General features: G+C 36.5%; 1 protein-coding gene and 1 non-coding gene across 2 annotated transcripts; both read left to right on the forward strand.

The window, feature by feature from the left end:
* The first annotated feature begins 8,306 nt into the window (after nt 1–8,306).
* LOC146005433 (torsin-1A-like) lies at nt 8,307–116,676 on the forward strand. Its single transcript, XM_083144677.1, has 8 exons — nt 8,307–8,498; nt 20,772–20,972; nt 24,489–24,720; nt 45,721–45,986; nt 57,794–57,945; nt 67,218–67,366; nt 112,887–113,061; nt 116,541–116,676. Exons 1-8 carry the CDS (start codon nt 8,307–8,309, stop codon nt 116,674–116,676), a joined length of 1,503 nt encoding a protein of 500 aa, XP_083000803.1.
* TRNAT-GGU (transfer RNA threonine (anticodon GGU)) lies at nt 63,946–64,017 on the forward strand. Its single transcript has one exon. It is a non-coding gene; the product is annotated as a tRNA-Thr (tRNA).
* Nucleotides 116,677–134,713: the final 18,037 nt, after the last annotated feature.

Genomic DNA, 134,713 nt, shown 5'->3' on the forward strand with positions numbered 1-134,713 from the left:
AGTGTATATTTAAATAATTTGCGTACTGGTTGGAAGTAGCCAACAATTTTTTTTTGTCAGACTATTGTGTGTAGCCATTATACAATGGAAAATTTTGGGCTGATGTGACTCCTGTTTGCAGTGATTTATTAAGTACAATATTGGACTGCTGTCTCTAATGATGAGCTCCTGGTTTATTTTAAGCAACTATAAAGAATGTTTCTATATTTTTTAAACACCTATTTCTTTTTGTATGCCTATCTTCATTATTTTGAGTTAAATTTCATTGCCCTTTTTATTGCTTATTTGTATTTTAATGCCTATTTCACTGCCTATTTTGAAAATTATAAGTGCTTATTTGCCTGCCTATTTTATATGTTTTTAGTGCCTAAACATCCGGTCTCTAGTTATTACAATTTATTTGAAAATTATTCCTATCTATGCTAGCATTATTGCTAATCGTGTTCGTCTCATAAGGAAATCATTGCAAGGCCCTGGAAAGGTACACTTTCGTGCTGGAACCACATTATCTGTCTAATGTTTAACGGAACTTCCTCAAGCAGCTCAGGCAAGGTATGGTGAAGAAACGCACGATATACCTCACCATTTACACGATCAGGCAGCAAATAGGGACCAAGTAAATGGTTGTCAATGATGCCTGCCCACACATTTACACTGTAATGCTGTTGATGCCCATGTGCGAATGTTGCGAAAGGATTTCTTCTCGCCTGCATATGGCTATTGTGCATGTTAAATATGCCTTCCCGCGTGAAGATTGCCTCGTCAGTGATGAGGATTCTTGAAGGAAAGTCGGGCAATAGTGCACATTGATCTAAAAACCAAGTCACAAATCGAACTCGATTACCAAAATCTTGTGGACACATTGCATGCTCCCTCTGATAGTGATACGGGTGAAGTCCTTCGTCATGAACAACTCTCCACACTAACCGATGATCCACACTACAAACTCGTGACCAACAGCTCTTGTACTGGTCTCGGAGTTATTGCCAAATCCTCGTAATTTACATTATTTTCATGTGTGGGAATTAGTTTTCTCATTTTGTGTCTTTGCTTCGCATTCTTATCATCGAACGTGAAAAAATACGTATAATCAAAAGGAAACCATTGAGTACACGTCATAAATTGTATATTTATCATTCATTGTAGCAACTTGATATCAACATTGAAATGTAAGAGTAACAATTTCGGAAGGCACCAAAATGTCAACTTCTAGTTCACCCTGGAAACTACGTTTTGTAGCAAACGAGCGAGATTCTGACATCTAGATAAATTTCCGGCATAATTTTTGTGAATCTCTATTCTTCTCATTGTACGTAATTTTGCTGCACTTTCAGGTAAATAGTAAATACGAGGACGAAAGATCCAGTGACACCTTTGTACAGGTCGGAACTCGTGCCCGGAACATTCGGTAGAAAGATCTTGTGTTGATTACTAAACGTACTCAGTCACCGAAGTGGCTCAAGAATATTCATCTGCCAGAGATATTTATTTCTCTTCAGTATAGAGGTTTGCCTGCTTTTTATAACAAACTCGATTCGGCATTATTACATGATACACGAAACACTCCGTGGTGATGTGGTTAGCACAGCTCGCTACGGCGCCAGGTGTCTCGGGTTTTAATCCTGGCCTAGACATTGGTGTCATTTGTTATTTCATCATATCATCCTCATCTTCGCGATTAGCCAAAGGTGGCAGAAAAGCGAATTTAAATAAACCAAATCAATCAATCAATCAATTATGGATATATTTTAGTATGAGTAATCTTGAATTTCAGTCTGCCCATTATTTGTCTTGGTCAGTTTATAAATATACTGTCAATGCTTCTTACAACATCGCAAGTATCATTAATGTTTTGGATCTTGCTCAGGCAAGACTCCCAAGTTGTTGTTTTCAAGTCGTCTCTCTTAACGAGGAACGCTAGTGGCAACCCTGCCACTTGCCCTTGGTAGTCATGTCAGAGCAAGCGTTTGCTGTGTTGGGTTGCATACGTACAGGATAAATTTTAAGCGCTTATAGCGCAGAAACTAAGCGCTTTCGAGGTAAACTTTATAGGGAAAAGTTACTTGTTTTTATGATATCTACCAGCACCCAAGCGTTGTTGAAAGAGTTTTGCGACATCCTGAATATAAGTGCATAACAGTTAAATCTAGTGTTGTTCAAAATTACAACTCAAACGAGATGTCACATCACATTCTTACAAGAAACTGCACAAGTACAGAAAATTACTTTTTTTGCTGAATAGATGAACTGTCTAAATAATGCTCCACTGAACCTCGAAGTCAACAACAACAAAAACTGTTATCATGTTAGGTACCCAAGTTCAATCTCGTGCTTCGTTTTTGACTATGCTGCTTCCCTGTCCAGAAGAGGCACTATGCTTGTGTTTGTCCCTTGCCTATACTTGCTTGCATTTTTTTTATTTGTTGTTTTTAAGTCCACTTGATGCGCAGAAAGGCTAATCGGAACTGGACCAACAGTTTAAAGTGGGATCCAAACCACTATGTGCCTCCACCGGGTATCGAACCTGGGACACCTTCATTACAAGGTGACGATGTTACCACTATGCCATCGGGGAGGCCATCTTGCTTGCATTTGCCTTCTCAACTGTGGATACCAGCAAGAAAGTTCACTTACCTTTCTCGCACATGGAATAAGTGAGAGAAATCCCTCAAAAACATTAGAATCACATTGTGCTGTAGAAATGTTAGTAGATTTTAGTGTTGTTTTGAGAGGTAAGAAATAAAGTAATTCATGAATACAGGTTGATTACTTCCAGTGGCAGGAACCGACTTTTGCTTACATTTTTCTTGCCATTATTTTCAAGTACTATGCTTCATTCTTGCAATGCACAACACAAATACAGTTGACAAAATACATGAAGCACCACTATTTGCATTAGAAAAAAATTAAATTCCTACAAGAAAAAAGCATTCTGATTGAAGCTCAGGCAAATTACGGAAAGTTTCCATGTAAGCTAATTATACATTTCATTGATTGGATTTAAAATTTTGGGTGTGTTAGCATGCACCTATCACATATACAGGGTCCAGCCCTTTACATTATATGAAATATAACTAATAACATGACTGCAATGTCGGGGACTAAAATATTCTGACACCAGTTAATAGCTGAGGCTGTAAAGGGGCACTCAGCACAAAGAAGGACAAAACACAAGACAACACACACACAGTCCTAGCTAGGTGCAGATGCCAGAGATTCGTTAGTCTCCAAATTGCAGTCCAGGGTGTACTATGTGGAAGTGAGGTTGACAATTGGGTGTACTACGTGGAAGGGTTGTCCTCTTACAACCCACTAATTACAAAATTTCTTGTGAATAAATTAAATATCTTCTTGATATAAAATTTCAGAAGTAATACAACAATCCGTAAACACATTTATTGCATTCTTCATAGTTTTCATGCTCGAAGTGGAAATTCTGAACGTTTGTTTGAGGCTTTGGAATAGGATGCTATGCTTAATATGAATATATTTCAATTGGTCGGTACTTACAATTTAAAAGGGAAATGTTTAACCTTAAATATACCAATTTTTACATAATGCAACAGCAATAACCACTAGCTAAGATGACAGTGAATGAATGACTGGCGGCAAGTAAATAATCATACTGGAGAATATGGAAAGGAAAATACCTATAGTAAGTAATCACTAAGAGTATGTGTTAACAGGCACAAATATAAATCGAAACATGTAAAAAATGCCTGCATAGCACAGGGAAATCACAATTAAACAAAATGAACTTAGGCACAACAATGAAAGCATTTAGTGATGAATAGGGACATTGAATTTTCGCGATGCGCAAAATCGCGAAATGTGAAAAAAAATATGCAATTTTGAACATTCCGCACGTAACTACACCTCCAATGATGTAATATGCATGAGTTTTTTTCGCGAAGTAATGCGAAATGTGTGCTTTTCCACGAAATGAACGCTTTTTCGCGAAATAACCGTGAAATAACATCAAATTAAGTAGAAAACACGTAAAAACCGGCAAGTGAGGTTGTGCGCGCAAACTGTCGATTTGTAACGATATGTTTGCCTAAGTTTCCTACCACTTGCGGCTGAAGAACGTTTATAATTTTATATGTGACTGAGACGTGACACTTTCGAGGAGTACAATTAATAATCATCATACAAAATTTGAAGTTTCTTTTATTCGGCAGCATGCAGAATTGTGTTTTTTGCGATTACATAAGAAGTACTTTAATGTTCGGATCCCACTTTAAACTGTAGGTCCAGTCCCGATTAGTCTTTCTGTGCATAAAGTGGATTTAAAAAACAACCAATCAAATCAAATGGTTGATATTCAATGTGACGTCAGCTGCGGAGAGCACGATAGGAAATATGAGCAAACCGTACGTGCTCTGGCAGTCAGTCCGGCAAGCCAGAGCAAGCGTGTAGTGAAGGAAATGCTGCATGCATGAAAATGGCCCGATTTTTAACATTTTTAGTTGTATTACTATTATTGTATATTTTCAAATGAAGTTTCCTTTTGGTAAATTAATGCGTTGTGTATGTGTGTGTCCTATTGTTTATGTATTAATTGTGAGAGAACATCATACCTTTATACAGTTTCTTCGGTGGTTAAGATGGCGTGATTTTTCCAATATGGGGTGAAATATGAATCGTTTTGTAAAGGCAAGTACCGTGTTTACGGCTAGTGTTATATGACTTTTACGTTACTCTTTACATCTGCATGCGGGAATCGAATTTCGGATCCTTCGATTACAAGGGAATAGAATTAGCGACTGCACTATCGGGTAGATCCGATTGATTCCATGAGAAACGGCTTCATCGTCATGTATTTTTTTCGTATGTTACATGGCTTTAATCAACTTTGTTTTGTGGCAAATAGCAGCTTTTTAGATACTATGGTCATTGTTGAACTTTACGTTTGCTATATAATCTAATGTCAAAGTGTACATTTGTTTATTTGTATCTTGAATTACTGCCACAAAAGCTGTGAGCGCAATGCTTATTAAACGTGTTTTCACGTCTGTGCTGCGAAATGTTTGCCGGAATCATGGCCGCGGGCGTGCTTTAGCACAATGAATTGTGGGAGAAGTTGTTCGTTGAATATCATCCATTGTTACAAGTTTCAAGCATAATTTAAATTGGGTTAAGATTCTCCCCAAAATAAAATATTTATCTTTGCTTAACGTGGATATTTTGTCTTTTGCTCTTACGACACAGGACAGTGAGAACTTGGCTGCTGATCTCTAACGGTGTATGAAAGAATTAGCAATCAAGCGTTTGTTGTTGGTCCGTCCTCTTCTTCCCTCACCCGCCGGGGGATCAGAAACGGGTCGCCTGTGTTGTAAACCCCAAAGAGCTTATAGCTTATATAAGCTCTTTGGTAAACCCATTGCAACGACCAACCCGACTGAAGCAAGGGATAGGAAGAACAGCATTGAACTTCGCTCCAATACTCCTCGCTGTAGAGATCAGGCCGTTGCTCCGGCCATAGCATACCTAACTATTCTATGCTACTACAAACACCAGGCGAAGTCGAGACTTAAATCTCATTGAGCATTTATGGGCAATTTTGAAGAGGCGAGTCCATAAAGCAGGCGTCAAGTCCAAACAAGAGTTGAAAACTGTTGTGCAACCCAAGTGGAATTAAATAAGCTCTGAAACATGTCGGAAACTGGTTAATTGTATGAAGAACAGGTGTCAAGCAGTAATTAAAGCCAAAGGATACGCATCCAAGTATTAGAACTGAAGATTAAAATTGGTAAACGCAGTATGTCCCACAATAATTCAAACACTGTTTTCCACGTTAAACTGTGAAATGCAGTGACGTGCGGTGATGTCGACACTTGGGGTAAGAATCAGTGGTGTGTCCAAGGGAGGTTGGTGTAGGTCATAATCCCCCTCCCCCCTTTAGGGCCCAGTATTCCTAAAAATAGAACGTCAACGAAACGAAAGGATTGCAAAATGAGGAAGGATTACTGAAAAGAAGCACGTGTTAATCCCACCCACTTTCGAAAATTCAAAACATGTTGATTTGACTATTAAGCCAGAGGTCCCGGGTTCGAACGCCGAACTGGGCATGGGTGTTATTTGTGTTTGTCCCTTCATCAATTTCATCGTATCATCTTGACGATTAGCCAAAAGTGTAGGAAAATCGAAGAAAAACAAACCAAATCAAACAATCAATCAATGATTTGATTTATGCTACTTAGCGTCGCTGACACATTTGGTTAATCGCGAAGATGATACAATACAATTAATGAAGAGACAAACACAAATAACACCCACGCCGAGGTCGGGGTTCGAACCCAGAACTCCTGGTGTCATAGCATGCAGTGATAACCACTCCCCCGCGGCTGGTTTATTTGGTGTTTAAGTCCACTTTATGTACATAAAAGGTAATCGGGACTGGACCTACAGTTTAAAGTGGAATCCGAAGTACTATGTGCCTCCACCGGGTACCGAGAGGGTGCACTCCCCCACGGAGGTCGGCCGTCAACAAAGATGAGTGGAAAGCTCTAACTATTCGGATACTTGGGTATCGGTAAAGCAAACTGCGTATTTACTCAGTGGGACGTAAATTTCAATTGGATTTTTGAAACACCATATTTGTATGTGATTAACGTTTTTCTAAAAAATTTGCATTGCTTGATTTTCCTAAATTCTGCATCTCACGATCTCGTTACTGAAGGATCCGGGCTCGACCCCTGGCCTGGACATGAGTGTTCCTTTGTAACCACTCTTCATCCGTTTAATTTAATCAACGTTTATCGTCATGGCAGAATTTAGGTAAAGTGATGGAAAAGCAACGCTAAAGAAAGGGGAAAAAATACAAATAGTTTCCTCCCAGTGCATCTGCAGGGCACTGTGAAATCAGGAGTCCAGACTTCTCTGTTTATGATTGTCCCTCGTGACTTCCATAAGCTCATTAGCTACTTATCGCGATTAAATCTCTACAGCTAGAAAAAGCGATGGGAGGTGGCAAAAATTCAATATATTAGAGGAGATAAACGGTAACAAAACACACTTTTTTCTACTTTCTTCAATGATATTCATTTGGCTTTTTGAGTTCGGGGATACATTTTTCATTCCAAATTATTTCATTTTTCACTGCAGAGTACAACACACAGGAACAAGAATACGCGCTCGTCACGGGTTCGAATCCCAGCCTGAATTGTTCTTTGTGAGGTCTCTTCATCAATTTCATTATATCATCACTCATCCTCATTTTCGCGATAACCAAATGTGGCAGAAAGTTGAAGTAAAATAAACCAAACCATCAACAACAATTAGAACGTGCGTTTTCTTGCCCAAATTAATACATCCGTATTTATGACTGTTTAGCTTACCCATTTTTATTGGAGGCCAAATTATTAGTATATTTAAATAAAACACTACTAAAACGAGAGGGAGGTATTTGTTATTTAATAAATATTTTATAAATTTATTAATTTATATATTTCAAAAAAAGCGAAAAGAAACCATAACATTTTTGTCTGCACATAATACAAGTACGTTCCCATTCATATACAAATAAAATTACATCCCATATTATACATACATATTGTACAACGTTTAAAAGGTTGTGTAAATACAGAGAACATAAGTACTGCAGAAAATTTTCCCCTGAGTTCTTTAGAGGATTTACAAAGGAATCCAAGGGAAACCTATCCTCTATCTGTCCTATAGGAGATAGACTGGAGGACCTGAAACCACGGGCTTCCAACCATTGAAGCGGGGGGCGAGGGGGCAAGGGAAGTACAGGCAGAAATCTTCCCTTTCGCTTCGGGGGGTTGTCTATACCTGGAACTGGTAAGGCGGAAGAAGAGCCAGCTAGGGTATCCAGCCTTGCCAGCTGATCACATCGAGGGACGAGAAGCACGTGTAAAGAAGTGTTGCATATGAACTGAGGCTTCAAGATAATAAATATTGTGATTTGAAAATAATTAGAGACGTGAGATTAGTAGATCTATCTCTGCTAGACCAGCTACTCCTCAGTGCACGTCACTGGTGAAATGTGCCATGCTTTATAATGTGGTAAACGTGAAATGTGGCTGGTAGCCCTCTAAGTAGTGTGAAGGGCGTGTAAAGAGGTCACTATGTGCACGTTCTTATGGGCTGATGTGCGGAACAATGCGATTTCCCAATACTCTCGCTTTTGACACTTACAAAGTTTACCATTTTTAGTCTTCAACTGTCAGTCAATTTGCTCTGAATATACTTTTTTCTTTGTAGAAAGCATGCAAGGCTCTTGGCCATCCGGATAAAGTTTCCTGTTTGTAAGAAATTCAACAAATTTCATACAAGTGAGGGAAATGTCTAGCGAGGGATATAATAATAAGAACAGAGAGGACGTCCAAATGGATATGAACGAAATAGTGGAAGGAAGAAAGGATACACCTTCAAGTAAAGACGGAGAAAATATGGATGTTGAATTGGTTACTAAGCAATCAAAAAGTCAAGACCCAAAACGAAATCGAGCAAGAGTTAATGAAAAGGAGGAATCTGTAAATGCTCCAAAAAATTTCAAAGAAAACGTATTATAGTGTACAATGCAAGCAAAGGATAATGTGAATAAAATGACTTATACTATCCTGGGCATGAAGGCCCATATATTGTTCTTGTTGAAGGCGTGGAATACACTGTTGGTAGCTTTAGTGCTATTATGTTAGGTAGTCACTTAAGAGAAGCTAGAATTAAGGCATCGGGTCCTAATCGTGCAAAGGTTTACTTTTTAAGATCCAATGATGAAAATGACTTTTACTTGAACAATGAGTTTCAGAAGAAGTATAAGGTAAATGTGAAAATCCCGAAGAGTCTTTTGCACAGAATGGGACTAACATATGGGTGACCGTTACATATAAATTTAGAATAAGTACAAGATGAAGCAGAGGCTGAGAGAAATATTCCAATAATCAAAATGGAAAGAATGAAGAAGAAGATTTATCAAGAAAATAGGGAATTTTAGTTCAAACCGACCAAATTTATCAGCGTAACGTTTCAATCACTTAGGTTGCCCTCGCATGTAAAGCTACTCAGTAACATATTTCAGATACAATTTAAAATAAAATCTGTGATGCTGTGCAGGAATTGTTTCCGTTTCTCTCATACAAAGGATGTTCGTAAGTCCAAAGCGATATGTCCGAGGTGCGGTGATTATGAACATGATGATATATGTGCTGCAGTACCTAAATGCATAAATTGATCATGGAAATCATCCTGCAACTGAGAGGTCGTGCAGTAAGTGGGAAGAGGAAAGATAAATTCAGAAGGTGATCGCAAAGAAGGCCTGTTCATATCAAGAAGCAAAGAGAAAAGTTAGTTCTAGCAGTTCATTTATAACCGAAAGAAACGATTATTCTTATGCAAACATACTGCAAGATTTCCCAATGTTTAAAACAGAGTCTTCCTTTGTACAGTGTCTCTCAAAAGTTTTAGAACAACGACATTTTAAACTAGGCAACCCAATATACACAAGGCGTTGGTGGGTTGCGTGTAGAGTTAGGCTCAATTTCAGGGTTGCCACATGCACAATAAATATTTATAAGATACGCGAAAGAAATAAAAACACGTATTAATGTATAAAAGTATTAAAAACATCACTATTATATCGCAAGTGACAAAATTCTTTCTGAAAGAAAAATAATAGGTTTTCTAGTATTTCACCGCTGATGAGTCTACAGAAAGGAAAAGAGGTAAGAGAAAACGAGAGGTGACAAAGGACAGGAGAAAGAGAAAGCGAAAGGAGAAGAGGAAAAGTAGAAGAGAGAAGAAAGAGAGGATAGACGAGGAGAGGAGATGTAGTGAGGAGAATGGAAAAATATTCTAGGAGAGATGAGGAAAATGGAACAAAGAAGAGAAAAGAGAAGGAAAACGAGATGAGAGAAGAGTGGAGAGTAGAGTAAAGGAGAGAAAGAGAGAAGAACGAAAAGAAGAGGAGAAAAGTGCGTGGAGTGGGAAATCTAAGACAGGAAAGGAGATACGAGAAGTGGAGATGAGTGGGATGGAGATAAGATGCGAGAAAAGTAGGGAAGGCGACATGAGATAAAAGCAGAGCAGAAGGAGGAGAGAGAAGAAGGATAAGGAGAAGAGAAGAACAGAAGGGACTGAAGAGAAGAGGTAGTTGCAGAAAATATCGTCTCAGCGTCAAGAATTGATGAATTGGTCAAATTATCGACATGAAACATTCAACAACATTTTGAAATGTATTGGAGAATGTATTAGATCGGTGCGAAATGCCTTTTGGCTTAGTTCGGAGCAAGGTAAAATCTTCCATGTAAGATCTTTGATTTTACCTGCGAATATACCACTAAAACATGAATGTAATTTTAATATTTATAAGAGTTATCCAATTTTTGTCCACTTCTCGGTTTGTTGAAATGTAGATTTTGTAATTTAATATTTCCCCTCCCTCCATCGTTAATTCCAAACTGAATCATTCCGTTTCACACGGCGTGGACAATGAACACAATTTGATAGGTCTAAAACGTACGAAAATTTTCTGCCACCGGAAGGGTTTGAACCTACGACCATCAGATTGACAGTCCTGAACGTTAAATACTACCCTACAAGCTTTCGCTCTTGAAAGTAAGTAGAAGGAGCTAACCAATGTGAAATGTAGATGCAACTCTCCTCCTACATGTAATGTGCAAACAATACTTGTTTCTAACAAAGAAAACGAAGGTAGTACGACTCGGAGAAAACATTTAATGGAGAATTGCACATGATGAGAACTTTTCATTCGATATTTGCGGAGGTATCCTTGCATTGAACTTGAGTGGGAAAAGGGGTAAAATTAGTATGTCCTGAATTGCCACAAATATAAGTAGTTATTTCATTAATATTTGTCAATGTCTTTGAAGCAGTACACAATTATCGTTAGAGTATCATAATTCACGATCTTATTTGTCATTTGTCAATGTCTTTGAAGCAGTACACAATTATCGTTAGAGTATCATAATTCACGATCTTATACATGAAAATATCCCTTTGAACGTGTGTCAATTCATTTATTTGTTTATTTTTTTATAAATTCCATTTGCAGAACAATGTAGCCACTATACACTGCTATTACAAATAATGTTACCATGCTCTTGTTTGTAATAAAAGGAGTATTAAAAAAAGAACACCTCCTAAGGAGAATCGAACCTGGGATCGCGATCAATGCTTTCAAGAACTCTAACCAATACACCACGCCCTTACTTTCGATTGAAACAACAATTTTTAAGTATTCTGTCTCTCCAATATTGTAAATGACGTTGGGTATACATGTAGTTGAACTTTTACTTTAATTTTGGATTGCTTTCTTGTAGTATAGCAGATATCTTCGAGAAATAATTTTCGAAGTGATGAAGAAAAACGAGAATATTGGTAGTTGTGAAAATGCGAGTTATTTCTTCTAACTTATTATTGTGATTAGACATTATTAATGAAAAATATCTAGAGGCTTGAACATTGCAGGACGATTTTCTTTCCCTGTGATACTGCAGCAGACGAAATGCTTGTTTACTGACGCAAGTCTGGTGTTCAGAACACTGTTATGAAATGTATTTGCTGTTGCGTAAGGTAACATTACACCGTTTTCGAACTACCAAATCTGCGCAACGTTAGACGTAAACAGGCGGAAAATTTTATTCTTCACACTTGACAGTATTAGTCAAGAGAGACTCGTGGGACACTCTGTTAAGGTGCTGGAGTAAATCCTTCTTATTTTTCTTCCTCGAAGGACAACAATTTTTAAAGTAGAGCAAGAGTAGTTCCGCTCTTTCTTATTTCTTTTAAATTCTTCCACATTTCTTTCATTGGGTTAAATATAAATAAAAATATTGCTTGCATTTCTGTCATTGACGTAGACCAGGCCAGTACGCAGGATTTCTTTGAGGGAGTGGCCAGACCCAAATGTGTGTTTTGTGTGTATGTGTGTGTGTGTGTGTGTATTGCAAAATAGTTGAAATAGTGCGAGCGCGATTCAAAAGTCATGATAATTCTATGTTTAGAAAATAATATATTTATAAATTAAATGTTGCGTACTAGGACTTATTATTACAATAAAAACATGTCTAATTGTGAGTTAAGAAAACAACAATAACAAAGAGACATTCTAACATCACGATTGCAGTTCGAAAAAGTCGGGACAGGGATTGAAAGTAGCGCACTGTCCTGACTAAATCGGTGAATCGGACGTCTGCTAGCCTTGCAATATAAAACTAAAACCATCCAATATTGCAGCCTGAAGACTTTTGCGCAAGAAACAGATTCATTTATGTAAGAACAAAATTGAAATGTTTACACATTTCTAAAATCGACGATGTTATTTTCGTAGTTATTGATAGGTTCACATTTAAATATTTCAGGGTTCGAGGGGGGCATGGCCCCCATGCCCCTCCTGGATACTGGCCTGACGTTAGTGACGTAGACAGTGGGAGAGAAAATTTGGAGAATCTTTGTATTAAATTTATTATTTACATCCACCTTATGCTCAGATAGGTTTATTGACAATCGTGAACTTCTCGTTTAATAGATAATATTTGGTTTTAAACGACGGGAGAACATTAGTCTAATTTTCTTTCTTGCTCTTTTGTGAGAATATATACTTCTACAATAGCAATCGCGTTCGGAAACGGTGAAAAAAATAACTTGGTTTTCAAAGGCAGACAACCTTGGTAGCGTAGCTTGCTCGCGTTCAAAGTGACTCACTCACGCTATTCAAGGCCGCTTCTTATCGCAAAACATTGTCCGTCGATGCACCCAGCAAGTTACGAGTGACCAGAGTCGAATTTTAAAGAGAATCTGAAGAATGATAGATTTCATCAGAGGCGGCTAGGTGGGCACTAGCTCAACATGCAATAGTTTAAGTGATAATTTCTGACAACTAAGAAACCTTATTGAATAAGTATTGGGATAGTAATACGCGTACCCGCTTCTTTTTAACAATGTAAGCTCGAAGACAATCTGTATTCCATTTGTTTGTATTGGCAACTTGGTCAACCTGAGGTTATTATAAGGAACTATTTCATAGATGTTCATGTAACCGTTACAAAATTACAAATAAAATATATTCACAAGTTTAGATATACTAACAACGAAGAAATAAATTTTCAAATGCATGTGTATAGAGTAATTCTGGAAATACAGAGCTATATCAGAGTATTGAACTTCTTTTTGCAGGATAACGTTTACAATATTGACGCGACAGAATAATTAAGAACTGTTGCTCCAAGGGAAGCAAAGGGCGTAGTGTATTGGTTAGAGTTCTTGAAAGCATTGATTGTGGTTCCAGGTTCGATCCTCCTTAGGAGGTGTTCTTTTTTTAATTCTCCTTTTATTACAAACAAGAGCATGGTAACATTAATTGTAATAGCAGTGCATAATAGCTACATTGTTCTGCAAATGGAATTTATATTAAAAAAAAAAAAATTGACACTCGTTCAAAGGGATATTTTCATGTATAAGATCGTGAATTTTAATACTTTAACGATAATTGTGTACTGCTTCAAAGACATTGACAAATATTAATGAAATAACTACTTATATTTGTGGCAATTCAGGACATACTAATTTTACCCCTTTTCCCACTCAAGTTCAATGCAAGGATACCTCCGCAAATATCGAATGAAAAGTTCTCATCATGTGCAATTCTCCATTAAATGTTTTCTCCGAGTCGTACTACCTTCGTTTTCTTTGTTAGAAACAAGTATTGTTTGCACATTACATGTAGGAGGAGAGTTGCATCTATATTTCATATTGGTTAGCTATTTCTACTTACTTTCAGGGACGAAAGCTTGTAGGGTAGTGTTTAACGTTCAGGACTGTCAATCTGATGGTCGTAGGTTCAAACCCTTCCGGTGGCAGGACATTTTCGTAAGTTTTAGACCTATCCCATTGTGTTCATTGTCCACGCCGTATGAAACGGAATGATTCAGTTTGGAATTAACGATGGGGGGAGGGGAAATATTAAATTACAAAATCTACATTTCAACAAACCGAGAAGTGGACAAAAATTGGATAATTCTTATAAATATTAAAATTACATTCATGTTTTTAGTGGTATAATCGCAGGTAAAATCAAAGATCTTACATGGAAGATTTTACCTTGCTCTGAACTAAGCCAAAAGGCATTTCGCACCGATTTAATACATTCTCCAATACATTTCAAAATGTTATTGAATGTTTCATGTCGATAATTTGACCAATGCATCAATTCTTGACGCTGAGACGATATTTTCTGCAACTACCTCTTCTCTTCAGTCCCTTTTGTTCTTCTATTCTCCTTCTCCTTCTTCTCTCCCCTCCTTCTGCTCTGCTTTTATCTCATATCGCCTTCCCTACTTTTCTCGCATTTTATCTTCATCCCACTCATCTCCACTTCTCGTATCTCCTTTCCTGTCTTAGATTTCCCACTCCACGCACTTTTCTCCTCTTCTTTTCGTTCTTCTCTTTTTCTCTCCTTTACTCTACTCTCCACTCTTCTCTCATCTCGTTTTCCTTCTCTCTTCTCTTCTTTGCTCCATTTTCCTCATCTCTCCTAGAATATTTTTCCATTCTCCTCACTACATCTCCTCTCCTCGTCTATCCTCTCTTTCTTCTCTCCTCTACTTTTCGTCTTCTCCTCTCGCTTTCTCTTTCTCCTGTCCTTTGTCACCTCTCGTTTTCTCTTACCTCTTCTCCTTTCTGTAGACTCATCAGCGATGAAATGCTAGAAAACCTATTATTTTTCTTTCAGAAAGAATATGTTACTTGCGATATAATATTGTAATTTTTAATACTTTTTATACACTAATACTTGTTTTTATTTCTTTTGCTTATTTTATAAATATTTATTGTGCATGTGGCAACCCTGAAATTGAGCCTAACTCTACACGCAACCCACCAACTGCTTGTGTAAATTGGGTTGCCTAGTTTAAAATGTCGTTGTCCTAAAACTTTTGAGAGACACTGTACAAGCTCCAAGTTCATCAATTACAACAGGTAATAGATATGAGGTGCTGGCCACACTAAGAGATGAGGAATCAGGGACATCAAGAAACTTACATTCTTGGAAATCTTCTCAACCTCAACTTTACAACATGAACATGGGCGTCCGGAAGGGGGGGCAAGGGGGGGCCGTGGCCCCCCCTGGAAAATGAAAGTCAACCAAAAAAGATGTATTTCACACATATAATTTCATTTTAGCCACAATAATATGTGTTAATTATTGCATGAACACCATAAATTCAAATTTAAGCAATGTTTTTCAGGGTACAACACTATTTTGTGGAAAACATTGTCTTCGTTTGGCCCCCCCTGGAAAAAAATACCTTCCTTGCCCCTCCTTGGAAAAAATCCTGCGGACGTCCATGAACATGAACAATAATTATGCTGATCGAAGACTTGGGATGATACTTAAAAGTAAAGAAGTTATGATAAATAAAGGTATGCAAAATCTAAAGCCATGTGACAAACCAACGAACAAGAAAGACCAGATTATATTTTACTAAATTCCCAAAGCAGTCCAACGTCAGTGACAACAACAGAAAAACGAAAATTATGGACTAGTATCCCACAATATGACTCTCAAAAGCAAATAATGATTAGTTTATTACAAGTTATGGTGAAACTAACGTTGAACATAACTGTGGATGATAATCTTCAGAGAATTAAAAATATTCTAGTCGATTGTGCAAATATTAATTCACAGTTATTGAAACTAATTGAAGAGCTTGAATCGTATGAAGACGCTCAACATTAAATATAATAATCAGTAAGTTATCACATGCAAAAGATGTTTTTGTTTGTGCAATGGAATTTATGCTAATTTTCTTCAAGAAAACTTGAAATCATGAAACTGATAGAAGAGCATCATCCTCTTATTATGTGTGTGGGTATGGTGGGACGGAAGAGTTTCTATTGAAATAAAAAAATATCGTGCAGTATTTAATCAAAAAAGGTGGAAAAGAAGTGGGTACATTTGTACATGAAAGTCTGGCATTCCAACCCATATAATTTAATTCCAATTTAGTGATCCTTCGAGAATATCGGGTGGAAGTAGTGGGAATACAAGTGCAAATTTTGAATAAAATATTTGCCGTTATCTCGATCTATATACCATTTTCTTATACATGGCAAGAAATTGCAGTGAAACATTTAAGGTCCATGATTAGTTCATTCAAGGCTCCATTAATTATAACTGGAGATTTTAATTGCCACCACCCATTGTGGGGTCGACAGGCAGCAGATAAGTTGGGTGGAACTGTTGTTGAATGGATGGAGGTGGAGCAGTTAACTATAATAAATGACGGTTCACGTACTCATATGCCTAGAAATGGAAGTAATCCGTCATCTATAGCCTTAACATTAATTTCGGAAAAGTACTGTGCATACTCTACATGGGAGGCCGATATGGACTTGAACAACCATTCATTATCTATGTTATTTTTATCTGGCTTATTGCCATGCACCAAACGAAAGAATATTAACTATTCATAAATGGAAAGTATTCAAAGCTAATTTGTCTTAATACTAAACTTTTAAATATTTATTTCTCAGAGGATGATGGATTAAAACCTGATAATATTGCATATGAGGAGTTTGTAAAAATCATATCATATATCAGTTGTGATGGACTTGAGTTGTCCCAGGGTGATAAAAAGCAGTCAGCAACACTTCCCAAAGATATATTGGTGGACAGAAGAGTGTGCTGAAGCAAAACTACATAGAGTCGAATTAGCAAGAATATACTCACGTCAACCAAATCCTGAGAACTGGATAGCATTCAGATGTTCTATAGCCAAATCAAAGAGATTATGCATAAAAGCAAAAATATAATCATGGAAATTATTTTGTGAAAATTTACACCCAAGCATGAAATTAAGATATGTGTGGAAAAAGTTTAGGTCGCTCAAAAATCCTTGTACAGCAAATGTAGTCCCTTTGAAATCACTTTGGAAGACTGAATTTATTCAGAAACTCATACCTACAGTGCCAGATGGAGTAATTGAAACACCAAATGAATTATGTAGTTACACATCAAAACTATATTCGGCGAAAGGTTTCGCAACTCCAATATGAAAAGAGGAGATCTATGAAATCATCGGCAACAGTAAAGAATCTGCTCCAGGGATAGATGGAATTACATATTCAATTATTAATCACCTTCCAGATGTAGCGTTAACGGCGATGTGCACAATTTTTAATAAATTCTTAAATAATGGAAAAGTACCAGAAGATTGGTCCAAACAATTTTAAAAACAGGCAAGGCCCCCCAAGTAGGTAAATCATATAGACCTATAGCTTTGACGTCAGTTATAGGAAAGATATTTGAAAAACTAATACAAAAAAGAATAGAATGGTTTTTAGAAAGCCAAACCATATTTCTTTTCGAACAAATAGGATTTTGAAAGGGATTAGGATGCCAGGACGGATTAATCACTCTATCCTCATATATTTTCGACTCACTGAAAAGAAACAGAATTGTATTAGCTGCATTCTTAGATGTAAGCGCAGCTTATGATAATGTAGATATTAATATCCTAATCAAAACAATACAACAGCTAAAAATACCTCACAACTATGTTTTGATATTATGGAAGTTACTGAGTAAAAGATCTGTACATTTCCACTTTTTCAGTGAAAGTAGAGGAAAGTATTCAGCCTGCAAAGGGTTACCTCAGGGAAGTCCTTTAAGTCCTTTGTTATTCAACATATACTGTATATGATCGGGATGAAAAGGAAATTAATTCCAACACTCAATTATCTTCAATATGCAGGTGATATCTGTATCTATATGTCCACGACACAAATTCATACTGATTTTCCTGTTTTAGAGGAACAAATATTGGAAGTGCAAAAGTGGTTTGAAAGTAAAAAAACTGTCGATTTCAATGGAAAATCTAATATTACAATTTTTAGTAAAATGGGAATACCTCCAATAGTTCACTCAATGTCTCGAAAAACAAAAATTCCCATTACATCCAGAGTAAAATATTTAGGTGTCATCTTGGATGAAAAACTGAATTGAAGAATCAAATTAAAGCAATACAAGTCAAATCAGAAAAAGTGTTTAATTTGTTCAAAGCAATGATGTCAGTGCGGATGTCATCCTCGAGTTATGCTTTCATTTTACAAGAATTATTTTCGGCCTATGATAGATTATTCTCTATTGGGAATTTGTAACTTGACAAAAAGAAAATTGACTTCCATTGATGTCATACAAAGGAAATTATTGAGAAGACGTTTAGGCATTATGAACAACACTCCAAACATAGTAGTATACATGGAAGCGGGTGAATGTTCAATTTCATGTAGACAGAAGATGTTAGCAGCAAATATGCTCTTCGAAGTAAAATCATATTGTGAGCATCCTTTCAACAATGTACTAAAAAAATATGATACACTTACATGAAACAGGAAAAATAACAAACAGAAAAGCTGCTATGTGGATATAATTGTATAATTCGTTTTGCCAAGAATACCAGGATGTTCTTCAGATGCGTTCATGGCCTGTTTCTTCAACAGTCTCTGGATAATATTCATTTCCCTCATTATTTGCACATATCGGAATATTTTACTCAATGACCAAGTTTTTATTTCATATACACAGATGGATCTAAAAGTGAGTCAGGAGTTGGATGTGCAGTGTATGATCCACAACATAAAACAGACCTATTATTTCGGCTTCCGCAAGACTGTGCAATATTTACAGCAGAATTTTACGCAATTTACCACGCTTTAATATATGTCCAAAAATTAAATTTAAAAAAGTTCTTAATACTTACTGACTCGCAAAGTGTATTACAGGTGCTTAAATCTTCTTACAAGTCTCTTTACAAATTATCCCCTTATATTATAAATTGTATACAATTGGACGGGTTAAAGTTACAGTGGTGTAAGTCACTTTTTTTTAAAAAACAAAAAAGACTTAGACACAGAAACAAGATCTATATAAGTCAATCTGTTAACAGAAAACATGAAGTAATTGAGAGATTCATTCAACTGTCAACAGATGACAGTTTCAGGTCTAGTGGTAAAAGAAACAGCTGTTGTGTTGATCAGCAAAGTGCTGTGAGTCAGACTTTTTTTCTTTTTAAGAAAGTGACTTACACCACTGTAACTTTAACCCATCCAATTAGTTCAAACAATCCAAAAATCTGGAAAAACCATTTAGTTTTCTTGGGTTATAGCTCATAGTAATATTACAGGCAATTCTCATGTAGATGAATGTGCAAAGAAAGCAGTGTGTCTTCCAAATATTACAAGCTTATCATTATACTTTACGGATCTTCTCCTTAGAGTAAAGAAGAAAATTCTGAATGAATGGTTTGATTGGTGTTGAAATGAACTTACAACAGTTGGAGAATCATACAGACCATTTGCTGAATTCAAAACACACAAACCATGGTTTCATCATGTAAGTGCTACAAGAAATGTAATTGTATTAATTAATAGACTGAGAATGGGCCATTTTTGTACTAGGCAACATTTATCCAAAATTGTAATAACAAACAATAGGAAATGTGAATGTGGCTGGGAAAGTGTAGATTCACAACATATAATACTGGAATGCTCAAAATATAATAGAGAGAGAAATATCTTGTATAAAACTTTAAATAATCTAAAGGTTCAGTTTCTAACAAATTTGTTAAGCTTAGTTGTTAATTCAGATGTGCGGATTGGTTATAGTTTGTTATAATTTTTAAAGAAGTGTAACATACAATTGTAAAAGGCAAAGTGTTCTTTTTTTTAAAAAAATCTAATATCTGTAAAATAGGGGGGAAAGACTCATAATTTTAATGTAAAACAATTGTGTACATTTTATATGTGTATTGTTATGGACAAAAAATGGCATAAAAGCTGTTAGGTTCCAAATAAATGAATGAAATAATGAATACTTTTTCTTTTATATTATTAAGTGTACGAATAGAAAAGTTGTACAAAAAATGGCATGTTTCTCTTTCAGTTTCATTTAATTTATTATTGTAATTGGTTATACAGAATTTGGGTAAGATTTTATGTTCCTAATAATATTAGTTATTGAATTGTAAAGAAACAATTTCAAAGGAGTTTATTTCCTTTCAGATATTGAAGCATTTTCTTTGAAAATCCATGTGAATGAATAAGAATGTTACATACTGTATATATTTGCAGTGTTCTTGAAGTTTCATATATTGAAACATATATGTATCTACAGATTATGTTATTTTGCCTGATCACATTTCACAAACTGGAATAACCAGGGAAATGTTGATACAAAGATAAATTCCCGATTTATTTTTCACCCTTAAGTTTTAATTTTTAAATCAGAAAATGGTTGAAATGAACAAAACATGCAGTATATTAACATTCTTTTTATTTTTACCTAGGTTCAAATAATTACAAATCTAAAGGGTAAGTATTTCCATTAAAATACATTGTAGTTATTTTCAGGAAATTCTCTATAAATTTATATACTTGCATACAGAAATATTTTTTTTGATGTCATGAATGTCTGTCCATAAAAGTATCATAATGGAAAGCAGAATTGGTTGTTTGTCTAAGGGCAAGACCAATAACAGCCCGAAGACTGAATTGTAAAATCTTGTGGTGGTGGTATTTTTTACTTTCATTTCAGAAATTAAAAAAATACAGCATGTTTGAAAAAGAACTCCCTAATTTTAATGTGTCCTAGAATCTGTACAAAGTGACATGCAGTATTCTAGTTTGTGGTGTTTGATTCATCAACTCTCCAAGTTTGGCACCCTTGCAGTTGGTATGTCTGCTTGACCTTGAGACGGCACCAGTGCTGTGTTTTTCCTTTGTTCCCTCAGTTCAGTTCCGGCGTTCGTGTAGTGCAGAGCAACTCAGCAACAATGTGTACTCCGCAACAGAAAGTGCAGTGTGTTCTTTGGTTTGAGAAAACTGAGTCAGTTATAACAGTGCAACGTAATTTTAGACGTCAGTATGGTGGTGAACCACCTATAGCAAAAACTATCCATCATTGGCTAAAGTCTTTCAAGGAAAACGGTAGTGTTTAGAAGGTAAATCACCAGGTAGACCGAGAACTTCTGAAGATGTTGTTGAACAGATCCGTGTTTCGTGTGTTCGGAGCCCGAAGAAGTCATTGGCCAGATGTAGTCTACAATTAGGAGTGCCTAAAGGTACAGTGTATGATGTTGTTCGTAAAAGACTAAAGTTGCGCGCCTACAAATTGCAACTGTTACATGAAGTTAAACCTACTGATAAAATCCAAAGGTATGAGTTTGCTGTTGATTTTCTACACAGAATTGATGATGATGACATTTTTTTACCAAACATTCTCTTTTCTGACAAGGCTACATTTCATGTCAGTGGAACAGTTAATCATCATAATTGTAGAATTTGGGGGGCAGATCATCCACATGAAGTTATTCAGCATCAACGTGACTCTCCCAAACTTAATGTCTGGTGCGGTTTGATGGAAGATCGTGTGGTTGGTCCTTTCATTTTTGTAGAAAAAACAATAAACGGGGACGTTTACCATGACATGTTGACAGAGTATGTCTTTCCCCAAATGGACGATATTGAGGCGGAAAAGAGGCTTGTGTTTTTCCAACAAGATGGCGCCCCACCTCATTACAGTAAACAGGTGCGTGCGGTTCTTAACACTCGCTTTCCAGGAAGGTGGATAGGCAGGGCTGGCCCAATACCTTGGCCACCACGAAGCCCAGACTTAACCCCACTGGACTTTTTCTTTTGGGGCCACATAAAAAATGTTGTGTACAGTGCTAGGATCAGAGACATCAATCATTTACGGGAAAGAATCGTCGCTGCGGTTGGGACAGTTACACCTGAAATGTTGGTGAATACGTGGCGAGAAGTGGAATATCGTCTCGACGTGTGCAGGGCAACAAATGGATCCCACGTTGAGGTGTACTAACATTGAACAAAACTTGAAGGAATCCTCTTTCATGATATGTACTCATTGATGTAAGTTTTCATTACTTTCCCTATTAAATTTATACTTAAAACTAGGGAGTTCTTTTCAAACACCCTGTATATTAACTGCAGCTTTGTGTTTATCATATCACATCCATATCCTTAAATTTGGGTAATGGTTAATACGTGAAAGAAGAAATAAAAACAATGGAGCATATTTTTTTTCTTTTTATATATATATATATATATATATATATATATATATATATATATATATATATATATATATATATATATATAAACAACAAGTGATTATTGCTAATTCAAGAGAGTTACTGGTACCTGCCAGATTATGTTATGCAGAAGCATAAACAAATCATTTTGTAACTCGAATTAATGGATAAAACAGTATTTATGCTTTTTACTGTTGGGAGAAAAAAATATTTTATCAGAAAATGCACAGCGATATTAACTACCTCTGTATTATATTATTTCAATCAGATTGAAGCCAGAAATTTGTTTTCTTTGTCTTTGGAAGCATAGCTTGATGAAGTCTCAAGGACCGAACTTCCCATTGCTGAATGTTAATTTCGTTATTATATATCAGCCTGTTTTACAAATACTAACGCACTTAATGACTAAATGCAGCATGATATTTGGGACATGATAATAATAATAATATTAATAAAATTTTATTGTCATTAAGCTTGTACAGCAATAGACAACGTCAAGAGCAAAATACATGTGAAATGTACTATTATAAAATGTAAAATTATAACCTCTTTTATGTTTAAGTTGCACTAAAATACAATATTTTTAATTTCAAGACATTCTTGAGTTGAGTACAATGGTGTAGCAACCAACCAGGCATACAGTTTATGTTTAAATACATTCATAGGCATATTTGTCACATCAAGAGGTAGCTTATTAAATAGTCTTAATCCTAGAGCTTCATAACTATTCACGGATTTTGAGAGTCTATGATAGGGTATATTTATATGCCTGCTGTTTCTTGTAGTATAGGAATGTACAACTTGTCTACTTTGTAGTTGTGGCAAATTTTTCTTTACATACAACAGCACAATAGGTATGATTAGATAAGATTAGTTGCATTACCTTAGTTTTCCCCAACTTTGTTATTTAAAGCTGAGATCACTTGCACTTATAGTTGTCATTTGGTGATGTGCATGTTAGATTTTGTGCCTTTTAGTTTAAATGTGCACATTGACCTATGAATCACTTCTGAATTATTATAGTTATGTTTGTAAGGAAGTACATGTGTAAAAATGAATACTGCGATTTTTTAAAAAAAAAAAATCTGGGATATAAAACAAATACAATAAAAAAGGAGTTCCTGCAAAGGACATTTAAGCAAACCTTAGAATCATTGCAGTAATGGAAACACAAAATGGTAGCAACTGCAAAATTCAAAACTTTATTTGACAGCCTGAATTTCTAATTATTTATCTTTGACCTCCACAATCGCATAGTGGCAGCATCGTAATGTTGTAATCAAATTGTCCTAAGTTCAGTTTCCAGTGGAGGCACATAGTACTGCAGATCCCCATTTAACTTTAGGTCCAATCCCAATTAGCCTATCTATGCATAAAGTGGACTTAAAATATGCAATTTATGTCACTAATTTGACTTTGGAAAAATCCCTATTTTAGTTATCTGAGTCATAGCTTGTTATGAATAAGATTATAAGCAAAGCAAGGCAGTTGATTTTGTGTGTCTCACTATGTGTCTTGGGTTTACCTCATTCTTATTGTCCTTACTTGTTGCTTTCTGCACCAAATTTTACTTTCTCCTTAAGGCGAAGTAAGAAATTGGGAATTGACATTCAGCCAGTCATATGCACTTCATAAGCACTATACTGGCCCCATCTAGTTTGCTGCACTTTTTGACTCTTTGCACTTGTGCATATACTTCGTTACAAAATGCAACACTGAGTCATTTACTTTGTTGATTTGGTGTCTGTACCATTTTCACAATGTTCGGGAGTGGTGTACAGTGTGGTGTATGATCACTTAGCACATGTTAACCATTCAAATGAATGTCTAAAGCAGCATGCAGGAATCTCATCCTCTGAGAATGTAAATGTTCTATGTCTATTTTTTCATTTTTTCATGAGAGCCCTTTAAAGTTCGACATGGTATATTTATTGAACCTTTGTCACCATTGCACTGAAAATTTGTATCATTGCAAAGGCTGATATGGTGAAGCCTTTCTAAAAAGAAATAGTTGTTTCATTAGGTACTTATGTTGTAATTAATAATTGACTGATTGATTTATTTGGTGTTTTAAGTCCACTTTATGCACAGTAAGGCTAATAGGGACTGGACCTACAGTTTAAAGTGGGATCCGAACCACTTGTGCCTCCACCGGGTATCGAACCCGGGACCCCTTGATTACAAGGCGACGATGCTACCACTGCACCATCGGGGAGGCCAATTAATAATTGAAATTTCTTGGTTCTCAGCCCATTCTAAGTTCAAATCCTGTTTAATTTGAATTAATTTGTGTCTGCACAATTTGTATTAATATTTTAATGCTTTCATCAGTATTTCAATTTCTCTCTGTGTTAAATTTGTTATTATTTTTCATTTCCTTGTTGTTTTCCTTTCCAGATCTATAGTTTCAAGACAGCTAGCAAGATGATATCTCTGGATTTTCTTCTAGTATGCACCCTAGTCAATTCTGTGTTAATAAACCAAGTTAATTCCTTCGAGCCAATTACAACGACTCTTATTGGTGGTGGAGGTATTTTCCTATCTTCTACATTTTATGCTGGTTGGGATATCCTTTCATGCTCATTCAAGGAATGTTGCAATGTTGGATGGCAATCCAGGAACATGACAAGTAAGTTTCCTCTTTACTCCAGCAGATATTAACACTGTAGTAGTCGTCCGTATCACAGTAGCGATCCAGTCATTTATATTTGCATGCTACTGCTGTTTGGCAACACTGTTTTCCTTAGCTCTCAGTCAGTGGCGAAGCGTGACATTTTTACGTAGTCATTGCAAGACTTGCCAAATGTCAGGGTCAATCTTTCAACCGTGGAGGTGGAGGGGGGATTTCCACATTGATAATGATGATAACAGTGTTTGTACAGACGTGTGAAGTAGAGATGGCCAAATTTATTTTCTTCTATGTTGTATATGATCGTAAAATAAGGAAGACTAAACTTTCTTAAATTCTACCCAAAAAATGGTTAAATTGTTAAACGTTTCTCTCCGAAATCCGGGTAGTGAAATTTCCGAATCGAGATTTTAAATTTTATGGAATCCTAATGTTGACCATCCCTGGTGTGAAAGTAAGATATGTTAATGAGAAGGTTCTGTCTAAGTAAGTATGTCTGTCACCTCGCAAACAAAAATCTTGATCAGTCTTGTCATTCGTAAGCATAGTAAACACAAAACAACATTGAAGTACTTCGTGTTTTGTAAAGTAAGAACATTATTTTCAGAAAACGATATTTGAACCGCAGGATCAAAAGAAAGAAAAAAATTGAAAAGGAGAAATACTTTGAAGGAAATACAATGGATCCAGAACTGCTTCCTCCCCTCCTCGTTCTTGCACTAACTGTGGGGAAATTTATGCTTTTGCTTACTTATGACGTCACTGAAAGCCTGCTGTGTTTGTAATCAAGGGGCTGAAAAAAGGCCTCTTATGACCAGACCTTCAAGAGCAGGGGAAAAGCGGTCGAAAGACCTTGGATTTGCAGAGCTGCTGTGATGAGTTGGCCCGCCTGACACCATTTCACTCAACAGGAAATGTAGCGGGATGGCTCGGCAGGGCCGGGGGGGAGTAGAACTGGGCTCTCCTTTTGATTCGCTAAACTTAGCGAATCTCTTGCATATTTCTAGCTGTTTCATGGCGTCGAGTGACTAATTTCAATCAAATATGCGAGTATTCTGACTTATTTTTTTTACTTCTTCTCTAAAATATTTAAAAAGCATTTTTTATTATTATTTTGCTTTGTAATCGCCGCATCTCCCGATGACCAGACGCTTCGCCTCTTCTCTCAGTGTACCTTCATGGAACAGTCTAGGGACTCTGTTCATTCAGCACAGACACATTTGCATATATAAATATTACGGCTGAGCCAATACCACTTTAAACTGATACTGATACTCTGACCAATTCCTACCAATACTGATGCTGATACCAATAATTGTATAATACGAGATTAAAGTAACAAAGGCTAGTTACCAAGTCATACTAACATATCACATCACATTCCTTTAATGCCATTTGGTGCCGGATTTGATACCTGGTGGTTCAGATCCCACTTTAAACTGTAGGTCCAATCAACACGGAACTGGATATCCTGTTAGTTGGTGCTGAACTGGCTACCTGCCTGGATGTGATGGCTGCCTGGGTGGCTGCTTGACTGGTTTAGAGGAATGGGACATATTCTAATTGCTACTGGCTTGTCTCGACTGGATTCTGTGGAACAGCCAATCAGAGCAAAGTTTAGGCATGTGAAGATAATCTGTGAGTTTGCAAAGGGGAGTTTTCTTGTCTGTGGTTTCCGAGTGTTGGCTGATTTTGTTAGTTTCTCGATAAAAAGAAAAAAAAGCAATGAGATGACGTGCAGTGATTTGTGTTCAGTTCATTAATATTTAGGTATTTATGCAAAGTGATGAGATCTGTACGTGACAAATAAAATTAGCCGAAAATGAAAATCCCTATTACAAGTGTATTAAATTAAATGTTTGATTTTTTTTAAAAAAAATGTGAATAAATCCTGGGAATCTCGTGTATGAATATTAAATATGCATACCAGAGTTAATTAAAAAGCTTGTTTGAGTAGTTGTATTGATACTATTATTGGCTCACTTATAGCGTACAAATGAAGAGGTTATTTGATTGAACAGCCCGATTTGCCTACACTTAAAACAATGCCAAGAGGGGCTTATACCCCAATTCTTCAAGTGTGATATGCTCTCAATTCCCAAGAATTTTGAATTCTAGTGTAGAAATGAAGAACCCCCCTCAGACAGATTTGCCATGTGTGTAAAAGCTACTTCTCTTAGTTTGTTGTCCATAAGCTTGTCAAAAATATGCCCCTCTTGATATTGTTTTGCCTACACTTAAAACTAAGCTAAAAATGCTTACATTCTCATGCTCTACAACTTACAGATCAATACAATAGAGGGTTACTTGGACAAGGGCAGGCTGTTTCATGTTCTTCCTAATCTTTTGATCAGTTTGATTGCCCAGGGTAAGCAATTATTTAGCTCAGCAATCAAAAAGTTTTGATCGGGAAGACTAATGTTTTGCTTGCGTGCCTAGTGACTTTATATGCTGGCACGCAAGAGATATAATCTACACAGAATTCACTGAAAGGGCATAAAACTTCCATTAATATTTCTGTGTAACAGGGGGCAAATTCTTAGTAAAAGAACATTGCCCTCTTGTATGCTGTCATGCAAGCCTAAGCACAATTCTGGTTTTGCCTTGTTCTGTTAATATAAACACAAGTGCAACTTACAGAATATTTATTGCACAGTTCAAAATCCAATTTTGTCTGTATTAGCTGATATAGAGCTCTTAGCTCCTGGGTTCTGAGACCCAGTAGAGTGTGGTGCATAGCCCCATGGCTTTTATTGTCTTGTAATCAAGAGGCTTCTGGGTTTGAGTCCTCCCCTGATGGCAAAGTGTTAATATTGCTGCCTTGTAAACAAGAGCTCTGGGTTTGAGTCGGACTTCTAGAATTGCTCTGTGACTCTCTCATTTCTTACATCATAAACATATGATTTTTCACCTATGAGAATAACACTACATATGGTGTCATCAGGGAGTGTATCGTGGAATTCACAGATAATTTTAATGTTTGTCCTGTCATTAACCACAACTTGTTTCCTTTTTGAAGTGTTGATGACAAACATGGGTCTCTGTGCTTTGAATTCATCTGGTGTGTAATACATGTCAGTATTGCCAGTAGTGACCCTTTTGTATGCTGTAAATGCTTCATATAATTTGAGGAAATCATCCTTGGACATGTTTAAATTATAATTTTCTCTGGGGAACACCTCATTTCTGCCATTTTTAAGATATATGTTCTTGATGTTGCAGTTATCAAATTTACTTGAATTTTTTTCCTGATTATTGTGTCTTCCAGTCTGAAACAGTACCACCACAAAATCTGGCATGTCATATTGTATACTGGAGAATGAATTTGTAGCATGAAACTCATAATAGGTACCAGTTGCGGGCTTCTGTACACATTGATATGTATAAAATTGTAAAGGAACTTGTGGATTTTTTATTATATCTGCTTTGTATTTAAGAGCATAACTGGCTTCATATTCAACAACTGGCATTCTTAGCTCCATAGTCTGAATAATGCATTTGCCTTCATCAGGTAGGGTATTAGGCAGAGCTTCCCCAGTGGAGTTTATTGCACTGTACCTCATCAAAGCATTATTATCATTGGCAGCTCTTCTAAATGTGATTCTTAAACCACCCTTCCACATAATATCTTTGTAATCTGAGAAGAATCCTGGCAACAGGCGCATAGGGAACAGCACTGTGTGGCTCTTGGATATTATTTTATCACCAGCCTCAAATCCACCTATTTTGTAGTAAGAAGCCTCGGTTTTGGATAATTTTAGTGTAGCCAAAGCTGTGGAGGTAATACCCGGATAATCTACTCTGTTATAACAACACCATGTTTTCTGATCTCAATTTCAGAGAACAGATGTGGCACAAAATAATCCACCAATCTTATATTTGAATTTGCCGGATAATCTGTACCATCGAGCTTTACAACATCAAATTTGATGTATAGATCTGCTCTGTGGGGGTGTATAAAGCCATCCCCCACATCAAGATCAACCTCAATCTCTGTGTTGGGTTGATTTAAATTTGCAAAGGTCCTCCTGTTTGGGGGGAATGATTGTAGCTCATAACTCTCAATATTTTCCATTTTTTTCTTGTATGTATTTTTATTTAAATATTAATCTCTATGATAGCAGTTGTTGTGGCTCCAGCAAAATCAACTAATTCTTCTTTTTCATTAGTGACCATCAACTCAATGTTATCTATTCTATTATGGCACACAGGAAAATATAATGTTGGGGATGGATTGTAGATGATCGGCTCCATAAATTCAGAGTTAGGTTTGAATGTTGCAATGATGCCAGTTTGTTTGTGACTGCCTATGCCATTTGATTTGGTGATCATACCCTCGGCCACATTACAGTGAATATTCAGAGTCTCTATGGCTAAGAATTTAGGTATATTAATAGCAGTGTGTTTGATGGCTGGTTCAAGTTTTGTGTTGTTCTCAAAGCCTAACAGCTCTCCTATAGTACCCAGAGCTACTGTTTCTGTAGCAGATACAATCTCTACTCTGTGAGTGACAGAATTTTGACTTAATACTACACCTCTGGGTAATTGAGCATTTAGAGTGGACAGATTATACTGCCCTGGAGTGATGACAATTTTTTCATCCCCTACTGCAATTGTGTTGTTGTGGTGTGTAATATTAGGGATCAAGTACATGCCATAAAATGCTCTGAGAGCTATTGTTTTGGGATACACTATGTCATCATGTAATTTGAGTTTCAATATTGAATTTTGGCTGGTGAGATGGAATACCCCCATGATGTTTCAGATACCACAGGGCTTTTTGAAAATTTTCAATTGATGGTTTATTTATTTGAGACATATATCTAAGAACAGATAAACACAAATGTCCACAATTAACATCTTTGAAATTTTGAACACGGGCATTATTGTAATAAAGATTAGCTGATTTTAGATATTTTACTAAATTTTCAGGTGGAACACCTCCAAATGAATCAAACACAAATGCCTCATCTTTTAAATATTTAAGATAACAGATCCAGTGAGTGCCCTGATTTTTGTACTTATCCAAATTAACAATGCCACACTCTTTGTTGAGTGGTTGTTCTGGTAAAGAATCAGACATGTACACACCTCTAAAATTTTTGATGCCCAGTGGCTTGATTAAAGCTTCAATATCTTGGTTTGTAAGCGGCTCTTGTTTTTTTTTTAAACTTATTCATGGCTCTCTTAACACCTTTGCCTTGTTTCTCAATGGCCAGGTTATGGCGCCTCTGCTCATCTAATTCTGCCTTATTTTTTTTGGCATCTATTACTGTTTTTGCTATGGCGGCTGATCCCCCGGCCAAGCTCCCAACAGCCCCCGAGAGCAGCTAAGATGGCAGGGATAGTAAATATAAATCCACCTACATGTGATTTTTTTCTTGATTGCTGTAATTTTTTTAATTGGGGGGTACTAAGTAACAATTTCATACCATGGCCCTTGGCAAGACAAGAATTTTTTTCTTGCGCTGCTTTTTGGTTAGAAGATTATTAATAGGCCCAAGGGATTTGAGACATGCATAAGGTATTTGATACATAACACCCTTGGCTTTCATCCTAGGTTTATTATATACATATTCACAAACCCCACCCCAGTTTTTGTTTGGTGTTCATAGCTATGGTGGTTCCCAATGCTGCTATTTTTTCACTTAACTCTTTCGCTGCGGTCGTCGCATTTATGCACAGCACGCCAGGTGCCTTGCTCTGCGGAAGTCGCATTATTGCGACTTCATACTTCCACTCGCTGCGGGTGTCGCATTTCCGCAGTACGTCGCTTTTAGTAGCCTTCTGACATCTGTTGATAGTATTTGGAATTATTTGAACTTGTAGTTTTGTTTTTATCCGTATGATGTCGCTAATTACGCCTCCCTTTAGAATTCTTTGACATAGGAGCGTTGAGTGCTCTGACATGTCAGTTTCAAATGCATGTTCGAATGTAAACAACATGGCTTCGTCAAGTCGTCGACACTTGTCTGATAATGATGTTACTCAACTGTTATTTGCCCACTCAGAATCAGAAGGTGAATTAAGTTATGGCCATAATAGCGACAGTTTTTATGAGACTTCAAGTGGTGACAGTGATTGTGTAGTGTCTGAAGAATTTGTACCGCCGTCCATAACATCATGGAGCAGATGTTTTTTTTTTGTTGTTTTTTTTCAAAATTTCAAAATTTTTCAAAATATCATACCACCAGGGACTACATACAGAATGGTTTACCAGTGCAAGGAATGACTTTTGTAAGTTCTCTATAACATATTTTGCAGTGTAATTGTGTAAAATTATTGTTTCTAAAAAAATGTTTGTAAAATTGTTGTTTCTAAAAAAATGTTTTCCTTTTTTTAAATTTCAAAATTTTTCCAAATATCATACCACCAGGGACTACAGAATGGTTTTCAAGAGCAAGGAATGACTTTTGTAAGTTCTCTCTCATATATAATGCACTGTAATTGTGAAAACTATATGTTTATAAAAAAATATATTTTTTCAAATTTAATTACGCAGCCAAGGGATATTGTGTGCCAGAGAATTCCGCAGTGAAAGAGTTAAAGAAGCATCTTTGCTTACAAATCTACCAAATGCAGCCTCTTCTAATTTCTTGTCTGCAACATGTCTCTTGTCAAGATCAGAATGTGTGTTGTATGCTATGTCATGGTCTCTACAAGCAGCATCTAGGGGATTAACACCAGTATCACCTCTGTTTAATCTATGGTCCAATTTTGTGCCTGGACCACAATACTGATAGCCTGGAATGTGTAGTTCAAATGGCAGCTTGTTTATAATGTCATTAACCAGCCCCCGACCCTCAGAAATATTCCAAAATTTAGGTGGTAGAGTATTAATAATTTTTATAAGATATCCAATCCCCTTAGTGTCATTCACTATAAAATTAGACAATTTTGTGCTTATCATGTCCATAATTCCAACCTTTTCATTGTAAAAATTGTGGTTGCCAGCATTTTCCTCCCCAGCTATCACCAATAACCTATCTACAAGTTTCCTGACATCATCAACCCACACAAATTCTTTAGGTAGGGTGTTGTATTGTTTGATCCCACTACCTGTCTTGATTTGTGACCATATGGGCTTGATTAAGTTGTTGTATTTTGCTCCACTGCTAGACTTGACTCTTTTTTGTGTAGGATCATTGTTCTGGTATAGAGCATCTGATTTTATTAATATTTCTTTGTAATACTCATAATCTTGATCTGTATAGCTGCCAGGTCTCTTCCTAGTCATCAGTTCCCACAATCCAGGTGTTCCAGGATACTTAACAAAAGCACCTTTTTCTCCAAGATGAGATTCTGAATATACAATTAGATCATCTCCCATAAATGTTACTCTGAAATTGCCAATTCTATGTATGATGCTACCATCACGCTCTGTGTCAGCATATAAGCCAAAAACCTCATCTTTGTTGTCTTTAGGTGTGCTTAAATATTTTTGAGCAAGAAGACCCAATTCAATAGGATCCTGAGTAGCTTCAATTCTTCGAGGACCAACAGGACTAGGTGTATGAATACTAGAAAGTGGGGTGAATGGATAATCTAATATGTTTCTTGCAGCTACAGGTACAAGCTCTGTGATCAAATTTTGATTTTGCTCTGTAACAGTTTTGATATTTTTACCTAATTCACCAATAGCATCAATAATAGGCTGTTCTGTGCGCTTGTGTTGCTCATAAAAACCTCGGTTCTCTGATTTCCATCCTTTAAATCTTTTTACAAGATAATCTCTTAATTTAAGATCATCAATTATTGGCCTTTTCATGGTTATTTATATATGTTTCAATGTCTAGAAAATTGTTGATTTTATTTCTATATTTACCAGTATTGGGTTTTCTTGTCATATCAATTGTAACAAACCCATAACTGTCCTGGTTCCAGCACCTACTGCAAATCTTAGAAAAATCATTGTAGCTCAGGTCCCCACCTACATATTCATCATGTATGTGTTTGAGGTTGGTATGGTCTTGATGAAACACACATATAAAATTGCTGTTGTCTCGGATCAGCTGCTTGGGTATTTTAGAAAAAGTCTGTACCAGGTAGAAGCAATCAATGTTTTTGTGTCGCCCCTGTGTAAAAAAATTTCTAACCTTGTTTTGATTATCCAGTATAATGTCATCAAACACAACAACAGAATTATCGAGACATTCATGAAGTGGCTTAACATCTGGTTCAAAAGTGGCTATATCCAGTCCATCATATAGCTTCATCAGCTGCTGATATTTTAATTGTTCCAAGCTCTTAGAGAAGACATACAAGTGCCTGTTTTTCCAGTCTAACCAGTTGGGTGCCAATAAAAAATTATCAATCATTAGTGTAGTTTTACCACAAGCAGATGGCCCAACAATAAGACACCTAATATTATCAGGCAGCAACTTGCCATTTCTCTTAATCTGCTGTTCAGGATCTGGCAGCCTTTTTATAACATCCCAGGTGTTCATATTATCACTTTGTTTGCCTCGATCCAGCTGTGTTCTGGGAGTCCTAGCCATTTGACAAGTAACTTGTTGCCTTTTCTGCGGATGATTTTTTCTATGAGATATGTGTCAGGCTGTTTAGTTTTGCTGAGCTCTTCTTCATAAAACCTGCCTTTGAGAATTTCTCCTCGGTGGTCTTTTATTATATATGTGTTAAGGGTCCCAGGTTTAATTTGAACTACTGTAAATAATTCAGTGCTCCAGTTTCTTGTAAAGCCTCTTTTGAATAAGTGCTTATATTTGCTGATTCTTACTTGATCACCAATCTTGTATTTGGCTTTTCTTGTTGTTGGCTGGTATCTAGGATAATAAACAGTCCTGATCAATTTTTGCTCATCAGATGAAGTTACTTCAGAGGGTTTCATGTTGATTGTGGAATGGACCGAGTTGTTATATTTATGTAGAAGTTCTGGAAGAATACTGAACCATTTATAATTACCTTGCAGGGTAAATTGTTTATACATATGATTTTTTAGGGTTTTGTTGAATCTCTCTACAATTGAGGCCTTGAGATCACTGTAACTCGAGTAATGTTGTATTGACTGGCTTTTAATAAATTGTTGGAACACAGAATTATAAAATTCTTTGCCATTATCTGTTTGCAAATAGCGCGGTGATCTTCCACTCTGATTGATGATTGTTCTGATGGCTTCTGTAACACATTTTCCAGTCTTGGATTTGAGTGGCACAGCCCAGGCAAATTTTGAAAATGTATCTATGACAGTGAGTAGATACTTGTAGCCCTTGTTGATTTTGTCTAAGTTTTTCAGCTGTCCACTTGCCATCTCAATCAAGTCGCTTTGCCATAAATCATCTATGCCTTTTGTAACTACTGGCAGTCTCTTATAATTATGTCTGGCTTGTCTGTGTAATTCATCAACAATAATTTGTCTAGACATAATATGTAAACAAGAATATTGCAACTATAGGGTGTTCAGCAGCTGATACTACAGGATTTTCTAAATACAGTTTGTCTCCTATTTGTATATAAAATTCCAGAGAGCCATCATCTTCAGCATAAGATGTTTCTAATGTATTGGGATCTGTAAAATCCTCCAATTCTACACTGGTGATTTTTGCTTTGTTATCAGCAATTGTTATTGATAAGGTAGGGTAGTGGTGTGCCTGTGGTTGAAGCCAATATTTGATCTTGATTGGTCTAAGTGTGCCCCCAACAAAAAACTGGTAATAAAATTGTGCAGGGGACAGCATATATATTTTGCCTCCTGGTGTAAATGGTGAATCATATTCTTTGTTGGGGATGCTGTACAATTCAAGAATTACTGTATGTTTTGGATTCTCGATTATGCCTGTTATTTCTTTTTCTGCTGTAAGCAATCTGCTTGTTACAGATTCAAGGTGCTCATTGATGGTCCTAACAATCTCATCGTGCCCCGGCTTGATTCTTATGTCCACAGCAAGTTTCTTGTATTGTTGCACAATTTCTTGTAGCTGGGTGGCAAAAACAGACAAAGCATTTGCTTGATTGGATTCCATGGTCCCTAGCTGTTGCTTGATATTAGCTACAATTTGCTGTAAATTTTCAACAACTGCCAATTTTGAATTTTGAGCAGTAAGATCATGGACCTGTCTTCTGATATCCTCAAACAGGGCATGCAGTTCATTAATATGTTGATTGGTTGGTAGAGTGGCCACTGTCTGAGTAAGTTGTTTGATCTCTGTCTGGATATTCTTGATATCTTCTGATTTCAAGATGCGATTCACAGCTCTCTTAATATTTTTAAGTTCCTGTGATGTAGGCAGATTTGATACAGTATTTTGCAAAAATTCAAGTGCCAATTTCACATTATTTAATTCAGAAGCATTAACCACACCACGCATAGCATCTTGGAGCAGGGCTATATCTGCCTGAGTGGGTGTGGATTGTTGTAAAATTTCAAGATTTGTTTGGATATCATCGATCAAGTGATGAAAATGAGATAGCTCAGATTCAGTGTTGAGGTTTTCAAGCTTTGTGATCTGTTGCTGGACACTGACAAGGGTATCTACAATACCGGGCAAGCGGGATTCTAGAGTTTCTTGTACATTTGTCAAATCACTTTGCACTGCTGCTATTGTACCCTCAAGATGGGTTATGGTACTTTGAATTTTTCCAAAATCTTCATATGTTTCAAGTTGCAGCTTAATGTTGGCAACACTCCGAGTTATTGCACTCAAAGCATCAGAAGATGGCAAGTTGTTCATAAAATTTTCAAGTGTCTCAATTTTTTCTTTAACCTCGGCTATGGCATTGTTCAGAGGATCCAGATTTGGTATCTCCAGTGATTGAATCTGTTCCTTTAGAGTGGAAATCACTAGATCAAAATCTTCTTGTGATTTTATGCTTTTGACAATTGTTTGGAGCTGTGTCTGGACATTATTTATCTGTTCCTCTAATTGTTGTTTCAATTGCTCAGAGTTGGTGGCCTGGGTCTTAAATTTGGCTTGAAGAGCTGCTACAGCTTCTTCTAAACTTTGAAAATTATCCAATGTGGCCAAATCAGTATATTTTTGAAGCAACAATTTGAGTTCAGAATCAATTTTAAGAAGAGGGTCCATGCATTGTGATTGTAAATTTGTAATTTCTAGTTGAAGACTGGCATTGAGTGTGGTTTGTAAAGCTTGTAAATCACTTCTTAAGTTTTTGACTCTGACATCAAGCATCAGAATCTCATCACTGTGATCTTCATGTCTTGTATGGCCAAATATATCATTAGGCATTTTTGTTTTAGTGGTTATTTATTATTGAATATCTAATTCTTAATTCTATAAAAAAAGGTATAAGCTTGTCATAGGATCCCGGGACCTCAATATATAAGCAGTCACCAGCAGAAACAGTATATACAGTGCCAGAAATCATGTTTGAGTGCTTTATCCTGTAAATATTTTTGCCTATTGAAATCTTGACATTACCCTCTGGGGTTGTAATAAATTGTAATTGACCACCTACAGGTAATTGGTAATGATTTATATTATTGTTAAATATGTACAATATTTTACCTGTTTCATCATCAACATCTGTAAGTATGCTGTTCAGATGAATAATTAAGAAACCACTTAGTTTAGATATTATATCAGAAGAGGGTTGTGGTGTTGGCCGGTCCATAATAGCCTGTTTTTTGAACCCAAATAAGTTCATAGGCATGTTTATTTTTTTCAAATCATGCTCTGTAATTGGGCATTGATTGCCATTTTTCAAATCACAATGACCCCATGGTAGAGTATGTATGCCACATGATAAAATACATCTCTTATCATCATGTGGGTCCAGAGCCACTTTTCTTACAATATTTGTAGTCAATAAGTGATCCACACTCTGGATTCTGCATTCCGATGTTCTGATTGTGCTACATGATTTGAGACAATTTTTGTAATCTTCAAATTCAAGCTCTTTGTCAACAGTTACTCTGCCAATGCCCTTGGCCTTTTTGGCAACAGCACCACTACATGTTTCAAAGCTGTACATCTTGACTCTTAACCCAGCAAATGCCACAATAACATCACCAAGTGTCTCATCATTTAACTTGCCAGGCACCTTTTTGTTGTGGGGTTGAATATTCAGATGGCCTGGCAATTCACTGGTATCAAAATATTTAATTAATTCAGGCTGTGATATATCTTGAAAAATATCTTCTGTCTGAATATCAAGAATAAAACTATCTGTGTCCATGTACATCAGTTTTACACTATCACCATAAATAGGCTTCAACACATCATAATCGAGTTTTAACATGTGTAATTTGGCCAATTCCAATATCACAGCCCCTACATAAATAGGCTTATCAAACTTAATCTTTGTTTTTTTTCATGTTGAAGAGTGCCATATTTTCATCATAAATTCTTCTATAATTTAAATTAGGTTTTGCTATCAATTTTTTGCTCAGGCTGGGGTCAGTAATTATTTTAACATCGGTATGTTTTCTGACATTTTCTATGGTTTTGCCATACACAGAATTGACCATCAATTTAAACAAGGCCTTATCAAATTGGCTCATTGCAGATGTTCGAAGCTCTGTGTTTGTATCAATATATGGCTTCAACCATCTTGAGTGCCTGAACCTCAAAACTTTGCCAACTTTGGTCACTTGAACACCATGATTCATTAGGAACTGGAGGTTCTTGTAATATATAGCATAACCCTGTTTTGGCTCCAGTGTCATCATCAGTTTCTTCTGTTTAGAGCCAGGTGAGCACTCAACCTCAGGAATTGGGGGCAGATCAGAAAATGTCTTGTGTAAATTATCTGGAATTGTCAGATCAACCTCTAAGAACAGGCCATAGTTACTGTCATCAAAATCCTTAAGATCTTCAATATTGAAATCTTCAACCCACTAAAGCCCTGCATATGGCAGTTTATCCATCATAGCATAACCATAGAGGCTGTTGGCATCTACATACAGTATATAATTTGATGGCAGTGCTGGATCATAATCAGGAATATATTTGTTATTTGCTCTGGCATATCTCTGAGAGCATTGCACCATCCCTCCTCTTATACATTGCTCCATAAACAGATACATGTCCTGATCCTGGATCAGATCCAATTGCATTTTAGTGTTTAAAAAACATTGCAGACCATGCTAAGCCTGGTGCACTGTAAAAATACATTGGATCCAGTTTATAATTTTGCATGGAAGATTTTCTGAATGCCTGAAGTATATCAGCTAAGAGAGTGACATCAAGTTTTAAATATGCCTTGTGATAATCACCAAATGTCTGGCATTTTAAATTGTTCCACATCAACTGGGCATGGTGATAATCATCATCAGTGATTCCAAATGCTCTGATTTTGCTGTAAAACTCTTGTTGCGGTGGCAGAGAACACTCATCAAATTTAGAAAAATCTGTAACATAGTCATATGGATATACACCCTTCCGCCTAATTAATTTCAGGTCCTGATTTGGAAACAAAGCACATGTGATTTTGAATTGATCATCAGATAATTGAGTGGCCAGTGTAGCCAGGCTAGCAGACAGAATTCTGTAGGAATCAAGAAATCTTAAGTGAATAGGAACACCATTAACTTTAATTATTTTGCTAATGGCAATATATTTCTCATCATTTTCAGCTAAAATATTTAAATTCTGCTTGTCAAACCCCTCGTACCTGATCAGATGATGGAAATCATAATTGGATGCACCATGGCAAAATATAGGGACAAATTTTGGTCTCTGGATCTTAATATTACAGCTATTACACAGGGCTATTAAGAATTTACCATCTGTATGAGAATGGTGTTTCACCTTGATATTTGTATCTGAAAATTCAGAATCACATACCGGGCATTTTTCTGCATTGTTGAAATCTTCAATCTGTTTCTCTGTTAAAGGCAACATGGGTTTTGATTTTAATAAGATATTAGATGCTATGTCATGGCACTCATTTTCTATTCTATGTGCAAATTTTTTGATGGCATCTGGTCCCAAGTATAAATATTTTTTTACTAACAACACCATCCTGTACAATCACATAATAAAAGCTGGAAGGTTCATGTAATTGATATGATGTAATTGAAGATTCCTCAGGGTCTGGGCTACAGAATGCAAGAGGTTTGAGATTTGATTCAAAATCACAGACTATATATGCTGGGTGTTCCAACAAGGCTTCAAACTTTTTGAATTTGGCATTTTCACTTGGGTTAGGCATAAGCATATGAACAGGTTTATGGTTGCCACAGTATTTCAGATGCTCAATTAACTTGTTTTTAGCAATTTCAGCATTTTTTTCCCGAACCCCTTTTGTCATTTTTTGACCATCAAATACAGTTAAACATCTTCGGCACAACTTGAATATTGTATTGGATTTGCCTTGTTGTTTTCTTACTAAAGCTTCAAGATTATGTATCAAAGTGTAATGGTGTGTGTCATCCCCTTCAATTAAGAGCACATCAATCGGAACAGCAGAATCATCATCAATTGTACTGATTCTGAGAGGTGCTATCAAGCAATTGCCACGGCCAGTAGAACAAGTAAATACATTAATAGATAATTGTTTACCATTGATATCCCTGGCCTTTTTTTCAAATTTATCAATATTCTGAACAGACATTGGATATTCTAAGCCCTTCATTGCTTCATTAAAAATGTGTTCATGCTGTTTATAATAACTTATTCTCTCAGGATTATCTAAAACTGGAAACAAAGCAGCTAAAATACACCACAGAAAGCATTTCTCATCATTATTTTTTATGTTAACCACGGCTTTTTTGTTTTTAATATTGGCAGGTAATAGCAGATATGTAGATCCTTGTAATGGGCTGAATTCAGAAATATTAACATAGAGCTTGTGTGGAGATCCGCATAGGCTCCATCCTGACTCTTTTGCTGCAAATTCAGAGTGTTTAATATTCAATTGATCTATCAAACTGCTTATTATTTTGTCTGAATTTGCATTTGAATATACAGGTACAGTTTCTGTTATGTGGGGCTGTGTAAATTTTGTGCCATTTGGTTTCTTATATTGTGTAAACAATTTGAGGGACAGCTTATAAGAGCCATTTTGTGCATTTAGAATTGCCTGCACATCAGGATTTATACTGTTCAAAAAATTCTTAATGCCACATCTTGGCTCTGATACAAAACTGTAATCCCTAAGTTGGCCAGCAAAACTGCTATGAATAGGTGGTGCATAGCGTGGCTGCTTTGCCGGTCTAGCATTAACAGGTGTTTCATGCTTCCTTTTCAGACCAGATGTAGATGGTTGTGAGGGCAATATTTATGACTGTACATAACAAGTACACTTATGCCTTTTGTAATATGCCTTGCTTAATATTTTATGGCATCTTGGACACATTTTTGTGGCCTTTCTGCATTTCTTACGGTCACAAATATGCCGGTGCCTAGACCAATTAGAACTAGATATATTTTTATTACACTGATTGCAATATTTTTGATTTGGCATTTTTATTGTTTATTTATATAAAATTTCTTGGTCCAAAAACAGAACTATGGATAATATGCCAAAACAATTATAACAGCAGTTAGTGGCTGAGCTGGTGCTTTTATACCCAACAGCAATAACTAGGCTCGGGTGATCCCCAATATAAAATAATTTTGCTCTATTATGCTGTTGTATAACACACTTTACCAGGTTTCAGATCTGGGAGCTATCAGTTATATATCAACTAGCAGTGAATATTCTCAAAATCTCACGTGTGGAGATATTATTTTGCCACATGTATTTCAATCTTACACATTTTATCAGGGCTCAACCCGAGCCTCTTGTTTACAAGGCAACAATATTAACACTTTGCAATCAGGGGAGGCCTCACATTTTACCAGGATTCAAACCCAGAGCTCTTGTTTACAAGGCAGCAATATTAACACTTTGCCATCAGGGGAGGCTTCACATTTTATCAGGATTCAAATCCAGAGCTCTTGTTTATAAGACAATAAGCCATGGGACTATGTCCACATTTTATTGAGTATCAGAACCCAGGAGCTATGAGCTCTATATCAACTAAATACAGTCAAAATGGGATTTTGAACTGTGCAATGAATATTCTGTAAGTTGCACTTGTGTTTATATTAACAGAACAGAGCTTTTTAGAATTGTACCCATGCTTGCATGACAGGGGTTTCATGCATCAGCTATCATGCAAAGGGAATTTTCCCTGGAAGAGCATGAAACTTCAATAATGCTATATAGATTATATCTCTTGCATGCCAGCATATAAAAGCCTCCAAGCATGCATAATTTATTGCCTGGGGTAAATAATTACTTTGCTCAGCAATGCATCAATTTTCCTTACCAGACAGATTAATACATTGCTGAGCAAAATAATTACTGCCCTGGGCATGAAACTGATTAAAGATTAGAAAGAACATAAAACTTCAATTTGCACGCATGCCTTTGTCCAAATAATCCTATATTGAATTAGATCTGTAAGTTGTAGAGCATGAGAATATAAGCATTTTTAGCTTAGTTTTAAGTGTAGGCAAAACAATATCAAGAGGGGCATATTTTTGACAAGCTTATGGACAACAAACTAAGAGAAGTAGCTTTTACACACATGGCAAATCTGTCTGAGGGGGGTTCTTCATTTCTACACTAGAATTCAAAATTCTTGGGAATTGAGAGCATATCACACTTGAAGAATTGGGGTATAAGCCCCTCGACATTGTTTTGAGTATAAGCAAATCTGTCTGAGGGGGGTTCTCCATTTCTACACTAGGATTCAAAATTCTTGGGATTGAAAGCATATCACACTTGAAGAATTGGGGTATAAGCCCCTCTTGGCATTGTTTTAAGTGTAGGCAAATCGGGCTGTTCAATCAAATAACCTCTTCATTTGTACGCTATAAGTGAGCCAATAATAGTATCAATACAACTACTTGTTTGGTACACATTGATTACTATATTTTTTCGAGCCAATCTCTAGTCCATATTTTTACCTTTTATTTTTAAAAAAAGCACAAAGCAGTAATTCTCCTACAACATTCTTCAAATTGCTCGTCCATCTTTACAGTACAGATTGTCTGCTCTGTGCAATGTCTTAAAGTCTATCGACAAGTACGCGGCAACAAGTATCGTGTGACGCGAAAACTAGTAAATGGGTAGCCAGTCCAGCACCAACTAGGGCATTCCTACTGGAAATCCAGTTCAGTGTGATTCAGGCTTTACTCTGCATAAAGTGGTCTTAAAGCACCAACTCAACTTTAATGACATTTAATAACTCCCAAATTATTCTCATGTAGCACTATAACACTTTAAATGATTGATTGATTGAGTTGGTGTTTTAAGTCCACTTTATGCACAGTAAGGCTAATCGGGACTGGACCTACAGTTTAAAATTTGATCCGAACCACTATGTGCCTCCACCAGGAATCAAACCTGGGACCCCTTGATTACAAGCCTATGACACTACCACTGTACCATCGGGGAGTCCCTAAACAGTTTAAAATGTCTTGAGACATTTGGTATTTTTATTTTATGTGAACTTCTCTGTAGACCCAGAGGATGCAAAGAAAGAGGTTTTTGAAATGTTGCAAGACTTTTTAAAGAGTTGCAGTTACACCAAGAAATCGGTAGATTAGGTCTAAACACTATTCATTCTTGTTGTTTGGGTTAACCTGGAGAGGGAGAAAAGCAACATAAGATATGTGTAAAGCAGTTATTAAAATAATGCTCATCACTGAGCTGTAGGGTTACCAGATCGCTGTAAGGGAAATGTAGGACATGCTGTCCCAAAATGTAGGACATTAAGTCAAAATGTAGGACGCAACACATTCTCAATAAATAATACATATTTCTATAGAACACGTTAGAAAGTAGTTGAAAAATGACACTTTTCAGTTTTTAAAAAAATATATCCCAACGAATGTTTAAATGCAAAATTTCAAAACTTGCAATCATAGTAATCAATGCACCTCTAACTACTTGATTTAAGTGGTACTTCTCAGAGGAGACAATTTTTATCAAAATTTCAGGTTTAGTCTAACTATATTGATGTTAGAGTGGACGGTCAAACTCGTTGAAATTATAGGGACCAATACCAAACATTTTACAGACTTTATGAAAAAATAATTCTCTCGTGAGTCTGTTGTGCTGATGGTAATGAAAGTACTCTCTCAACATTTGAATTATGACCTGTAATGGCAAACAAATATTCAGCAATTACTGTAATTTAAAATGGTTTCATCTTGGGTAGTTTTTAGTTCAATAACAGGGTGTCTACCAAATAATACATCCAGAAATCTTGACTTTTTCTGGAATTTTCTAGATCCTACTTAGGTAAAGTTTGAAATTACTAATTAAGAAAATAAATATTTATTTAATGAAAATCCCTACCAAAGGGTCGAAAACTGAAGCTGAATTGAAGAAGAGAATTAGATCTGCTATTTCGTATTAATGCATCCTGAACTGTGTTTGGCAGACAAGCGAGGCTTTGGCATCTGGACTCACAGCCAGTATAATATTATGTGGGGTTTGTGTCGGTTGTCCCTATATGTTTATGACTATCCATTCATTCATCTTATCTTACCATCATTCATCCTCATCTTCGCGATTAGCCAATGGGACAGAAAAATGTGAAGTAAAATAAACTAAATCAACCAATCAATAGCAAAAATTCTTGACCACAAGAATAATTTATTGCCTTTTTAGTGACTTCTTGACCTACTTGTTATTTTTTTACTTTTTCTTGACTTCCATGACTTTCTTGATTGGCAGACACCCTGACTTTGTTCTCTATACCCCTGCTTACAATCAAATTATATTGAATATTGAATAAGAATGGGCAACACCTTGTTCCATCAGTATAAACCCTAAGGCAAGAAATTCTGCTAAGGCATTGAACAGTGGCGTTATCAGAAAGTGTTCCCAAGACTTTGTTCATTAATTGCTTCCATTTTCCCGTTTGTTTAATAGCATGACAAACTTTATTATTTTTGTGCAATGACTGGATCAAAATAAATTTCACTATTGAGTTTGGAAGCGCAGTCCATAGACTTGTAACTTGCATGACTTTTTCTGTTACGTATTTTCCTACTAATGAATATTATGTGACGCTCAAAATGTAGGACATTTATGATATTTTTCAAATTCCTCCCGGACACCGGACATAATGCTACAATGTAAGACATGTCCAGGAAAATCCAGACGTCTGGTAACCCTACTGGCCTGCTCTGTTTGTTCTATGCTATCCATGATTCTCTGTCATTTACAATAATAACAAGTCGCTGCAGTATCGGCCGATACTGTCACAAAAAGACTTACACAGAAGTGGAGGGTGCAAGAAGAATTGTTGAATCCACAACCCTCCCTCAAAATATGTTTTAATGTTAGTATCTAAGTATTCCACACTAATTATAATTATATGCATCTATTTATCAAGATCCTTGCTTTAAAATAATTGAGAATTACATCAGAACATTAAATTAAATGTTATGTTATCACAAAATTCAGTTTTGACACAAAATTGGTGCAAAATTAAAAGAAACTCGAATTTTGCATAATTTCCCGGATAATTACACTCCTCGAAAGTGTCGCACGGTATTTTTGAAGACTCAATGAAAGACCAAAATTCCAGAAAAGTATCGGCAACTATCAGCAAATAAATTCAAACCAATGCTTTCCGATACTGGTACATCGGTATCGGCTCAGCCCTAATGTTTTTATTTAAATAGATTTTTTTTAAAAAAAACACGCTTAAAATTGCTTGCATGGTTTTTGGAACCATACATATAGATATAGGTTTTTCATAGAAAGGCTTTTTCTAGTAAATGGCCATGTAAAATAATTGAACAGTTTGATTAAAGCAAATAAAAAAAAATATGTAAACTTGCATTTTTAAGTTTCTGATACGTTATATAAGAACCTACTATGGAAATGTTTTTGAGTTTGTTAATGAAACTATAATAATTCAGTAACTTTTCTTCCAGTGAAAATAAAGCGTTCTGGATGTACTCTAAATTGTAACTTTAAGTATTTTTATAGTCTTTGTAGCTGAAGGTTGACAATTCTTTTAATGATAGTTTGCAAAATATCAGCTACCATATTTATTTGCAGTTTAATGAAAATGACACTATTTACGGTTTAACATGATTAGTATTTTGTATATTTTTCTACACAAAATGTTTGCTATTTTTGTCGATTAAAATTATTGAATTTTAAATCATGAGAAATATAAATGTATTGACAGTTTACATATTACATTTCCTTTCGTATGAGTTTAACACCATCAGTACATATATTTTGTTTCCTTTCATTTTCTTTCTTAGAGCCAAAAAATCACCAATAAATTATTACAAGATTAATGTACTTTCACAGAAAGTGATTCTGATATCTAAAAAAAATTTATGTACATTACTCTATAGATTATTTATTTAATGTGAATTAAATCAGTGATTTTTTTTAAATCTGTGCCATTGCTCTATAAACTGAGCTTTGGTTAAGCTTGCATATTTTGCTGATGTATATTTTCTTTTCTTTCATATTTATGCATTTCTGCCACCTTAGTTAATTGTAAGAATAAGAATGACTGATGATCGGGTGAAGTTGATGTAGAGAGACAAAGAACCACTAATAGTCATCCTGGGACTCAAACCTAAGGCCTTCACTGGAGAGATTATGAGTTATTAAGGTGGAGGCATTCATTTCGGGATTACCTTTGTATTACAAATTAGTTTTGATATTGGTTAACTGATTAACTATGGATATACTAATAACTGATGTTATGCTCATCCACTGTATAATGTTTCAAATACTCCTCGAAGAAGATGTATAGAGATTAATTTTCCTCCTTAATTAATTTATGTAATTACGAAGTTATTTTCATGGTTTGAGGAACAACAGCATATTTAGACATTTGCTTTACAAAATCATTACATGCTATGTATATTTTTTATTCATGAAAAATAACAACAGAATGGTGGAATATTGCACTAAATTACAGGCTATTTATAATTATATTACATCATCAATATTGCTAATAAACTGGTGCCTCATGTACATATACATGGACATAACTAATAGTATTTTGAATTCACAATGCTTTCTGTGTATTTTTATTTTTAGAGTTGGAACATAACTTAAAAACAAAACTATATGGCCAGCATCTGGTGAACGATGTGGTGCTAAAGGCTCTAAGATCTCATACTAGCAAGACAGAGCCTACAAAGGCATTAGTATTAAGCTTCCATGGATGGACAGGGAGTGGAAAGACTTATGTGAGCAAGTTCATAGCTGACAGTTTATTCAAAGAAGGCGAAAGGAGTAAATTTGTTCATTACTTCTACGGCCCACTGCACTTTCCTTTTGATTCAGAAGTGAACACTTACAAGGTAAGGTTTATTAATATTTAGAACTGAGAGGGTATTGTCTCCAGGCACATCCAGCTGCTAACAGTTACAAAAGTTGTTTGCTAAGCACTCTAAACTTTACCACATTATTAGAACTAGGTGTAATTGTAATTGCAATAAATGCATATGTCGTTATATTAGAAAGGCCAGGTTTAGATCTCTTAGCAATCAATTGTTATGACTGTTAGTAGCTGGATGTGCCTGGAAACAGATCTGAACTGAGAAGTTTATGGATTAAAGAATAACAAACCTACATTGCATAAACTTTTACTTGACATACACATTTGTATATTCAACAGTAAAAATTGGTCATGTTGATATGAACCAAAAATTTTAAAAAATGAAGGCAACAGAACTCTACTAAACAAAATAATCTCAAGAAGTTAATTTTCTAGGGATTTTATTTGTGAAACAATGTGGTTTTGCTTTTGATTCACATTTCTGCCACTTTTAGCTAATCGTGAAGATGAGGATGAGAGACGATACAATGAAATTGATCAGGCACACACACAAATAACACTTTATGCCCAGGCTGGGATTCAAACCTGGTGCCCCTGGCATCATAACACACTGTATTAATCACTCTGCCACAGAGGCCAGCATGAAGCAGTGTGACAAGTTTTCTCCTGATGAAATCCTGAAAAAATTAGAAAAGTCAGAGAAATCAACTTATGAGTGTAAACGTCATGGAAATGTCATGAAATTTTGTAAAAGTACCCAAAACCTTGAACATCTTTCTGTTTCTTTTTTGCCTGGATTAGAGAGACAAACACATTCTACTCTTTTCACCAACTGCCATCTTGTTTGGAAATGATACATTTTAAAGTATTCTTTTTATTTTTTCACGTATTTTCATTAATGTTGAATATACTTGATTCATTTAAATATCGTGCAAACATGTAGACTTAACTACATGTAACTTAACCTTACAATTTTCCACACACAGGAGATGTTCTATGTAGAAATTTCAGTGAAAAAATCTGTCTCAACCAGGACCTGAACCTGGGTCTCTGGTATACTGTGTCATTGTTATACCATCCTGGCTACCTGGCTTCACCTGATTTCTCACTGTTGCAAATCAAGAAGACTTAGGTGGGCAGACCATGTGGCACAAATGGGAGAGGAAAGAGGAGTTTACAGGATTCTTGTTGGGAAGCCTCATGATAGGAGACCTGTAGGAAGGACAAGACGAAGATGGAGGGATAGCATTGGGATGAACGTAAAGGAAATTGGTAAGGATGGAAAAGATTAGATTGATCTTGCCCAAGATAGGAACACATGGAAGGCTTGTGTTGCTGCAGCCATAAACCTTCGGGTTTCAGAAGCCTAGAGAGTTAAGTGTAACAGCCCATGAGGGCCAGTGCCTACCTTCTGACTGCTGGCCTCACTCCCACCAGAGGGAGGAGATCATCCAGCCAGTTATGGGGTGAAGTGTGGTCAGCATAACAAACAGGGTTACACTACTCATTCATAGCTCCAATTTCTTCACTGTGGTGGGTGGCCACTAGTCACATACACAGGTTGAAATCTCTGGAGAAAAGTTGTTACGCTTGCCCAGTAGACTCGAACTGGCATGCATCCCATTGCTGGAGCCAAAAGGCAGCGCCTTAGACTGTACAGCCACAGTGTTACTGTTTTACCCATGCAAAATTGTCTCTGCCATTGCTGTCACAGCTGATGATGTCAGTGCCTAGTTTCTCCCTCTATACCCCATAGTTCTCATTTCCCAAATATTGTCTGATTTGATTGATAGTATGTGTTATTTATTTTTCTGACACAGTTTAAACTTCTGCCTCTATTTTTCCATTCTGATCCTGTATTGTTCCTAACTATTCATAGCTTGGGACCTGCTCTAGTTGTTTTCCATTACAAATTTTATTTAGTTTTCCACTGTGATTGCCTGTCCTGCTCATTTATTGGGTTAATGCATAAGTTCGTAGTCTTTGTGTTTTGTATGACAACACTGTGGTGTTAAAAGTTTGTTTATTGTTCGTCAATTGGAGTGGCATTGTTATGCTTGTGAAAACGCATTGAATTTTGCAGATTTGAAGGAAGACAATGTTATTTGTGGGCTAGAGAACAATAAGTGTCAAGCGAATTAAAACCAACAGTTCCGACATATTCTTCTGTCTGAGTTTAACAGAGTAGCAAAGGCAGCGGAGGCAGCTCGAAACATTTGCGCCATGTATGGGGAGAATACCAATGGGGAAAGCAGGGCAAGAAAATCATTGTGTCATTTTAAAGAGGGCAATTTTGACTTCTCCACGTTCATGAAGATTCGGGCTTTAATGAAGACTATCTAAATGCTTTAATCCACAATGATCCACGTCAGTCAACCTGAGAATTAGAAATGTGATGAACTGTAACCATTCAACCATCTTGTGACATTTGCATTCCATGGGCAAGGTTCAGGATACTGCATGCTAAGTGAAAACAACACAAATCATCGAGTAGGCCAGGAAGACTGCATCACGATAATGCACGCTCACACTCTGCTAACATGAAAAAAAGCTGCTATCCAGGAACTTGGTTGGGAGATTATTCCACACCCTCCTTACCCCCCTGATCTTGCACTCTCGATTTCCACCTTTTCAGCTCTCAATCCACCAATCTTCAAGGAAACTCCTTAGGTACCGAAAACGCTCTTCGAACTTAGCTTGACGACATCTTTATCCCCAAATCAGCTGATTTCCTCAGGCATGGAATAGAAAAACTGCCCCAGCATTGGTAGACAGTCATAGACAATGAAGTAAAATATATTCTTGATTAATTTCTGTCATTTGTTAATCTCAAATGAGTATCAAGTAAAAAAAAAATGCCACTGTGAAAAAAGCTACAAACTTATGCATCAACCCAATACATTTACTACCATAACTTCTTTCTTTAATGTTTCTGTCCATTCTGGTGCTTTCCTCCATGATTGCTGTTAAAATTGTGTCATTTGCATACACCAGAAGTTTTGGCAGTTCACCACATTCCCACTTTATTATTTTCTACCCTTCATAACAGTAATTGGCTCAAACTGTCCCCTTGTTTTACTCCTATGTCCATCATGAATGCCTGTGATAATTCTAGGGTGTTGGGAAAAAGGCACATAAGTCACAAACTGTGATTTTTTGTTACATTTGTTCAAGTGACACTGAATCAATAGAAGAAAATATTATAAGTATCATTTTATATTGGACATGTGTAAAGATTCTATACATTTATAATTCAACATGTGTATCATGTCAGTAATGTTTACTATTAAATGAATAAACATAACTGTTTGCTGCAAAATTTCATTTTTTGACGTATGTGTTTTTTCCTGAACAGCCTAGATTTGACCATTTAGTTAGATCATTCCTTATACTTTCTCATACATCGACTTTATTTTTTATTTTTGTGATTTTAATTTTAAAATTTTTGGTGTGTCAACACTTAGGCTATTTTGCACCCGTCACATTATAAGGGGTCTAGTCCCTTATCATTACAAATAACAACTCTAGCGTTATATAAAAAAAAAATCCTGAAATATTCTGACTTCTGTTAAAAGCTAAGGCTGTAAACGGCCACTCAGCACGCATAAGGACAAAAAACAGGACAACACACACAAAATTATACTGGCCATAGTGCCAGTTGCAGAGCCTCATTCGTCTGCAAAATGCAGTCCAGAGTGTATTATGTGAAAGTGAGATTGACTTTTGGGCACCTACAATAAAGGTACACCCCACATCAACTTTATTGATCTATAATGTGGGGGGGAGTTCCCTCCTTAATATTACTTTCCATGGTACATGTTGAAGTGGCTTGCAGGTTGAAGAATGAAAAATTTACTTCATTGCCTCTGTGCATCTGCTATGGTCTGGATTGAGTAAATATGGTCTTGTGTTTGTTCTGCCTTGCCGAAATGCTCCTTACTCCTCTTCCATATCTCATTCTAGGCCTAACCTCAATCTTTTCCAGTATTCTTGAATATACTTTCATTACACCAATTAGAGGCATATAGCTCTATAGTTTTCTTTGTTGTTTTTTTCTTCTTTTCTTTTTAGATATTTTGGAACAGTGTGCTTGCTGCCTCTTTAGAATGTTCCCTCCACTCTTTATAAGCTCTCAGTATTCTTTATCCCATTCTGCTCTCTTCCATTTCTTATTCTTGCAGTTGCATCTTTCACTTTTGCTTGTCATGTCTTCATCCATCTCTTCTTTGCTCTCCTCTTCCTCTCTGTATCTCCATTTTCTTGATTAGTTCCTCCTGTTCCATCTTACTTCTTAAACTTTTCTGCAAAGTATTGTCTCCAAACTTCTAAAAATCTTAGTTTCATAAACAATTGTAATGTGCTCAGTGACCGTGACCGCAGTCACCATCCACCTATGGCAGGCTTCCAGTCTGCACTTTTCCGGTGGCTGTTAAATGCTGGATTGTCTCCTGCATCATCTGCCACTGCCACAGCATTAGAAGTAGCAGAAACCACCAAACTCCTTGAAATCTGCTTCAAGTACAATTATTTCCAGTTTGAAGCTGACTTCTACCTGCTTGGAAAACCTGTTGTTGGCACCTATTTCCAAGACGGTGATGCATCTGACAGAATTCGACATCCTGCATTTGCTTGAACCCCAACATAGCATATGTATCTTCAAGAAACAGGACGAAGTGAACTTCTTAATGAAGAAACTTGACAACACCCACCCCAAGCTGAAGTTTACTGCTGAAAATGAATAGAATGGCAGCATAAACTTCTTTGATCTTACCATTAAAAGATGCAACAACACATTTGGCACCACAGTATACAGGATACCAATGCATTTATTCAAACCATTCACCAAAACACAAAGCCAACGTATGGCTCAATTTCTTTAGATGAGCCTTTGTCAATTGCTCTATGGAGGGAAGATCTCCAAGAAGAAATAGCTACCCTCACAGAAATGGGTAACAACAATGATTGTACTGAATGCCAACTATCTACATGGTGTAGTAAGGCAGAGTATCAAACCCAGAATCCTAACCACCAAAGGCTATGCACCAAGGATAATAATAAGTGGTTTGCCTTCCCCTTTCACCTCTCCACCTCCAACCACCTTGCCAAAGCCCTCCGAACCTTCAATATTACTCTAGCCCACCAAACCAACTCCAAAACAGACAGACTTAACAAGCACAAACCGTACTTCCTTGATACGTTGGATAATCCATGGGCGAACAGTGTGCAGTATCAATGCTAGGTGCATTATATTGGTGGCAGATCTATCTGATCTATAAACGAAACAGCACGGGCCTAGCTAAACACATCAAATTCAACAAACACCAAATGAAGCAAGTTTCCACCAAGCACATTACACACACCCTGATTGACACAAAAATCAAAACACACTTAATTGTACATTTTCCTCAGGAGATAAATATTGATAATCTCACCACATTTAGCTCCCACTACTGGAGCAAATAAAACCAAGCAGTGGCAAACGACGCAGCAGACAATCTAGCAACAGCAGTGCATCTAGCAACCATTGGCAAGAACAGCACAGACCAGAAGCCCGCCAAACAGATAACTACAAGTTTTGATGTGGATTGTGACAGCAGTCACTGAAATGAGTTGAACAAAATAAACATATGGAGATATGTTCACATGTTTCATGTGTCTAAAGTCCTGTAACATGAATCTTACAGCTTGTTTCCCTTTCCAATTATTTCATACATTCCTTACTCCTTTCCTATGTTTCACTGTTCAGGATATTTTTTTTCTTCTGTCTTAAATTTTTTTTGTACTTCATCCCCCAATTTTGCACATGTTGCTTCTTGGACTGTGTGGCTTCAATCTATTCCTTTTTGTACTTTTCAGACTTCAGAGTTGTGGATGTTTTGAAATAATCTTTCCATTATTATTTCTTTTCATTTACCATTTTCTTCACTTCTCTTTCCAATATTTTGCCCTATGTGCTAAATATGGTTTCATTTTATTCTTTCCACACACTTCTTCAAATTTAACCGGCCATTGATTGACATGTTAGCACTTTGCTAACATGGAAATTCGTCTGCTTACATATCTATTGAAAAATACGAAAGCTCTTTAAGATGCAGTCTAGCTGTCTTTTGTAACGGTTGGGAAAATATAGTAGGGTGGAGCATTCCCTTCCATTATTAGGAGCTGTGCCATGATCCAGTCAACAAATTGTCAAAATGTTAGCATGATGCTCATGTGTTGACCAACTATGGGACAGTATTTTTTTCATGAAGTTTATTGGTCTTCTTGTGTTTAAGCGATTTTTTCATAAATTACAATACTCATACATTGCAATGGTTAATGGACGATAGAGGCAATGAAAGTGTGCATGAGGAGCAGTGCAATATTCTTTATTCAGGAAACAGTGATATTGGAGTAGCCTGGCATAAGTGATCATGAGAAGAACAGTGAAGTATCAGGTGTCGAAAATGACCATCAAGTTCAAAGAAATGTTCATGGGCCACAGTACACTGGACATGATGAAACAACAGTGTGGTACAACTTTCACATGATGAACATAAAATGATATTGAGAACCAAAAAAGATCAACAAAATTTGAAGAAAATGTAGGTGTTATCATTATACATTCAATCTTGATGGTCCCAACATATCAAAAGTTTCCTCGAATTTAAATTTTCCTGCATTTCAAGTTGTTTTTTTTTCAATTTGGCCTCTTGAAAAACGTAAAATCGAGGTTCCACTGTAAATATTTTCATTCACCATCTCTGTGATTAATTCCACTTCCTTTCCATTTATTGATCTTATTTTCCACATTCCCATTCCTAATTTCTTGTCCCCACATTACCATTGTTTTAAAATTCGGTCCAACATATACAATGCTTGTTGAATTTCTGGAAATCAGTTAATACCCCTGTGCATGCATTAAGCCAGTGACAGGTGAACAACATCACAGCCTCTGGAACCATTGCTGGATTTTTCTCTTGATGTTGCCTCCCTTAATCTTTGAGCATTCCCTCACCACAAGACTGATTCTTCTTCCCTGTTGCATCTTCCATTTAGGTCTTCACCATACCCTGACAAGGGCCCCTTACTGGGTAATATCAGACAGGCCAGCTGGACCTAGTTTTTTTTTTTTAGCAAGGTGTTACTCCTGCCCCCCTTCTCAGCCTATCACACGGGTGGTTCAAACTCATCTTGTTTTGAATGACCAAACAGAGGGAGGAATATTTCAGCACAGACATTGAATATTAACTTTTCCATGAATATTAATTTACACTCTTGGGTAAAAATTGCATTATCAATTATACAGGGTAATTAAAAATGAATGGTGCAACTTTACCCAGTTATTATGACGTTACTATTTATAATAAGAAAATCAGACAAGGCCTCAATATAAAGAAAAACTCTGGAAGTTTTCTTCTTACTAAGTGGGTTTATGCTGCTTTGCCACTGTTCCACCAGGATCGCCAGTGTTGCAAAATGGCTAGTGACCAGTAGAAGGTGTATTGTGTGCTGGAGCTATCAAGAACTGATTGATATGATATGATATGATTTATTTGCATCCAAGGACTACAATCTTGTACAAGTAGGTACATCTGTAGTATAGGACATGTCAAGTAGAAGTACATCATAATAAAGTTTGGTAATTTTAACATAAGATACATGCATATATATTGGTGTATTATAACCCTTGCATATCAAGATGTTATACTATACAATTTCAGTTTAATGTGCAACAGCAAACCCTGCATGTATGGTAACTAACCATACGTTTTAACATTTATTCTGGTTACACATAGTATTATATGACATGTCACGTCAAATAGAAATACATGATAATAAAGTTTGGTAATTTTAACATAAGATACATTGCATATAAAGATATTATACTTTAAAAATTTCAGTTTGATGTGCAACAGCAAGATCGGCATGTATGGTAACTAACTTAACATAGCTTTTAACATTTATTCTGGTTACAGATACACAAGACCTTCAAAAGATGAGTGTTGCCTCTGTATATTCTTATATGCTGTAAAATGAATGTTTAATTAGCATGGTTTTGATTTTAGTTTTAAACTTTTCCACTTTTGGTTCGTGTCTTAACTCTCTGGGCAACTTGTTATACAGGTGAACTGCAGAGTTTTTGGGTCCCTTCTTGTAGAGAGTAAGAAGGCATGTCTTCATTCAAATATTATCTTTATTTCTCGTGTTCAGGCTATGGATATCTTCATTGGTTTTGAAAGTACTAATATTTTGTTTGATGTATACCAGACATTCATAGATATACAAACAGGGGAATGTCAGCAAGCGGAAGTTACGGAAGAGATTTCTGCGAATATTTCCCATTCACCCCTGCCACAATTCGAAGTTCTCTTTTTTGTAATTTAAACAGTATGGAGCTATGTGCCTTGTTTCCCCAGCTCATGATTCCATACCTTATTATTGATTCAAAGTTTGCTACATAGAGACTTCTGACAGACCAAAAGCTGGTAATGTTTACCATTACACGCAGTGCAAAACAGACTTTACTTAACTTTTGTTGAAGCATGTCGATGTGGTTTGAGAATTTCAAGTGTTCATCTAAGACAATACCCAGAAATGTAGATTCTTTTGCGTGCATTAAGTCTGTATTTTGGGACTTAACATTAATATTTAAGTGTTTCTTTGTTTGAGAGGCTGTAAAATTTATGTAATTTGTTTTGCTTGTATTTAGAATTAAATTATTTCCTTGAAACCAGCTATCAAGCTTTAGCAATGTGTTGTTTACATTACGAGGGTCACTATTTATATTTTGAGCCTTGGCAACACTGATTGAAGTTAGGAGCGATTTGACGTTTGCACGGAATCGTCTGGCATTATTGACCATAACGTACTTCAAATGTTTTGTCAATAGCTTCATTTGTGTTGTTTATGTTGCCTTGGAGATTGTGCGACAACAATAATACGATGATTTTTTACGATTTTCAACGTGGATTACCAAGACAAGAGTGCATCGATCAACTTACTTCCACATTTGGCGATGAAGCCCCATCCTTTGCCACTGTGAAACGCTGGTATAACGAATTTAATCGTGGCCGCCATTCGCTCACCGACGAGATTCGTGAAGGTCGTCCAAAATCAGTTGTTGTTCAAGAAAACATTGATGCTGTGCAAAACCTAATACTGCAAGATCGTCATGTGACATACTGTGAGATTGAGGCAACCATAGGCATTAGTTCCACCAGCATCTATAAAATATTACATGATCATTTAGCTGTGAGAAAGGTATGTTCTCGTTGGATCCCACACAATTTGACAAAAACTCAAAAAGACGCTCGCGTCAATTGGTGCAAACAAATGCTCAATAAATACAATCGTGGTGCTTCAAAAGACGTATATAAGATTGTAACAGGTGAAGAATCATGGATATATGCATATGAGACAGAATGTAAACAGCACTCGACTGTATGGGTGTTTCAAGATGAACTCAATCCAACAAAAGTTGTTCGCGCTTAAAGCACATCGAAACAAATGGTTGCCTGTTTTTTTCGGGAAAACTGGTCATGTGGCAACTGTGCCTTTAGAGGAACGTAGAACGGTCAACTCTGAATGGTACACAACAATTTGTTTGCCAGAGGTCTTCGGTCAAATACGGAAAACAAACAAATGCCGTCGGATCATTCTTCATCAAGACAATGCCAGCTGTCACACATCTCGTCTAACAACCGACTTTATGAACAGTCAAAAAATCGAATTGATGGGTCATCCACCGTACAGTCCTGATTTGGAACCCAATGACTTCTTCTTGTTCCCGAATGTCAAGAATAAATTGCGTGGACAACGATTTTCATCGGCGGAAGATGCCGTTGATGCGTTCAAAAACCATATTATGGAGGTGTCTCAAGAAGATTCGAAAAACTGCTTTGACAAATGGTTCGAACGAATGCAAAAGTGTATTGACAAAGGAGAATACTTCGAAAAACAATAAAGCAGTTTTCAATGCCAAATTCCTGTTTTTTCATTGTTAGGCTCAAAATATAAATAGTGACCCTCGTATTTTTTAAGACATGCTCACAGTGATCTATTAATATTATGTTTGTGTCATCTGCATACAATATAGTCTGTGCCTCATCCAAAAGTTTTGGCATTTCGTTTACATAGAGCAGGAATAGAAAAGGTCCAAGTATGCTGCCTTGGGGAACTCCACAATTTATTTTTTGAACTTCAGATTGATTATATATTGTATTTCCTTCAGCATTTAAGTAACATATTTCTACAAATTGTTTTCTTCCATGAAGATATGATCCAAACCATTTATGTACTAGTCCTCGTATGCCATAATTTTCTAGTTTGGTTAGGAGAATTTCGTGATTGACTGAGTCAAAGGCTTTTGTCAGGTCACAGAAAGTCCCAAGTGTGTGTTTGCAGTTATCAAACTGTTCAATGAGATCAATCAGGGCTGAATTTGTGCTTTTTTGCTTTGTGAAACCGTGTTGTGTCTTGCTTAGTACTGAATACTTTTCACAGAATTTTTCAACTTTTATTAGCATTGCATCTTCAAAAATGTTTGAGAACACAGAAATCTTTTGGATCATTTTTCTTATATATTGGTTTTACAATTGCTATTTTTAGTCTGTCAGGAAAGATACCTGTTTCAAGGGAATGATTTATGATGTGTAGGAGAGGTTTACAAAACTGTTTGTAGCAACCTTTAATCAGAAAATCTGGTATTTCATCAAATCCAAATGAGTGCTTATTTTTTAATGACCTGAATATTTCCCCTAATTCCAGTTCAGAAATGGGTGATATGAAGATTGATTTTTCATTTTTCAGATCTGTTAAAGCCTCTGCCCCTGTCTTGGTCATCTTTTTATTTTTATTTTGGCCAGCACATGGTACCGAGTTTATAAAGAAGGTGTTAATACATTTGCTACATCATATGGACTAGTTAATTCTTTGCCTTTTACATTTAATGTTATGTTTGTTCTTGTTTGTTCTTCAGATTATATTCCACATGGCTTTGCATTTGTTATCCGATGTTTGTATCCTTATGTCATTATGTCTCATTTTTGCCTGTTTTAATACTAATTGCTATGTTTTCTTATACATTTTGTACTAGGCTATAAAATTTGGGTCATTATTTACTTTACTTTCTGCATGAAGTAATTTTATATTTCTGCTAGATATTTTTATTCACTCACAATGGTGCAAAGACATTTCCATATGCGTTTTGGTAGTAATGCACATGTTTCACCTTTCCGAAAGATGCCAAAGTTACAACTGTGAATTGTTAGTGTATTCGAATCCAAGGGCAATGACTTGCTGTCTGGTGCATAGCATGTACTTGATTATCGTTTGAATGTTTACCGCATTACACATGGTTCCCATGTGGAATCTTTGTAATGTGAGTAAAACTTCTACAGTTTTTCTTCATGTTGATACCTTGTCTAATTTTCTATCATAAATAACAATGTCATAACTGTGTAAAGTTGCACCATTCATTTTGAATTACCCTGTATTATTTACTGACAATTTTGATCAAAATTTCACAAGTTTTTTTGGGCATTTTTAATTGTGAATTTTATTTTTTTTATGCACATTTCTTTATTTTATTTTATGCTCAAATGTTTTTACATGTAAAATATTCAGGTTCCTAGTTATCATGAATGCAAAGCGTTAAGATCCCTCGTAGCATTAGTATCAGTAAATTTATATCACTACATTATTAATATTGTGTAAAATTTCTTACGAGTCCATCTCTGTTATTTTCCAAGAAATAACTATTAGTTCCATGCCTTCACACACACATCCATGTTTTTTATATTTCAATATACAGTTATAAACCAAGTGAATATTTCTATTTCATTTTAGATGCAGTTACAAAGCTGGATTAGAGGAAATGTATCCCAGTGTGAATATTCTCTTTTTATATTTGATGAATTGGACAAAACACCACCACAGCTGTTTGATGCGATCAAACCTTTTATTGATTACCATCCTCATATTGACCATGTGGATTTTAGGTAAGATAACTGTGTATTTGTGTGTGTGTGTGTTATAACTTAAATGAATGCCAAGAAGTACTGAATAATGAATCTAATGTCAGAGATATTTAACTTTTAGTATAATTACCATTATTATATATATTATATATAATATAATTCAATAAATTTATGGGAAAATAGCAAAATTTTTGTATAGAAAAATATACAAAAATACTAGTCATGTTAAACCATAAATAGTGTCATTATCATTAAATTGTAAATAAACATGGCAGCTGATATTCTTCGAACTATCATTAAAAAATCTCCAAAATTCAGGTACAATTTTATAGTCTTTAAAGACTATAAAATATTTATTTAAGTTAATATTTTAAGTTACAATTATAGAGTACATCCAGAATGTTTTAGTTTCACTGGAAGAAAAGTTACTGAAATTATTATTAATTTCATTAGAAAACTCAACAAACATTTCCATAGTAGTTACTGTATCAGAAACAGAAAAATGTATGTTTATGTATATTTTTTATTTGCTTAAATCAAACTGTTCAAATATTTGACAGGGTCATTTACTAGAAAAAGCCTTTCTATAAAGAACATATCTCTATGTGCATGGTTCAAAAAACCATGCAAGCAATTTTAAGCTTGTTTTTTTTAAAAAAAAAATTAAAAATCAATTTAAATAAATAATAATCCGATTTAAATTTAAAAGATTAACAAAAATGATTTTTATCCACCCTGACTAAAAGTAGGTTTTTCAACAAAGAAATAAAGGACGAGCAAGAAATTTTGAATTTGTTGTCGACAATACCAGTGGCGTAGCGTTATAGTACGCCCGTACGCCCTGCGTTCCCAGATTTAAAATTTCAAAAAAGCGTAAATGCTGTAAATATAAAGTAAATCTTGACTAATTTCATATATGTCTGACCTTCATGGCATTATAATAGCTATTTTTCGCGATCCGCTTGCAACGCTCCACTAACAACACTCGTTCTATCATTTTTTTGCAATGCCTTTCCTGGCTGGATGCCGAGCAGGTTCGGCGTACAAGGACCCTATATTCCTTGCTGCCTTTCTGGAGGGAAAGCTTGGATCTCTAAAGCACGTGCCCAAATGCTCTCTCTTACGCCTGCGTATGGAGCAGAGGGCTACCTGATTGGTTCACGTGACCCTTCCTGCCTTCTGAAGCAGACGACAGCGGTAGAATTTCTACCCCGTTCTTCGCGCTCGTGCCACTCGTGCTATGTGTTGCTACAATATGCAATATTGACTGACGTAACTTTACCCAACTGAAATATAGCACTTCTTAATGGCCACTGCATTGTATATTTTATCGCACGAACAGCGATGTGCATTAAAAACTAAAAGATCAACACAGTTTTTGTCAAATAAGTTGCTGAAGTCCTCATGGTAGAAGTTCAGCCTGTGGCTGCTATACCACTTAATAAAAAAAAATAATAGTTTTGCGGGTTATTATTTTTTCGTTATTATGTAACTGCTTAATATTGTGTGAATGGAAATGTTTAGCATTCATTTGAAAACTCTTAACATCGAATGGTCTCTGGACAAAATTATTTTAAAATGTTTATCAACATTCTCAAGATGTAATAAACAGTGGTCTGAATTACTAATCGGCACTGTTACGTTAGTGGAGTGTACGATAGTTGGATCATCCACCCACCTCCGTGTCAGAGTGTTTTGCACAGTGCGCCAAGACGACAGAGGCCCCTGATTCGAATCCCGGGGTGAGCACGGGTGTTCTTTGTGAGTGTCCCTTCATGAATATCATCATCACTCATATTCATATTCGCGATTAACCAAAAGTGGCAGAAAAGCGAAGTAAAATAAACCAAATCAATCATTAGTTGGATCATTTACAACAATGACGTCTACTGTTGTCCAGAGGCTTGTGATTCAGGTAGGTTTTATAATGATTTGTGTCATGCCGAAAGGTATAAAACACCAGAGTTCAAAACATTTGTTGCATAGTGAGGCATCTAATTTTCTAGCTAAAAACTGCATGGATGATGATGCTTTATTGCAAACCCAGCTGACTTCAGGCAAATAAACAACACCTGTGGCGACTAATTCCATAAGTAAATTATTAACCAAAAAAGGGCCGACCTTTCCTTCGGACTTGGCGTTCCCACCCGAAATGCCCATGCTATGCCACTGGACAATACTATACTTCAGTTTGATACAATGAATTTTCTGGAAGTTCTAATAGAAATTGCATACTAATACTCTAGGAAAAGGCGTTATCTTTTGAACTATTTTCCATTTTCATCATGAAATGCTTTTTTCGTTTCCTCAAAAGAAAGGTTGAAGCAATCACACTGTATTCCACTGGTAAACTTTCAGGCCATTAGGTAGTATCCAGAATCTTAAGAAGCTCGTAAAGTTCCATATCTTTTGGGGTCAAACGATGGCTTACCATGTTAATTTTCAGACTAGCATAAAATTGGCATGTTTTTATAACTTTCATATTATTCTTAGTTCAACATCTCTGAAATTTGCAACACATACATCTTTCGAAGCATAGGCTTCCAATGTTTCAGTGTTCATTTCATTTCAATTCTCAATTCAAAAACCTGTGAACTCTTACTAAACTGATATCCCTTCCTTGTTATGCTGGAGAGCTCTAACAAAGCATTTGCACATGAACACAAAATTGTTGACAAATTCCATGCTTTGCATTGGTTTACATAAGGAAGAGTATTTTGTGTTCCCACTTTTCACGAATTCCGTTTGCTTTTTAAAATGCAAGAATAAAGCTGTACATGACAACCATATAGCTTTAACTGTTCTCAAACTTGATGCTACCCCTCTCGTGTGAAGTACATACTCAATCAACAAAGCATTTTCATTCAGTTCTGAAGAAACTTCCCTTAAATCTCGAAGAGTTTTATGAGAACATTATACATCCACAAACTTTCTGGCATGCTGCACAACAGAAAAACAACATTTGGATCAACTTCTTCCAGAGGGCCATCAACCTTACCTCAGAACCTGAAGACCTGCAAACTGAATTCAATCACATCATCATCAGCAATGGGTACAGCCAACAGGATCTCCTCCACCTCCTGGACACGACCAAAAGAAGAAAAATGAACCAGCCACGCCCCCAGAAAGAAAAGATGAAAGGAAAATGGATCAGCCTCCCTCGACATTCTGGCCTAACCAAGGAAATTCAAAAAGTTCTAACCAGGCACAATTTCAAGATAGCAGACCAAGCCCCTCCTTCCATGGCCTCCCACCTAACCCATTTCAAACAATATTACCATAGGCGTAGCTACGGGGCGTGCCTAGGCACACCCTAATGGGCCGCTTTATCAAAGAGAATTAAAGACAGATATTTCAATAAGATAAAAAATAAGTGACATCTTTCTTATTCCAGGACAAAATTATTAAAAGTAGAGATTATTCGATTTATTGAACTTGCTTAGTTTATCCCCGAATCCCACCCCCTTCCTCAATATTGGTACAAACTTACCTATATTTGTGGAAATGTGTAACAGGTTCTTTTCTTTACTGAACGCTCAAAATTAAAATCTGATATAATACAGGAAAACAATATGTATAACAATAACAACAATGTCACAGTAACATATTTGCTGCCAACAATCGCCTTCCCCTCCATTCTCACCATCAACTAATTATTGTATGCTTTCTGTGGGGCAGAAAGCTTATCAGTAAACATTTTGACAATGCAACTATGTTGTTGGAAGTTTATTTATTAATGTCGCTGGTGGCTGGTATTTAAATCTCTTCCCTGAACCAACTAGTTTTCTTTGTTGTAACTGTTGTTGTACTTGATTTTTCGGATTCTGTTGCAAATTCGTCTCTCGGAATGATCAAAGGAGCCATTATTTGATGAAAATTGCCACTTCTGGACGTGATATTTCGTTCGTGTAAACTTACCGTACTTTTTTTTAAATAGTGAGTTTATGCTCTAAAAGAAGATGGATAGTTTTGTCGTAAGACTGAAAAGAAACGAAGGTGGTCTCGATTGAAAGCAGACAGTTGAAAGTTCAAACGTTTGTGATAGTGCCAGTTGTAGTGGTTATGGCGAACTTGTAAATAACAAACCATCCTGTTTCGATGCCCCTGACACTGAACAAACACCAGGTGGTCACGATCGAAACAAGACAGCTGAAAGTTCAAGTGGTGGTGCCTGTGATAGTGCAAGTTGTAGTGTTATCGGTGCACTTGTAAATAACAAATGATCCTGTTTCGGTGCTCCTGACACTGAACAAACACCAGGTAAGCCTATTGACATATCAATAGATCCTTGTGACTCTGTGAATACAATACCACATAACAGAATAGAATGTGATGTAAGGGTGAAATTAGGACCGTACCAAACAACTCTGGTGGTTTTCCCTAGAAATAGAATAGGTGGGAAAGAAAGGGCTTTTGAATCTAGCTGGTTTCACAGTTACAAATGGTTGGAATATAGTATAGCTGTTGACTTTGCATTTCGTTTTTATTGCATAGATTTTGCTTCAAACAATCCACCAGTGAGAGTGCACCTTGATCAAGCAGTCATTACACGAGGTTTTGAAACTGGCATAGAGCAAATGAATGATTTTGAAGTCGTTAAAAATCTAAAGGACACCAGCAAAGCTTAAGTTCCTGGTCAAAATACAATAAGATTAACCAATTGACGTCCAATTAGATGAGTGTACGAAGGCTTTTCTTTCAAAGCAAGAACAAACAAGACTTAATAGCAACTTGGTCTATTAACTAACTAACTAACTCTCTAGCCTTCTTAAAGCAGAAGGTTCATGGCTGCAGCAACACAGGCCTTCCATCTGTACCTATTCTGAGCAAGATCTATATACTCTTTTCCATCCCCACCTACGTGGGGATGGAAATACCCACGTATTTCCTTTAGGTCCATCTCAACGTTATCCCTCCATCTTCGTCTTGGCCTTCCTATAGGTCTCTTACCATCAGGTTTCCCAACAAGAATCCTGTAAACTCCTATTTCCTTTCCCATTTATGCCACATGGCCTACCCACCTAAGTCTTCTTGATGTAATCATTCTAATAATATCTGGACATGAATACAAATTATGTAGTTCTAAATTATGTAACCTTCTCCACTCACCTGTCTCCTCATCCCTTTTAGGTCCAAATATTTTCCTAAGGATCTTATTTTCAAATACTCTCAATTTATGTTCCTCTTTCAATGTAAGGGACCAAGTTTCCAAGGGTGGTCTATTAGAATGCTAATTTTATGCTTTCTTTCCAAGACTTCTTTCATTACCCTCTTTTTCATTTCAGTTGCAATGCAGCTAATGATATCTGCACATTGAACATTACCATATACCTTCCCTAACTCACAGCCATTCATCTCTTGTAGATGTACTAACTAGAGAAGATTGTGTAAGGACAACTGCTTTTATTAGTATAGTATGGTGTCCCAAAAACTTTGCCCATTGATTCTACATGCTTGTTCTGTTGCCTTGCTAAAACCTCATTTTCCATCTCAAAAGTTTTCGCTACTGCTACAGAATTGTAGTGTTCATGAATTTTCTGCTGCAGTGATACTTGTTGCTTTACCATTGTCTCACTATAATGTCTGATATTATAATTTACACAGTCAATAGACACCGACTTGCTTCTACCTGGATGCTTTTGCATATTAACCCCAATTCTTTCAACACTTGTACACCCAAGACTTTGATTTGCAACAACCAACAAAGAATTAATTGAAGATTAGGCACACACAGGAGATGTACTATGTAGAAATTTTCTTCGAAAAATGCAGGCTCGACTATTACTCGAACCCAGGTCTATGGCATGCAGTGGCATTGCTCTAACCATTGAGCATTAGTACATCTCCTGTGTGTGCCTAATCTTCAATAATTAACATCTCTACGCTGGGAGGAAACAGGCAATGTCGAAGTCTACTGTGTTTTAAAGGCAACAGATACCACAACACGATTCCGTTGCAGTAGGCAGAGACAATTCCACGCAGGTAAAACAGCGATAGCAAAAAATCAGGCGAGACCATGCCGGCTCGGTAGCTCAATGATTAGAGCAATGGCATGGTATGCCAGAGACCCAGGTTCAAGTCCTGGTTGAGCCTGCATTTTTCGCTGAAATTTCTACAAGACTTACTTGTCTGAAAATGCAATGATTGTGTGTCTGACCAGCAATCACGAAGTGAATATTTGTATTTACATTTTTTGTTGAGAGGTTCAAAATCTACATTACCTGATTTTCTAACATTTTCATCATATTCTGGCAAGTTTCCATTCTTCAGCTACTTATCTTGTTCTCACTTTCTTCAATTTCATGCACAGTACCAATATCATTGTGTTCTTTTGTAATAACACTGAAATATTGCAGAATGTTCCTTTTAATTTTAATCCAATATTCTAGAAAAGTAAAAAACTATCGGATGCTGGTATATTACACAAGGGGAAAAATTATAAGGCCACGGACAAACTAACTACAGAAACAAGTGACACTTCACAGCACACAACTGACAATGGCAAACTGGCATTAATGTGAAAGCATTCTTACGCTATAACCTTATCTTCCTGCTTCTGGGAAATCAACCCCTCTTCCCAGGTACGCATATTGCTTTGGTCATCAGGGACTATCAAACAAAAGATGAAACTGTCACCCTGAAATGCCTGACATCTACTGACTGACCACATTCAGGAGACAAATTTAGTACAAGGACTTTCTCTTTTCCTCTTCATCTATTGTTTACAATAATTAATGTAAGTGTATTAAATAAATTAAATAAATGTCCAATGTTGTAGCATGAACTGAGTTCCTGCACCAAACTGGTTTGCCGGAACAGAATTCCCATATGTTCCAGCTCACTTTTGAGTCATGTTACCACACTAAATGACTATTTGCATTTATAATAGTGCCACTGTATGAAACGGTCCCCAATTGCAGCACAGAATGGCTATTTTGACAAAATTCTGTTTCCCTGCTGGCTGCTTCGGGGAGGAGTATTTGAAAAGTTGCTGCTTGTTGCTCAAGGAGGGGACCATCAAAAGGTCTAATTGGCTGTTTGAATGCAAGTTCCTTCTTAGGTAAATGAACCAACAGAGGGTCAGTGCCATAAAGGCAGTCCCCACACAAGTTATAACGGTGGTGCAGCTATAGCACTTCCTTGTTGAAATTTTTAAATTGCTTTTGGTAGAAAATATGATTAAAACATATTTTAGTATTTAGGTGTTTCATAAATAATTGAGGGGTGACAAGAGTCAGGTTACATAGGTTAATGGCCACTACCGTTGCCAGATATAACATTTCTTGATTTTTACTTGTGGGTACATGTAATACCATCTTATGCTAAGAAAATTAAGAGCCAGGACCACCTCGAGAAATGATCACAGGCACCACCTTCCAAATCACGCTCTTCACTCTAGCTGACATTTTATGCAACTGGGAGCGTCGAATTGAAGCATACATTCAAGCAGATAGAACATGTACTCTAACCACTATACATCAATCGTGTGTTTGTTTGTAAGCACATATTTGTTGTACTATGTAACCTGACTTGCCTCATCCCGTAGAGCTAAATATCATAAAGCATAATGTCACAAAGTGAGATACACAAGTCCTGGACTCTGGTCATAGCAGAAGGAAACATTTTTAGAGGGTAGGTGAGAAGTCAACATACCAGTACTGAAACAAAAATTCTCAATCACAAGGAACTTTACTAATATTTGTATTATATCGTTAAAGTTACTTACCTAGGTATATTATGCATTATGGATGGAACGATATGAAATTTTCACTGCTACCGATAAAGTACCAGTATAAAATTTACCAATAATGATAACTGATTCTACTCAATGGTCCTTGATGAACCTGGATGGTTCATTGATGCCCTTAATAAATGTTACAAGATGACTGCAATCATGGGGGTCTGGAAGGGGCGGCAAGGAGAGGCCGTGACCTCTCCTGGAAAATGGAGGTGACCATAAACTTATATATTATATACATATATTTCATTAAAGTCACATTTAATTATTGGAAAGATGTTGCAGGAACATGATAACTTCAATCTGAAGAAGTGTTTTTTAAGGGGTGTAATACTATTATTGGGGGAAATATGCCTCGTTTGCGCCCCTGGAAAGTTACCTTGCTAGCCTCTCCCTGGAAAAAATCCTGCGGACATCCGTTCAAAAGAAGCTACATATTTAGACATTTACTTTAGAAAAAATGAGGCATGCAGACTATATGTTTACATCCAGAAAAAAATATAACAAAATCATAGAATAATACACTAAATTTTATAAGATATTTATAGAGATATTGGATCGGTAATTTTCCCAAAAAAGCAACACACTGATGTGCCTATATTGGCTGATGTCGATAGAGTATCAATTAATCTGTCCCCTCTCTGTTACACATCAAGTGGATCTGTATGGGCACTGAAATGCTCAAAACCCAATCTAACATGTCTTTGTGGGATAACAATAGCAAAGGCTGTTTACACAGTTCTGCGCAACTCATTGTTATTTGAAAGCAGTACACTGCCACTCTGCAGTCTGTCCTTTAACTGAACCAAGAGTGATTTTTCTCCCAGTCTAGCTAATGTAAAAAGAAGTAATGTCCCCCCTCCCCCGGTGCTTTGTACCATGCCATGAAGGTGTGCAGGGGGTGTGGATTTAGGGCCCCACAGTTTCTTGATCACTGCCAAAGATGGGGGTGATGTGATCAGCACCATGCCCCTGGCTGCCTTTACCCCTAGAGTGTCCTCCAGGTACCCACTTTATATGATGCTGGGAGTCGTTTGAATAGATGGGAAAAAAACCTGTTTGACCCTGCCGGAGATCAAACCCAGGTCTCTTGATGATAGTCAGACACCCTAATGACTGAGCTACCGTGGCTCATGCAATGATGCTTTTTGTGTTGGTAAGGTTTTCTTGAAACACAGCCATAAGGGTAATTGTTTAGCCTGTGCACTCTCAGGCTGTTCCATGTTCACACTTACATGTTTGTCCTCTATCTTGTTAACAAAGTGATTTACGTTACCTGTGACTTTAGCACATCACAAGGTAATAGTACACACTTGTCTGATAAGTATAATTTATATATATATATATATATATATATATATATATATATATATATATATATATATATATATATATATATATATGTCTGGGGTGTATTTTATTCTGAAAAATCAAAAGTCCCAGTTTGACATAAATGACCCCTTATATGTCCTCAAGTATACATGTTTATTAGAAAATAAATATTCATCCCAACACTTTAATATTGAAAATAATCGTAACTAATTTTCTTTTCCAGAAAATCTATCTTTGTATTCTTGAACACAGCAGGAGGGAACTTGATAACACAGAAAATGTATAAAATTTGGAAAAGTGGAAAAGAAAGACAAAGTGCTAAATGGCTTGATTTTCAGGGTATTTTACATCAAAGTTCCTTTAATGAGATGGGTAAGTTATATGCTATTTCATATTTAATTTCAAATTTGAGGTAAATTCAGATCTTTAAAGTATTAAAAATTAATGAAATTCAAGTGTAAATAATGTATTTATGATATATGTATACATATGTACAAAGTGACAAGTGACAGTGGTAATGAACACAAAGAGAGCAATTTCCTGAAGAAAAACCTTTCTGAATCATTGCAAAACAATGGCCATCAGATCCAAACAAGTGTGAGAAAAAAATTCCATTATGGTTTTGAACACCTGAAGGATAATTAAATAAGTGATTAAATTATCCTGGATGTGATTACATAATCCCTCGATGTAATCTCCTGCTGCTGCGAGAACATTGTTCCAAACCTCAGGCTGATGGTGTAAACCACTAAGTGCATCATTTTGTGATAGCATGTAAATGAAATATGGATGAAGCAATGCTGGTGATGACATCCTTGTAGTGGTTATTTCATTTTTGGAAACAAATCATAGTCATACAAAGTCATGTCTGGAGAGCAGTGGCAGTTTGTGGTGAACCAAAGTGGAGGGGCGATAGCTCACAAATTTGCTCTATTGATTTGCTTTATTTTACTTTGCCTTTTGTGCCACTTTTGGCTAATTTGTGAAGATGGGGATGAGTGATATGATGAAATTGATGAATGGGCACTCATAAACATCCATATCCAGGCCAGGATTTGAACCCGGGACCCCTGGCGTCATAGCGCGATGTGCTAATCACTCCGCCACAGGGGCCGACACAAATTTGCTCTACCAGTAATGTGAGTTTAGATGGTGAATTTCATATAACAGCTAATGTGATAAGAAATTGATACGTTCGTGTTTACCGAATATCATGTTTTACATGTTTACACATATTATAATAAATTAATATAATTATTTAACAGTAATGTGAAGAATATGGAAGAATAAATAGAATACTAACAGATTTAGTCGTTTAACAAAGGGGAAAATTCAGAAGAAGGGATATTAATTTTTACACAACTTGATGACAAATATTTACGTGCATTGATCATGAAAATTTCTAGTAAAAAAAGTTAAACAGAAAAAGTTTCCTGTCCAACATTACTAATTGATATGTGAAATAGGGCACCAAAATAAATATCTCACTGGAAAGGTGATATCTGCATTACCAGAAGCTCTAAAGTAAAAACTTCAAACTTACCAGAAATCTTCAGACATGCTTGTAACTGAAATTCATGCTTCTGTCCTTCAACGAAAAATTTGCGAGTGAACTCACGACCTCCCTTCTTTGACACTTGTTCTAGATTCAAATTCGGCCTAGGTTTTTTATGCTTATTTTTCCATCCAGACTTCTGGTAGAAAAACTTCGCACCAACAATTTCTCCACACTGTTCATCGCGACAAATGCACAACTACAGCACACAACTACCGAAAAAGCTTCACTTTTCCATGGAAAATGAAGAAACAAGTGTCAATACTATCGTCTTCCCATCCAGTCATTTTATTGCTTCGGGGTTGCAAGACAATTTTAGAAAATTTTAAGAAATTTGTAGTTCACAGGTTCCTGTAGCAGCTCTTGGTGAGTTTTGATGACGAGTTTCTAATTTATTTAACATCTGCCTTGAAAAGAAATTGGAGAACTTTGTCACATATCAGGATTTTTTTCAAACGTGCTAATCAAAACATGTAATTACATCTACATGATGTAGTCCACATCATTGTAATCCAAATGTACTTTTCACTAAACTCAGAAAAAATACAATGCATATACACGATTATTTTGCATGTAACAAGAATCTATAGCCGACTTCCGTGGGTAGTATACCACATTACAAAGCCAGGGCTTCTGGGTTCGAATCCCGGCATGGGTATGTGTGTTCTTTGTGAATGCCTATCCATCAATTTCATTATATCATCACTCATCCTCATCATTGTGATTACCGAAAAGTAACAGAAAGCGACGGTAAATAACAAAAATCAAGCAAGAGTCTGTACATTTTCAGTTACCGATATTTTCTTTCCTCATTGGAAATTGTGTTATTTATTGCTCTACTCTTATGTCATAAGTGAATAAGATTATGGAATACAGAATGATTTTTTTCAATGGTTGGTAATTTTCTTTCTTATGTTAACTTTATTGCTTCTGGCAACTCTTCATTGTTTACCGTTCTCCAGAGAGAGTGCCAGTTTCACCTAGGGATGGGGTGGGTTTCGGATGACAAACCCTCCATCCTCCAAGCCACAGAACCCGCGCATGTTATTCTCCCAGTTCCCTCGCCTCTTACCCCTCGCGACCATGCCTGAGAATGCTCTGCGTCTCGTAAAGTGGGAGGATGGCACCCCGCCACATTTCTCTCCAAGTTGTCTATTCCCCTGCATGGTGGTGTGCAAAGTTCGCAATTGTCACGGAATAATGAATACAGAACCGACTAACCAACAATCTATAAGCAATGGAATATTTGCAAGTCAGACAATGTAAAAGCTAATATATAAATGTTAATGTAATGTTTGTTCACTTGTGGTTACACACGGCAGTGCGGCGTCCGTATCGTCCTTATGAGCGGCGGGCCTTGCTGGGGAGTAAGGCGTGTGTTCTGGTACCTTCAACCCCACTTCTGTAGTAAGTTTTTCATTGCATGTGAGTAGTAGTTGTATTGATGATATTATAAACTCACTTATAGCGTACAAATGAAGAGGTTATTTGATTGAACAGCCCGTTTGGCTACACTTAAAACTATGACAAGATGCCCATATGCCCCAATTCTTCAAGTGTGATATGCTCTTAATTCCAAGAACCCTGAATTCTAGTGTAGAAATGAAGAACCCTAATAGACAGATTTGCCTACACTTAAAACTATGCCAAGTTCCTATATGATCTTATTGTTTACAGTGTGTTTTTCTGTCAAAATCCCAAGAATCTTGAATTCTGGTGTAGAAATGAAGAACCCCCCTCTGATTGATTCGGCCATGTGTACAAAGGCTGAATCTCTCAGTTTGTTGTCCATAAGCTTGTCAAAAATATGCCTCTTTTGATATTGTTTTGACTACACTTTAAACTAAACCAAAAATGCTCATTTTCTCTTGCTCTACAACTTACAGATCAATACAATAGAGGATTACTTGGACAAGGGCAGGCTGTTTCATGTTCTTTCTAATCTTTTGATCAGTTTTTTTTGCCCGGGGTAAGCAATTATTTAGCTCAGCAATATATCAAAAAGTTTTGATCGGGAAGTTTTGCTTGCATGCCTAGTGGCTTTATATGCCGGCACGCAAGAGATATAATCTACACAGCTAAAAGGGGGCATTAATGATAATTCTGTGTAATTCACTGAAAGGGCATAAAACTTCTATTAATATTTCTGTGTAACAGGGGGGGAAATTCTTAGTAAAAGAACATTGCCCTCTTGTTTGCTGTCATGCAAGCCTGAGTAAAATTCTAAAAGGCTCTGTTCTGTCAATATAAACACAAGTCAGACTTACAGAATATTCATTGCACAGTTCAAAGTCCAACTTTGAATTGTATTTAGCTGATATAGAGCTCATAGCTCCTGGGTTCTGAGACCCAGTAGAGTGTGGTGCATAGCCCCATGGTTTTTATTGCCTTGTAATCAAGAGGCTTCTGGGTTTGAGTCCTGATAAAATGTGAGGCCTCCCCTGATGGCAAAGTGTTAATATTGTTGCCTTGTAAACAAGAGCTCTGGGTTTGAGGCCTGATAAAATATGTAAGATTGAAATATATGTGGCAAAATAATATCTCCACACGTGAGATTTTGAGAATATTCTCCTAGTTGATGTACAACTGATAGTTCCCAGATCTGAAACCTGGTAAAGTGTGTTATACAACAGCATAATAGAGCAAAATTATTTTATATTGGGGATCACCAGAGCCTAGTTACTGCTGTTGTTTGGGTATAAAAGCACCAGCTCAGCCACTAATTGCTGTTATAATTGTTTTGGCATATTATCCATAGTTCTGTTTTTTTGGACCAGGAAATTTTATATAAATAAACAATAAAAATGCCAAATCAAAAATATTGCAATCAGTGTAATAAAAATATATCTAGTTCTAATTGGTCTAGGCACCGGCATATTTGTGACCCTAAGAAATGCAGAAAGGCCACAAAAATTTGTCCAAGATGCCATAAAATATTAAGCAAAGCATATTACAATAGGCATAAATGTACTTGTTATGTACAGTCATCAATATTGCCCTCACAACCATCTACATCTGGTCTGAAAAGGAAGCATGAAGCACCTGTTAATGCTAGAGCAGCAAAGCAGCCGCGCTATGCACCACCTATCCATAGCAGTTTTAATGGCCAACTTAGGGATTACCGGTTTGTATCAGAGCAAAAATGTGGTATTAAGAATTTTTTGAACAGTGTAAATCCTGATGTGCAGGCAATTCTAAATGCACAAAATGGCTCTTATAAGCTGTCCCTCAAATTGTTTACACAATATAAGAAACCAAATGGCACAAAATTTACACAGCCCCACATAACAGAAACTGTAGCTGTATATTCAAATGCAAATTCAGACAAAATAATAAGCAGTTTGATAGATCAATTGAATATTAAACACTCTGAATTTGCAGCAAAAGAGTCTGGATGGAGCCTATGCGGATCTCCACACAAGCTCTATGTTAATATTTCTGAATTCAGCCCATTACAAGGATCTACATATTTGCCATTACCTGCCAATATTAAAAACAAACAAGCCGTGGTTAATATAAAAAATAATGATGAAAAATGCCTTTTGTGGTGTATTTTAGCTGCTTTGTTTCCAGTTTTAAGGAATCCTGAGAGAATAACTTATTATAAACAATATGAACACAATTTCGATGAAGCAATGAAGGGCTTAGAATATCCAATGTCTGTTCAGAATATTGATAAATTTGAAAAAAAGGCCAGGGATATCAATGGTAAACAATTATCTATTAATGTATTTATTTGTTCCACTGGTCGTGGCAATTGCTTGATAGCACCTCTCAGAATCAGTACACTTGATAATGATTCTGCTGTTCCGATTGATCTGCTCTTAATTGAAGGGGATGATACACACCATTACACTTTGATACACAGTCTTGAAGCTTTAGTAAGAAAACAACTAGACAAATTTAATAGAATATTTAAGTTGTGCAGAAGATGTTTAACTGTATTTGATGGTCAAAAAATGGTGAATGGGGTTCGGGAAGTGAATTCAGAAATTGCTAAAAACAAGTTAATTGAGCATCTGAAATACTGTGGCAACCATAAACCTGTTCATATGGTGATGCCAATGCCAAGTGAAAATTGCAAATTCAAAAAGTTTGAAGCCTTGTTGGAACACCCAGCATATATAGTCTGTGATTTTGAATCAAATCTCAAACCTCTTGCATTCTGTAGCCCAGACCCTGAGGAATCTTCAATTACATCATATCAATTACATGAACCTTCTAGTTTTTATTATGTGATTGTACAGGATGGTGTTGTTAGTAAAGAATATTTATACATGGGACCAGATGCCATCAAAAAATTTGCACATAGAATAGAAAATGAGTGCCATAACATAGCATCTAATATCTTATTAAAATCAAAACCTATGATGCCTTTAACAGAGAAACAGATTGAAGATTTCAACAATGCAGAAAAATGCCCGGTATGTGATTCTGAATTTTCAGATACAAATATCAAGGTGAAACACCATTCTCATACAGATGGTAAATTCTTAATGGCCCTGTGTAATAGCTGTAATATTAAGATCCAGAGACAAAAATTTGTCCCCATATTTTGCCATGGTGCATCCAATTATGATTTTCATCATTTGATCAGGTACGAGGGGTTTGACAAGCAGAATTTAAATATTTTAGCAGAAAATGATGAGAAATATATTGCCATTAGCAAAATAATTAAAGTTAATGGTGTTCCTATTCACTTAAGATTTCTTGATTCCTACAGAATTCTGTCTGCTAGCCTGGCTACACTGGCCACTCAATTATCTGATGATCAATTCAAAATCACATGTGCCTTGTTTCCAAATCAGGACCTGAAATTAATTAGGCGGAAGGGTGTATATCCATATGACTATGTTACAGGTTTTTCTAAATTTGATGAGTGTGCTCTGCCACCACAACAAGAGTTTTACAGCAAAATCAGAGGATCTGGAATCACTGATGATGATTATCACCATGCCCAATTGATATGGAACAATTTAAAATGCAAGTCATTTGGTGATTATCACAAGGCATATTTGAAACTTGATGTGACCCTCTTAGCTGATATACTGCAGGCATTCAGAAAATCTTCCATGCAAAATTATAAGCTGGATCCAATGTATTTTTACAGTGCGCCAGGCCTAGCATGGTCTGCAATGTTTTTGAACACTAAAATGCAATTGGATCTGATCCAAGATCAAGATATGTATCTGTTTATGGAGCAATGTATAAGAGGAGGAATGGTGCAATGCTCTCAGAGATATGCCAGAGCAAATAACAAATATAATCCTGATTATGATCCAGCACTGCCATCAAATTATATACTGTATGTAGATGCCAACAGCCTCTATGGTTATGCTATGATGGATAAACTGCCATATGCAGGGCTTGAGTGGGTTGAAGATTTCAATATTGAAGATCTTAAGGATTTTGATGACAGTGACTATGGCCTCTTCTTAGAGGTTGATCTGACAATTCCAGATAATTTACACAACACATTTTCTGATCTGCCCCCAATTCCTGAGGTTAAGTGCTCACCTGGCTCTAAACAAAAGAAATTGATGATGACTCTGGAGCGAAAACAGGATTATGTCATATATTACAAAAACCTCCAGTTCCTGATGAATCATGGTGTTCAAGTGAGCAAAGTTGGCAAAGTTTTGAGGTTCAGGCACTCAAGATGGTTGAAGCCATATATTGATACAAACACAGAGCTTCGAACATCTGCAATGAGCCAATTTGATAAGGCCTTGTTTAAATTGATGGTCAATTCTGTGTATGGCAAAACCATAGAAAATGTCAGAAAACATACTGATGTTAAATTAATTACTGACCCCAGCCGGAGCAAAAAATTGATTGCAAAGCCTAATTTCAATTATAGAAGAATTTATGATGAAAATATGGCACTTTTTAATATGAAAAAAACAAAGATTAAGTTTGATAAGCCTATTTATGTAGGGGCTGTGATATTGGAATTGGCCAAATTACACATGTTAAAATTGTATTATGATGTGTTGAAGCCTTTTTATAAGGATCGTGTAAAACTGATGTACATGGACACAGATAGTTTTGTTCTTGATATTCAGACAGAAGATGTTTATCAAGATATGTCCCAGCGTGAATTGTTTAAATACTTTGATACCAGTGAACATTCAAAAATTCAACACCACAACAAAAAGGTGCCTGGCAAGTTAAAAGATGAGACACTTGGTGATGTTATTGTGGCATTTGCTGGGTTAAGGGCCAAGATGTACAGTTTTGAAACATGTAGTGGTGTTGTTGCCAAAAAAGCCCAGGGCATTGGCAGAGTGACTGTAGACAAAGAGCTTGAATTTGAAGATTACAAAAATTGCCTCAAATCATGTAGCACAATCAGAACATCAGAATCCAGAATTCAGAGTGTGGATCACTTGTTGACTAGCAATATTGTAAGAAAAGTGGCTCTGGACCCACATGATGATAAGAGATGTATTTTGTCATGTGGCATACATACTCTACCATGGGGTCATTGTGACTTGAGAAGTGGTAATCAATGCCCAATTACAGAGCATGATTTGAAATAAATAAACATGCCTATGAACTTATTTGTGTTCAAAAAACAGGCTGTTATGGACCTGCCAACACCACAACCCTCTTCTGATATAATATCTAAACTAAGTGCTTTGTTGATTATTCATCTGAAGAGCATACTTACAGATGTTGATGATGAAACAGGTAAAACATTGTACATATTTAACAATAATTTAAATCATTACCAATTACCTGTAGGTGGTCAATTACAATTTATTACAACCCCTGAGGGTGATGTCAAGGTTTCAATAGGGAAAAATATCTATAGAATTAAGCACTCAAACATGATTTCTGGCACTGTATATACTGTTTCTGCTGGTGACTGCTTATATATTGAGGTCCCGGGATCCTATGACAAGCTTATACCTTTTTTTATAGAATTAAGAATCAGGTATTCAATAATAAATAACCACTAAATCAAAATGCCTAATGATATATTTGGCCATACAAGACATGAAGATCACAGTGACGAGATTCTGATGCTTGATGTCAGAGTCAAAAAATTAAGAAGTGATTTACAAGCTTTACAAACCACACTCAATGCCAGTCTTTAACTAGAAATTACAAATTTACAATCACAATGCATGGACCCTCTTCTTAAAATTGATTCAGAACTCAAATTGCTGCTTCAGAAATATACTGATTTGGCCACATTGGATAATTTTCAAAGTTTAGAAGAAGCTGTAGCAGCTCTTCAAGCCAAATTTAAGACCCAGGCCACCAACTCTGAGCAATTGAAACAACAATTGGAAGAGCAGATAAATAATGTCCAGACACAGCTCCAAACAATTGTCAAAAGCATAAAATCACAAGAAGATTTTGATCTAGTGATTTCCACTCTAAAGGAACAGATTCAATCACTACAGATACCAAATCTGGGTCCTCTGAACAATGCCATAGCCGAGGTTAAAGAAAAAATTGAGACACTTGAAAATTTTATGAACAATTTGCCATCTTCTGATGCTTTGAATGCAATAACTCGGAGTGTTGCCAACATCAAGCTGCAACTTGAAACATATGAAGATTTTGGAAAAATTCAAAGTACCATAACCCATCTTGAGGGTACAATAGCAGCAGTGCAAAGTGATTTGACAAATGTACAAGAATCTCTAGAATCCCGCTTGCCTGGTATTGTAGACACTCTTGTCAGTGTCCAGCAACAGATCACAAAGCTTGAAAACCTCAACACTGAATCTGAGCTATCTCATTTTCATCACTTGATCGATGATATCCAAACAAATCTTGAAATTTTACAACAATCAACACCCACTCAGGCAGATATAGCCCTGCTCCAAAATGCTATGCAAAATGTGGCTGATGCTTCTGAATTAAATGATGTGAAATTGGCACTTGAATCTTTGCAGAATACTGTATCAAATCTGCCTACATCACAGGAACTTAAAAATATTAAGAGAGCTGTGAATCGCATATTGAAATCAGAAGATATCAAGAATATCCAGACAGAGATCAAACAACTTACTCAGACAGTGGCCACTCTACCAACTAATCAACATATTAATGAACTGCATGCCCTGTTTGAGGATATCAGAAGACAGGTCCATGATCTTACTGCTCAAAATTCAAAATTGGCAGTTGTTGAAAATTTACAGCAAATTGTAGCTAATATCAAGCAACAGCTAGGAAGCATGGAATCCAACCAAGCAAATGATCTGTCTGTTTTTGCCACCCAGCTACAAGAGATTGTGCAACAATACAAGAAACTTGTTGTGGACATAAAGATCAAGCCAGGCCATGATGATGTTGTTAGTACTATCAATGAGCACCTTGAATCTGTAACAAGTAGATTGCTTACAGCAGAAAAAGAAATAACAGGCATAATCGAGAATCCTAAACATACAGTAATTCTTGAATTGTACAGCATCCCCAACAAAGAATATGATTCACCATTTACACCAGGTGGCAAAATATATATGCTGTCCCCTGCACAATTTTATTACCAGTTTTTTGTTGGGGGCACACTTAGACCAATCAAGATCAAATATTGGCTTCAACCACAGGCACACCACTACCCTACCTTATCAATAACAAATGCTGATAACAAAGCAAAAATCACCAGTGTAGAGTTAGAGGATTTTACAGATCCCAATACATTAGAAACATCTTATGCTGAAGATGATGGCTCTCTGGAATTTAATATACAAATAGGAGACAAACTCTATTTAGAAAATCCTGTAGTATCAGCTGCTGAACACCCTATAGTTGCAATATTCTTGTTTACATATTATGTCTAGACAAATTATTGTTGATGAATTACACAGACAAGCCAGACATAATTATAAGAGACTGCCAGTAGTTACAAAATGCATAGATGATTTATGGCAGAGCGACTTGGTGGAAATAGCAAGTGGACACCTGAAAAATTTAGACAAAATTAACAAGGGCTACAAGTATCTACTTACTGTCATAGATACATTTTCAAAATTTGCCTGGGCTGTGCCACTCAAATCCAAGACTGGAAAATGTGTTACAGAAGCCTTCAGGACAATCATCAATCAGAGTGGAAGATCACCGTGCTATTTGCAAACAGATAATGGCAAAGAATTTTATAATTCTGTGTTCCAACAATTTATTAAAAGCCAGTCAATACAACGTTACTCGAGTTACAGTGATCTCAAGGCCTCAATTGTAGAGAGATTCAACAAAACCCTAAAAAATCATATGTATAAACAATTTACACTTCAAGGTAATTATAAATGGATTAATATTCTTCCAGAACTTCTACAAAAATATAACAACTCGGTCCATTCCACAATCAACATGAAACCCTCTGAAGTAACTTCATCTGATGAGCAAAAATTGATCAGCACTGTTTATTATCCTAGATACCAGCCAACAACAAGAAAAGCCAAATACAAGGTTGGTGATCAAGTAAGAATCAGCAAATATAAGCACTTATTCAAAAGAGGCTTTACAAGAAACTGGAGCACTGAATTATTTACAGTGGTTCAAGTTAAACCTGGGACCCTTAACACATATATAATAAAAGATCACCGAGGAGAAATTCTCAAAGGCCGATTCTATGAAGAAGAACTCAGCAAAACTAAACAGCCTGACACATATCTCATAGAAAAAATCATCCGCAGAAAAGGCAACAAGTTACTTGTCAAATGGCTAGGACTCCCAGAACACAGCTGGATCGATGCAGACAAAGTGATACTACGAGCACCTGGGATGTTATAAAGAGGCTGCCAGAACCTGAACAGCAGATTAAGAGAAATGGCAAGTTGCTGCCTGATAATATTAGATGTCTTATTGTTGGGCCATCGGCTTGTGGTAAAACTACACTAATCATTGATAATTTTTTATTGGCACCCAACTGGTTAGACTGGAAAAACAGACACTTGTATGTCTTCTCTAAGAGCTTAGAACAATTAAAATATCAGCAGTTGATGAAGCTATATGATGGATTGGATATTGCCACTTTTGAATCAGATGTTAAGCCACTCCATGAATGTCTTGGTAACTCTGTTGTTGTGTTTGATGACATTATACTGGATAATCAAAACAAGGTTAGAAATTTCTTTACACAGGGGCGGCACAAAAACATTGATTGCTTCTACCTGGCACAGACATTTTCTAAAATACCCAAGCAGCTGATCCAAGACAACAGCAATTTTATATGTGTGTTTCATCAAGACCATACCAACCTCAAACATATACATGATGAATATGTAGGTGGGGACCTGAGCTACAATGATTTTTCTAAGATTTGCAGCAGGTGCTGGAATCAGGACAGCTATGGGTTTGTCACAATTGATATGACAAGAAAACCCAATAGTGGCAAATACAGAAATAAAATCAACAATTTTCTAGACATTGAAACATATATAAATAAACATGAAAAGGCCAATCATTGATGATCTTAAATTAGGAGATTATCTTGTAAAAAGATTTAAAGGATGGAAATCAGAGAACCGAGGTTTTTATGAGCAACACAAGTGCACAGAACACCCTATTATTGATGCTATTAGTGAATTAGGTAAAAATATCAAAACTGTTACAGAGCAAAATCAAAATTTAATCACAGAGCTTGTACCTGTAGCTGCAAGAAACATATTAGATTATCCAATCACCCCACTTTCTAGTATTCATACACCTAGTCCTGTTGGTCCTCGAAGAATTGAAGCTGCTCAGGATCCTATTGAATTGGGTCTTCTTGCTCAAAAATATTTAAGCACACCTAAAGACAACAAAGATGAGATCTTTGGCTTATATGCTGACACAGAGCGTGATGGTAGCATCATACATAGAATTGGCAATTTCAGAGTAACATTTATGGGAGATGATATAATTGTATATTCAGAATCTCATCTTGGAGAAAAAGGTGCTTTTGTTAAATATCCTGGAACACCTGGATTGTGGGAACTGATGACTAGGAAGAGACCTGGCAGCTATACAGATCAAGATTATGAGTATTACAAAGAAATATTAATAAAATCAGATGCTCTATACCAGAACAATGATCCCACACAAAAAAGAGTCAAGTCTAGCAGTGGAGCAAAATACAACAATTTAATCAAGCCCATATGGTCACAGATCAAGACAGGTAGTGGGATCAAACAATACAACGCCCTGCCTAAAGAATTTGTGTGGGTTGATGATGTCAGGAAACTTGTAGATAGGTTGTTGGTGATAGCTGGGGAGGAAAATGCTGGCAACCACAATTTTTACAATGAAAAGGTTGGAATTATGGACATGATAAGCACAAAATTGTCTAATTTTATAGTGAATGACACTAAGGGGATTGGATATCTTATAAAAATTATTAATACTCTACCACCTAAATTTTGGAATATCTCTGAGGGTCGGGGGTTGGTTAATGACATTATAAACAAGCTGCCATTTGAACTACACATTCCAGGCTATCAGTATTGTGGTCCAGGCACAAAATTGGACCATAGATTAAACAGAGGTGATCCTGGTGTTAATCCCCTAGATGCTGCTTGCAGAGACCATGACATAGCATACAACACACATTCTGATCTTGACAAGAGACATGTTGCAGACAAGAAATTAGAAGAGGCTGCATTTGGTAGATTTGTAAGCAAAGATGCTTCTTTAAATGAAAAAAATAGCAGCATTGGGGACAACCATAGCTATGAACACCAAACAAAAACTGGGGTGGGGGCTGTGAATATGTATATAATAAACCTAGGATGAAGGCCAAGGGTGTTATGTATCAGATACCTTATGCAGGTCTTAAATCTCTTAAAACTATTGATAGTCTTTTAACCAAAAAGCAGTGCAAGAAAAAAAATTCTTGTCTTGCCAAGGGCCATGGTATGAAATTGTTACTTAGTACCCCCCAATTAAAAAAAATTACAGCAATCTAGAAAAAAATCACATGTGGGTGGATTTATATTTACTATCCCGGCCATCTTAGCAGCACTTGGGGCTGTGGGGAGCTTGGCTGGGGGATCAGCTGCCATAGCAAAAACAGTAATAGATGCCAAAAAGAATAAGGCAGAATTAGATGAGCAGAGGCGCCATAACCTGGCCATGGAGAAACAAGGCAAAGGTGTTAAGAGAGCCATGAATAAGTTTTAAAAAAACAAGAGCCGCTTACAAACCAAGATATTGAAGCTTTAATCAAGCCACTGGGCATCAAAAATTTTAGAGGTGTGTACATGTCTGATTCTTTACCAGAACAACCACTCAACAAAGAGTGTGGCATAGTTAATTTGGATAAGTACAAAACTCAGGGCACTCACTGGATCTGTTATCTTAAATATTTAAAAAATGAGGCATTTGTGTTTGATTCATTTGGAGGTGTTCCACCTGAAAATTTAGTAAAATATCTAAAATCACCTAATTTTTATGCAATAATGCCCGTGTTCAAAATTTCAAAGATGTTAATTGTGGACATCTGTGTTTATCTGTTCTTAGATATATATGTCTCAAATAAATAAACCATCAATTGAAGATTTTCAAAAAGCCTTGTGGTATTTAAAACATCATGGGGGTATTCTATCTCACCAGCCAAAATTCAATATTGAAACTCAAATTACATGATGACATAGTGTATCCCAAAACAATAGCTCTCAGAGCATTTTATGGCATGTACTTGATCCCTAATATTACACACCACAACAATACAATTGCAGTAGGTGATCAAAACATTGTCATCACTCCAGGGCAGTATAATCTGTCTACTCTAAATGCTCAGTTACCCAGAGGTGTAGTGTTAAGTCAAAATTCTGTCACTCACAGAGTAGAGATTGTATCTGCTACAGAAACAGTGGATCTGGATACTATAGGAGAGCTGTTAGGCTTTGAGAACAACACAAAACTTGAACCAGCCATCAAACACACTGCTATTAATATACCTAAATTCTTAGCCATAGAGACTCTGAATATTCACTGTAATGTGGCCGAGGGTATGATCACCAAATCAAATGGCATAGGCACTCACAAACAAACTGGCATCATTGCAACATTCAAACCTAACTCTGAATTTATGGAGCCAATCATCTACAATCCATCACCAACATTATATTTTCCTGTGTGTCATAACAGAATAGACTACATTGAATTGATGGTCACTAATGAAAAAGAAGAATTAGTTGATTTTGCTGGAGCCACAACAACTGCAATCATAGAGATTAATATTTAAATAAAAATACATACAAAAAAAATGGAAAATATTGAGAGTTATGGGCTACAATCATTCCCCCCAAACAGGAGGACATTTGCAAATTTAAATCAACCCAACACAGAGATTGAGGTTGATCTTGATGTAGGGGATGGCTTTATACACCCCCACAGAGCAGTTCTATACATCAAATTTGATGTTGTAAAGCTCGATGGTACAGATTATCCGGCAAATTCAAATATAAGATTGGTGGACAATTTTGTGCCACATCTGTTCTCTGAAATTGAGATCAGAAAACATGGTGTTGTTATAAACAGAGTGGATTATCCTGGCATTACCTCCACAGCTTTGGCCACATTAAATTATCCAAAACCGAGGCTTCTTACTACAAAATAGGTGGATTTGAGGCTGGTGATAAGATATTAACTAAAAGCCACACAGTGCTGTTCCCCATGCGCCTGTTGCCAGGATTCTTCTCAGATTACAAAGATATTATGTGGAAGGGTGGTTTAAGAATTACATTTAGAAGAGCTGCCAATGATAATAATGCTTTGATGAGGTACAGTACATTAAACTCTACAGGGGAAGCTCTGCCTAATACCCTACCTGATGAAGGCAAATGCATTATTCAGACTATGGAGCTAAGAATCCCGGTTGTTGAATATGAGGCCAGTTATGCTCTTAAATACAAAGCAGATATCCTAAAAAATCCACAAATTCCTTTACAATTTTATACATATCAATGTGTACAGAAGCCTGCCACTGGTACCTATTATGAGTTTGATGCTACACATTCATTCTCCAGTATACAATATGACATGCCAGATTTTGTGGTGGTACTGTTTCAGACTGGAAGAAACAATAATCAGGAAAAAATTCAAGTAAATTTGATAACTGCAACATCAAAAACATATATCTTAAAAATGGCAGAAATGAGGTGTTCCCCAGAGAAAATTATAATTTAGACATGTCCAAGGATGATTTTCTTAAATTATATGAGGCATTTACAGCATACAAAAGGGTCACTACTGGCAATACTGACATGTATTACACACCAGATGAATTCAAAGCACAGAGACCCATGTTTGTCATCAACACTTCAAAAAGGAAACAAGTTGTGGTTAATGACAGGACAAACATTAAAATTATCTGTGAATTCCACGATACACTCCCTGCAGACACCATATGTAGTGTTATTCTTATAGGTGAAAAATCATATGTTTATGATGTAAGAAATGAGAGAGTCACAGAGCAATTCTAGAAGTCCTCCTCAAACCCAGAGCTCTTGTTTACAAGGCAGCAATATTAACACTTTGCCATCAGGGGAGGACTCAAACCCAGAGTTCTTGTTTACAAGGCAATAATACCAACACTTTGACTTCAGCGAGGCCCACACACTCAACCAGGTTTCAAACCTGGGGGCCTCTTGATTATAAAGCATATAAGCCATGGAACTATGTCCACATTCTATTGAGCATCAGAACCCAGTAGCTATGAGCTCTATATCAACTAAATACAGTCAAAATTGGATTTTGATCTGTGCAATGAATATTCCGTAAGTCTGACTTGTGTTTATATTAACAGAACAGAGCCTTTTAGAATTTTACTCAGGCTTGCATGACAGCAAACAAGAGGGCAATGTTCTTTTACTAAGAATTTCCCCCCCTGTTACACAGAAATATTAATAGAAGTTTTATGCCCTTTCAGTGAATTACACAGAATTATCATTAATGCCCCCTTTTAGCTGTGTAGATTATATCTCTTGCGTGCCGGCATATAAAGCCACTAGGCATGCAAGCAAAACTTCCCGATCAAAACTTTTTGATATATTGCTGAGCTAAATAATTGCTTACCCCGGGCAAAAAAAAACTGATCAAAAGATTAGAAAGAACATGAAACAGCCTGCCCTTGTCCAAGTAATCCTCTATTGTATTGATCTGTAAGTTGTAGAGCAAGAGAAAATGAACATTTTTGGTTTAGTTTAAAGTGTAGTCAAAACAATATCAAAAGAGGCATATTTTTGACAAGCTTATGGACAACAAACTGAGAGATTCAGCCTTTGTACACATGGCCGAATCAATCTGAGGGGGGTTCTTCATTTCTACACTAGAATTCAAGATTCTTGGGATTTTGACAGAAAAACACACTGTAAACAATAAGATCATATAGGAACTTGGCATAGTTTTAAGTGTAGGCAAATCTGTCTATTAGGGTTCTTCATTTCTACACTAGAATTCAGGGTTCTTGGGATTAAGAGCATATCACACTTGAAGAATTGGGGCATATGGGCATCTTGTCATAGTTTTAAGTGTAGCCAAATCGGGCTGTTCAATCAAATAACCTCTTCATTTGTACGCTATAAGTGAGTTTATAATATCATCAATACAACTACTCATGTGCCACCTGGCATTGTTGTGGAGGTCAATGGGTAATGATTTTCGAGATTACAGATGTGGTCACTTTCGCCTAATAGAAGGGTGTAGATGATGTTCCAGGTAATGAGTGCAGGAGGCAGCATTAACTTTGCATAATAATAACCCCTTGGTAGCCAGTATTATCATCACCTTCATAATCAAGTGCTCCTGTTTCAATTTCCTTGGGCATGGTGATGACACCATTCATTTGATTACCTTTTCAATTTAGGTTCATAGGATCTAGCCCACTTTCACCCCTTGCAATAATGTGACAAAGGAATGCTTCACCTTCTTTTTCATAATGGTTCAGGTGAATCTGCACATTTCCATCTGTCCTACTTCTGCACCTCAGTAAGGTGACGTGATACCAATTTCACTGATACTTTACACATGTCCAGGTTCTTTGTTAACATATGTACACATACCTGATCGTGAAGTGTTCAATGCAGCTCCTGTTTCTTTACATGTCCACCAGCAGTCATTTTCCATCAACATGCAAAGCTCATGCAAGTGTTGTTGATCTGTTGCGATATGAGAGTGCCCACTGCCTAGTTGGCAGCTGATTCATGACCACCGTGAAATGCCCTTGCCCATCTGGCCAAGAGCTGAGTCAAAACAAGCTTCCTGAAATATCTGGTGAATTTTCAATATGTTTTGTCCACGTGCATCCTGAAATTTTATGAATATTTGCTGTTCTTGACACGTAAATATTGTTAGAGTGAGTGGTCAATAACACACACCACACTTCAATTGCTTCTAATTCATTAACACAGAGTAATAATCTGCAACCTACATATTCAGATAACTCTCAAGAACACAACTCGTTCATCATTTGTCATGCGACCACTAGACCAATAGTGTTGCCAATTCAAGAGAAATGGCCCTCACATATAATGTTGGCCCAGCAGGGCTAAATAGCAAATGAGAAGGAAACCGGAAACATTCACCAGACACTGAAAAAAACTTTGAATTTTTGCAGTCACAGGCTGCATCTTCAGTTGTAATAAAATATGGCAGAAACAGGAAGTGAGTGAGTGTTCAAGTTGCAAAGTTGTCAGGTCCAAAGCAGATATACTGTTTGTATGGAAAAACATGGTTTGCTGTGCACACTTGGACCTCCTCGGTTGCACAGTGATAATGTTGTTGCATTGTAATCAAGGGTTCCTGGATTTGATACCAAGTCGAGCTCCATAGTGGTTCAGATTTTACTTTAAACTGTAGTCTAGTCCTGATTAGCCTATCTGTACATAAAGTGAACTTAAAACAGAAACTCAAATCTATTCATGCTTGTCGAAAATTGTGAGTGGCAGGGTGTGGTGTGTGTGATGGGAGAGTATTGAGTATTGGGAATGAGATGAGGAATGGAAATGGGATTTCATTCGGAAAGTTACTGAGTGGCCTTATTCATGCCAAGGGGCATGTTGCGAGTTGAGAGGTTGGAAGGGGATCATTTGTAAACACTAGAGAATGGGGAGGAGGGAACATAAGGTATTGTTACAACAACTTTACCTTTGAGGATAGACATTACCTCCAGATCCGCAGCACAAGAATAACCTATCCTATGCAAACCTCTTTATGGGCCAACTCAAACAAGAGTAACTGAATACCCAACCCTTGAAACCACTCTTCTGGCTTTCTTTCATTTACAATATGTTCATGCTCTTGACACACAGGGAACCATCCCTATCCATTTCGGCATTCTTCCACATCAAATCCACCAACCACATGCAGTACTTACAATCCCATTCTCCCTGGACCTCAGAGGACAATGCCTCAACACCTCACCCACTCCCAACAGAAGTGTGACTTCCACCTACACCAAGCCTTGGTCAAAGTGATCCCATCATCAGAAACATCTCTCCATACAAGCCCACAGTTGTTTTCAAATCCTCACCTCGTCCACAACTCCAAAACATCCTGGTTCACAATACCCTTAATCCTACAATCAATACCCTGCTCACAAATGCAACTGCCCCCAAGGTGCAAAACATACCCCATTTTCATAACTTCCCATGCCTTCCAAATTTACCCTCACCCAAAAGGTTCCTACCACACCTCAAACTTCATCTATAGCTGTACCTTCAGCATCTGTGGTGGCTTTTACTTGGGAGAAACATCCACAGCCCTCAACCCCAGGATAACAATCACCCAAACCTGGGCTTCACTGGTAACTACAATATCCCTTTCAATGACAGCTTCGGGGTAGCAATCATCCACCTCTTACATCAGTTTGCCAACACCTCTGCACAGAAAAGATCATAGAGGGTGTACATATGAGCCTGAGTGCAAGCAAACACCCTGGCCTGAATAAGGCCATTTACTAACTTTCCGAACCAAACCCCATCTCCATCGTTTATCCCGATTCCTAACCCTCCCCTTCTCTTCACACTCCTCCCCCCACTACAGCTTACCAATCACAAATTTTGACAAGCCTGAGGAGAGAACCACAGTTTTATGTACCAACTGTATCTCCACTCTGGACCTGCCAACCTTGCAGGTTGAACACTCAATTCCACCTCTACATTTTTCTACAATTGTAGATGTTCTCCAGAAAATTTAAACTTTTACAGTGTCTGTGCATGTAGCACTCTTATGTTTGATGTGAGACATCCTGGGTATCAGTGTAAAAGTTTATTGCGCTTTAGCTCTCAGGCGGAGAGCCTGGATTCTTACTGATCACTGTTGGTACTTATAAATCGTCGAAAAACGTGTCTTGGATAAAAGGGATAAATGGTTCTTGTTGGAATAGGGAGTCTCCAGGTTGATGCATATCAACGTTGATAGTTTTGATCATATTTTCTCTAATTTTCCTGACTATGACGGGAGTAGATTGAAGAGAGCAAGTTTGAGTCTTAACAGCTACACTTAAATGATTGTGAGTTTGACAGGCCACAGTAGAGGTATCCAAATTAATGGATTTCCATTGGCAAATTTTTGTTAGGTATACCTGCCTCGTCATATAAAGGTTCTGTAAAAGGAAATGGGGGACCTAAATTTTTATAAATAACTGGCTGTGTTACACCACTGCCACAAGATTGATTATTTAATGGGATGGTATTAATAAATTGTATACGAGACTGCATTCTTCTTGTCGCCATAGTGCTGGAACATATTCTGACAGACTTCCATGAATTTGTGTAGATTTTCCGAATGGGAGGGAGGGAAAATGAATGCAGGGATGGTGGTAGAGTAAAGGTATAAGATACATTCCACACCCTCAGTCAGAGTAAATATTTGATAATATAGCACAAAATAAATGTCATTAGGCAAATGTAAACATCTCCAAAATTATGATATACGTAGAATACAAAATATAACTAAGTAACTAAAGATGGCTCCAAGTTCAATCTGTCACCATATAAACTAGTATAAGGATGAAACAATAAGTAAATAATATCCTGGAGATGATATATATAATAAACAAATCATGTTGCCCTTGGCATCCATCACATCGTCGATCCAAACAATGCATTAAATAGTACATATCAGAAAAGCCGTGGTATTGGATAAAATACCAGCGGAAAATTAAAGAACCCAAACAATGTCAGTCAAAATACGAGGGTGAGTCAAATGAAACGCTTAAAAGTGCTGTAAAAAAATATGTGTTCAGTGGAAGTGAAACAAATGGTTATCATTTTTTTACATAATCCCCTCCATGTTGAATGCAAGTTTCCCATCATTTACCAAGTGCTTGTATGCCCCAGAAACCCCGGGAAAAAAGTATTTTGTTTGTTTGCACTGTCTCTTTGACCTCGTCATCAGAACGGAACTTCTGTCCTCCTAGGGCCTCTTTAAGTGGTCCAAACAAGTGGTAATCACTTGGGGCCAACACTCATAATGCAAGTCGTTAATTGTCACAACAGTCATTCGGGCAGTATGTGGCTTAGCATTATCATGCTGCAAAATGACACCTGACGACAGCAGTCCCCATTACTTTGACCTTATTGTAGGTTTCAGATTGTTCTTCATGAGATCACAATATGAAGCACTAGTTACTCTGTGTCCCCTAGGCATGTAGTGCTCCAGAACACTGCCGTTTTGGTCCCAGAAAAGGGTCAGCATGACCTTACCGGCAAATGCATGTGAACGAAACTTTTTGGGTTTAGGGGAAGATGAATGGCACCATTCCATGCTTGTTGTCCTTGTAATAATGGACCCATGTTTAATCTCCAGTTACAAGTCTCTTAAAAAAGTCATTATCCTCTTGTTTGGAGCATTGCAAAAGTTCCTCACACGCATCAACATGTCGCATTTTCAGCTCGTCTGTCAGATGACGTGGTACCCACCTGGCCGACACTTTACCAAACAGGTGCACGTCATGAATGATGTTATGTGCTGAACCATGACTAATACCTATTCATTCATTCATTATTTTCTGCCTAATTGGCAGGTATTTCACTGCAACCTCCAGCTTTTCCTATTCTCTGCCTTACACTTCGTAATAGTATACAACCCAGTTAATTTAATATTTATTTATTTATTTAATTGTAGTTGTCTCCAACAGAGAAAGCTTCTCCAATTATGGGAGACTTGCATACAGTTTAAATATACATACATAATTAATAATATATAAAAACACACATACACACAAATAAAGAGATATTTCACACAAATAGATATTTACAAGACAAAACAATACAAAGCCATACCTACACTCATAGTAAATGGTAACAATATACCTCACCCATGATATATATACATGTTTAGAAATCCCTAAATATCTGCACTTACAAGACAATAATTTCTATAATTTCTTGTGCAAACCATAATGATTGAAATTTTGTCTTGCAAACATTCAGGGAATACAAAACAATACAAAGCCCTACATACACTCATAGTAAATGATAACAAATAAATGCCTCACCTATAACATATATTTATATTAAAAAATCCCAAATATTTGCACTTATAAGACAATAATTTCTATAATTTCTTGTGTAAAACATAATGATTGCAACCTTGTTCTATAAATATTCAGGGAATACGAAAAGTCTAACTCATTATCTATCATTGATAACTTATTGTACAAATATAACATTTGCTGTAACGGAGAGTTTTGATACTTCTTAGTTTTAGCCATTTGACAATTCAGCAAGTTTCTATTTCGAAGATGACAACATGTAGTATTAAAAGATATTTTGCTTAAAATTTGAGCATTATCAATAAGGCCATTAATTATTTTATACAAAAATAGCTGTTGCATAAAAATTCTCCTTGACCTTAATGATGGAATGTTGATTTCTCGTTGAAGTGTATTGGTAGATAACATTTTAACATTATAATTCTTACCATGTTTTTTGGAATACAAATAACGTTGAAAGCGTTTTTGTATTTGTTCTATTTTTTCTATATATATATTTTAGCTATTGGTGACCAGATTATAGATGCATATTCCAAGGTACTCCTAACCATTGTATTGTATAATAACGTGATTGCGTCCAGATCCTTTAAATATTTTGACATTCTAATTACAAAACCTAATTTTTTGTATGCAATATTTACCATTTGTATTATATGAGTTGAGTACGAGAGATCCTTGTCAATTATTATACCAAGATCCTTCATAGTGCGACGGACTAAATGAGATTAGATTAAATTTATTAGTATAAACCCAGCAGCAATGACTCAATAATTGAGTCTCATCAATCTTGCGACGGGCTCAATAAGATTATTAGCTTTACGAAATTTTGCCTGATAGCGCTGGTGACGCGTGCAGATCGCTGGAAATATAATTTCTATACCTTCGGATTTCAAACAGTAAATATTTGACTTACAACTAACAATAACCACTTTCCATAGTAACGACACTAACCCAATTTACTGACACATGCGCAATTCCCCCCTCTGAAAAGGAAGAATTAAACATATAAGCATTGTCACGAATAACCAAAATGAAAGTATATGTTAAAGACTGCAAATATGAACACCAAGAAACAATGAACTCATTTATTGAGTTGAATAATTACACCCGTATCATATTTATGAGAGCATTATCAGTCAGCTGATTTTAAAATACTTTAACAGAATTTTTCAACCTTATTGAAGCATGTATTGTTTTTAGTATGAAGGAGAGTATCTCCTTATTGAACTATGATATACGAATCAACTGACAATATGTTGATCGTGAAAGCCACCATATATGATCATGTGATCTTCAAGAACTTACCAATACCAAATGCACACCGTGCAAAACATACAGCGAAAATATATACATATGGTATTTGTGATCGACGAGAAATTAACAATATCAAATATACATCAAACCAAGCAATTCTGTGACATATAACGTCCAATATGTATCATGGCCAAATTATCACTTTATATATTATCAAATGTCAAACGCGTTTCGCTCAAGCTGCCAAGAATTCAAATTTCAGACTTCAATGGCGTCCATTTTCCTCGCGCTCATTCACGCGGTGCAAATAACGATTTGTTCGTTATCTAAAGAACCACACTGACCACACGCTAGCATGCTTCGAAGTACATTGACCGACGGGTAGATCTACCTACAAGCGTTGAAACATGAGCTCATGCAATACTAAAAGTACATATGCAGCTTACCTCACTTGAGATATCACGAGGCAAAATTCGCTCCTCATACCACCTTGTTATGTTTCAGTATTCCAAATCCAGCTCGCATTCCCAATGATCCGTGTTCACTCCAAAACATTGGCTCATCGCTTCTAGCCCTATGGCCAAGTAAAGTCATCGTGCAACTCAGGCGTCCACGCCGAAATTTGCAGATCTTGGTCACCGTATATTCATACCAATGCCGTTTGTTCAGCGTCCATTCTGCCGGAATCCCGCTTTCTTCCCCACTTTCTTCTTCTTCTTTTTGTCCTCGTTGCCCCAACCTTTTGTGCAGAGCACGATTGTCTTTACCAAATCAATAATTTACTTGATTAAAACATCACACGTTAACAAAAATGCGTATGCGTTAAAGAACCTATTGTAATGCTTATTAAGATAAAATTTTTGCTGTTAATTAACCAATGGCATCTAGACCAAAACGCTGTAAATTTTATTATTTTGCGCCAATACTGCGAATTGCCCATGCGTGCAGTGACCGACACATCAAAATGTCCTTGTGCATAAGGAAACCGCGAGAAAATCGGATATCAAACAAAGGAATTTACAATTTGAATGCGCACAACGGTCAGAGCCATCTAGCGATTCTTCGCGTAAGTACTAAAGCAGCAAAGTTTTTATATTGCATAGGCATTCCACCTATCGTGAATTCTCTGCACTAGACGAGTTCATCGTCTTAGGATGTGAGATGGGCTACTTTACCCATACCCGAAACTCAAATTACCAGAAAGCCTTATGACAGGTCGTCATAAATGTTGCCCAACATAGGGCTGAACCCTCACACAATAATTTTGATACAATACTAATTTTAGACTTACATCAAACAAACATTCATATTCTACATATTCACTAATATACATATTTAATATATACAGACATATTATTTTATTGTTTACAATATGAAACATCCCAGATCACCAACTCTGGTGACTCCATCATTCTCCAGAAAGAAGGAACCCCGCATGTGTCTTGGTGTCTTGCAAAACATAGTGGCTTGTATATTCTTGGTTGGAACAGGAAAGAAATAAATGCCTAGGCCCACCGCAACATTATACTTACTTGACTATTAGCCCGCCGCAAGCATAACCTAACTTGACCTTTACCACATCATACCTGCCCTCACCCGCAAACTCAACATAGCCCCCATGGAACTACCTAAACAACTTTTTATTTTGCTTCTGGATCCATTCTATCTGAGCTAATAACTATTGTAAATGTTTCACCTTATTTTGGAGCAATCAGGAAGATTTCAGGCTCATCTCGCATGCTAGTACGCCGCAGAAATTTCACCTACTTGGTCAACTCGCCCGCCGCAGGCTCAATCTCACTTTACCCATACGAGAAATTTTAACCTTGAACTTCCCCTACCCCGCCTTTATCTACACTGTCCTTAACCACCACGTCTGATTTACAGCTAAACCCCATCGTCTGTAACATTTCATCCACACCTTCCAAATTCAAATCTAGTAATCTTTTCACCCACATTTTTACCTTGTCCTCTGAACAATTCCAAACTTTACAATTTTCTATCGACTGGTGATCCAATTTTTCTCCTGTCACACAATCTATCAATGAAAGCGTGGAATCTTTACTGTTCTTAACACAAAGATAAGGGCCGACAAAGAGGTCACAATATTTCCTTATCACCTTATCTCCGGTGCCACTTAAGATCTGATTCTTAACGAAGACTAGCATACCCTCTCCCACTACAGGTTTCACATCCATCTTAGCATTTTGTTGCTTCAATTTATTTTGCCTTTTACTGAGGCTAGACAGATTCGCCATAACTAGCTTGTCATTCCAAGTGACATTGTTAGCATCGACCCCCAGCGTCGGTATATCGGTCAAACTCTTTGTCATGTTCAATCTCAACTCCATTGGAGAATATCCTGTTTGTGACGAAATGGAACCATTCAGAAGGCGCAGAGCTTCAGGTACACTTTCCGGCCATTTGTTATGATTGGAATTACAGAGTATTCTCATCAAACGGTTCAACTCCGAATGATAGTGCTCTACCCAATTTGAGCTCGGATGGTACACCGGAGTGTAAACAAGTTGTACCCCCCATGTTTTCATTGCATTCTGAAAAATTTTCGACTTAAATTGTGGCCCATTATCAGAAACTATCCTCTGAGGAATCCCCAAATGAACAAAGTACACTTTTGACAATTTATTCACAATGGTATTAGCATTGCTATTAACCACCGGGTATGCCACCATGGCATAATTAGGAATATACTTCGCTAACCAGTTGAAACATCCCAGAACCCTTTAACATGTTAAACTTACTAATACACAATATCTATATTCAAAATAGATCCCATAAAACTCAAAATTTGGTGTGTCAGATAGCTAGAAATATGTTTTTCTTACAAACACAATTCGATGTTTGGACAAACTCAGTAACCTTAAATGCGAGTGTGCAAGGAGAATTCACCAAAGCCAGAAGCTAAATCAAACCGATGACGACAACAGCCCCGTAAATACATGGCGCGCAATCACTACCACCAAATGTACCACTAACATTTTTGTTATTAATACTGGAACCGAACCCGGATACTCGCCTTGAGTAAACCAAAGATACGTTTTAAATGTCTTATAATTTTACGCTGCTATGCAAGATTAATTGAAATTAATTTGTTCTCTCTTGAATACTGGTTACCATCGGGTGGCATATCTCAGATACCCCCTACCATCACCATGTCATGTATACAGAGAAAGCAAACCTATTGAATGTCGTTACTTAAACTCTCCAAAATACAGACTCCAGACGAACTTCTGTCAGGACTAAGCCGACACTAATGGCAAATGTCCCCTCGACACCCTATCGTTCTCACATTTTCTATGTGTGGAGACGTATTTTCCCAAGGACGAACAAATACAACATCTAGTGTCCCTGATGTTCCCTTGTGTTTCTTTAGAACGCCAATCAACACGGTTCTACCCGAGAAATTCGCACAAAACTTTACAATTAAACTTGCATGCACAAGTTACAGCAAATACAAAATGATACTGCCCACTTAAAGGCTGTTGGCTCCAAAATGATAGTGAGGCTGCTTGACTTGTTTAATACTCCCATTTCAAATTTCCCGCACCAGACTGTCCATCAGATATCTTTCCTGAGCTATAAACTTGACACTAGACCCCAACTGAACTGACGTTTGAAAATAAACAAAAGTTAGTATTCAAATGATAATTATATTCAAATTTATTTTAAACTTCCCAAAGATACATACGTTATTAAATCCGTCAAACTAAATATATTACACTGGTCTACGTCCATTTTGCTGACTGGAGGCTGATGGTTGTTCTTTAGTAATTCGAGGGTGGTAAATCCAAAACCGAAATCCGTTTTTTTCTATCACGTCAGGTTTCGGAGGAAAATAGAAAATTATCTAATATTAGGAATGTATATTTAGAGCAATGAAACAACGTAGTCCGTAAAGAGGTCACAAGATGGCAGCACATGGAATATTATATTGAATATTGTTTCAATCAGTTATTCGAGCATTGTTAACCCCAAAACAAAGGACAAATATTACTGACTTTGTAAGGAAAACATATAGTGCATATTTCGGAATTAAATTGAGTGACCAAGATAAATCCTGGGGACCTCATAAAGTATGCAGGACCTGTGTAGACTAAAGGAAAGAAATATGTTAGCGTCTGGAACAACCATCATGTAGGACAGAGGGAGGCATCTATTAAGATATTTTCAAAGGGACGAAGAACTTGTCAATTGTACAGATGTGAAGGGACTAATTGAAGCTATGGGATGTACGTATAATGCAGAAGAATGGAGGCTTTTTATTGATAGCTCGATGAGGAGTTTGAAGTGTGTGTTGCTGCATAATGGCAATAAGTTAGCATCCTTTCCTGTTGGCCATTCCCTACATTTGAAGGAAACAATGAAAGAACTGCTCCGAAAGATAAAGTATGCAAATGACAGTTGGCTTGTGTGCGGAGATCTCAAGATCATTTCAATGTTACTTGGTCAACAAGCAGGTTTCACGAAATATCCATGCTTTTTGTGTTTATGGGACAGTCGAGCAAGGAACGAACATTGGGTACGAAGACTGTGGCCTTCCAGGAAAAGCTTTGAAGTCGGGGCGAAAAACATCCAGAACAAGCCGCTTGTTGATCCTAAGAAAGTGTTACTTCCTCCACTGCACAATAAGTTGGGATTAATGAAGCAGTATCTAAAAGCTCTGGATAAGAATGGGGCTTGCTTTAAATACATTTGCTCAAAATTTCCTGCATTGACGCATGAGAAAGTAAAAGCAGGTATTTTTGATGGTCCTCAGATAAGGATGCTAATGAAAGATGAAGAATTCTTACAAACAATGAACCGCAGAGAGAAAGATGCATGGTGTGCCTTTTCTGATGTCATTACAAACTTTCTTGGAAACTTCAGGGCGCACAACTACGAGGTTCTAGTTGAAAATTTGTTGGTGACGTTTCAAAAGTTAGGATTAAATATGAGTGTCAAGCTTCACTTCCTGCACAGCCACTTAGATGTATTTCCGTCCAATCTTGGTGCCGTAAGTGAAGAACAGGGCGAACGCTTCCACCAAGACATAAAAACCATGGAGCACCGATATCAGGAGAGATGAAATGAAAACATGATGGCCGACTATCGCTGGTGCTTGCAGCGTGACGTTCCTGAGGCCACCTACTCCAGAAAATCAAAGAAACGAAAATTTTTGCCTAAGTAGGTATGCATGTTGTGCTATTCTGTGGTGTATGTTAAGTTTAGCATAAGTACAGGCATCAGGTGTTGACTGTATGTGATCGTGAAACAAATTGATCAATTTGCCGGAATTTCCTAAACTTTTTGTCAATTAAGAACTCCCTATTGAGAAAATAGAAACGTATGTTTGTTAAACAACGTGACGTGATACTCTGCATGGACATCTGACTACGTCGCATTCTCTTTGCAAGTGCTGTTGAAATGTAGCCGGATATAATTTTCTGAAAATTTTGAAATGTGACTTGTGAAACAATGTAACTTAATACCTGTTATCAGCTACGCCACCTATGTATAGTCCTATAATTTCATTATGTCTATATCTATGTGGAAAATTGTTGTAGTTTAGCCCAGTATTATAATATTGTGAAAATTTTCAAATGTGATTTGTGAAAAATTGTGACGTGATACACTTTTTCTGACTACATATTTGGAATCAGCAACCTCAAATTATATGGAATCAGTTAAAATATCTAAGTCAGCAGAAAAAGAAATTTCATTATGTGCAGATATCTATATGGAAAATTGTTGGAGTTTAGCCCAGTATTATAATATTGTGAAAATTTTCAAATGTGATTTGTGAAAAATTGTGACGTGATACACTTTTTCTGACTACATATTTGGAATCAGTGACCTCAAATTATATAGAATCAGCTAAAATATCTAAGTCAGCAGAAAAAAATAATTCATATGTAGACCAGTGTTATCTTTAATATTTACATTTTGTACAAAGCGAAGTTACTATCAATGATTAAAGAGTGATGATCGCGCCGATGATCTCAACAGGCTTCATCTTTGAGCAATCATACTCAACCATATGCATCCCATGCCATTTTCTTCTGACATGAGTGCGATGCCAGATTATTCTAACCCTGTACCAAAGAGACAAAGCCAAGAGAAGACAAATACTCAAAATTTCCCCCAAAACTTTTGTGCTGGTACTTTTCCGAGGAGACCTTTTTGTTCTTCTCTTCCTAATATGGCTTGGATGGAGAGACACTCTTCCTCCAGCAACAGTTCGACTGACCACCGAAGTTTTCTTGGTAGGTGGGTCCGTAAGTGACTTCCTTTTAACTCTAATGCGCCTCCCATATCTGACTGAATAACCAGTGCCTAATTTCATGAAAGAAACGACACATGCCATACTGGCAATTCTTTTGGGCATAAGAACACGCATAGGACCACACCTAATGCAACTTCTGGGTTCGATTACTGAATTCCTCACAACAGTCTGCAATGGATAACCAACTACTGGTATGACTACGTTGTGTACCGAATTATCTTGAACTATGGACACTACAGGTAAGTCAATATTATTTTCCCCCACTGACACTACAGACAGGATAGATTTGTTCTGAGATGATACAGCATTTGAGTGTAGGCAAAGCAAATTCACCTTACTTTCCGGACACCCTGTATCAACTTGCACCGTGTGGACACGCTTACTCAACGAAGATGAACCTAGAGAACCACTTTGTTTACAACCAACACCCAGTAAAGGAATTTGCAAGCTCGGTTTTGGGAAAGATGCATCTTTTGTGCAGAAGCCGACAGGGAAAGACTCGTCTCTGTTACCCGACACCCCAAAACACCACTCCTCGCTTATCAAATATTTTCCTTTATTAACCTTGTGGTGTTTTTGCTCTAACGTTCTGTTTCGGTTCAGTTCGCTGGTACTCTGTGCATAACTTTCCGACCAGGAAGTCAGAGTGCCTGTGCAGTGGTCATGTTCGACCGAATGTGAAGTACACATGCAATTGGTGACCGCAGAAGAAGTTACAACACCATTCATCAGTTCAACTTTACTCCCTGACAAATCAAACTCCTTCGTCAAAGACTCATGCCTTTTTTCTACCAACTCAGCCCTGTATTGTGATACTGAAAACGTGAGATCGTGCAGACCCTCACTTGTTTTAATAACATCTTGCTGCAGCTCTAATATGCATTTACTGGTGCCCTCTAGATCAGACTGCAGTTTCCCCACTACCTTACTTGTATGAGCTGCAAGTTCTGTTTTGAGCAACTGATTGCTTTCATTGAGTTCTGATTTGACCAAATGATTGCTGTCTCTGAGTTCTGATTTGAGCAACTGATTGCTGTCTCTGAGTTCTGATTTGAGCAACTGATTGCTGTCTCTGAGTTCTGATTTGAGCAACTGATTGCTGTCTCTGAGTTCTGATTTGAGCAACTGATTGCTGTCTCTGAGTTCTGATCTCAGTGACTCAGTGCATTCCTTGTACCTTTCCTGACTTTGTTTAATAAAGGCGAACAAGGAATCTAATGTGACCGGTTCCTGCTCTGTTGCCATTATTAATATTAGCTTTAACCACAGCAATTAACCAACTAAAGATTAACCTACTTGAAACCCAACAAGAAATCCAATAACGCACCCCTCTGCACTTGAGTCCTCGTAATCTTGCGACGGACTAAATGAGATTAGATTAAATTTATTAGTATAAACCCAGCAGCAATGACTCAATAATTGAGTCTCATCAATCTTGCGACGGGCTCAATAAGATTATTAGCTTTACGAAATTTTGCCTGATAGCGCTGGTGACGCGTGCAGATCGCTGGAAATATAATTTCTATACCTTCGGATTTCAAACAGTAAATATTTGACTTACAACTAACAATAATTACTTTCCATAGTAACGACACTAACCCAATTTACTGACACATGCGCAATTCCCCCCTCTGAAAAGGAAGAATTAAACATATAAGCATTGTCACGAATAACCAAAATGAAAGTATATGTTAAAGACTGCAAATATGAACACCAAGAAACAATGAACTCATTTATTGAGTTGAATAATTACACCCGTATCATATTTATGAGAGCATTATCAGTCAGCTGATTTTAAAATACTTTAACAGAATTTTTCAACCTTATTGAAGCATGTATTGTTTTTAGTATGAAGGAGAGTATCTCCTTATTGAACTATGATATACGAATCAACTGACAATATGTTGATCGTGAAAGCCACCATATATGATCATGTGATCTTCAAGAACTTACCAATACCAAATGCACACCGTGCAAAACATACAGCGAAAATATATACATATGGTATTTGTGATCGACGAGAAATTAACAATATCAAATATACATCAAACCAAGCAATTCTGTGACATATAACGTCCAATATGTATCATGGCCAAATTATCACTTTATATATTATCAAATGTCAAACGCGTTTCGCTCAAGCTGCCAAGAATTCAAATTTCAGACTTCAATGGCGTCCATTTTCCTCGCGCTCATTCACGCGGTGCAAATAACGATTTGTTCGTTATCTAAAGAACCACACTGACCACACGCTAGCATGCTTCGAAGTACATTGACCGACGGGTAGATCTACCTACAAGCGTTGAAACATGAGCTCATGCAATACTAAAAGTACATATGCAGCTTACCTCACTTGAGATATCACGAGGCAAAATTCGCTCCTCATACCACCTTGTTATGTTTCAGTATTCCAAATCCAGCTCGCATTCCCAATGATCCGTGTTCACTCCAAAACATTGGCTCATCGCTTCTAGCCCTATGGCCAAGTAAAGTCATCGTGCAACTCAGGCATCCACGCCGAAATTTGCAGATCTTGGTCACCGTATATTCATACCAATGCCGTTTGTTCAGCGTCCATTCTGCCGGAATCCCGCTTTCTTCCCCACTTTCTTCTTCTTCTTTTTGTCCTCGTTGCCCCAACCTTTTGTGCAGAGCACGATTGTCTTTACCAAATCAATAATTTACTTGATTAAAACATCACACGTTAACAAAAATGCGTATGCGTTAAAGAACCTATTGTAATGCTTATTAAGATAAAATTTTTGCTGTTAATTAACCAATGGCATCTAGACCAAAACGCTGTAAATTTTATTATTTTGCGCCAATACTGCGAATTGCCCATGCGTGCAGTGACCGACACATCAAAATGTCCTTGTGCATAAGGAAACCGCGAGAAAATCGGATATCAAACAAAGGAATTTACAATTTGAATGCGCACAACGGTCAGAGCCATCTAGCGATTCTTCGCGTAAGTACTAAAGCAGCAAAGTTTTTATATTGCATAGGCATTCCACCTATCGTGAATTCTCTGCACTAGACGAGTTCATCGTCTTAGGATGTGAGATGGGCTACTTTACCCATACCCGAAACTCAAATTACCAGAAAGCCTTATGACAGTTCGTCATAATAGTATTGACTCTTTCCAATTTTTGGTTGTTTATGAAGTATTCACATTGCACGTTCGATTTATTTGCAGATGATACCATGTAATAACATTTTTTTATATTGAGATCAAGTTTATTTTGAATACTCCATTGATAAACACGCTCTAAATCTTCCTGCAATTGACAAGTATCTTGCAACTTTGTAATTTCTTTATATATTTTGATGTCATCTGCATACATTAGACAACTAGATTTATTAATACTTAATGGTAGTTCATTCACATACAGTACAACCTAAAATCTACATATTGTCTTCTATCTTTCAAAAATGATTCAATCAGTGATATCCAGTTATTGACTCCAACACTGAATTGAAGGGTTGTCGTTGCAGAAAATAAGCCATTCACTGGAAGAAGGTAAAACTCATGTAGAATTGGGGCTGTAGACTGGGTGTGGCAGAACTTAGTTACATCACTTGGCATGATCCACTTGAGAAGTATGCATTCTAAGGCTGCATACAAGGGCATATCCAGGGGGTGAGTCCTGGGGGTCCAGACCCCCCCCCCCCACAAATTCCTTTATTTTTTTGTGGATTCTGAAAATAACATCCACTAAAAGGTTTTTTTTAGTAGTTTCATAATGACAGTGAGTAGTGTACAGTATATCAGCAAGGGCCTCCCTGATGGTGCAGTGGTAGCGTCGTCACCTTGTAATCAAGGGGTCCCATGTTCGATACCTGCTGGAGGCACATGGCACAGTGGTTCAGATCCCACTTTAAACCGTAGGTCGAGTCCCGATTAGCTTTACTGTGCATAAAGTGGACTTAAAACACCAACTCAAACCAAAAAATATATCAGCTGAAAATTTGACATCAGTGAGAAACTATTTTGGTGCAGTAAGTGAAGTTGATGTTTGTGTTGTTTTTTTTAAATTTATATATGCAGTGGTGAAATACAAAAAACAAATATATACCAGACATTAAAAAAAGAACTATTGTCGATGTGTGAAACTCGATTTCTAGAAAAACATGATTCACTTCATGTTTTTGTTAAATTTCTTAAACTTTGTCAGTTAAGGTGAGCTGTCCTAGTGAACCATCACTGATCTTCCAGCCACAGTTGAAAAAGGGGATTTTCTTAATTGTACTCTTTATGTGGGAAACTTCTTTCAGTTTTACTGTACAGTTGTCAAAGTATTTAGAGTCCTCATCACAATTTAGCCTCTGCTTTTTCTTAGCCAAGAACAACTGCTTCAGAAACTTCGTGAAATTTCAAATGAAGACTTCAGTGAAATATTTCATTTCATACTGCTACTGAAAAGTGTCAACAGACATTCAATTCGGAAATTATGATTCAAAGAATAACAAGACCCAATAATAATAATAATAAACGAGATAACTGTCATCGTATTATTAGGTGCATCCAGAAACTAAGTTTCCCTGGGGTCGTGCACAAAAAGGAAACATTATTTCATTCAATGATTAATTGCCACAGATACAGCACTTGTCCAGTTACCAGTGGCATATCATTATGTTACGCCCTTACGCTTTGCGTTCCTTGCTGTCTTTCTGGAGGGAAAGCTTGGATCTCTACAGCATACGCGTAAATGCTCTCTCGTACGCCAGCGTATGGAGCAGAGGTCTACCGTGAATGGTTCATGTGACCATTCCTGCCTTCTGAAGCAGACGACAGAGGTAGAAATCCTACACGGTTCTTTGCGCTCGTGCCACTCGTTCTATGTGATGTTACAATATGCAATATTGACTGACGTAACTTTACCAAACTCAAATATACCACTTCTTAAAGGCCACTGCATTGTATAATTTATCGTGAACAGCGATGTGCATTAAAACTAAAAGATCAACACAGGTTTTGTCAAATAAGTTGGTGAAGTCCTCGTGGTAGAAGTTCAGCTTGTGGCTGCTCTACCACTTAACCCGCAAAACTAATATTTTTTTATTATTATTATTATTATTATTATTATTATTATTATTATTATTATTATTATATCATTAGTATCTAACTGCTTCATATTGTGTCAATGGATATATTTAGCATTCATTTGAAAACGCTTAACACCGAATGGTCTCTGGGCAAAATTATTTTAAAATCTTTATCAACATTCTCAAGATGTAATAAACAGTGGTCTGAATTACTAATCGGCACTGTTATGTCAGTTGAGTGTACGATAGGTGCATCATCCACCCACCTCCATGTCAGAGTGTTTTGCTCAACACGCCAAGACGACAGAGGTCCCTGGTTCGAATCCCGGCGTGAGTACGGGTGTTCTTTGTGAGTGTTTCTTCTTCAATATCATCACTCATATTCGTATTCGTGATTAACCAAGAGTGATAGAAAAGCAAAGTAAAATAAACCAAATCAATCAGTAGTTGGATCATCCACAACAAAGACGTCTACTGATTTGCAGAGGCGCTTCTGATTCAGGTAGGTTTCTTAATGACTTGCATCATGCAGAAAGGTATAACGAAAAGGTATAAAACAAAAGAGTTCAAAACATTTGTGGCATAATGAGGCATCTCATTTTCTAGCTAAAACATGCATGGATGATGTTTTATTGAAAGCCCAGTTGACTTCAGGCAAATAAACAATACTTGTGGCGACTAATTCCATAAGTAAATTATTAAGCAAGAAAGTGCTGACCTTTCCTTCAGACTTGGCGTTCCCATCCGAAATGTCCATGCTACGCTACTGCCAGTTACTTGTCAACATAATTCCCGCCGGAATTCAGGCACTTGTCATAGTGTGGGACGAACTTCTGTATACCTGCGTCGTAGAAGTCCGCCACCTGGGCGCCAAACCACTGTGTGACAGCTTTCTGAACCTCTTCGTCGCTGTAAAAATGTTGACCGGACAGGAACTTTTTCAGGTGCAAGAACAGGTGGTAATCACTGGGAGCGAGATTTAGGCTGTACGATGGATAATTGAACACCTCCCACCCGAACCTGTCCAGAAGAGCTGCAGTGTGTCTAGCCATATGCGGCTTCGCATTGTCATGCAGCAAGATCACCCCAACACTGAGCTTACCGCGTCGTTTATTCTGAATGGCTCCTCGCAATATCCCCAGTGTTTCACAGTAACGGTTAGCATTCACAGTCTCACCTCTGGGCAGAAACTCGATGAGCAGAATGCCTTGTCTGTCCCAGAACACTGTGCACATCACTTTTTGTGCAGACACAGATTTTTTGAACTTTGTCCTGTATGGAGATCCACTGTGATGTCAATGCATGGGCTGCTGCTTACTTTCTGGTGTTCTGTATGCAACCCACGTTTCATGCCCAGTGATGATCCGGTTGAGAAAATCGTCACCATCATGGTAACACTGCAGAAATGTCAGCACCATGCCCATGCATTTTCCTTTGTGCTCAGGCGTCAGTTGTTTCGGCACCCACCGGGCACACAATTTCTGGAACAAGAGGCATTTGGTTACAATGTCGTACAACAACGACCGAGAAATCTGCCGGAAATGGCTGGCCGATGGCCGCCCACTGCGCTCGTCATCATGCACATTTTGCCATACACCTGGCACAGCTGACGATGAATTTCAATCAGCTGTATTTTTTGTGCGTTCAAGATCACCGAACGAACCTTGCACGCAGCTGGATATGAAATAAGAGCCGGCATGTTTCATCGCTGCTGCGACGCTACTGAGGACTTTCGGGGACGTCTTCTAGGACATTCACTAGCCAGGGCATGTGCCTCTCATGCATGTGCAAAACCGGTTTCAATATGCATGGCCTGCCACCTGTGGGCGAGTGTGAAACTTACTTTCTGGATGCACCTAATATTAATGAGGAAGGCACACTATTGGCCTTAGAATGGGCACCCCTGGCTGGACCCCCCCCCCAAACTTTCTTTCTGAATACACCCCTGGCTGCACAATACTCTCTTTAGATTGGATATCAAGTGTGCAGAACTTCACAAAATTGCTATTTCCAAATCCACTCAGTGCTGTACAGTCATGGACACTTCTGGGTTGTAATGATTCCATTGGATATTAAAGAGATCATTACAAGACACAATTGTCCATAACTGTACATGAACTTTAGTTGGTGGCAAATTGCAAGTGAAAGTCACAAAACTGTAATAATTTATTAACTTTTCTTTTTTTCCCTAAAAATTGGCATTCTAGGGAAAAAATCACTGCAACTTGAGGCATAAATTATTTTTCCTTGAATTTCCTGTAAGGAATAAACTGGCATCAAAAGTTTTAAAAATATCTCAATAGATGAGGGCTTTATAATGTAGAAAACCTAGTGTGAATTTTCTCTCCAAATTTTTGTGATATAAGCGATAAAAATTAAGATTGAAACTTGATCTTTCAAAACGCACACTGTAATATATACTGCAGATGTTACAGATTAATTGGAGTTGATATAGCCATCTCAGTATGTTGGTTTCTTGTTAAATTCCCTTCAATTTTACATAATCCAGTATGCAATAATTGAATTGAATTGAATTGTTGTTTTTAAGTCCACTTTATGCACAGAAAAGCTAATTGAGACTGGGCCTATAGTATAAACCTTAGACGACGAGGCTGATTTTCCGGGTATTTGCACTAACACCGAGCATGTTTTCAGCAGGAAATTTGAAATTGTGCATGCCTCTAAATGAAATTTTATATTTCTTATTTTATATTTACTAATTGTTAATTACATACTTCTAGACTCATGCAGAACTCAAAACATGTATATCTGAATATTATCCGAGACACAGTATGTCCAAAAAGTCACATACTATGAGATAAAGCTCCTTGTGACAATATGTCACAAGCCAGCATTGGCGCAAATACCTGCTGTGACAATATGTCACAACCCAGCATTTAAGGGTTAAAGTGGAATCCAAACCACTGTGCCATGTGCCTCCACTAGGTTTCGAACCCAGGACACCTTGATTACAATTGAACTATGTTACCACTATGCCATCGCGCATGTCATAACTCTCTGAATGTTATTAGCATGCAAAGTTAATTTGTGCATCGTCCTTGAATGCCCTGCAATTTAGTGCAAAATTTTGCCCTTTTGTTATTTTTGCAGTGAATATAATGGTATGATTTACGTACCCTGGTTTGAATACATTTTCCTTTTCTAAGGGGAAATGCAATGCATAAACCTTTTACACATATTAATTAAGAGGGTAGGTAAACCATTCATGGAGCATTTGTAATTTTATGTCAGTGTTGGTATCTTAGTTATGTCTGCAAAATTTTGTAGTTATCCAACCCTATTATTTACAAAAAAAGTGAATCCAAATATTTTTTCTTACTCTTCACTTACTTATAAAGTAGTGAAGACATTAACTTTCAATGAATGTTACGTATATTATAGGATGTAACATTAATGCAGGTAAATATGCCAACAATTGATTGCTGAGTTCTTTTCAGCAAAATCCATTAGCGTACAGATCAAGTATGATTCCTGGCCTTGTATGAAACTACTCTGAAGGTGTTGTTCAATAACGTTTTTTTCTGTTGTTCTTTTTTTTTTAAATTTATTTGTTAAATATTATATTGATTTTGGGCACTGCACGGCTTTTTATGTAGCAGCAGCAGTGGAATGTTTAACTTAAATTTAGTGCAGCTAAAGGCTTGAGCCAAGTACAACATAATTACTTGCATTCAGTTATAATATTTTAAAAACAAAGTTCAAACTGAATGCACACTTTTTGTGTAAGGATGTACTAAAAATTATTATAAACATTTGATTATTAGTCCGAAGTTTTTAAATCGGGAATGATCACAAATTTATCTAAAGAATCATAGAAAGGGTTTTCTTTTTCTCTGACTTACTATCTAAATCATCTATATGAATTGTGCCATATCCATTAAGAATTAGTGTCAGTGCCACAGACAGGCCTTTGAAAAGGAATATAAAAAAACCAATCATACTAAGGGACTCTTTTTTTATGGTAAGTGAGAGTAAAAAAATGAGCAAAAATAACAGGTCCTTAAAAATTATGCATAACAATGTTCAATCCATTACCAAAAAAATTAGATCAGATAGTAATATATCTAGAGGAATTACAACCAGATGTATTTACTGTAACTGAATATGGACTCAAGGAAGAACAAACAGAATTCTGTAGGTTAAAAGGATACAAATTGATCTCATTCTTTACAAGAAAAGAGTTCAAAAGTGGTGGTATAGGCATATTCATTAAAGAAAAACTAATTGGATGGAAACAAATACACTGGTTAGAATCACTATGCACTGAAAAGGTCTTTGAAGTAGCAGGTATGGAAATTGATATGGGAAATTTATCTGTGAAGATAATAACCCTATACCGTTCTCCAAATACTGACTTATGACTCTTTTATCAAAAGCTAGAAATTATGTTAACAAAAATAACAAGATCAAATTGCAAAATCATTATCCTGGGAGATATTAACATTGACCTCCTCAAGAGCAATAATAAAAATACAGAATACATTGATATCCTTAGGTCCTATGGACTCTCACAGATAATCACAGATCCAACTAGAATAACATGTAACTCCGAAAGTCTAATAGATCATGTTATCACCAATCGCTCCCCTGATACAGGCAGAAGTGATACAATACGTAATATCTGATCACACAGCACAAATTGTTGAAGTTAGTATAATCAAACCACATTACAATGCAAAAAAACCTATACGAATAGAAAGCCGAAACATGGGGGAAGACAACGTAAATCATTTGTTACACCTGTTAGATAAAGAAAATTGGGCTCTAGTATTTCAAGAAAGTGAAACCAAAAACATATGGGAGAAGTTCATGACCAAACTAACTTACTTCATAAATCTTGCATGCCCCTTAAAAATATAGCATGTTCAACCAAACAAAAAAACCAAAACTTGATCACAAATGAAATAATACACAGAAAGAATGACCTCAAAGATATTTATGATAAAATGCGCATAACTAAGGAAATCAAACTTTGTGAGTCATATAGAATAAAGAAAAATGAATATAAAAAACTAATAAGATATGAAAAATTCAAACACCTCAAAGATAATATCAGAAATAATAGTAATACATCAAAGGCAATTTGGAATATCATAAATGAGCAAAGAGGCAATAAGAGTAATGAAAATACCATATTACTTGAAAATGAAGTATAAATAACTAACCTTAAACACATTGTGGATACATTCAATAAGTATTTCTCAAACTCCTATGTAAACTGTCCCATTGACCCCAAAAGTGCCCAAACAACTAAAATTGAATCAAATACTGTACTGAACTCCATTTATTTAGATGAAATAACCTTAAATGAACTAGAAACTATGATAAAAAAATTTAAATAATAAGAAATCAGCAGGTCCAGATGGTTGGTCAAATCATCTAATTAAAAAATGTTCTCAATACATTACATTACCACTACAGTATGTTATAAATGCCTATATCAATAGTGGAATTTTTCCAAAAGTACTGAAGAAAAGTATAATCAAACCAATACTCAAAAATGGAATGGAGACAGAAATAAAAACTATAGGTCAATAACGATCACATCATCTTTCTCAAAACTGTTAGAGAAAATCATTTGTAATAAAATATACAAATTCTGTGCCAAATATAACATAATTAGTCCACTACAACATGGTTTCCAAAAGGGTAAATCGACAAGTACAGCTACTTCTCAATTTATTGAGATAATTATAGATGCATTAGAAGATAATGAGATACCCTGTGCTATTTTCCTGGATCTATCCAAAGACTTTGACTGATTAGACCACTCTATGCTCAAGCAAAAAATATACAATCTTGGCATTAGAGGAAATACATACAAACTGATAGAATCTTTTCTCACGGATAGACCACAGTACACCCAGATACTACATACTGAAAACTTCGTGGTTCACAAAGTTATATCTGACACTGAATATGCAAAAACAGGAGTCCCTTAAGGCTCCATACTAAGCCCGCGACTGTTCATACTATATACCAACGACTTACCCACCCCAGACAATACAAATATTTTAACATACGCAGATGACACAACCATAACATGCAGTGCAAATACACAAGAACAATTAGAAAGACAAACCTACATATCAGTAAATATAATAACTCAGCACTTAAATTCATATAACTTGAATGTAAAGTATCAAAAAACAATGTATATGGCTTTCAATCCTGGAAATAAACCCAATTTTGATAATATAAACTTACAAATAGATGATAATCAAATCAATTATAAAAATCCAGTTAAATTTTTAGGTTTAGTTATTGATGACAAATTAAGATGGACATACCATATTGACCATGTATGCAAAAAAGTAGGGAAAAACTTATATCTCCTAAAACTCCTAACACAATATCATGTGTCTGAAATAAACACAAATCTATACTATGGACTTGTATATCCATACCTAGAATATTGCATAATAGCATGGGGAGGAGCTGAGCAGGAATACACTCAAAGATTGCTTATTCTACAGAAAAGAGCAATACGGTATATGTTCAAAATACCAATTAGAAACTCATGTAGAGAATTATTTAGAGAAAATAAAATTATGACCATATATTCCCTATATATTTACAAAGTAATTGAATATGTACTAAAACACTGTAAATTAGATAAGAATTCGACCGTCCATCAGCACAACACACGTCAGAAAGAGAACTTCCACATGCAAGCACACAGACTTGTTCTCTCAGACAAATTACCTCATGTTGCAGGAATAAAATACCATAACAAACTTCCCACATACACCAAACAAATTACAGAAACTCACAAGAAACAGAAAGCAATTAAACAGTATTTAACAGATATACCTCTATATAATCTCAATGAATTTCAATAGTTAATCTGGATTAGCAAATTGAAGCATTCAAATTCTTTTGATATGGATTTTCTCTTTTACAAGTTTAGTATGTGAGACTTATAACTGTTTATGTTTAACCCATATGATTTATTTGTATTTTTGTGTTTGCATTTTGTTCTTTTCATTGTAATCTTACTCCATTTGTAATATTTAGTATTGTATGACTATTTTCCACAAGCATGGATATGGGTCTACGGAAATAAAGAATTTATTATTATTATTATTATTATTATTATTATTATAAGTAATAAGTTTCAATAACACAGGGCCGCAAATTAAATTCAATTTAATGTTGTTTTTTGTTTAATAGGTGAACTTTATTATTTGTGCCATGCTGATCACGAATATGAAATTTGTTTTTCTCTATCATGCAAGGTTTTCTTACAAATCAAATTTCAAAATTTGGGCTTTGTCCAATATTGCATACTGTTTTATTATAATTTTTCTTTTCTTCAATCAGAATAAGTAGCTTATCACACTAAACGCATCAACATGTTTATTTTTAAATGAATATAGACAGACACAAAGGATCCACATAATATAGAAAACGACATATAGCAGTATATAATATACACACAAGAAAATGATTACACAATACATATTTTTCAGTTCTGTTTAGCACGCTTTCTTCTGAAATATTTCCTAACTTTCTTGTGATTTTCTTCTGGCGTTTCTCTGTACAATGCCCAACAGTAGTCAGCCATCATGCTAACACTCCAATGTCCTTGATACCTTTTCTCCATATCACTCATGTCCTGATGGAACCGTTCGCCTTGATCCTCACTTAATTCACCAAGATTTTGTGGAAAGTTATCAAGGTGTGAATGCAAAAAATGTAATTTGAGATTCATGTTGCAACCCAGCTCTTGAAATTTAAGTAACATATTCTCAACAACTTCTCTGTAATCAGGACTTGTGGTTCCCCAAGAAGTTCAACACTACACTTTTAAATGCTATCCAAGCATCTCTTTCAGCTACAGTCATTGTTTCCTCGAAGTCTTTATCATTCATTAATTTCCTAATGTCTGATCCAACAAAAACACCTTCTTTCACTTTGCCGTACGATAGGGATGGAAGTTTGTTGCATATGAACTGGAAACGTTGTCCTTCCTTGTTAAGTGCCTTCACAAATTGTTTAATCAGCCCTAATTTGATATGAAGAGGAGGAAGTACAACTTTCTCAGGACTGACTAAATGTTGTTGTACGATGTTCTTTGAACCCGGGTTCAACGTTTTCCGTATTGGCCATTCTTTTCTTTCCCAGTGGTAATATCGTGCCCTACTATCCTACTCACAGATGTAACATTTTCGTATATTCACATTGTAGTCCAAGTAAAATGCTCAAAACTTTAAGATCACCACACACCAACCAACCATGGTCCTCATATTTAATTTTATTAAGAACAAGTTGCATATTGCTGTAGGTTTCTTTTAGTGACACAGAATGGGCAATATTACATATTCCATTATGTAACAGAACAAATTTTAAACTTGTTTTATTCGAGTCAATGAATAGCCTCCAATCAGTTCAAAGACAAGGAAAATTTAACTTAACACATCACAACAAAACACGAGAGAATCTTGTTTCGAGAAATAAGGCACAAACTCTTTTTCGCGGTGTCTGTACCAGGAAAATGTTGTTCCACAAGCCAGCAAGTTATTTTCGTTAAGTCTGGAACCAAGAAGCTCAGCTGATTCTGTAGATAAATTTAGGTCTCTAACTAAATCATTGAGTTCGCTTTGAGTGAACGGTATAGGGTCACGAGATCCGTGAGGGGGGTCATAAATGTCATCTACCATTTCAGTTCCTTCCACTGAATCACTTAGTGACCCAGGATCACTTACACACTCAAGACTTGATGGAGGTGTCGGTACAGGGAAGTCTGGACCGTGCAACACAGGTCTCATTGCAGAGGGAATATTGGGATACACTATCCTCTTCTTGTTTCTAATATTTCGACCTACAATTTCACAGGAACAGAAGTAACAATAATTGCTGTGATCCTGAGGCTCCCTCCACACCATAGGTATTGCAAATGGCATAGATGGCCGCTTTCCCGTGCTCCAGTTTCGTAAAGATTCCATACATGATCTACATACCTTGTGTGGGGCCTACGATTTATCTTGATCTCCTAGTTTCATTTTAAAGTATGCGTAATATGATCTTACAAAATCTGTAATTTCCTGTCTCTGTACCCGGGGAACAAATTCACTGCAGATGTAGCAAAACATATCTGGGCTTTTCAATCACGAGATGCCATGGCCACACCATGCAAAATAAGACTTTTGAGAGTTACATATAAAATTAATTTTAAATGATATATCAATGTTTTACATAGTATTATTTTCAGCATTTAAGCAAGAAATATATTAATTAATTTAAATAAAACAAAACTTCTCTGTATTTAAAGCTTGTTTGTCTTTAATACTTGTTGAATAATTTTTAAACGTACCAGTGACATCTAGCGACAATTACTTTAATTGCACTGAAACATGCATACCACAACCCACATATAAAAATTGTGAATTATAAAAAATTCTTGCGTGATGTGAGAAAACTAATGCCAGTTTCAGCATCAGCAAGTTCAAATGCATGTAAAACACCCAAAATTTTAAAAACAACAGAACCCATGCGGCCCTGTGTAATGACTTACAAATAATTCAATAAAGTTTTTTTTCAAAAAACTTTATTTTTAAATACTATGCTGATTTCGGCCACTACACAGTTTTTTATGTAGCAGCAGTGAAAACATTTTCAGATTTTACATTCACTGAGTTCCAATAAAGTAGCATGTTATAAAATTTCCTAGATTTTTAAGTTTTTGACATTTTAAGTTTTTTCATCAAGATTCTACTGTATTATTTTATATTACTTTTGTACTATATTTATGCATATACTCTTTTGTCTTTATTGTGTTTTTAATTTGTAATATGCACCTTCCCACATTAACTGCTATATCAAGGCTCTTTCTTAAACATGATAATTTAAAAATAATAAATAAGATTGTTCTCTTCCACATTTTAATTTTTTTTTATATTGTATTTTATGCAAACTTTTACCATATACGCCCACCGCAAAATGACTTCGGACCTCATGTGAAATCTGCCGTAGTAAGTGGTTTATCACTTTGTAGCCTTGTATCTAGTGTTGTTTTGTTTTGAACACGGAATTGTTTCTGCATGAAAGTATCTGGCAACAGTATATTACTTCTGATAAGCGAGTTCATTTCATTTCGTATTGTTAGTTGACACAGGAAGGGTGACAACCAAACAACCAAATCTACAGACGCTCTCTTAATGAGACAAATGAAGAAAAATCCTTGACTGACAGCGTCAGAACTTAAAGAAATGCACCAGAGTTCTTTGCCTCCCACCACCGAATTTGTGCTTTGAAACGACAGTTGGAGGCAGTCCTCTGGCGGCTGCCAGTACCTTCATTATGGTTGATTTTGCACGACGTGTTTGTTTTCATATATCGTCTTTACCGGGACGTTTTCACTTTGCCATGTAATAATGCTGGCTTTTTCCACACTACTACAGTACTTTGCCGGCATATCACAAATACAGTTGGAAAATATCCAACACAAAGTGCACCACACCAAAACACAGCAATTTATCACACACACTACAGCAGAAATTCACCCTTCCTGTGTCAACTAACAATACGACATGAAATGAACTCGCTTATCAGCAGTAACACACTGTTAGATACTTTCATGCAGAAACAATTCCGTGTTTGAAACAAAACAACACTAGACACAAGGCTACAAAGTGATAGACCGCTTACTACGGCAGATTTCACATGAGGTCCGAAGTCATTTTGCAGCGGTTGTAACTTCCAACTTTTTAATTTCATTTATTGCCTTATATATTTGGTTATTTTACATCATTTTTCTGCCACTTTTGGTTAATCGTAATAATGAGGATGCGTGATGATGAAATTGAACAGACACTCAGAAGGAACACCTATGCCCAGACTGGAATTCAGGACCTCTGGGATTGTAGTGTGTTGTACTAATAATTCCACCACAAAGATTTACAGGGTGTGAAGGTAAATAGTGAGATCACCTATAATATTGCAAGGTGGGGGTAAATTGTGAGATCACCTATAATATTGCAATATATTTTATCTTATCTACATGTGCCATTTTTTCCCTTTACTTAAATAAGGGCAAAACAAATCTGAAGCCCTTAATGTGGCATTCCTGTACTTATGGACCTGCACTTACTGTGTTTAATGCTAAGTCCACTCTGTGATGAGATAGTGTAATAGAAACTGAACCTATGGGTTAAAGTGGGATCCAAACCACTGTGAAAGATGCCTCCACCAGAGACTAAATGCAGGAGCCCTTGATTACAACAGGGAGGTCCATATTTAATGTTGCATAAATACATATTTGCTTCTAAAATTCAATTATTAATTATCTTTTCAGGGGGTTTGTATCTCTGTGATGTAGTAGCAAGTTATCTTATAGATTATTATATTCCATTTCTTCCTTTGGAGAAAAAGCATATAAAACGTTGTGTGAAGGATGCTTTTGAAACAAGTTGTCGGAAGAGGTTTACCAATCCCAAAGATTGTGTCACAGTTACTCCTGAGTTAATTAAGTAAGTATGAGGTGTTGAGAGTGCATAGGTGTTAACAATTTCTCTTTCAGGTTTTTTAAATATGAAATTAATGACAACAATCAAAGTAATAAGGTGAATTATATCTTTTGCTGTTCATTGTGAAATTTTCCATTATTATAGATCCACCAAGCTTCCTGAAACCTCAGAAAATATGCGAACTACAGGCTTCCCCCTAACTTTAACTTGCGCCACTGCTCCCGCGCTAGGGTTTCAGATGAGTTGGTGGATCTTTGCCGGAATCAAGGTTGGGTACGAGGGCCATTTTTCTTGTAGTGGCAACACTATTTGTATACGCTTGTCAGTTGTCGCTGGGACAAAAGACGGTCGGGTCTTGTTTAGTCTTATACTACTACGGATCGTGTGTAAGTGTTTGGTGCTGAAAAGTACTGTTATGTGGTAGTTAGCAGACGTTAAAGGGAAGTGTATGATACCAACCTGATAAATGTTCACGCATTAAAAACAGCGAATATTCATCAAATTTCAGGTTGCACTTGGAAGGAATGCATGGCAAATTCTCAAGGGCTTACACGAGGCATGTGGAGACCATGCTTTACCATATCGTACCGTTGCCAGATGGGCCAAGGCATTTGAAAGTGGTCGTGAATCAGCCACGAAAGAACACATGGTATCTGGCATCCTTGCATGGCAACAGATCCACACCACATTGATGCACTTCGCAGATTGCTGGAGAATGATCGACGTTGGACACGTAGTGAATTAGCAAATGAACTGAAGATTTCACCATCCTCTGTATACCAGATGCTAACTCAGGACCTCAGCCTGCATAAGATATCTGCAAAATTTGGTACTGCGTATCCTGATCAAAGTGGCACAGATGGAAATATGCACGTGTGCACTTTGCACGTTGACGATTGGAAGGTAATGCATTTCTTGCTCGTATTATTGCCACTGGTGAGATGTGGGCCAGATCGTACAAGCCGGAATTGAAGCGGGAGTCGAATGAGTGGTGTCATCCGACTTCACCACATCCAATAAAAGTCATACAGGAACCAGCAAATTTGAAGGTGGTGATCATCATCATGAAGGGGTTATCCTTGCACATAGTGTTCGACAAGCTGTTACAGTAAATGCAGACTATTACGTCAGTTACCTCTGTGACCATTTGCGCTCTGCTCTTAGGTGCAAAAGACCACATGTCCTGCAATCAGAACACATCACTCTCCACGATAATGCAAGATGTCATACAGCACAAGTGGTGCAGAACGTACTGCAACAATGGGGTTGGGAGGTGTTGGAGCACCTTATTCTCCAGACATCTACAACTGTTATTTGTTTCCCAAGATAAAGGAACCTCTGTGGGGCGGGGGAAACTCTTTCCAGACATCCGAGCATCATTTTGGCCACAGGATGGTCTCTGCGCACACTGGAACGAACGGGAGCTTATCAATGGCATCCAACAACTGCCAGGTATTTGGAAACATGATCACGCAGCAGCAGGAAATTACATTGAATGATTGCAAATGATTCCAGATATGTATCTTCTTTCATGTCTATTTTTCATATGGTTGATTCTGTTGAGGCAACATGTAAAAAATAATGAAAAACTAAAAGTTAAAGAAGTAATTTTGTAACAGTTATGCTGTGTGCCAGCACTGCAGGCCTTACTGTACCTGAGTGCACACACATGCCAATAACTGATATTCTGCCAACCCAATATAAATTTCCAATTGGTTCATTGACCTCCTCAGTAAATGTAAATGTATGCTACCAATTGAACCAAGCTTTTGCAATGCACAAAAATATTATTTGCAATATTAAGACACATTTACCTTTAAAAAAGTATTATGGATGTTAGAAATTAGAATTAGAATTAAAAATTGTTTATTCATGGGTGAAGTTTAGCCTGTGGCTGTGTATTTAACCCACAAAATTCTTACACAATCAACCATACAAAAATACAATACTACTAGAACATAAGTATTCCATTACAGGAATATATTTATATCCATAAAAGTTGTAACAAAGTGGCACAATATTGCACACAGTTGCAAGAGATGAAAATCTCAATATGCTGACAAGGGCAGAAATTTATTTTATTATAAAACATAAACTAAACATAAAGTTTCAACCTTCTTGTAAGGTCTTCTTCAGACTCTGCACCAAGTACAAATGTAACAAGGTACAAAACAGGACAATATATATACACAAAAATTACTCCCCTCCCTCCCCTCCAGACTATTAGAAAGTTGGAGGGCAGTAATTTTTGTGTATATATGTCATCTTTTCCATCTAAAACACGTATTTCAACATTAAACATCTTTTAACTTCAGGGACTGTTTAATTGTAACGGAATATGGAAGCTACAATAGTTTTAGGCATAGTTTTTGAATTCCTGTCTAACCCATATCAAATCCACATCCTTATTCCTGGTTTTTAAAATATCTTGATGTGGCTGTGAAAAGTTTTTCGTAGTCGAAGTTTTGGATTCTCGAAATGTTGTTTTGAAAATAACATACTCATGAAAACGTAAGTACCATTTTTTGTGTTTTTTAATATTTTTAAATATTTTTAAAATACGTGTTATATTGCTATTATGAGTAATTCGCACATTCATAATGAGAACGTGACATATACAAACACTGTTCGTGCTCATGTTCCTTCCTTTATTTTGTACCTTGTAATCAAGGGTTCCAAGGTTCGATACCCAGTAGAGGCACATAGTGGTTCGGACCACACTTTACACTGTAGATCCAGTTCCGATTAGCCTTAAAGTGGACTTAAAACAGAAACTCAATCAATGACTAAAACTTTTTTTAAATTTGTTATAGAGCAAACCAAACCAACATGAAAAGAACAGAAAAATCAGGAACAACCAAATAACATTGACAGAAGAAATATTTCTACCAATGAAAGTTCATTTCTTTCAAACTCAAAATGAACAAGCATTTGTTTTCCTTCATCTTCTTCTCTTCTTCTTCACAGACCAAACCTGAAAAGAAGCCAACAGCAGTTCATGCTCAGATGACACAATGACAGTCTTGGTGGTTCTCCAGGCTTGAATCTGTCTCATGTTATTTTGGCATTGAAGCTGAAGTGTCTCCAACTCAGTATCGCTTCTTTCTATAGAGATGAATATTTGTTCTTTCCATCTTAAGTGTGCAAGTGATTATTTATAAATAATTACATACTACAGTACTGAATTTTAATCTTTATCAGGAAGCAGTAAATGTGCTCATATAAAGCAGTACCAATTTGGATTTAATCTATGAACTTTTCTGAAATCCTGATATTCCACAGAGTATGTGAAATACTGTACTGACCTACAAATTCATGGAGCCCAGTGTTGTGAGAATTATGCTTAATGTGCAATTTTTATTGATTCTTTTCCAGTATTGTGTGCCAAAATGAGTCAATCCTAATATAAACATTTTCTGCATGTCCTTATTGTTAACTATTAAAATAACTTAAGAATATATAAATATATCTTCTTCTTTCAGGGAAGTAGTTGAGGAAATGGCATATTATCCTGAAGATGTTGAAGTATATTCTGAAACGGGATGCAAACATGTTATGCAGAAAGTAGACATGGTGATTGAAAAAATATTAGATGATATAGAAGATAATGAACTTTGATAATAAAAGTACTTTATGTGGTGTTAATGTCATAATTGTATATGACAAAGAACGCATAGTTGACAAAAAGACAGATTTAATTGTGACTAGTTGAACACAATTTTTTTCACAACCAAAGTGAAGCAGTTATTTTTTTATAGTTAGCCCCTTGTGAAAATTTAACATGTGTTTGTCAGGTATTGACAATGGCTGATACATATGTACTGAATTTACTCTATTCTTTGAAGTAACAGAACTTTGTAATTATATGATTTTTTTCTAAACATGATATTTTATGGTTGAGAAGTATGTGATTAAGCAACCCACTATAATAGAATAGATTGTACAGCTTTATAAATATTCATAAAAGCAGAATTAATAGAAATGTATAGTTAATCCCATAGTGTTGAATGTGGCATTTCTGTTTTATAAGACAAAATAATTTACACATGTGACGAGCTGAAGAAAGTTGAGCTTCGAAATTTTATTACTGGTCTTAAAATCTAGTCATTTGAAAGATGCTATACTTTTATACAGTAGTACTTTTTGGATTGATTATTTTACACCCCAACCATTTGCGTAAACTGCAATTTGTGTACTAAGGAAATGAACTTTGTAAATACCAAGTTATCCATTTGGGTATGGATAAAATAAAGCATTAATAGAAACGTAAATGTGATACTACGAAAATTTTCGTGTTGGTGTTTTCGTGTGTGCAACATGGGAGTTTTGCTGTAGTGTGTTGGCAACAATGAAGTTTGAACTGATTTGTTCTTGTTATCATTATCGTTATCGGCATTTACGAACCAGCAATGGGCTAAATGTGTCCTTTTGTATGCTAAGTGTGAGAGTCTTACACAAGTCCAATGGGAATTTCGTTGTCAGTATGGTGTGCGTAAAGTACCGAAATACGATTCCATATTGTTATGGTATCGAACATTTGAAGAAATCGGTTCAGTGCTTAAAAAACATGCACGTGGTCGCAGTCGTAATCTCGATATAGAAAGAGCTGTTAGTGAAGCCATGACAAGGAGTCCAAGGAAAAGCTTAAGACGACTGCATGCAGAGATGAATATACTGTACTGTATACGTGTTGCCACCATATTGTTCGTAAGTACCTACGTCTTTATCCAAATTGCATTCAATGCCTACATGCCTTACGCAATAGGGATCGTGATGCCTGCTTCAATTTTAAAACCTTTATTGGCCAAAAGATGGAAGAAAATGCAGGCTACTTGAATAACTGGCTCTTCACAGATGAAGCAACTTTTCACGTCAGCGGTAGAGCAAATAAACACAACTGCATTATTGAGCCAAAGAAAATCTCCATGTCTCCTACGAGCTGGAAAGGGCAAGTCCAAAAGTTAACGTGTGGTGTGCAGTGAGTCGCAATAAATTGTATGGACCATTTTTCTTTTCTGAGAACACAATAGATCATATTCCTTACTTAGACATGTTGCAGTTGCTTCTACTGCCTCAACTCCAACAAGACAACAACTTGAACATTGTGTTTCAATTAGATGGTGCACCCCCTCACCACCAATCGTTGTTGGTGTGGCTGTGGGGGACCAATTGCTTGGCCTCCGAACTTCCCAGATTTAACTCCAGACTTCTTTGATTGATTGATTGATTTAGTTTATTTTACTTCACGTTTTGTGCCTCTTGGCTAATTTGCGAAGATGGGGATGAGTGATGAAATGATGAAATTGATGAATGGACATTCACAAACAACCAAGCCCGACCGGGATTCGAACCCGGGACCCTTGGCGTCGCAGCGCGATGTGCTAACCACTCGGCCACAGGGTCGGGCATCCAGACTTCTTTGTCTGAGGTTTCGTTAAAGACACTGTCTACTCTCAGAAACCCACAGACATTGATGATTTGAAACTCAAAATCACACAGGCTTCCGACAGAATCACCCCAGAGATGTTACACTAGATGTGGAATGAATTGAATCACTGTTATTAATTGTGCAGAGTTCGCAATGGATGCCATGTAGAAAACTGAAAACTGTACCAAACTTTCAGTCTTTTGTATTCCAAATTCAGGTAATTACATTTGAGCAAAAGAATTTCAAATCCATTTTATTTTATTCATATCCAAACGAATCATCCTGTATATATATGTATACTGTTCATGTGTATATGAATCGTAAGATATTTGTAAAATATGTGAATAACAAATGCTTTTAGTACAGCAGAGTGAAAAAATGTGTTTCAATATTCATAAATTATATGGTAAATTTATATATATTATATTTATAATATACAGGGTTATTCAAAAATAAATTGACACTTTGAAACGATTGTTACTTGTGTAGTTATTGAAATGTGCTAATATGTTATGTATGTATGAAAAGAGTACCTCATAAAGTTTTATTACAGTGACCTCCTGCCACCATACTACCTGCCAGGGGCACCATGTGACCACTTTTCCCAAAATGGCTGCTACCCCGACGGAGGAGCCTTTTTGTGTTATGGAGTTTTGAAAGTCTAGTGCATCACAAATTCAGGTTCCAATTTAAAGAGGCTCCACCTAGCAGGCAATCCATCTATGATTGGGTAAGGAAATTTAAAGATAGTCTCTGTAAAGTCAAAAGCAGTGGGAGACCATCAACATTGGGGGAACAGGTGGAAGAGATCCAGAAACATTCATCCAAATCCAGGAAAATCTTGTGCCATACAGGTACAGCAGTTTTAAATTCGGTCCTGAATTTGCAATGCACTATGGTAGCGGACTCAAACTTTCAAAACTTTATAACACATAAAGCCATCTCCATCAGGGTAACAGCCACTTTGGGAAAAGTGGTCACGTGGCATCACTGGCAGGTACTACGGTTGCAGGTGGTCCAGACTCGTAGCTAGGGGGGGGGGCTGAGAGCCTGCTTTCCCCCCCTGTGAAAAATACAGAACACATTCCTACATGGAATTCTAACTAATCTTTACAATTATATCATGTGTTATTCTAGGAACATAACAAAGACACATTGATTTTGTGATTTATTAGGGTGTATGGATTCAGACTTTGGGAAATGATTTTGCAATTTTCAGTATCTAGAACAGTTGTGACATTTTGAGTAGTCTTGTATTAAAGGTGCCTAATGTCTTTGGATATTTTTCTTGGATGTATTGCTATGAACTTGGAACTGCTTAAATGTTTGTTTTCCAAGTCTACCTTTTCGTAATAGTGATACATGTGGTAGAAAGAGGGAGTGGATATTTGATTTTTGTTACTTAGCATTGCTTTTCCATCACTTATAGTTAATCGCAACAATGAGTGATGATGTGAAATTGATGAAGAGACACTCATAAACACTGCCGCAACCACAGGGGGCAGGAGTCCATTCTAGGGGAAGGAAACATTGAAGTAAAAAAAACAAGACTAGGAGAATCTAAGAATAGCAGGACAATTGGGTACTCATGATGGAATTAGTTTCTATCTGTTCCTTGCATTTTTCATCCAGATGGCAAAGGGCACTTGCAAGGGGCACAGAGGCTCAATTGCCCCCCCCCCCCTCGATTTCAAATTTTATACAAATAAAAATACATTTCGTAAGATTTTCTTGCTCGCTTCGCTCGCAGTCTCTGCTATTCTTATAGTCCAAGTTCAGTCGGGAGTCGGCCCTGGGAGCCAAACAATCTATATGAAAAAAAATGTTAAAGAGACTGCCATGGCACCCCGTAAAATTATTTGCGCCATATTAAAACAATTTCTTTCCATGAACTTAATATGAAATGTTAATGATGACACTGTAATCCAAGAAGTCATTGATCAATCAAGGGATTCCTATTTGTTTGTCAGGTGTTAAAACATGTATTTCAACTATAATATAATACAATTCACACAATATTTTGCAAAATGGTTAACGTAACCAGTAGGCAAACATTGTCTGTAGTGATGCAAGAGTCTCCCCTTTGAAGGAAATAGAGTCTGTGGGGGACTAAGGGACCCATGCAGTGGTGTGGCATGGGATTTTTAAAAGTGTTACCGGTTATCAGTAGGACATTTAAGGAAGGAGCTGTAAGACTTGGGCGCCTCTCCATCTCATGCCCCCCACCCCCCATGTCTTCCAAGTAGTTCGTATAATATTATTCTGGTACGATTGCAATTCAATACTAGATTTTGGTAAAGTTATTAATCAGGAAAAAATGTTGGCATAAGCACTGAAGTGAAATCGCAAACATTGCTTGTTGACACAATAAACATTAACCTAATAAAGAAATACGTAATTTGATAGTTACAGAAACATCGAAGTAATTAACACTGCTTGTTAATTAATTGACAATGCCCGAAAACAACAAAAGGATGAAAGACACCACTCACAAAACTCACACTGCACAGTCCCTCCCTCCAACCGTTGTTTACTTTTGTAACATGTGAAGCACTCTCCTCTCCTTGCCCCCTCCCCTCTCAGCATCGGCGCTTCCCCAATAGCCAATATTTCCTTCGGAACCTTATACTGCAAGAAGTCCAGTTCTACTACTGTTGCCATCTTAGTTCTTTTGAAACCAGATTTGCCCAAATCGCGAAACTTTTCGTTTCAAATAAGTCTTCATCTGTTTCCTAACTACTCCCACTCCCATGTTTCGCTAAATCCACAGAAATATCATTTCTGACACCACTACTATTTCGTATATTTTACGTTCCTTGCTACCTTTAAGGCTTTCGCTTTATAGGATAATCGTAATCGTGACTATGAGGATGCATGGTGAATTATTGAAATAAAATTATTATTATTTTGTGTATGTAATTATTATTTTTTATAATTATGTAAGTAAAAGAATAACAACAAACACTGAAATAACCATTTCTTGCTAAGGATTCGAACCTGAAACACCTGACACTTCAGAGCGTGCTAAGATAATAATCGGGAAATTATGCTTATAAATAATGGTTTCACCCCAAAACAGTGCTGCTACCTCAGAAACATTGCTTCAATCCGAAATTATCGCATTCCTGCGACAACGTATGTCAATCTCAATTGGCCCTTTCAACAATTATCACAAATTCCTGTAACCGAAATAATATTATATGTGTGAAATATAGAATTTTAGGTTGACACTTTTAGAAGGACAGCTGACCCCTCGACCATCCCCATCCTCTCCTATCCTTCTCACCTATGATGTCGAAAAGGACAAAGAGGACTTTCGTAATCGCTGATATTTACGTAGTGTAAATACAAAATATCACTTGGTAGTTTGCTTTTCCCCAGTGTGAGTGGACACCTTCACAGTAAGATATACCCGATTAGGAGACTTAGCTCTTTTCTGTCAATTGAATATGGCAACACTGATCTGTATCCGGTAAGGATCACTGGCAACTGTGGCAGCTAAACAGGCATGGCAATAACCCACCTCCTCCTCCCGCCGTAACAGTCTTTGCCGCAACGCGAAGTCTTCCTTGCGTGGGCTCAGGGCCCTTTCCTCATGTTGCCTAAGGAGGGTACCGGAACAGTCCTCTTGTTCGCTTTTGCCGGTGTCAGAATAATGTCAGTCTGCAATATTTATTTTACGACAATATTACTAGTTTATGTATGTAATAATATTTTAAGACAGGTTCTTCAATTCTTTATATTTTGTTGTTACCTGCACGCCACGCCTCTGGACTCATGTTTTAATGTTTTAGTAAGTACAAAAAAATGTATTACAAATTTTTACACAAGTCATCAAAGTGTAGATAATATGTAACCATTATTATTTAATTAATTCGATTTTTCTTGCATAACACAACACAATGGTGTTGGATTCTCGTTAGATTCCTTTGTGCGTAAAAATCTTGCATACTGGAAACTAAGAGGGAATCATTATGAAGCATGATTTATAAAGGACTCCCTTAATCAGTTGTGCAGATAGGCCCAAACTGTTGGTACATATTAATCATCTATTAACGTTATCGACCTGTAAATATCAAGTAGGTACAGTACCTATTAGCCTATTTATGTTAAACTTTATATTCTTTGGCAATCTGAATAGGTCATTATCAAAATATTGCTATTTGATGTTGCTCGAAGTTTTTTTGTTTGTTGCAGTTTCTGTTACTTATCTCTTTTGGGGGAGGGGGCAAGTGCCTCTGTGTACCCTGCTATATCTGCCAATGCGACACAATATATTAAAACTTTGCCCCCCTCTAGGATTGACTTTGCCCCCCCCCCCTACAAAGAATTCCTGGCTACGGGCCTGACTGGTGGTCACTCAAATAAAACTTTTTGAGTTACTCTTTTCATACATATATATATATATATATATATTAGCACATCTCAATAAGAACATAAGTTACAATCATTTCAAAGTGTCAATTTCTTTTTTAATAACCCTGAAATTGAAACCTTTCACTTTCCAAGGAACAATCAATGTGCTCATAATGTGGAAAATTTAATATGCTAAGAATTATATGGCAATTTTTTGTTATCAGAAATTTCAGAAATAAATGATCATGCACAGCTACATATTTATGGTCAATTAAAGATCAAGATTTTAGTATAAAAGCTTGGCATATTTTGGGATCAAAAGTAGCATATAAAGTGGCATTTCAGTGTTAAAATGGTGAATAGAAAGCTAAATTTGATTTAAGGACTATATTTGTTTCACATATCCTAAAAATCGCTCTGATTGTTGTCTATGAACATTGAGAGAAACATCTGGTGATGGAATAAGATAAGTACAAATGTAGTGCATTGGAATGGCTTCACATTTAGACTCATATTTATGTTTTAAAGAGATAATACTTGAACATTTCATCACAAATAGTTTTCTTAAACAATGTAGAAGCCTTTTCATCATAAGTAGACATTGACGGAAACTTGATTATTGCATAATCTTTAAAAAATATTGTGGGCTTGTTGGATAGCACTAATATGTACAAAAAGCGCCATGTTGAATTTGAGGAAGCAGATTGATATCTGCTTCCATCTATGTCAAGAAGCAAGTTTACAGTTATATAATACCTCAAATAGTTATTTTGACGAATAATACATAAAGTGATACAAATATCTTCTTCAGTTTGAAGTGATTTTGTCAGATGTTGAATTTTGCAAATTGAAGAATGGGACTCATTTTGTAGAAAACCTGGATGAAGAAATTTATACATCGAGTACTCACAATAGAACCATTGTATGCAAAAACATAAGATAAAGACTGACTCTTCTTAGAAGAGATATTCTAAAATATATTATCTTTATTTAAATTTTATTTGTATGTTATAAATTATCTTGTTTTCCAATGCATAACACTGATCAACAACAACAACAACAACAACAAAAAATTCTGGCATGGACTTTTCCAACTGTTTTAGACTAATTTTAGTGTGCTGATTCCAAATCTGATCTCAGATTTGCTCTATCACATCTTATTTGTATGCTATTGACAAATCCCATTTTCATTTATTTTACCCGGAATTGACCAGTGGTCACTTATGATTACAAGTTGTTGCGAGTCAGTGAGTGCTTTAGTGATAAAAGATGGGGTTGTATTTGTAGAATAGTGTGTTTATAATATGATTTTATGTAGACATCAACATTGATGTCTATTTTTCATCTGCAGGTCGTGATCTAACAATGGGTACAACATCCGGAAGAAGGACTTGCCGTAATGATGCAGATATCTTCTGCTACATCTGTGGCAGCTTTACTTTGAGGGATCAAAGGCGCAACATCAATACCTTTGTCAAGAAGGTGTATCTTGCCTACTTTAAGGTATGACTGGGAGACCAAGACAAAAATTGGGCTCCCCACAAAGTGTGCAAAAGCTGTGTTGAAACTTTGCGATCATGGTCTAAAGGAAAGAATGCTAAGCTGAAGTTTAGTGTGCCAATGCTTTGGAGAGATCCAACAAACCATTTGGATGACTGCTACTTCTGCCTTGTCAATGTAAAAGGTTTCAATAAGACAAACAAACACCACTTACAATACCTAGATATCCCATCTGCCAGACGACCAGTTGAACACTGTTTGGAAATACCTGTGCCTGTATTTATTGAGCTACCAGAGATTGATGTTGAAACCCTCACTTCACCTGCTTCTACAGATGATGAGGATGATGCTCTGACCGAATATACGCCATCTGTTGCATCTGATGGGTAATTTGTGTTGATTTGAAAATGGTTAATTTTCTGCTGGGGCAGCAAGGAGGTCATACCAAATACCTTTTATAACACCATTAAGCCTTGTTTCCATGATTATGAAAAACTAAATATGCTGACCAAGGCAGTAATTTATTTTATTAAAAACATAAACTAAACGTAACGTTTCAACCTTCTAGCAAGGTCTTCTTCAGACTCTGTATCAAGTACAAAAGCCTTCTAACCTTGCTAGAAGGTTGAAACGTTACGTTTAGTTTATGTTTTTAATAAAATAAATTACTGCCTTGGTCAGCATATTTAGTTTTTCAAATACCTTTGTTTCCTGTGCTACTGGGACAGTAGGGTTAAACAGAACACTGGGTTAAAAGGACCTGGCCACCAAGAATCAGTTTGACGCCTGTTGACAAGAACATCAAGAATGAGCCTTTGGTTGATAGGAATAAAATTGTATATCCCCCACTGCACATAAAACTTGGATTAATGAAGCAATTCTTCAAAGCTCTTGATCACACTGGATACTGCTTCAGCTATATATGTTCAACCTTTTCAAGTGTTAGTGCCGAGAAGAAAAAGGCAGGAATATTTGATGGCCCTCAGATAAGAACACTCATCAGGGATCCACACTTTGTTACAACAATGACTGCGGCAGAGGCTAGGGCTTGGAATGCATTCTCTGATTTGGTGCGGAATTTCCTTCGGAACAGGAAAGCGGAAAACTATGAAGAGATTGTGGAGGAGCTGCTTTTGAGTTTCCACGCACTTGGATGTAGGATGAGCAACAAGGTTCACTACTTGACCGACATTCCAGAGAACTTGGGTCATTTGAGCGAAGAGCAAGGTGAACGCTTTCATCAAGACATTAAAGTTATGGAAGAACGTTACTACAGCGCCTTGAATAACGTAGTGTGGAAAACGACCCAAAAAACTGGTTCCCCGAGACGATGACAAGTAGATGGCAGTGCGATCGACCCAGGTGCTAATTTTGTTATGAAAGTAATGCGGCTTAGTTAGTTTTTGGAATATATTGTGTAGATTTGTTTCTATAGAAAGACGGTAAGTGAATTGATGGAAACAGTTATATTTGTGGAGTGATTTGCAGTCACGAAATGGCATTAATTTACACAGAAAAGTAACATAAATACGTTTTATGTGCAACGCAACACGAGCATCAACATATCGCATGTGAGGCTGGACGTCAAACGTTGGATTGTGTACACAAGTTTATTTTTGTATACTAATAAAATTGAAATAGTGTCATGAAGGAGAAAAAATGTTTCGTGGCGTACATATTATGAAGTCATTTCCCCGAAATGCAGATATTCGAAATAATTTAATTTCATATTCCATGGAGTTCAAATAGCCGATTAGGATGTACCTTGTCATCTCTATCAACAAATTGCTTTACATTCGTGTCGATTGGTAAGTAAAACATTGGTGTTAAGGACTGTGCATTATCTCTGATAATGTATTGTTCATCGAAATGCAATTCACAAACACCAGCTGTGTCATAGAGTTCCTTGTCAGCTCTGGGAATTGCACGATTCCACTCGGCTAATTTATCTTTTTGTTTGGAAACACGAAATATACAAATACCCTTTTCTTTACTTGAACGATATCCACTAGAACAACCAACCACAAAACAGTGGCGACAGTTTCCAGACATGGTGAAAATATAACTCAACCAACGCGTTGTTTACATTTTTCCAGTAAGCGGGAAACGAAAAGTGTCATATTTCACGCTTGCGAGTTTTTGGGCGGTAAGTTGGACAACACGCGATTGGATGTAACACAATCTTTGAAAAATAAATGAGTATTGTCTGTGTGAATTTCCATAGAAATAATATTTGTGACAATGACAATATTAATGAAACTTTCAGGATAGTGCATACACAATACCAATTCTCGCAGCAATTGTCATGTTACGTGTTACATACCTATGTTTTCTTCCGTATTGTTAATAAAAAACTCAAGGACAGGTCATGATCGATGGTTCATAATATTCTTTAATATTTTCGCGACTACTGTACCAAATATCATAACAATTTTCTGATACAAAGAAATGTTACAAGGAAAAGAGTCAGACGTTGAAGCAAAACCCCCATTTACTTCCATTATAAGCAGTCGAACACCAAGCACCGGGGTCAACACCAGCGCCTCTAGCGGATCATTTTCGAGTGGAACCAGCCAGAGTGCGCAGAACCATGCCGTTTTCCACACTACGTTATTCTAGGCGCTGTAACGTTACCAAGGCCGATGGGACTCAAACATGATGGCAGATTACTGCTGGTCCTTGATGAGAGACATTCCAGAAGCTGAACACCAGAGATTGTCAAAGAAGAGGTCGTTTCTGCAGATGCAGCAGTCAGCGTACCTTTGTACATAATTTACTTATCTTCACATTTAATTTCATTTCATTTTCTTATCTTCACATTTTATTTAATTTCATTTTCTTATCTTCACATTTTATTTAATTTCATTTTCTTATCTTCACATTTCATTTAATTTCATTTTCTTATCTTCACATTTCAATTCTTACATGGTAATATGCATTCACTCGCATTTATATGATCATAAATGTGCTGTTTTTTATTGAAAATGCAATATTTGATATCTCAAAAACCTGATGTGATAGTGACCACCTGTCAATTCCGGGTAAAATCAATGAAAATGGGATTTGCCAATAGCATACAAATTAGACGTGATAGCGCAAATCTGAGCTCAGATTTGGAATCATAACCCCAAAGTTACCTTAAAACTATTGGAAAACTTTATGCCAGAAAATGTGTGTTCACCTGTGAATTGATGTTGTTTCAACATTTTATTTTTACCCAGATAGCAAGGTAGACTTACCTCAAATCCACATTAAATTTGCAATGCAAGTCATATGAACTTGCAGGATAATTTCAGAGCAAGTCTGCAAATTTGCAGCAAATTGAAAGCAAAGGTACACTTCGCAACATCTTATTTGACCGCCCCGAAAGAATTCTAAGTCCCAAAATCGTAAACTTAGCAACATTGCACTTCAGCTCCAGGTGAGAGTAGCCAACTTTGAGTAAGTCCTTCCACTAGACGAGAAATGCTGCGGTGATATGTTTTCAATTTAAAACTTTCCATGAACTTAGAAACTTTAAACCGCTATTATAATACGCAATCAAACAGAAATAATAAATTGGAAAAAGAACCTTGAAGGATATTTACGATTCTGCTTGCTCGACTTGAAATTTGGGGGGTTTGAAACACTGAATAGGGTTTTTCTCCACCTGGAGGAAATTGCCATCACGTTTGTGCAGAAAGAAGCAAATTTGTGAGGAGTTTATGCGACATTTTATTTACAATACCTTGCATAATATCGAACAGTTCTCAAAAACATATATTTTGCACGACTTGTCGAGAAAATGAGCTTGAAACACAGGAAGGTGGGAGTCTTCATAAAGGTCAACATGTTTTTAAGGGTATAACGTCATTAAGTTAACGTAGAGCAGTTGGTTAGCCGCTACTATCCTTATTTTTCATCGAGCATGAAAGGTAGGGGGTTCAAATCCCACCCTCTCCTCTTTCTTTTTTTTCTTTTTTGGTTTGCTGAACAGATATCGTTGATATTAGAATATTTAAAAAATTAATCCGATGCACACTTGAGGGACGTCCCTTCTGCGCATATTTCCCCTTAGAAGTTGGAGATTTCCAGGATTTAAAGTTAAAACTTTTCTTTTTTAGTTATTGTTCATATGTTGTGTTAACACACACATCATGATTAATTCACAAATCACATATATGTATTCAGGATGCAAAATGTAATGTTATTTAAGTTATGTATTTTTTGTTCTTCACTGACACCTAAAATACTGATTATTTGATTTCAATATACTAAAAAAAGATAGACAGTTATGTTAAGTAGTGATGTAGTGCAGTGCTGTAACGAAGGAGAACGTTTAATGAATTCAAATTGCTAAGATTTGTAATTTTATGTCCGTTCCTGATTGTTGTCAATCCCCTCACCACCATCTTACCATGCGTCTAAAAATAATAGTAAATCGCCAATTAACATAAGTAAATGGTTATTGCGACGGAGGCCGATTCGATAAGAAACTACTAATAAGTATTTATATAGTGAGTGACAAACAAAAAATTCAAAACCTCATAATGATCGTTAATTCCTCACTGCTTTGTATCTAAAATGTTTGTCTTCTTTGAACAGAAAGTACGAGTATCAGATATAACAAACTTTCCGCACTAACTTTGCAATATTCGAAAGCACCATTACAGACTTAGCTCTATGTAACTTGATTCTGCGCATACCACGTGGCATGTGACTTCGTCCTATCATCGAAATAACTTTCTCTTACTATTTCCTTTCCTCTCGTGAAATACAGAGACCAATGTTAACTTCTTAGCATGGTGGATAAACTTTACACCCAACGATATACTCCTGAAAAAAATCCTGCCTAGGTGGAGAATCGAACCTACGACTTCCCTCGTAAGAATCAAGCACGTTACCTCTTCTCCAGGTAGCTCATGTTAATATTTGCTACCAGTTTGAAGAAACCAATTCACACATAATGTCATATCTATAATTTCCTCATGGCAATTTTCATGAGGAAACGAATTCAGATAAAATCGAGAAACGCTGAAAGGGAAAAATGATGAACATATCTATTGTTGCTTTGTCAAATTTTGTAAATTGTGTAAAAATTCCGTGTTTGAACAAGCAATCGTTTAGTTACGAAGTATTTTGTTGTTTGTTTAAAGTAGGAACAGGAGAGCGAAAAGGAGTAATTTGAACCAGACCCCGTTTGACAAGAAACTTCAGCTTTTCTCCAAAGACTGTATGAAAAGAGAGAGGAACGTATGAAATATAAAATATGTGTGAAATTAAAACAATGGAGACCTTGAAAGATAATATTAACGAACTTCAAACTATGAAAAACATATTTTCGTGGTGGAAAACTCCAAGTCATTTTCGAAATATGAACTTGATGTTTTTCTATATTATGAAGTGGAGATATGGGACGATAGGATCCCTCAGCAAGAAAATTTTAAGTAAGCTACCTCCAACATTTTCAGTGGTCATAATTAGTAATTAGGGACCAGAAGTTGATGATAAATCAACTTTTTTTCTGACCCTTAAAAACAATGCTAAACCTGATATCATGTCAGTTTCCCTTCAGTTAGAGCCGGAAAACACTTTATATTTTACATTTTTTTTTCATTTTTCGGTCTTTTTTGGCTTTTAGTTTATTTGTCAGTATTTTTGACAGTTTTTGTTGCATTTTTACTTATTTTTTGAGGTTTATTTTTCTCCTCCCCTGTTGTTTCGTGCATTTTAAATGCATTTACTAGTAAAACTTACATATTTAGATTTCTTCACATGGTCCATTTAGCAAATTCACCATGAATCGAAAATACGGTCAATGGAAAAGCATAATATTATTCTTAACTGAAATGTTTGGCAATGAATTAAAATACTTTGTGTGATGATCTACTTTGACGTTCCTTTCTGGACACTATTATCGCTTTAAGCTGTAGTTTTAAAGTAAAATTAGTCACAATATTAAATGCAATTACACTCTGGTATACGCGAAGCAGAACTGTATTTTCGGATGCTGGCCGACTACAGTATAATAGAAGGAGATGAATTGGTTGATTTGTTGTTTTAAGTCAACTTTATGCATAGTAAGGCTAATCGGGACTGGACCTACAGTTTAAAGTGGAATCCGAAACGAGTGCATAAAATAACGTGAACCGTGTGGTGTAAGGGGATCGTTTGCTTATGGAATGGAAGGTCATGGGTTCAAACCTACTTCTTTGCAAAATCTTTTTCGGGAAGTAAACGGCTTTGGACGAGAATGCTTATCTACGTTTCTTGGATATTTCCGTTGATATTTATGCGATTTATGTCCAGCATTTCCGGATGGAGAAAGTTGACATGTAAGTTCTTAATATGTGTTAACTTATAACAGCTGAATGAAAGGAAAAGTATTTCCTAAAATCCTGCCAATCACTGAAAGATCACTGAAAGATTAAAAACATTAGTAGAAGCATTACTTGAGGCATGCACAGTGGCGACGATTATGAGTGTGGAGGGGCAGATGACCCAGCATTATGCTTAACATTATCTACCAAGGGAAAGGAACTCTCCTTGCCCCCCCCCCCCCCGCACCTTGCCCCATCAGTTTTGAAACCCAATCGCCGCCACTGAGCATGCATCGCATAAATATTTACAGTAATATCATATAATATTATATTACGTTATTAGAACACTTCGTACTCAGTAAATAAAAAGGAAAAAATAATATGGAATAGGTGGGATTTGAACCTACGATGTTTCGAACTTGACGAAAACAGTATAAAAACGAAAGTGCTGTCATCTAACCAACTACTCCAGGAGAGAGAGCTATTAGAGAGCTTCGTAAAACACGTTAATCTCAGTTGAAGCAACATTGTGCCGAACCATTTTTCGCCAAGAACCAAGGAAAAGACACACTTTGCAGAATTATTTGGTGTTGTGCAAGGTATATTTACTAAACATTTCGCATAAAATCATCATAAATTTGCCTTCTTGCCTTCAAATGTGACCGCAATTCTTTCCAGGTGGATGAGAACCTGTTCAGTGTTTCACAATGCACATTAATTTTCCTATTTTCAAATTCAGAACGAAGAATCTTGAAATGTTTTCAACATTCGTATTTCTACTTAACATTTTTTTGTCCACTCATATATTTTATAACTACTTTAGGGTATCTTTACTTTATGGAATGTGAAAGAATGAAAAAAAAAAAGTCACGAGCGATTTCATTCAGGAAGAAGAAATGTTGCAAAGTTGGCTACTCTTAGTTGGCTCTGAAGCGCTATGCTGCCAAATTTACGAATTCCGGACTTTGAAATTTTTCAGGGCGGTCAAATAAGATGTTGCGAAGTGTACTAATTACCAACATTTGAAATTGCAGTAAGTTCTAACTGTAATGCAGCTAACTTGCACGATAAGTCTCAAGGCTTCCTGCAAGTTAACATGAAACTTGCAAAGCAGGTGTTAAAGATCTGTGGCTTGCTGGAAGTTAACGTGATACTTGCAAGGCAGGTGTTGAAACTTGCAGCAAGTTGACCACAGTCTTGCTGGGCAACTAACACAACTGACAGCAGCAGTTGGTGGGTCCAAATAAGATAAAGAACTAGTAGGAAAAAATGGTGTATCAGAGAAAATTAAACCAATAGTTACACGTAATTATTAGAAAATGTGGTTTCTAATGAGTGTGTGTAACTATTGATATAATTTTCTCTATTACACCATTTTTTCCTACTAGCCCTTCATCTACTGTAATTCAGACCCACTACATGCAGTAGGGTATGAGGTGTTGGTGGAAATCCAACCAAATATTCCCCCCACAGAACCAAGTAGTCACATTTTTAACCAATATTTCCAAATTTAAGGACAATTGACACCTGAAAAATTGACAGGAACTACCATTTGATAAAAAGAGTAACATTAAGAAAAATCCAAAAAGACAAAAAAAAATCTGTCTAAAACTAAATTCAATTCCGTTCAATGTACACAAAGCATATACGAACTATTTTGTTATTCTTATGCACAGATCTAACTAATTAATACTTTCCAATAAAAATACATACATTTGCTGCAGAAAATAAAATATCTAAACAAATGGAAAATATTTGAACTATATTTTAAAAATAATACAGCAAAAAATATGGACTAATGAGCAAGAGAAGTATCGATAAATCTTACATCAAAGGGAAAGTGAATTTCTAGTTAAATATATTCATTTTGTGTTTACACCCAAATCCAGCAATGCACTTCCCCCCACAAATATATTCGGCAAGGCTTTACTACATTTGCAGCCTCCGGATGTAACCAGATTTTTGGAGTTTGATCAAAGTGAAAGTGCATGTAGTGTTGTAGATGTGACATTCATTCATTTTATAATAAAATTACAGTTAATAAATTTCACCTGTAGCTTGTAAGTAGGCATAAAAGAAAAATACCACATACGTAGTTTCAACTCATTATTTATATTTCTCATGTTCTTACAGATCAGGTATTCATTCAGTCTTGTAAGGGGTCCTTACGCAGGCTCTTCCGTCACTTCCTGTTGTTTCTATGTGGGTTTTCAGCTTAATTTCTCTTAAATAGAAAATGGTGGGAAAAATAGATTCATGGCAACAATTCAAGTTCCATTATGTAACGTGATGGTTGCGTACCTAGAAAGGGGCAGTGAAGCCTTGTGGGAAGCGTGTAAAAAAGGTCCGGGATCAATTAAGGTACGTACTTCAAAACAAGCAGCAACCAATCAGTTACCAAGTCACAATTTTGTTGAGGTTAATGGCCAGTGTTTATCACCGCCTCCTCAGTCTCAAGAGAGAACCAATCAAAAAGAAAAGGAGGAAAAAAGGAGGGGGATATAATCCACTGTGCGTACTCCACCTAAACGCAATCAATAGTACAAACAAAAGAAAATATGTTCACAAAAATATCGTGGAAAATTCACCCTGGTTTGGCAATACACCCAAAGTATCTTCAGATGTGAACGTGCATACAAATAATTCGTAAAATATGTAACCAATACTACTGATTAATTCACCACTTCTTTTCATACTAATAGTAATCTCTTTGCTTCGTTTCTCGTGGAAGATTTCTGAACAAAAAAAGGAGCATAGAGTAAAGTTCGCACAAGACTTGAGTCAAAAAATTTATTAGATTTAACTTCAAACAAGACCGATTAATGTCTCAATTAACAACCAACATGAGAAACAATTATATCATGTACATTCCCACTTTAACGCCCATAAAATTATTCCAATTATAGGTTCAACAAATCTTTCTTTTGGTCAACAATCTGCCATTTGACATATTAGAAATATATTACAAATCTAAACAGTAACAGGAATGTGAATGTAATTTCAATTAAATCTTTCCGATTGTACACATCATAAATCTTTTAGTATACGAGGTCAAATCCGAACACTTGGTGAACGATGACCCTCCTTTTTTCTCTTTTTATCTTACAATAAGTTATACAACCTTTCTTTCTTTACTTTGATGCTCCTATTACTTTATTTTCGTTTGTGCCACCCTCGCATTAACTACATTAGTATTTAAACATTCGCGAGAAAGAATGATAATTTAGCCTCGTGTACGCCTTGCTTAATTTAACGTTACGTAAATATCGTGACTTTCTTTTTTCCTTCTGTTTTTTGTTGCAACGAGATAGAAATGACAACTCGTTGTTCAATAATTAGTTAATCTGATTAATTTGCAATTTCCAATAGGTTATACTGTTTTGTCGCCCTTTTCCTTTTCACTTATTCAAACTTTTTTTCTTTGACTCGATCATAAAAATGTACACGGTTCTCTCACACTTCGCGGTTCACACTTCGCAGAATAAAAGGAGAGTTGACACTGTACATACCTCCGTAGTCTGCTCAAAAAATGTTCCACGGAGCAATCCAATTCTGCTACAGGGGATACGTCAAATGGAACTCTGGCTTCCTTCTCGTTCTGTCATCATTGCGCTAGGGTAATGTCTGGAAACGTCCATCAGGTTATTCCTCGGCCACAATCCTGTATACTGGTCCGTGCTGTTTGTGACTGGGCTTATCAGTCAGAACTCAGGTAATGTTCTGCAACTCGAGTCAAACGTGACTACATTCGAGCGTGTGAAGTTTGTCCAGAAAAATGCAGTTCTGCCACATGTTAATTTGTAAATGGCGAAATTTGGGAGAAGAAGCCACTTATAATACTTGGCGTTGAATTCCGAGAGCACATCCAGTAATGTTGCGTACAAACGAAATAAAAAAAAAAGGTAAGTCTCAGCCCGCGAGACAACTTGCACACTTAAACACGCCTCATGCTCTCTCTATCTCCCTCTCGTGACGCGAGCCACACTGGCTGTTTCGCGAAGCTCTACGAAGTCGAAACTTGTCTGAGCTTACCTGCTCGTGAAGCAAGCACCGAGCAAAAGGTCAGTAGAGA

This window comes from Lepisma saccharinum, chromosome 23, assembly GCF_977018435.1.
Source record: "Lepisma saccharinum chromosome 23, izLepSacc3.1, whole genome shotgun sequence".
Taxonomy (NCBI): Eukaryota; Metazoa; Arthropoda; class Insecta; order Zygentoma; family Lepismatidae; genus Lepisma; species Lepisma saccharinum.

Excerpts from the sequence above, each read along its gene's own strand:
- LOC146005433 (XM_083144677.1), top strand. The coding sequence starts at position 8,307 with ATGTCTAGCGAGGGATATAATAATAAGAACAGAGAGGACGTCCAAATG. Across the intron at positions 45,987-57,793 it reads CAGAAGTGAACACTTACAAG|ATGCAGTTACAAAGCTGGAT; the intron begins GTAAGGTTTATT and ends ATTTCATTTTAG. Across the intron at positions 57,946-67,217 it reads ATTGACCATGTGGATTTTAG|AAAATCTATCTTTGTATTCT; the intron begins GTAAGATAACTG and ends TTTCTTTTCCAG.